This window comes from Micropterus salmoides, unplaced genomic scaffold, assembly GCF_014851395.1.
Source record: "Micropterus salmoides isolate LMB-PRFRI ecotype aquatic unplaced genomic scaffold, ASM1485139v1 Ms_hic_scaffold_18, whole genome shotgun sequence".
Taxonomy (NCBI): Eukaryota; Metazoa; Chordata; class Actinopteri; order Centrarchiformes; family Centrarchidae; genus Micropterus; species Micropterus salmoides.
Window position 1 is genome coordinate 18,069,589 of NW_024040928.1, and position 121,896 is coordinate 18,191,484.

At 41.5% G+C, this 121,896-nt stretch overlaps 6 protein-coding genes across 10 annotated transcripts; 2 read left to right on the forward strand and 4 right to left on the reverse strand.

The window, feature by feature from the left end:
- Positions 1 to 5,389: 5,389 nt before the first annotated feature.
- On the reverse strand, positions 5,390 to 8,007 carry mrpl19 (mitochondrial ribosomal protein L19). The gene is made up of 6 exons (XM_038727302.1): positions 7,885 to 8,007; positions 7,549 to 7,672; positions 7,296 to 7,414; positions 6,635 to 6,769; positions 6,188 to 6,369; positions 5,390 to 5,940 (listed from the first exon to the last, which is right to left on the reverse strand). Exons 1-6 carry the CDS (start codon positions 7,961 to 7,963, stop codon positions 5,719 to 5,721), a joined length of 861 nt encoding a protein of 286 aa, XP_038583230.1. The 5' UTR covers positions 7,964 to 8,007; the 3' UTR covers positions 5,390 to 5,718.
- Positions 8,008 to 9,126: 1,119 nt separating this feature from the next.
- LOC119909204 (protein eva-1 homolog A) lies at positions 9,127 to 85,733 on the forward strand. 2 transcript variants are annotated; one of them, XM_038727309.1, is made up of 8 exons: positions 9,127 to 9,421; positions 28,672 to 28,895; positions 30,877 to 31,000; positions 34,944 to 35,096; positions 46,883 to 47,026; positions 80,053 to 80,187; positions 82,373 to 82,543; positions 83,673 to 85,733. In XM_038727309.1, exons 1-8 carry the CDS (start codon positions 9,313 to 9,315, stop codon positions 84,050 to 84,052), a joined length of 1,440 nt encoding a protein of 479 aa, XP_038583237.1. In that variant the 5' UTR covers positions 9,127 to 9,312; the 3' UTR covers positions 84,053 to 85,733. The 2 variants fall into 2 exon arrangements, with proteins under 2 accessions (XP_038583237.1, XP_038583238.1); XM_038727310.1 differs by lacking the exons at positions 9,127 to 9,421; positions 28,672 to 28,895; positions 30,877 to 31,000; positions 34,944 to 35,096; positions 46,883 to 47,026 and adding an exon at positions 56,926 to 57,415.
- A 625-nt stretch (positions 85,734 to 86,358) lies between these two features.
- Positions 86,359 to 93,356, forward strand: efhc1 (EF-hand domain (C-terminal) containing 1). Of its 2 annotated transcripts, XM_038726620.1 has the most exons (10): positions 86,359 to 86,556; positions 87,171 to 87,392; positions 87,491 to 87,778; positions 87,915 to 88,064; positions 88,587 to 88,773; positions 91,101 to 91,330; positions 91,422 to 91,562; positions 91,823 to 92,036; positions 92,298 to 92,450; positions 92,587 to 93,356. In XM_038726620.1, exons 1-9 carry the CDS (start codon positions 86,491 to 86,493, stop codon positions 92,432 to 92,434), a joined length of 1,635 nt encoding a protein of 544 aa, XP_038582548.1. In that variant the 5' UTR covers positions 86,359 to 86,490; the 3' UTR covers positions 92,435 to 92,450; positions 92,587 to 93,356. The 2 variants fall into 2 exon arrangements, with proteins under 2 accessions (XP_038582548.1, XP_038582547.1); XM_038726619.1 differs by having other exon boundaries at positions 92,298 to 93,343.
- On the reverse strand, positions 93,299 to 100,459 carry tram2 (translocation associated membrane protein 2). Of its 2 annotated transcripts, none has more exons than XM_038726622.1 (11): positions 100,256 to 100,459; positions 98,306 to 98,369; positions 97,938 to 98,044; positions 96,654 to 96,770; positions 96,472 to 96,530; positions 96,111 to 96,195; positions 95,868 to 95,938; positions 95,573 to 95,677; positions 95,222 to 95,365; positions 94,433 to 94,590; positions 93,299 to 94,123 (listed from the first exon to the last, which is right to left on the reverse strand). In XM_038726622.1, the coding sequence occupies exons 1-11, from the start codon at positions 100,373 to 100,375 to the stop codon at positions 94,047 to 94,049; spliced, it is 1,107 nt and encodes a 368-aa protein (XP_038582550.1). In that variant the 5' UTR covers positions 100,376 to 100,459; the 3' UTR covers positions 93,299 to 94,046. The 2 variants fall into 2 exon arrangements, with proteins under 2 accessions (XP_038582550.1, XP_038582549.1); XM_038726621.1 differs by having other exon boundaries at positions 97,938 to 98,047.
- Positions 100,460 to 100,703: 244 nt separating this feature from the next.
- Positions 100,704 to 106,226, reverse strand: xkr5a (XK related 5a). Of its 2 annotated transcripts, none has more exons than XM_038726617.1 (7): positions 106,007 to 106,226; positions 104,677 to 104,860; positions 104,324 to 104,508; positions 104,006 to 104,218; positions 103,486 to 103,655; positions 103,138 to 103,249; positions 100,704 to 102,895 (listed from the first exon to the last, which is right to left on the reverse strand). In XM_038726617.1, exons 1-7 carry the CDS (start codon positions 106,137 to 106,139, stop codon positions 101,949 to 101,951), a joined length of 1,944 nt encoding a protein of 647 aa, XP_038582545.1. In that variant the 5' UTR covers positions 106,140 to 106,226; the 3' UTR covers positions 100,704 to 101,948. The 2 variants fall into 2 exon arrangements, with proteins under 2 accessions (XP_038582545.1, XP_038582546.1); XM_038726618.1 differs by having other exon boundaries at positions 104,006 to 104,215; positions 106,007 to 106,165.
- Positions 106,227 to 107,367: 1,141 nt separating this feature from the next.
- Positions 107,368 to 116,458, reverse strand: prdm1c (PR domain containing 1c, with ZNF domain). Its single transcript, XM_038726616.1, has 7 exons — positions 116,239 to 116,458; positions 114,467 to 114,724; positions 112,886 to 113,005; positions 111,567 to 111,819; positions 109,054 to 110,084; positions 108,724 to 108,852; positions 107,368 to 108,200 (listed from the first exon to the last, which is right to left on the reverse strand). Exons 1-7 carry the CDS (start codon positions 116,263 to 116,265, stop codon positions 107,646 to 107,648), a joined length of 2,373 nt encoding a protein of 790 aa, XP_038582544.1. The 5' UTR covers positions 116,266 to 116,458; the 3' UTR covers positions 107,368 to 107,645.
- Between the last annotated feature and the right edge of the window lie 5,438 nt (positions 116,459 to 121,896).

The window sequence follows — 121,896 nt, forward strand, 5'->3', positions numbered from 1 at the left end:
TCCATCCATCCATCCATTGTCAACCGTTTATCCAGCGTACAGGGTCGCGGATTATTCAAGATATAACATTTTTATATCTTCAAACATTTGTGGATCTTTAAGTCAACCTTAGCCAACGTTAGCTTATAGGGCCTTATGATTCACTTAGTTGTTTGTTGACCTTCTTGACCCCGGGCCTTGCAGCGTAGCCTTCAGCTGAGTTTCCTCTAACTGCTCTTGTTCCCTTCCACAGTCAAATGACAAGCATTAAGGTGGACTTCCACTCTGAATTTCCAATGAACATCTTTCAATCTATGTTCGCAACACATGACAAAATATACACTTCAGTTTGTCAGACTGTCTAAAGCAATGTGGTTTGGCTGGGAATCAAATGATCGTGAGCCTAAACTCGACTCTATCCACTCCCTCTATGTGTATCAATAGCAGTTTGGGTAAAATTGCCTCTCAGCTGCAGTTTGATATGAGAGAATAAATGAGGGGAGGCAATAAGATGAAGCTGGCAGTACCCAGTCCTGTGAATGTGTGTTCTGCCTGCATACTTGGCATCAGATCAAGGTGAATCTGGTATGAGCGGGGGAATGAGCTAAGGAAAGTGTGTGTGTGTGAGTGTGTGTGTGAGTGTGTGTGAGAGTGTGTGTGAGAGAGAGAGAGAGAGAGAGAGAGAGAGAGAGAGAGAGAGAGAGAGAGAGAGAGAGAGAGAGAGAGAGAGAGAGAGAGAGAGAGAGAGAGAGCAGTGTGTGTGCATTTTCAGCCCTCATTAGTAAACTCCAGCCCTGCGTTCACATTGAACACGCCACTCCTCCCCTTCCCCTCTCTCTCTGCCTCTCAACTAAATGAGGTTAATAAACTCAAGCGTTTACTACCATCACCAACACCATCCCTCCTCCCCTGCTTTCTCCTTCATCTCTCCCTCCCTACCTCCACCGCGCTTTGCACCCCTGAGCCAGCACTCCTCCACCTCTCTCCTCCTCTTTAAGCCTCCCTCCTTCTTTCATCTCAGCTGAAACGCTTTCTTCCTCTTTTCCTCACCTCATTTTTATTGTCATTGTTGCACGGCGAAAGCTCTGGGATTTCCTCCCTCTATTTCCCAGGACAGAGCTGCAATTACAGCTCAGGAGAGAAGAAGACCAGCTGTGCAAGGGTACTGGGAGCCCTACACCAGTAGTAGTAAGGAGACAAAGATGAGGGCGCCCCTCAGAGGCAAATAAATGAAACTGCTCATTTTTCTACCACAACATTTCTACCTCACATTAAAGCGGATACCTGCTTTCAGACCACATGGCTGTACCAGGCAGGGTCATCATGACCCGACATGAAAAGCAGCCCACCATAACGAATAACGTGCTGTGTTATGACCTGGCTTCCATGTCCTGAGCTTTAAAGCTAAAGCGCACTTCAAAACACACACTGGCGTTGGCAAGAACACGCAGTGATACCAAGGAAATGTGAAGAATGCATCAAACAGCCTTGGGTGCTCTTATCTTGTGGAGCACGTGGACAGGGACATCCTAAAAGAAGAAAATACACAAAATATGACTGAAGACAACACATAAATATAAAGGACAAATTCAAACAGCTGTGACCTAAATACGTGCAGGAATGCTGTTAAGGCTGGGCAGAAACATTATGTGACACCGTGTCAATGCATAATAAGTTTGTGAGTGAAAGTCTCGGAAACACAATTTGTTGCTGTTTGACTTGTTTTTCCTTTCATCTTAATGCTTATAGCCTCCAGGCATAGAATATATCAAGTACATTTTGTCAGGCAGTATTACATAGATTACTTATTACACTTCCTTAACATTTTAACTCGCCTGCTGTAAAGTATGGGACACACAGACGTGTGATCTAAAATTGAAACAGCCTCCGTGATTTTCTGACATCTGACTGGATTACCTTCAAACAAAAGGTTTAAGATTTATTTTCACCTCAGGTCTGGTCACAGTGTTCCTCTGATCATATGACCGTGGGCTGCTATTTATCACAGCCCAGGCTGTTAAAGCTTCTTCAGCTTTTTACTTCTCGGGAACACATTGGGTAATACACAGCAGTGATGGGGCAAGTAATCGCAACCTTAAACAGATTCCAAGCAATGCATCCCGTCACTCATCCAGCTGCCAATGTTAAAGGATAACAGTTAGATTCCATATTTTTGTTATCATCAACAAGAAATACCAAAATGGCTCATTGGTGGGTTTTTAATAGATTGTGGACACAGCTGAGCTATTCGGCAATAGGCTACATCGTACTTTGACTACACAAGCAACACTTATTAGTAGGATCAAATCATTGTTGGTTTTTGGTATTTTCTTGGTATTTATTGACAATAAGTAAAATATAGAATATCAGAAAGTGTATCTTGAATATAATGATATAGTTTTCTGCTTTAAAAGAAGCACTCCACCAATTTTACATGTCATGTCTATGTACTAATCACAGGGTGTACCTGTGAAAACACATGTATAACGTCGTCTGTGGAACTTTTTCAAGTCGGAGAAAATTCCTCAGGTGACATCACTCACATATCTCAACTTGGGTTTAAGACTACAAAACTTGACCTGAAAGCCTGCGTTACAAAGTGAGGTCATGGAGATTCATAGACATGGGCATTTCACAGGCAGGGAGGGTATAACAAATCTAAAATCTATTTAAGTGTAGGATCCAGTATTTTTGGAGCGTGACCCATTTTAGGTGCTAAAAGTCAGGATATCTAGGCCTCTGCTGCTTTGGTTATAATCTCTCATTTTCTGTCTCTCTCTTAAATGCTTCAACTTTGTGAAAGCCCCATACTAAATTGCTACTCTTTTAAGTGACTCCAGCCCTGTCTTGTGCAGTCACCCTTGCGCTATGGACATTGTTGGACACTTTTATCCATACATTTTTAGGATGCTTGGCCTCAACTGGAAATGAACCCTTGACCCTGGCAGCACTACCAGACCCACTTCACACAGGATCGCATTATTAAAATGACTGTGATGTGTGCCTGTTCAACTTCAGGCATCAGCTGCTTGCAATGTAATGTTTCCTAACAGCTGTCGCACTGTCAGGTTGTCCGTGTGAGTGTGTAACAAAGAGAGAGTGATGGCAGCAGGAGCCACCGACAGGCCCATGGGACAGTCGGAGAGGAGCAGACGGTCGTGTCGTTTCACTAGAAACATATGGTGAAACTCAAGTGTGTAATTTACCTAGGACTACGGGTGGCCTGGGTAGCACACACACACATGCACTCATGTACACACACACACACGCACATGCACTCATGTACACATACACACTCACACACACAGTGACAGGGTGTAATTTACCTGGGGCCTATGGGTGGCCGAGTATCCCGTTGCACTTGTCATACACAAAGACAGCTCAAACACAGTTCACAATCCCTGGCAGAGGCAGAGAGAGTGAAACTAATTTCCCCAGTCCTGCAGACAGGAGAGTAAGAAATCACACAGCGACAGAGATGTTAAGAGATCAACGCACTGAAAGATTGCGAGAGTGGATCAGCGTTTAGTGCGTTGGCCCAGTGGAAGACATTACCCCAAAATCTCAACCTGTGGGAGTTGCTGCACACCCTGTATCACATCCTCTCAAATTCATCAACCTGGCTCCTTTTCAAAGCCGGCACTATTCCTCCCTCAGAGAGAGAAAGAGATGAAGGTCATGGGAGCACCAGCGAAGGGGAGGAAGACAGATTAGAGGAGTGTGTCCCTCCCTACATTCCTGCACTGACCTTCATAGTGGTGTGGCACTGTAGCTATCATCAGCCCACCATGCTTTACAGTTGGTTGTTATTGAGGGGTGGGATTGTGGGCTCCTCAAACCTTCATGCCCCACCCCAATACCACGCCACTGTGAAAGGCGCATATATCTTGTTTCACATGAGGACTGACAGAAAGGCTGTCCCAGACATTTATAGTTGGCACTGTTTGAGGTGTCTGTCTTTGAAGGCTGATGTGATAGCCTGTCTGCAAGTCGCCGTGTGTGTGAACTGGTGTTTCATCTCCTTTCCCAGCCAAGGGGCTTTAACTTCACTCCAGGTGCACAGAAGTCAACCCGAGGGCATGGGAGGTACAGTTGAGATTACAATCCTGAAATACTTACAGACACACACACACACAGGCAGGAAGTTTCCTGCAGTAACTCAGACTGAGTAACTTTGTGGTTTAAACTGGTTTACCAGTCCAGTGGTGTCGCCGTGGAATGCTTCTAAAGACTCTGCAATGTGCTGTAGGATAAACATGTCTGTTACCGCCTCCACATGTGAACATCAATCAGTCCCAAACAGAAATACTGAGAGTGAAAAATGAAAAGGTGAAAGGGCCAGCTGGTTCAGTGGGTTGTATAATGACAATGTGCAGGACAGGCTCTCGATCTACTGTACACAGAAGCAGATGGAGTTGGTTTTCTTTGCTGCAGGTCAAGTCTGACTGGGCACAGAGTAAATTAGGTGCAGAGTCAATAATTGGACTAACACTGAAGTGAGACTCAAGACAAGACATTGTTCAACAGGTGCGGATTTGGCAATTTGGATAATATGATCCACTCTACCCAACAATTGCTGTATATTGACATTAAAAGCTCTTAACTGCATTTCTTACATTACCTTGAATGTAACAGGAATAATCACACTGTATTCCTCCGTATATCCACACAGGAAATCTGTGTGGTCCATAATGAGCTCAGTAAACATCTGCTACTCCTGTATTAGAGACCATTTTCTCTGCGTCTCATCCTGTAATATGGAGAAATTAGGGTGCAGGGATTCATTCAGCGTGTTTATACACACACACACACACACACACACACACACACACACAGCAGACATAACATGAGGAGTAGTGTGTTTTTATACTACCCAACTGACGCTCTAACATACCATCTCAACACCACAATTTTCCATCCACAACAGTAAAACACTACCGGGTGTCCTTGGTGTATGGTCCCTGAATCCCAGGGTTGTTTTTTTGCAAAGTGCAGGGTACTGGGGATTTACTGAGATTTACTGATTTATTTGGAAGTTAAAATCTAAACTCAAATCTGGAATATGTGCAATGTAAAAAGAATTTCTTCACGTTTTAAATAAGACAATTCAGGAAACCTGCGTTTTTGGAAACATGCCAGTCATTATCTGTTTAACTGAGATAATAAACTGTTAACAATATTTACACTGTTTCCCTCAAAACACTGTGGGACACAACAAAGGCTTGCTTGTGCAACTGCAAGCTTCATGTGACATATATAGAGGAATAGTACCACCTAGTGTCAAGACTTCATTACTCCATAGCAATTACAGGCACGCAAGTGGCCTAATAGCAAACCCAAAGACCTAGCAATAGTCAAAACACAAACAAACATATACATTTCTTGGGAGAACAAAATATAATTCAAAAGCTTGGGCGTTGAATAGCTTTTATTTTAGAAACCACTCAATGGATCTGCATACTGGTAAATGTCATAACTGAGGCCAGTGACATTGGAAACCCATTGTACAGTAGACTGACGAGACAAAAAGGCGGCAGCATGACTCCTCAGAATACAACACCAGTTTCCATATTGGCTCCTCATATACACTGGTGTGGCTGTGGTAAACCATCTGGATTAATTCAAAACTGATTACAATCCAGCAGCGTGGTCCACGTCCACGCGGACCTCATATTCCAGTCTTTTCCTGAAAAAGGTCTGTTGATGGTCAAACTGAAGAATGCTATAGGAGGATCTTCCTCACTTGCTCATCTCCTGCTGGACCTCACTGAGGAGCTGCTCCTCCAGTTTGGAGGTGTCGTACTCCTTCAGCATGTCGTACTCCTGCCAAGGCTGTGCCCACTTCTGGGCATGCTCCATCTGCTCTGGGGTCAGGGACAGGTCAAAGCGGATGCCCTGGATGTTGAACTTCGGTCGTTCCCAGCGTTTGGACCATGGCTTTGGGCGCATCTTTACCTTCATCTGTTGAATAGACAGAAATGCTAAATCATTTAAATGCTGTATTTTTACTACGTTCCTCTTTCTTTCTTGCTTTGTCTGCTTGCTTTGTCTACCAAAGGCACCTTTTCACATCGCTAGAAATAATATCTGTATTATTATGAACAATTGCACAAAAAGCTTTATAAAAATAGTTTTAACAATACAACAGATGAGTTTGGAGAAGCCCCATTTAATGCAGCTCTTTGTTATAAATTAGAAGCTCTCTCACCTTGTTGACAGGCACCTCTCCAGTAGGGGAGAAGGGCACAGGCTTCATGTCCGGGTCCACAGTGCTGTACTCGGGTAGAGCGTCTCTCAGATACATCAGGTTGTCATCTAGCCTCTTCTCCAGCTTCAGCACCTCAATCTTCTGGATGCGAGGGCTGTACAGCTCGTAGCAGATCTCCACACCTGAGACACACACACACACACACACCAAGAAGTACATCATTGATACAACATACTGTCTGACTACAGGAGAAACCCTAACAATCATAGGCAAATATGAACAGAAAGGGAGGGCAGATGTAACAGGGAAAAGCTATATAATTTAACATTTGCAATAACATTTAATATAGTCTTGCTTAAAATTCCATTAATGCCACAAGACTGGGATGCCACAGTCTATGTGACATTCAGTAAACCTTTGTTAGACCAGTACTTAAATAAAGCTCACCTTGGTTATCAATGATGTTCCTCAGGACGAATGTGGCTCCAAGCCCCTTCCCACCCCTCTGGATACAGATGCCAACAAAGCGGTTAGTTTTCCCATTGGCATTGGGATCGGCCATGGTCACTGCCAGGATACTTCCTGAAAACGGTCAAATTGACACAAATTAACTTATAATGCAAACAATAGACTTTATGTGCACACATATATAGGAGAATGCCTTGAGATTAAAAAGGGTTTTTAAGGACACTGCTGCTGTGCATGCCTGACACCCCGAGGCATTCATTTCCACAAGTGAGGGACCCAGACAGCAAAAGTCTAGTCACCCTTTATGCCAAGTTGAGATGCAGGAATTGCCAGAGGATCTCAGGCCAAAGCAGGCTGGATCATGGGGGGGTTAACAAATCACAGATGAGATAAACGTATTCTAAAATTGAAAGGAAACCAGTGAATAGTGTCAAAGATTGGGGTAAATCTGTCTTCGTCTCTTGAAGCACGATAGTAGCATGACAGTTGGAATGACTAGTTATAGTACAACTATTTTTGTCCAGAATGTGGCTGCTTTAACTTTGATGAAATGAAAAGTGTCACTGACCTTCTCCAGGTTTTGGTAAACTTAACCCTCTCACCTCACCAGTGGGAATGTACCCCTGGATAATTTTCTTACCTACGTAAAATTCAGGTATGTTGAGAACTTTCCTCCTGCGAATCATGTCTTTCCTCTCAATGGAAAATTTAAAAGGGTCTGTTCTCTGTCTGGGAGGGATGAACTCTGGGCTCAGAAACCTGAGAGAGACAGACAACACTTTAAAAAAAAAAAAAATACACACAATTTACAAAGTATGCAGCGTTAGTATGCGTGTCTGTGAGTGTCAGACTTAGGACTCTGGTGTCGTTTCTGCTTTACAAAAGAAACATACTGTCGCAGAGATGCCGCAGTCTGTGTTTTATCTATGATGACAGGTTTAGATGGAGGGGTGAATTTCGGTGGCTGCTCGCTATTGTTTCCCGGCGCAGGGCGACACACAGACGTGGAGAGCAACCCTGGAAATAACAAGAAAGTAAGACATTCATCAAGTAAGTTATTTCTAGATGTTAGATTGTTAAATCTTGCTAGCTCGGTCTAACATTAGCTACGTTAGCTCAGAGTCTGTGGATACGTTAACGTTACAAGCGCTACACATCTTCGAAGCCTGACATCAAATTATAAAGTATAACAGAGAAAAGTATAAAGAGAGACGGTTCTGTTAACTTACGTTCATTTTGGAGCTGGAGGTTTCGTAACAACCTCAGTGAAAACATGCATTTATCGAGCACTCTTACGCAGGCAGCCATGACTGACCTTCTGTGGTCACATGCGAACTTTTACGGAAACCGTGTAGGACAAATAGTATTGAAACGCCATTCTTTACGAATATGCAATGTTGTCCATTGTCCACAAGATGGCGCAACTGTTTCGTCGGTTAGACCGTAGGGTCATACACTTTTTATACAGTCAATGGTTATACATAATCTCATTTTGTCCTAGCCTATTTCTAGGGTAAACGTAGGAACAATAAAAAAAAGAAGTGGCACCTAAATACTAAAATAAAAGTTCAATTAAATTAAAAGACTACTTATTGAGATGAGAGTGATAGCCAACCTGTCAACCAAGTCCAGTTGCCCTTGACTTTAACCTTCTAACTATGACCTGGATGACTGAGAATCTTCACAGACAACCTGTTTTGTATGATTTACACTCCATTATACCAGAGCGATTAATGAGCAAATGGAAAATGTTGCGTTTAATAACCCCTACAGTTTATGTCAGTGTTGATGGTATTTTGTCTAATGATGATGATTATTTAAGCGTAATTTCTGCATTTATGGATGATCCCAGACAGCTTTTTTAAACGCATTTACCTTTAATCCACTAAGAATTCAATAGTGGTGGATGAACAATTTAGATTATCAGCAAAATTAGTAATATCACACTATATGTACTGTATTCCTCATTACAAGGAAAAGCCCTGCATCCGTATTTTACTTAGAAGCACAAATGCAGGCTATTAACACATATGACATACATTATCAAAAGTAAGTATTAGGGGACAGAATGGGCCCTTTCAGAGTGCTATATAATTGGTTTATCATTACTGATTTTTTACAATCTTGTGTTTTGCATGCAAAATCTTTAATCAGTGATCTGTCAGTGAATTAAATGTAGTGGAGAGTAGCTACAATATTTGAAACTGAAATGCAGAGGTGTAAAGTAGAATTAAATGGAATGAGGGGGCTACCTCAAAATTGGTAAGTAACCTACATTAGCCTGCTTCAGCAGAGTAGACTAAATGTAGGCCTACTTAAATTATTTCTTAGAGATTACAGACTGCACAGAAAACCAATAGCAGCCTGCATGTGTCTGGTAGGGAACTCTGGGTCTTTGAGACCATGCAGGGGCGCGGCGGTCCTCCAGGTGGGCTGCCTCCACAACACAACACGCAGTTAGAAATGCACTCAGAGGGCAGTCAACTGCTCCAGCCCAGAGGAACCTCGATCCCGGTCTCACAGCGGTGGGAGGATGAGGGAAGACTAAAGACATGGGACCGCACATCTTCTGCATGCGACACAGAACCTGAAACCCAAATGCTACTGCTGGACTTTCTAATGCTACGGAGAAACTCAAAAACTTTGAGGCGTCAAGGATGTTCTTCTCAGATGGGACTCTCTCAGCCGTCACTTGTGCGCTCCTGTTGGGAATAACGTGTATGACCGGACTCTGCGACCTCACGAAAGGCTCTTCAGACTTCACAGGTTGGGAATTAATATGGTGTGCTCGTGCTTTGTATACTACAGTCCTGTTTTCCAAACAATGACACAGCAGCATGTTCAGATGACCAGCACTTGTTTTTATCCCGCATGTGCCATTTTACGCCTGAGAGTTATAGCCTACTATTTGCACCCTTGAAGAGGAAAAAATATGATAAGTCATTACGCGTGCTTTAAACTGTTGCGCACGACTCCCAAAAATGATTATGAGAAGTGATTTCAGTGTCGCATCAACTACTCCTCTCAGGACGACCCGTGCGTCTGGCGTGCTGCGGTATGCAGACTCAGATGTTTGCTTTATAAACCGAGTAGAACACAACTTAAACATGCGGAAAATACCCGTATTGTGCTTATCTTTTGCCCATGCCTGACACTGTTTGTGAAGAATGACCCACAAAGGGCATTTCAAACAACAGGTTCTCCTTTACTAAAGCCATCTGGCTGTAGGGATTGAGGATTTGTTTATCAGTAGGCTACAGCATAGATCTGCAACACATATCCCATTGATGCAATTGAGATAAATGAGATAATATGGTTAATGTGTTACTAGATGGCACCTATTGTCTAGACTAGGACAAGTTCTTTGCTACAGATTTACAGCTCAGAGAAGAAAGCAAATGCCGACTATAGGGCCGTTTTTTTTTTTTTATGATTTTCGGTGCTTCATATAGGCCTACAATCAGTTGAAAGGTAAAGTCAATGCAATTGCTCAATATCGGTGCCTCGGAAATGCAAAGTAGCCTACCTCAGGTTTATGTGTAGTCCGGTGTGATATAATCTATCTTTCATATCTACTAAGAAACAGGCAGCATATTACTAAACTAATGAGTTATTCTGCCTTGCATTCAAGCTATTGAGCTTTGCTGAGCCCAGGGCAAGCCTGCAAGTTTTGTTTATAGTGCCATAAAACAGGAAGGGAGCTTTGTGGCGGTGTTAATTGGGCTCTAATGGGTCTAATGGTTCGAATTGAGCAGGCTAACACTATGGGGAAAGGTGCTAAAGAGCAGATGTATGTGACAGGCCCTCTGTGTATGATTGCTGTTTGCATGTGTCCATATTGCTGCCTAATGAGCTGCTAAAGATCATGATGTAGTGAGGGCTGTTAACAGGGTTACATTTCTGTAATTGCCATGTATGTGTGTCCTTGTAGATCAAATGGCGGATAATTAAGCAAGAAGGGAAAACTAAAAGACCAGCTGATACCAGATTTCCGCTGCTCCGGGGAGGTTTACCAATACCCCGGCTTAGACATGATTATGCAAATACTGTGTAACAGGCAAGAGTTAATTTGTTGAAATCTCAGCTTTGGTGCAACATTTCCAGTTTTCCTCTGGACCTTCTTGGTAACTTTGCTCCTTAGGGGGGTGGGAAGGAAACACTGCTGTCATGTTGGGATCTCCCTTTGCTTTACATGTACCTGAGATCAGTTTTTCTTTTCTATATGCCCCAAAGGGATGCCGGTGTTGTGTCCCCAGATGCATAATTGTGTGCCCATCAGGGACTCTGTGCAACATGCTTTTACAAAAATGCTGACCAAGCATGGTGAAACAAAATAAGAAATCATAATACCTCAGGGACAAACACATCCTTCAGTCCTCACATTCTCGAGCTGGAGTCTCCCTGGAGACAGAGAGGAGCACTTTGATTGACAGGTGCTGGCAGGGTGCAGGGTGACAAAAGCAGTAGGTTTAGATCTTACATCTGTCAGTCAGACCTCTTGTCAGTCATGTGGCTGGAGCAGTGATGGTCAGCCCAATGGAGCCAACTGTTGATTTCCAAAGGAATGTTTACAGTAGTAAAAGATAATTCAGTGTTTTCACGTGCTAGTTTTACTTCATGCTTCTCTGTGACTTGCATTAGCATTGTTTGCCGACAACTGGTGAAATGGAAGATTTATATTTCATCAGCGGCTTTGAGCCTACTAGAGAAATGGAAACAAACTATGTTGGTGGGTAATTTAATTCCGTCTCCCCCTGTTATCATCTTCTATTATACAGGCGTCTGAAAAGCTAATTAGAGGTATGGAATGAGCTGTGCAACACTTAAGGGCCCCTAGGCTAACAGAGGTAAAGTTAGCAAGCTGGCTAATTAATGCTCTTTGTTTTGTCTAAGTTATCAATACTCCTTTGTTGATCTTTGTGTTGAATTCATAGAACCTAATACGCAACTTTATTGTCCCCTCTCCTGTATGTATTTGCTTAGGTTTAGTTATGTGATGAGCGTTCAGCTTGTTATGTAACTGTTCTTTTATCAGACGGGTAGCAGCAAACCATCCATTACCAGATATGGATGTCATGCTTCTTTGCTTTTTTTATGCATATACAGACCCCACTTCTCAACAAACACTAGACGATGTCTTCCTTGTTTTAACACTAAAACAGAGCTGAAACAATTTGTTTATTCATTTATCAGTGGATCAGCAGAAAATAAATCTGCAACTAGTTTGATCATCGTTAATTTGTTAACATCATTTAGAGAGCAAAAGTGCCTGCCTGTCGGTTGTCAGTATATGTTGCTTGTATATGTTTTAGTAAACAATTTGGGAGTTGAGTGTTGGTTAAACAGTTAAAGCAAACTGAAGACTTTGCCTTGGTCTTCAAGAAATTGTGTATTTTCACTTTTTTCTGATGTTTTCCACACCATATGAAAGTCAATCATGAAAATAATTTGCTGATCGATCGATAATGACAATAATTGGTAGTTGCAGCCCTACACTCATATCTATGACTACAGGTTACATTTGTTCTTAGTGCCTTTAGGCAGATGTGTCTAGTTATGTGAGCATAAGTACTAGCTGTCATGTCTGCTTTCCTGTCTCCTGCTGGATGCCGCTATCAGCTGACATTGACAGTAAACAGTTTATTATTTTTGTCAACACATAGCAGTGCCGGTGAAAAAGTGAAGCGATGAATGCCGGACTGTTTTTGGAAAGAAGCCGGGACAATGACATGAGTCAAGCTTTTGCTCCATCAGGCCTTTTAAATGAGAGCATCTCAAACAAAACACAGACTGTATGATTTATTCAACTGCAGAATAAAGCCAATATAGTCATGAGAGACTTGACTGAGTGATCAAGAACAATTTATTGACATATGATCCAGTGAATATTAGAATGTGAAAAGTCATAGGTGATTAGACCCCATTGAAATGACGTGGTATTTAATGGGAGTGGTGAAGCCGTAGAGTATAGAAATCCCCACGGTGAAGTCTTGACACTGGTGGTATTGATGAAGGGATGAAGGAAATGCTGAGGTTCTGGATGTGATGAGGAGGACTTCTGCTGAGCTTCAACTGAGCCTGGATCTTAGGAGCAGAGGGGAAGGGGGTGGAGGAGGGCTGCAGCAATTCGTACTGAAATGACAGCCGGCAGCAGTGGAGAGAACAGATTTTAAGTTTCACGGTGACTACATTTTTCGCTAATCGTGGTAATATCTGATTGGAAAATTAAGTGAGAATGCCCATAGTCAACTGTTGGAGGCAGGAAGAGAAGTGAGAGAGTGTATGAGAGAGAGAGAGTTGTGGTTGAACTGACCTTCATTAGACCAAGCCGGTCTAATTGTAGGCCGAGGCATCTCTGCAGCACTGCAGTACTTCATTATAACTCTGTTTTGTCACACATTTTACCTACCTTTACCAAAAAATTGCAACTGCTGCGCTTTGGATATGATACTTACTATGTTGTGATTTTGATAATATTTCAATTAACTGTTCAGCCCTACCATAGAACATTTTTGAATAGCTCCATTGTTAATCAGATAAACTATATGACACTGCCAAAGGGTAACAGTGAAGCGACTTTTCTTCTCCTTCTCTGTCATAAACCCCGCAGGCAGAACCCTATTTTACCCCAGTCAATGGGATGTGAGGCTGTTGAGGGGCCAAGGGGTCAACTGAGGTCAACCCATCGTAACTGAGTGTGTGAATACTTAGGGGGAGTTATCGTCCATCTTATTCTTCATTCCCCCCTGTCGGACCCAGTCACACATGTTGACCACTGTCGACTTTTAAGGATGAAATATTTATTTTTTATCAGTATTGATGTTTTTGCATTTAGAACTTCTGATTTTCTTCGGTAAATGTTTTGATGAAAAGACATATTAGTGTTCCCAGAAACCCAGAAGTATCTGTCTAGAAATATTTGCCTTTTCATAAATGATTAATCGTTTAAATCATTTGTCAAGCAAAAGTAGCAAACATTTGATGCCTTCAGCCTCTCAAATGTGAGGAATTGCTAATTTCCCAAGTCTCAAATTATAGCAAACTTGAGTATTTGCGGGTTTTAGACTGTTGGAAAAAACAAGAAATATGAATTTGTCACTTTTGGTTCTATGAAATTATGATGGATATTTTAAACTAATTCCTGACTTTCTCTGTGACAGATCAGCTGATTGCTTCCCTATGGGCAAGTGCTCTAAGCTGCCTGACACCGTAGCCAACACATACACCAGACACACAAATCCACCTATGCTAGTACCCTATGGGCATGTCCTGGATTAGGCTACCCCTAACTGCCTGCTCCCACACATACACACAAACACACCCCTCCACCTATTACTGAGCACTACTCGAGGCCCCTCAAATCTTAATCCGCTCTGATTTTTGAGTGGCCCTGGATAAGTGTAGCACACTGAACCCCGTGCTCTCCTCTCTTGGCCCCAGGGCTCGCCTGATCACTGTTTCTGTGTCTGTGTGTGCCAGGTGAGCTCTGTCTAAACAAATCCTGCCTCCCACTTGTTTTGTCTACTGCGGGTGGAGGCGGGCGGCGAGGCAGACAGCGAGGGCCTGGCACAAGGCTGCTTTTCTCTCCAACTGAATAGAGAGGGGGTGCCGCGTTTCAAAGAATAGTCTCTGTGAACCAGGTTCTCAAAGGAGTGAATTGTCAAGAAATTTCACAACACACAGAGTTGTTGGGTGTCAATGAGGGAGTGGATTATTTTATATCATGCATTGTTTTGCCACAGACTGAATATATAAAATGTTTGAAGCACCACCCAAGTGATTTCAGGTTTGAACTATAATCCTTTATTGATATGTTAAATCCAGTGAAATTCTTTATAGGCAGGAGACAAGCTGCAGAAGGATTTGGTTAGGGTTTGTTAGCATTTTATCAAATCTGAATCTAGGTTAGAATCAGCTTATCAAATCTTAATTGTTTCCCTTATTAAATCCATTTAGGTGTTGCTTTCATAAAACATACGTAACAAACAAAAAGTTAAAGATAAATTAACAGATAATATCTACATCTCAGAGAACTAAACGGATGGATTTATATTTAGTCCATTGCTCCTTACCAGCAAAAATGAGGGAGAGGATACAGTGTGAGATTCAATAAGACATTTGTTAGTGTGATATAAATTGATTCAGGTATTTTATTAACTGAGAGCTGGATCTTAAAGAAAACCAGCTTTTTAAACCCGGCGGTAACTGAGAGAGAGGTTTGTCCAGCTTCACATTACAGAAAAGTCTAGAAAAAAGGCAAAAAATTTATTGCAGAGGTTTGAAACATATCCAGCAATTTACTTGTGTGTGTGTGTGTTGTGTGACATGCAGTGTTAATAGCTGTGCGACGCTGGTTTGGGTGCAGACAGCTTGGAGATATAATGTAGACAACTTCTGGATGTGTGTGAGCGCCTCTGTAGGGTGTGTGTTTGTAATTGTAGGTGGAAGTCTGGCCTGGCACAATATGATTGCAATGAAAGACATGACCTACTGTGTACATCCCTCCCCCTGGATACAAAAAGCACATAAACAAACACACACATAAGGCAGAGCTTGACATCATGTCGGGGAACAACAATGTGGTGTTAGTGAGGAGAGATGTTTACAGGAACAGGAAACAACTCTTCAGTTAAATGATCTCACATCACTGTAATAAACACCAAAGCTCACCAAAGTCAAAGCCAGTGTTTAAAAACTGAATTGTTGGGATCTATATTATACAACTTTTTAATGAATCATATTTCATATCTAATTTTTTTTACTGGAACAATAATTTTGCTAACAGAAATTCCAGAATAACAGGACAAAGCATTGAACACAAACACGTCGACAGGATTAATGTGAAAAGTAGATGTAGCCTTTAAAGCGAGCTTTGTGTCAACTGATTCAAGTCCTGGCATATAAGCGATTTTAACGTGCACCAATCAAAATAGGCTTTTGTCTCATTGCCAAGATATGTGCGGGAAGAGAGCACATCCTGACAGAGGTAATGCTGAATAAATAATTTGACTGCTGTTGGTGCAATATTACATTAAATGAAGTCCCGGTATGTCAGTAATGTCCTTGCCTTGTCAGGCAAACAGTTTGGCAATCAGTGAAGGTTTTGACTTTGAGCATTACCAGTGTGTTATATATCAATAAAAAGCACTGATTTTGTGCCCAATGAGCTTGATTTTGGATGATGTTTTGCAATTTCTGTGCAAAGCTACTGTTACTTTTAAAGTGTGATACATTTTTAAAAAATCTAAATAAAACAATTGTTAGATAAACAGCAGATAAAATTGTAGAATGTTTATTGTGGAAATGATTTTGTCTTGTAAAATCATTAGTAGCCTAAGGATGACAAAGTTTCATCTCACTACCTATAGTTAATCATTTAGGGTGCTTTCACACATATCCTGGAAGCGCACTCTGGTGGATTTTAGGGCTGAAGCGATTTGTCGACGTAATCGATTACATAAATACGTCGACTCGCATTAAGTGCAATTTATACTTCTTCGTCAAATTGATGGCATAGCCTCTGCGTAGCCCCCTACCCTACGCCGTCACCTACGGCGTAGCCTGACGTGAAGCAGCATGAACAGTGAAGTGAAAGTATCCCGGAGCACTGACGGTAGCACCGCAGATCCTGTTTACTTTCTGTCTCAAGCATACAAGCACGGCACATTATGGTTAGGTTAGGTAGATTTATTGTCACAGTACAACAAGTTATAGAGTGAAATTGAGTTTTGTAACTCCCTTCTGCTACGTAGCAGACAGTAAACATTAATATTATCAACACGAGGACACATAGTCCGTTAAAATCTATTTTATAAAATACTAAGTAATAAGTATTTCTTCATTGCCTTCAAGTAATTTCAGTCATGGCAACGTAACGTTACAGCGCTCGTGTCATCTAATGTTCGGCCGTTTCATATTTTCTATTTATTTAACGTCCACGTATTTGCGAGAAAACAGCTGAAAGTAACAGTACAGGCAATCTGTGACTGTCTGCACAGTCATCCCTTGATAATATTAATGTACCTTTTTGTCATATTCCTAAAGTTTTTGAGTTGCAGTTTAATCATACTAGAGAATGCTCATAGGCAATTACATCTTTTTAAGCTCTTTCATGACAGTCGGGGTGACAGTAGCCAACTGTGTAACTTGTGTGTTTATAGCTCTTGGTTGTGAGAAATCAGTGTGAACACAAACCGAACTAGAACAAAAAGGCAACAATTTTATCTCTTTTTTTCCCTCCATAATCCGAGTCGAATAAACTACAGGTGTGAACTGAGTGTCTCAGCAATATACCAGACTATAATGTGTGTTATCTGTATGCTGACTGAGGGCTTAGACAGGCTGTTGTACAAAAACAATCACTGTAATTTTAGTGAGAGTAGATGGTCACGTTTTCAACCCAGACTGCAGTCAAAATGACCTACACAGTCTGTGGAGGAGTTCTAACTACCAGCTGAATGAGGCTGTGTGTCTTAATCAAGACTTATAATCAGAAGAAAACTGCTCTACCAGTCAGCCCTTAATATTATAATCATTATTTTGCATAGATTTCTGTCGATCCCTAAAACCACCCAAATCGGCCAATCAGATGTTGAGCTGGTTTTAGTAATAACTGTTATTGGGGAGGAAGGAGGGGGTCTAAGTCCTAAACTGCAAAGATGTATATGTAGACATTGCAGGTGTGTGTTTGCACTTGCCCTCTCTTGCGTGGGGGAGGTGTAAGAAGCCGCAAAGAAAACACAGTGAAATCTGTGAAGAAGATTCTTGAGTGACACCCTGGCGTTGTTGCGTGAAGCTGCAGTTAGCGAGCTACCCTCGCAACTTTGCTATCTCTGTTTAGGCAACACTTGTGTAATTAATTTAGAACGTCTCATTTGTCATATTTTAAACACAGACCCTTATTGTCTGGAGAAAGTTGTGTTCACTTTGTGAGCAGAACGCTCATGGAGAATCAGATAAGTTGTGATACCTGCTGCTGCAAGTACAGAGGGCTGCATCAACACGAGGATGAAACTGAGCTGCAGATAAACAGAAACAAGTGTTGAGAAAGAGACTGGTGGGTGTCTGCACTGGCAATTATTTTCTCGTGTCCACCCCACTTATGTGCTGGCTGGTGAATTATGTGCTCAACAAGCCCCCCCCCCCACACACACACACACACACACTCAAAAACGAGTGCACACACCTTTTCTGCTCTTGCATCTCGGAGAATGTCGACCCTGCTTTGATGCCCCTCCTCCTCCCTGCTGTCTCTTTTTTTCTGCCTTTCTCTCTGTTTCCTGGGAGCTGATTTATGTTTGGTTAAGAGTCAACATGTGCGCCTCGATCTGGCTTCCTTTTTAGTCCTTTCTGCATCCTTCTCTCCTCTCTTCCCTCTTTCTTCAGTATGGGAGAGGGAAAAGAACATTTTGAACGTCATTAGTTTTTATGGTTTGATTAAACCCCTAGAGGCAAAGAGAGAGAGAGACAGAGAGAGAGATTGAGAGGTAGAGAGGTGGAGCACAGAAGGGCCAGTCTGAACAAGGAGGCATTGTGTAGCCCCCCAACTGTGTCGGACTGACAGTCTGCATTACAGCACGCTACAGCAGCCTGCTCCCCAAAGCACTGCTAATCTGTTGCTTACTGGCCCCTCTGGCTAGCTCAGGTAAGGGGGAAGGGAACCGGAGAGAGGGGGAGAGAGATTTCCCCTTGTTTTAGCCATGTTAAAGCCCAAATCATTTTTACCAGATTGCATTTGTTTCATTTGCAGCATGGTAAAAAAACAGTCTTGTAAGAGCTGGATGATAAGACCTATAATGAATATGACAAAAGCATGGCATGTTGGCTCGCTTTTAATAAGTCTGTCCTCTCTACTAACAGTATAACTCAAGATCCTGGGTTGTTGGCTGATTGCTTGTTAGAACTTCTAGATGCCATTGGTTGTGTCAGTTTATAGACAGTTTGAGTATCTTCAGGTTGGTGAGAGATTCATTCTTCTGCCCTCACTTTGCATATAGGTACTCAGCTACGCAGTGAGCTAGACGCACCTTCAATAAAGGCTAAAGACGGAAGTTGGGCTTTGAGTTATTCAACTGCAAGCTAGTCTGAAACCAGGACCAAAAATTCAGTGACAGTGATTAGAGACTAGATATCAGAAAAAATCAGACGCCATAAACAAGACTTGAAAGACAATGAAAGGTGCTGTAAAAATTATTACGTACAGTAACAGGGAAAATTGAGAAATTGTGATTGACAGAAATAGACTAGCTGTCAAATGAGTTACATTGTCCTCAAATGCCAGCATCTCTGCGAGGCTGAAGAACAGTGGTGCTTTGAGCTAAATGCTAACATCAGCATGCTAACATAGTCACAATGACGTTAGCCTGCCAATGGTTAGCAGGTATAATGTTTACCGTTCACCACTTGGGTTAGCATGTTAGCATGCTATCATTTGCCAATTAGCACTGAACACAAAGCACAGCTGAGGCTGATGGGAATGTGGTTTGCTCTGCAGGTATTTGGTCGTAAAACAAAGGTACTGAGGCAAATTGCTATTTTGACCTGTTGATGGCTCAAAAGTCAATGGAATCACCAAAGGTATCACAACTCATGCTCAGGGGTGCATGAATGTCTGCACCACATTTCATGGCAATCCATCCAGTGGTTGTTAAGATATTTCCTCTCAAAACCTCAAATGTGAATCTTGTGGTGATGCAAGAAGAAAAGTCCATTAATCACCAAAGTCATTAGAATATATCCTCTGCACACTATCAAAATCTTTTGCCAATCCATTTTGTTGATATTTTATTGGATAAGTGAAAACTCAACAGGCTAATCCATTTCATAGTATTTTAACAGCATGGTCTGGGTTTTGTGGTTGTCAGACTAGAGAAGCAATGACCTATCATACACCAGACCCTGTGAGGGGAATTTACCATCGTTTTTGTAATTTTAGAACACAAAAGGCACTAACCAATAAATGAATATGCAATGAGAATAATCTTTCGTTATAGTAGTAGTACAGGAAAGGGTTTATGTGTAGCAGCTGCCATTGTACAAATTGAGGCTGGACATTCAGCAGGCAAAAACCTTTACCCAAGGAGACCCCAGTTACTTGGTAGCTGCAAAAACAAACTCTCTGGGAAAACTCTGAATGAATAAAGCAAGGCTTTCACATTTAGTCTGGTCATTCCTGCAGATTTGTCTGTGTTTCTTGTAAATGGAAGGAGATCTCCCTGCTAAGTCTCATTGGACATGCCGAAGACAGCTTTTCACTCCCTCAGCTCCTCAGGAGTTGTTCTATTGCTTGTTTTCACAGAACAGCCCACCCGATAAGCGTGTTAATTCCCTAAAAAGCTCAGCTTTTCAGTGCCCACCCACTCCTGCCTTTTTTTTTTTAAAGGAAATACCTCTCTTTTTTCCTCACAGCACATGCTAGAACCTTGATAAAGGTATGCTGTCTTGCTATTATTCCATTAAAACTATTTACTGTTTTTTATAAGGGGGTTTTGTGGGCATTTGAAAAAAAGGGCAGAAAGTTCCCGCATACCAAAGAGACAGAAAAAAACATGGTTTTGCAAAGTAAAATTAAAACTGATAGCCATAATATAAACCTATATTGTAGTTAAATTATCCAAGAGACTCCACTGTGTTTATGGAACATAGAGGATATCATTAAAAGAACACTCATGTTAATTCAAAGTGGGGAAAGTGAACAGCACAACAGCAGAGAAAACGAGTGAAAGGAGATCATTCCTTTGTGACCTTTCTGTCACAAGCTCCCTTTTCTTAGCCTTAGGCTTCCTCTGCCCCACCCAACAATCACTTAAATCCAGTCCGCTGTGGTGAGAGTGGCGGTAGAAAGATACATCTGTTGTTCACTTTGTGACAATAAAGCTCACACACTGATGCATCTGTCTGGTGTCTGCTGGGCTATGGTTAGTGATGGGGCAGTCCGGCTGCCACCCAACTCTCCCAGGCAGTAAAAGTGACCATTAAAATGACAGATATCTCTCACTCTGGTGTCTTCTCTTCTGTCACACACTTTCTCTGTGTGTGTCTGGACATGCAACCGAACACACAGGATGGTGTTCCCGGAACCTCTGTGTCCCCTCAACTCTTTCACCCTTCACTCTCACATCCCATCCCACAAATGATAAAAAAACACACATGCTCAGAGAGAGTAAAAGCGTCCTCTCGTCTACTGCCCTTTGACCCGCGGGGGTCAAGGAGAGGCACGTGCTAACAGAGGTCGTGGGAGGGCTTGGGTGGGACCAGTGTTTTTTGGGGACTCCTTAGTGGAGACTCAGTGGCCAGTGTCCAACTATGAGGCCAACTCAGAGGCTGGCAGATGTTTTATAGCCAGTCACCCCCTCAGGAGGAGCTCAGACAACAGACCCACAGGTGGACCTTCTCCCATCGTGTGCAGGAGTTAGCAAGCACAGATAACCTGAGCTATTAACTGTGGAACATGACTTAGCCTCTGACTGCCAGAGTTGGAGATAAACTTCTCTTGTGGTTTCATTTCCACCGTGTGGATCTGTTTCCTTGTGTGTGTGTGTGTGTAGTTGTGAACAGGCAAGAAGAGCATGTAGTGTTATGTTCTCCTCCAGAGCATGAATTCCTCGCCTCGCCTGATATGTGTCTGACTTAGCATGTGACATCCCTCCAGTTCTCTCTATTTAATCTCCTCTCTCTTTGCCTGGCAGATAAAAGTCCTTGTTGCTGGAAACAATGAAAGCAAACATCATGCTATCATTTCATCTAATATCTAAACTCTGTTTGATGTGCATGTTTATTATGCTGGGGCTAGACTTTGCCACAATCAATTACATCAACTATGAGTTTATATTTTTAATATATTTCTATTTTGATTGTAGTTATCCAACATTTGTTATTTAAACATACTCATTATTTCAAGTTTAGCCTCTTGTCCCAGAAATGCAATTAAAGTTTGTGTTTTTATTAGATATTTATTAACTTTCCCTGACTCTTATTTTGCTGACCGTATTTGCCATAACCACATGTATTACCAAACCATAATCATTGCTTATGTATAGATATCACAGAAATCTAGAGTTTACAAATTGTTTAATGAAATCCGGGGTTTTGCAGAATCAACCAGTTTTGATTTTCTTTTCTGGCGATACGATTGGTTTTGTGTCCACATTTAGTTGCAAGGATGGTCATACAGCCAGGTCAGATGATGCACATTAACCCATAGAAACTAACCTGGGGGTTTATATGCATCAGTCTCTAAGTGGTATCAGTTTTTTACCTATATCTAATTCTGGGGCAACTCAAATATACAGGTGGGTGACAAATTACTGTATAACAACGTTACGTACAGGACACAAACTGAATGGTTTGGCAAAAATCTGTGCTCAACCCAATTGAACTCCCATGGAAGATTTTGGAACGATATGTTCACCACCATGATCAAAACACCAAAAGAGGGAATATCTTTTGGAAGAATGATGTTCGTCACACTGGTAAAGGAGCACTGAAACTGTTCTGGGCATTCAAGGTGGCCTAGCACCTTACTTTATTTTGGGTTTTCCATTAACTTTCCACCCATTTATGTATTAGTTATATTGACATGAGAAAATCTTCCAACAAAAAAGCCTTGTTACCTCTTTAATTCTTTTTAGTCTAAAGATTTTCTTTCCTGTTCGTTCATTGAAAACTAGCCATGGACACTGCTGCTATTGGATTCATACGCCATGGTGTGCACAAACAAATAAGCAGTGTTTAGGAAAGCTGGGGGCAGGGAAGGCTGTCAGAGTTTGTTGTTTATGTTCACCAGGTTGAAGTTTGTGTGTCTTAGCATGCCGCTGTGGGGATATGCATATGTGTTTGTGTGCCTGCGTGTGTGTTTGTGTGTGTAGGTGTTAGAAAGATAAGCCATCTCGGGGAGGATGAACGGACCGGGCAAGCAGGGTGTTTGTGTTTGTGTCTCTGGTTTTAATGATTTCAGCTGCTTAGGCTCCGGTCTCTCTCTGTTGGGGGAGGAAGAGGGATATGTTAGCTGCTCTGAAATACAAATTAAGGAGACCCGCGCCTGAGGATAATGATACACACCATGAGGCAAGCTGACTTGGTGATTTAAAAAAAAAAAAATTGGATAAACATGTTAGCACACACGCATATTCTGCGTCTGGAATCCAAACCAAAGAATTTTAGTGCATCAGTGAACCAAACCTAAACATGAATTTGTTTTATTTTCTATATATGGCTGCCTCTCCTGATGACAGATGGACCTTAATGTTGCATGCACCCGGATGGCCCATGTGTATGAACATGGTTTTGCCACTGTGAATCTCCACAGCTTGTTACATCAAAAATGACAAGTCAGTTGCACCTCTGTTGGCTGGATGTCATGGAAATAAATCTTGCTATGAGTATGAGCCCTCATTTTATCTCCCGTTCTCAATTTACTCTTCCTCCATCATGTTGTTTTTCTCTTCCCTTCTATTCCCCCAACACTCTTCCCATTAGCCTCTGTTTGATCAGGTGAAGTCTGACAGCAAAGTGTGAAACACAAGCTGGGTTTATATCCAGGAGAGGAGTAGGAGGATACTCTGGAACAGGATTTGAAGTTGTGTTGTTTAGGTCCTCAGTGGGGTTAAATCCAGGGGACTAACCTCATGTGAGTAAGCCCCCTCAGCTGACATCCCCCACCCATTCAGTAACTGTGCGCGATGTGTCTGTGTATGTTAACGTGTTCAGTAAGTATTCTAACAGAGATAACACAAACAGTGACATTAACTTTTCCCATTTCAGTCCCGAACACTCACAAATAGGAAAGAAATCTGTGAAATAATAAAGACTGTTCCAACAGAAAGTTTTGCATTCATGTAGGACCCCTTCACATTCTCTGATATGCATTAACAGAATGGTTGCTCTTCAAATCTTTAGATCAGGACAATCCATCAAATATCGCAAACTCTGTACCAAAGTGGCAAGCTGGTGCATGTTTGTTTAAATGAATGCACAAAATCTTAGATGGTTTCACTCAACACTTAACTGCAGCACTTAAAAGAACATAGAATGAGCTACCCATTTGCTGTACTCATGGAGTAGTTTAAACAGGAATCCTGCTTTGATTTATGTAAAATTGAACTGCTTAGCATTTAGCAAAAATACCTCTGTGCTCTTTTTCTGCCCCATATCGAGGTTAGCAAGAAAGTAGGCTAATCCAAACATGACTATAGTAGCGAGACTGATGTATTGTAAGCAGAGGAATGTGATGTATTTTAGGAATGCATTTTTTTAGATCCAAATCGGAGTGGCTTAGCAGCGAGGACTGTACTTGGCATGTTTACAGCAGCAGTTGCTCGTAGCTTTCCTTTGACATCTTGTCCATTGTGCAGCAGTGTGTCTTTTGTGGCGTCCATGTGAACCTTTGCTCCTTTTCCTTCCCGTGTTTGAGGTCTCATATCATGTCAGCCCACCTCATCAACCTGTCTCATTCGGCTCGTGTATCATATATTCGGCTAAAGTTCAGGTCTGAATAGGTGAATGCAGAGTTTGGACGGCATATGATTTAGAGCCAGTGGTTGTTTTATCTAAATGCCATGCCGTGCTCCAGGCCCTTGTGCCGCCTCTGTGGTCTGTGGATAAAAGTAATTACTACAGGGCCTAAAGCCACCAGTTTTGGCGTTTGGACCTCTGCTGCCACATCCTGTAAGCAGTGGCTTTGCTTTTAAAAAGCTCTCTTTTCTTTTCTCTGTACAGCTCTTTTTCATAACTGGTATTCTGGTCTGGTCTTTTCTTCTCTCATCCAATTAAAGTCACCACAAACATCGTTTCAGAATTTTAATCAACGCTTGATTATTTAGCAGGTGTCTGTTTTGGATTCAGTGTGTCTTTATCTACCACTTTCCTTCTCCGCCACTCATCTTCTCCTCTACTTTTCACGTGCTCTTCTTCCCCTCTCCATCTCCGCCAGCCGCCTCTAGAGTGTTGCCAGAGCGCTGCCTGCGTCTTTGAGGGAAACCTCCGCTCTTCCCAGTAATCACCACTTAAAGGGAATTCCTTCTCCAGCAGCAGGCCTGCAGCTCTGTATCTTTGAAGATTTGATGGTTTCATGGCTATAATTTGCTTAAAATAACACCAATAAAGTCATGAAGCTGTAAATGCCTAAATACCTAATGTTCCCAGATGAAACACAAAACAGCCTTTGATTTTGCAGCTTTCAAGCTCTTCTTGGCTACTTAGTTTCTATGGAATGTGTTTTGAGGTGTTACAGATATATCCTTATTATACATACATGATCTATTTAAAGAGGTTCCAGTTACAACTCTTATTCATACAGCCTGCTGATTATCTCTAAAACACAGTGTAAACAGGCACTTTTGTGGCATTAAGCTAAGCTATAATCTAATAATATTCAGCAATATTATACATTCTTGCCTAATGCAAGAGGCTTTACAAACAGTATTTCACAAGCAACATAAAAGTGTGTGAAATTATTAAGCTGCTGAACAATAAGCAGCATTAAGCCTACATTATTATAACGCACCAGTAATACTTAATGCTGTGCTGCATTGTTCATTATCCAGGCTCGGCCAATAGGAGGAGGTGGCATTTTTCAAAAGCAGTTCCTCATCCTCCCACCTGCCCTCCGTTCATGTTAGATATACCTGTCGTACTCATTCTTAGCCGACACTGAACACCTCAGCTTAGTGGACCATGAGGAGAATTAGTTAGAGCTTCCTTCCAGTCTGACCTGAAAGGAGAGACAGGTAATATTGCAGTGGAGGCTCCAGCTGGGAGAGCCTTTATAAAGAAGTAATACATGAATAAATCACCCTCTATATATTTATATTGGCATGTGACCTGCACCAGGTTGTGACTAATCAGTGAATCCCTGGGAGGAAAGCCCTCTTTAACAGGCCTCTTTCTGTGTCATGTTGACACAACACAGCGGCCCATCACTAATCTCCATCATACCTGACCCCCACCATCGCTGGGTCAGGCTTTAGGGTCATCACATGACCACAAATGAGGAGCTCACAATCACAAAGGGCCTCTTATTTCTAGCTTTACAATTGGCGGAAGGTTTGTGATTGCTGCTGAAATGCGGACATTCTGGCCTACTGACAGGTTAAGTTGCATCATATGATAGGATCACATCCGTGTTGGATGATGGATACAAAAGGCAGGTGCAGCCATCTGCGTCTATGTTTATATCAAATCCCTATGCTGCTTGTGCAGGGATTGAATGGACCTGGCACGCCTTTCAATCCAGTTCACAACAAGAGCGACCTGTTTGTACACGAACAGCATTGCGACCGCAACCTCCTGTCTTTTAATGACCGAATAAACAAACCAGCAGACATAATAGTGTGGTGCTTTTGTTAAGGGAAAGGGCACAGAGCTAGTTAAGGAAGGAGTCTGGCCCCACATGAAAAGAAACAGGGAGGAGAAGGAGAGACGCCTGGGTGTTCCTCCAGCATTGTTCAGCATTCTGCCTCTGAGGGACACCTGTCATTGGCTGGGCGGTTTACACAGGTGCCTTAACCCCTCCTGATTTGTTGGCCTTGAAAGGAGGCTTCAGTCAACAGGTAGCATGAAGGGAACAATAGTGACGATCCTAAAGAAGAGACAGAGAGAGAGAGAGAGAGAGAGAGAGTGGGAGGAGGGCGGGATGGCAAAAAAGAGAAATTAATTCTTCGGAAAGCACCTGAGGGTTTGTGTGAGATAATCTGTTTGCCTTTACAGTCCCACTTTGTAGGGTGGAGGAAGGTGTATCGGAGTGCTTGCGGTGCTCAAACTGTTGCTCACTGTTCCCCCTCTCAAGAAACTCCTCCTCCAAGTGGCCCGTGCGAATTCAATCATCCATCTTTGGTCCTCTCTGTTTCACCCTCTTTATAACCTCGGCCGTTCCCATGGTTACACCGCTGTACCGGAGGCTCAGTTAACTGGAGGGCTGCACAAACTCGTGGTCTCTCATGGCACTGGAGCTTCGCCAAGAACCAGCCCTAATAATGTGATTCTGTTACACCAACGCCACACACCCTGGCTTCAAGAGCCAAGCAGCGAGGCTTGTTCCTACCACGTTGTTTGTGTTGACGTTTTGTATGCGTGTGTGTGTGTGCGTGTGTGTGTGAGGTCTCGCTGCCAGGGGAAATGCCAAGTTCTCTCTCTCTCTCTCTGTGGAATGTGGCGGGCAAAGCAGACCTGTGCGTGAGCGGGAGAAACTAGTTAAGCTTCACAATGATAGAAAGGACCAGCATTTCAATAGTGAAACCATAAGTGCAATTCCAAGAACTAGACAGTTTCTAGTTCACATCCTGATAATATTTTACGTACCATGCAAATAATCTCTAACAAACCATAAAATAGAATATCCATGTACACCTGTTGTCCATTTTCACATCCCAGCCGCAGGTGGAAACCTGTTACTGTGAGCAATGATGGTTTAATAACCACCCCCATTTAGAGTGAGGCTGACCTTTCAAAGCCTGAGCCTGTCTCTTGTTCCTTGCACCTTTTAACTGTGGCCATGGTGATAAGGGGGACAATGTGTGCGTTTTGTGTGTACGTGCATGCGTGCCTAATGTGTGTGTTAGGGGACACTGTTTATTTCCCTACCAAACACTAACCAAAAAAAGGTAATTGAATCACAGTGTGTCCACTTACTAAGTGTGTGTGAGCGTGTGTGTTGACTTCTCTGTAAATGTGTTTGCAGAGCACTTAAAATGAAGCTTGAGCTTGCTTTGGAAGGTGTTTCCGGTTGTTGAACAAGTTTTTAAAAAGCTAAATGGTTTCAGTGTGAGTTTAATTTAGATACTGACCTGGATAAATTTGGGAAGATAAATTACATTTTTAAAATGTTTTTGAATATCAATGTCTTACTTTAATAATTAACAAAATCTTTGCCATTGTTCTCCGGATATCTTGCCTGTCTTGGTTTTTAAGTTCAGAAATCGGAGAAGCTAAAGCAGAGTGTTTGTTTCTCATCTGCTGCAGCCAGCACATAAACAGTCCAGATAGGTCCAGAAAGACATTATATGACAGTGGCCAGTGGACCAACTCTCTCCTTTATCTGTGCTTTTCTTCTCATGTGCAGGCTGGAATGTTAATGGTGGCTTTGTGATGGGTTCACTTATCTTGTGTGACTGACAGGCTGACTGGCAGGTCTCAAAGACTCTAAAGGGGAAAGTAGAGTTTGCCTAGAGACCCAGATGAAAGAATAAAAAGTCACACGGTGTTTGTTCCATTAAATGGTTTATGTAATATTTGTATTCATGGTCTTGATACCAATTGGTTGTTTTATGCAAGTAACATGGTTAGGCTACTGGCAGGCAAAAAGCATGCTAATAGAAATTGAGCCTGAAGAGTGGCAACTAACTAGCTTTAAGAAAGAGAGGTCCAGCATGATGTCTGGGTAGGTGTATCTGAAGCTTCAAATAAACAGTTCATCACACTGTCAGAACCACGTGGATTTTAAATTGTTTTTTGCTATATGAATAAATATGATGACCAACACCCAGCCTGGTAGCATTTTTTAGAGCTAGCAATGCCTTGAAATGCTCTCAGAAAATTCCAGTAAGTAGGTACTATATGTGTGTGCTGTATCCTTGTATAAAAAATGTAATAATGTCAGGCTTTAAAAATCATCCTTGGCAGGTATTTTTTCATATCAAACACAAGAGTATGTGCTAAAGCCATGACCAGAGGGCTGACACTAACAGCTAAATAAGCTAAAGCTTTACCCTGTCTGTGCTGTTGCGGCATTCTAGGCCTGCCCTGGAGGCATCTTTTAGATGTAGGCAGTAATCTGTCAGGGCTTGCTGATATGCAGCACTACCAAATGTCAATGGAAACAATCCATTATTGAACAAAAAAGATGATTTAGCTGGGGCATTGGGGCAATGCTGTTTTCAGTGAAATTAAATTTTACAGCCGTAGGATCCTTGTACTGCACATGTAATGCAAATTATGCTATAGGGCTACAATATGCAATCTTTTTTTTGTGCATTCAGTGATGGTCAAAGGTAACAACTGCTTTGGCATTTCCTGTCTCATAGGTTACCTGTCCAAAGTGTTGAGGAATTATACGGAGCAGGCCTGTGACGGAGACTTCTTATCTGTTCGCTGCCCGCCCCGCACCACCATCACCGTCCAATCAGCTTTTTATGGAAGAAGAGGCGCCTCTGACCCCCAACAGTGTCCTCAGACCTACCAGGCCCTCCTAAGTTCTTATAACGCTCGGGAGGATGATCGATATTGTTCTGTGTCCACTGCACTACAGGTAAATAACTAAGCTCACACATTCCTGATGTTTGGTTTAGTGACTGAAAATTATAATGTTGTTATCATTATGGTTAGTTTTCTTCTTTTTTGAAAAACGGGCAAAATTGATTAAAGTTTTTCAAAGTCTGTGTACATCTCATCCCTTTTTTCCCACTTCCCTCTGTTAGTCCACTCTTGACACACACACACACACACACACACACACACACTGCTGATCCTGAGAGAAAGTGTCCTGTTAAATGGTCAAATTCGTCAAGGGTTATATTTTGGAGGACCACTGATTATGTAATCCTTTGTGAGGATGTTTTCCGGCAAATTACACTCTCTAAAGAGGAAGCAGGCTTGCGTGTTCCCTTGACACAAAGCGATTTCATGGGGTCTTTGCCTTAGCATCCTCTCCTAAATTGGGATGCTGCTGGACTAGAACCCCCGCTTTGCAGCACCAATACAAACACACACAAACACATCCTCTTCAGCATTCATTCTGTTTGGTTTATTCTTAGTCCCCCTGCCTTCTAGCGTCGAACACCCTCCGTTTCCATAATGGACAGGACAGCCATGAATGCACAGACACAGAGAGCGCATTGTGTTGAAGTGAGAGAATGACTGACTGCTGCGCCACCCACATTAGTACAACCCTGAAGAATCCCATTGTACCACCTGTTCATGACCCTTGGTTTGCTGGTATTGCCATATGAATGTCTCCATTTATAATGCTTAGTTCAGGCATGTCCCAAGAAGGGCACCTATGAAATGTCCATAGATATAATAAAAGTTACTATTACCAGTTCCCCAAGCACAAGATCTTTGTGTGTGTCTGCAACCATAAGTTCAGAAACCAAAGGTATTTGAAAGAAAACCGAGAAAAACATCAAATCCTTACATTTAAGAAGCAACAATTATTGTAGATTGGTTTTCTGTCAATCAACTATTTAGTATTTAGTTTAGTAACTATTGACCAGTTACTTCACTAATCCAAGCAATCCTTATATTAGAAATTCTAATAGCAGTATTCAACATTGCGGTAACAGATTCTCAGTCTGAAGGATGTCCATTTTCCATCATGGTACATATATTTTCTTTCTTTAATGACATGTGATAAAGAGATCTATGTATCCCTGGCTATTCTTAACTTAGAATAGAATGAGGCTGGTTTTATTCTATATTTTTCTTATTGTCAAGAAAATCCAATGAGAAGACCAAAACCACAAATGTATTAGTTCATCACTCACCACTTTATGGCTCCCCTACCCTTTCTGTGGCACCCCAAGCCCAGTCTTTCCTACAAGACAGGTAAATCCTTCAAAACAGGTCAAGAATATATACATACCTTTTTATAAGTATTTTATCAGTATTTAACAGCTGGGCACTGCACAGAGGAATAAGCTAAAAAAGGCTTTGGTTACTCAGGCACTTCTTAATTTGTATACTATGTCTATTGTTGGTTCTGGTCTTTTCATGGGATTTTACCAGGGTTTTCTTTTAAGTTTTCACATATTAATCATTAAAATCACTCAGAGTGAGGACCTGCATATGTATTTGTTGTGTTGTAGGGGGAAATACTCAGATATCCCTTAAGTTGCTCTGCTCTGTAACAATTGCTTCTCCTTTTATGTTATATTTGGGGGAAGGCTCTGAACAGAATCCACTCAGCCTTTTCTTCCAGTGAGTGGGATCTCAGTATGGGAGAATGTATTGTGTTGGAATGTGCTCACCTGGGTTACAGCCGGCTAAAGAAGATGAAACTAGAGAAGCCAACGGATGCCAGGAAATGAGTGGAGTAGAGCTTTGCAAAGATTTCTTTCTCCCGTTCCCTTATGTGCTCCTATCCTCCATAAAGTATTCCCATGGCAATAAGCAGCCTGTTTGAAGTTGTTTTATGTTTGCCTTCTGCTGGTCTCACTGTAGTTGGCTTATTGTCCTCCCTCTAAACCTCTCTTTGGTCTTCTCCCACTCTCTGTCACTCTTTCCTTCTTTAGAAAATGCTGGACGAGTGCCAGGACAGAAGGAGCTGTCAAGTCCTTGTCAACAGCCGTGTGTTTGGGACAGACCAGTGTCCTGGCAGCAGTAAATACCTCATTGTCTGGTACAAATGCAGACCTAGTAAGTCCCTCATCGCCTCAAATCCTGACAGTGACACACATTTCTGTCCTTCCCTGTGCTGGGACTGTTTCTTTCTCTTTTCTCGCATACCTCCACATTCAGTCCAAAAAACACCAGGTTTGGGATAACTTCATTTGTACCTGAGACTGCATGAGTTACAGGAAGTCCATGTCCACATTCTGGTTTAATTGTGTACAGCTGAAGTTTTAGATTTCTTTGCTTGATCAACCCTAGGTCTTCACTGTTGAAATTTATAAAGTATCAAATTATTAGAGCTGGGAGAAGTGTTGCTTTGTAATGCACATCCTCCTTTCAACCAAGGCCATCACAGGAAGGGTTGACTTACACTAAAATTATCAATTTCCATATAATATATTGTATACTGTAGACACAGGCACATTTTTATCTGAAAAATAGTTTTTATGGGGACAAATCACAGAGCATTTACAGGTGCTGGTCATATAATTAGAATATCATCAAAAAGTTGAGTTATTTTAGTAATTCCATTCAAAAAGTGAAACCTGTATAATGTATACATTCATTCCACACAAACTGATATATTTCAAGTGTTCATTCCTTTTAATTTTGATGATTATAACTGACAACTAATGAAAACCCCAAAATCAGTATCTCAGAAAATTAGAATATTGTGAAAAGGTTCAATATTGAAGACACCTGGTGCCACACTCTAATCAGCTAATTAACTCAAAACACCTGCAAAGGCCTTTAAATGGTCTCTCAGTCTAGTTCTGTAGGCTAAACAATCATGCTTCCCCATGATTGTGCCCAGCTGTTAAATACTGATAAAATACTTTAAAAAAGGTATGTATATATTCTTGACCTGTTTTGAAGGACTGCTGACTTGACAGCTGTCCAAAAGACGGCCATTGACACCTTGCACAAGGAGGGAAAGACACAAAAGGTCTTTGCTAAAGAGGCTGGCTGTTTACAGAGCTCTGTGTCCAAGCACATTAATAGAGAGGCAAAGGGAAGGAAAAGATGTGGTAGAAAAAAGTATACAAGAAATAGGGATAACTGCACCCTGGAGAGGATTGTGAAACAAATCCCATTCAAAAATGTGGGGGAGATTCACAAAGAGTGGACTGCAGCTGGAGTCAGTGCTTCAAGAACCACCACGCACAGACGTATGCAAGACATATGTTGCTGTTGCATTCCTTGTGTCAAGCCACTCTTGAACAAGACACAGCGTCAGAAGCGTCTCGCCTGGGCTAAAGACAAAAGGGACTGGACTGCTGCTGAGTGGTTCAAAGTTATGTTCTCTGATGAAAGTAAATTTTGTATTTCCTTTGGAAATCAAGGTCCCAGAGTCTGGAGGAATAGAGGAGAGGCACAGAATCCACGTTGCTTGAAGTCCAATGTAAAGTTTCCACAGTCAGTGATGGTTTGGGGTGCCATGTCATCTGCTGGTGTTGGTCCACTGTGTTTTCTGAGGTCCAAGGTCAACGCAGCCGTCTATCAGGAAGTTTTAGAGCACTTCATGCTTCCTGCTGCTGACCAACTTTATGGAGATGCAGATTTCATTTTCCAGCAGGACTTGGCACCTGCACACAGTGCCAAAGCTACCAGTACCTGGTTTAAGGACCATGGTATCCCTGTTCTTAATTAGCCAACGAACTCGCCTGACCTTAACCCTATAGAAAATCTATGGGATATTGTGAAGAGGAAGATGTGATACGCCAGACCCAACAATGCAGAAGAGCTGAAGGCCACTATCAGAGCAACCTGGGCTCTCATAACACCTGAGCAGTGCCACAGACTGATCAACTCCATGCCACACCGCATTGCTGCAGTAATTCAGGCAAAAACAAAAAACTAAGTATTGAGTGCTGTACATGCTCATACTTTTCATGTTCATTCTTTTCAGTTGGCCAACATTTCTAAAAATCCTTTTTTTGGTCTTAAGTAATATTCTAATTTTCGGAGATACTGAATTTGGGATTTTCATTAGTTGTCGGTTTTAATCATCACAATTAAATGAAATAAACATTTGAAATATATCAGTCTGTGTGTAATGACTGAATATAATATTCAAGTTTCACTTTTTTTTATTTCAGTTACACTAAAAAACTTTTTGATGATATTCTAATTATATGACCAGCACCTGTATATATTTTACATTGAGCACCTTTAAGTGAAATTATCAGGTGGTGATGTATCCCCAGTATAAAGCAGCAGTGCAAGACACGGAAATGGGACAGAGCAGCATAAGAAAGCTGTGATAAAAGATTAGTCTACTTCTAATGCTGACTCTAAATGCATTTTATACCAAAATATGTATTCGTCCTTTGTATGTTTTACCTCATTTGAGTGTATTACACTTAGATAACTTAAGGTAACTGAAGAATTAAGTTGCCGTTATTCTATAATTTCCTTATTGCCAACAAATTCCATGAAAAGACCAAAATCAGCAGTGTGTTAGTCAGTCACGCAATATTTTTCAACTTTCGTACTCTGTCTGTGGCCATAAACCTAGTGGTTCCTACTGAAGATGAAAATCTTTCCCAAATATATACTTTCAAAAAGGCTTAAAAGGGCTGGGCACTGTGGTTTTTAGCATTAGTGCCCATGTTTTTTGAAGGAACAAATCACCTAGCTCACAAATGTGAGTCACTGATGTGTGGGACAACATAAGCTTTACCAGGCTTTGGTTGTACAGGCAATACTTGTTACTAGGATCAATTCATTACATTTGGTATTTTCATGAGATTTGTTGACAAAAAAGAATTAAGCATCACAGTATCTAGAGTCCTTCTTGCTTCTGCCCTCTTCTCTGCTTAATTTAAAAGTAAAAAACACAATCTTTCCTTCCCTATCTAATCTATTCTTCCCTCTCTGTGTGAGCCAGGAAGCTAAGAGTATCACTCCAGAGGGGAGCCACAACAGTTCAGTAATCCCACCCAGATTCTAGTCTCCATTCATGGCTCAGTGCTGTGCTGAGCCGAGCTGCACTGAGCTGTGGAGCAGTTCACACTAGAGTGACCAGAAGTGGGCATTAATCCACTGATCCCCCTGCCCTCCCCACTTTTTCTTTCTTCACCGGACCCCGGGGCCAATCAACAACTCTTTGTTCACTGTCACTTAACCAATGACTTCTCAGGGAAAGAGAGAAAGACCGCATGGGGTGTTAGTGAGGTGCAACGGGCAGGTGTCACTGCCTCTGAAAAGAGAGGTGGATGGAGGGTAGAGGAAGTGGAGGAGAAAGGGAGGGAATGAGAGCGAACAAGAGTGAATCCGTCACCAAGAGATATAACAAACCCGTCCTGCCACTTTTCCCTGCTCTCTGTCTTGCTATTATTTCTGCATTCCTGTTCCACTCCCTACATGGACATAGAAATGACTGCTGTTGTGTTTTTATTTGCTGGCCAGTGGAGCTGCTCTGGCTGTCACAGGTCACTGTGGCTGGATGTGTGTGAGGAATGCCTCTGCATGGCTCTACATGTCCACTGAGCGACACTACCTCTGCCTGTTTACACAGAATGAAGCCTTTTGTCAGGCCTTTATTTTCTGTGCTTATTAAAGGGTCTTCTGCAGAGGTTTGTCCAAAGAAAAAATGAGACAAAAATGGGGGAAGGAATTGTGAATACTCTTCTTATCTGAAAATGCAAGTAAAGAGAACCAGCATATTGAGAGGGAGTGTCTTCTCGACAAGGCAAGACATGAAGTTAACTGAATGATTGACAGCTGAGAGTTTGTTCATTATAGTCTTTTAGGTATCAAATCAAATAGAAAGCTAATATTTTATCCATAAATGGTATATCCATAAATAAATGGCTTATTATTGACAAATCATTCTAGAGTTTGGGGGATATTTCTTGATTTTTGTTTTGTTTATATTAGATAGACTACATTACTTTTGGAAATGACACTGGTCGGTTGGTATTTGCTTTTTTGTTATTTGTAATTTTTTGTATCCTCTCTCCAGACGAGTATAAGAGCAAGGTGGTCTGTGAGGAGGAGAGGATGAGGCTGAGCTGCAAACGGGGCATGCAGATCGCTGTTTACTCCGCCATGTTCGGCCGAACTCTACAGGGCACCCTGGAGTGTCCCCTGCACCACAGGAGGGCCCCGTCAGTAGGTGAGGAACCTTGTCACTCTCACACTGGGGGTAGCGAGATAATCGAGTGGCTGAGGAAGCTGCATCTCTACCAAAGGACCCAAGAAAAGGCTGCACCAGCTCTTCTTAAGTTCAAACCTAACTTAGTTATATTGTCAGTGTTTACTAAGTGGAGATTTGTTCATCACTCACTTAACATGGGTTGCACCACACAAACTTGTTGCTGTGATGGACAGTAACTAAGTACGTTTAACTTTACATGTACTTAACGGGCTGTTAGTTAGCTCACCTGGTAGAGCATGCGCACCATATACAAAGGCTAAAGTCCTTAATGCTGTAGCCCGCATTTGAATCCGACTTGTGGCTCATTTGCTGCATGTCATCCTCTCTCTCACATTTAACTGTCTCTCTTTGGCTGTACTGTATCAAAAATAAGGGCAAAAGATGGCTATAAAAATAATAAAAATTTTGAACAAGTGTACTACTTAAGTATATATTTGCAGTAGTTGTACTTTACTTCAGTATTTTCTTTTCATGGCACTTTCTACCCCCCTACAGCTCCAAGGGAAATATCGTACTTTTTACTTAACTGCATTTTTATGAGAGCTTTAGTTACTCGTTACTGATACTTTGTTATAAATGAGACTACCCAATAGTTTAGTACAGTTGAAGTACAGCTTAAATGATTAGTCAATCGACAAAAAATGATTAGGCAACTATTTTGATAATTGTTTAGTAATTTTAAATTTTTCATGTTAAAAAAAAACATAGTTCCAGCTTCACAAATATGAAGATTCGCAAATGTGAAGGTGGAATTTTGGGTTCTTGTTAAATGTGGCATCCTTTCTCAGTATATTCAGAACTTTTTTTTACTGAGTATTAGTACTTTTACTTTGGTTAAGGATCTGAATACTTCGTCCATCACTAAATAGAAAAGTGTTAAACTTAGTAACTACATAAATTTAATAACTACTAGCTAGTATTTACTCAAATCTTAGTAAGGACTTTACAAAATGTAGTAACCACTAGCTAGTATTTACCAAGAGCTTAGTAAGGATTTTATACACAAACAAGGACTTTACACACAGACTTAATAATGGATTTACAAATATCTAGTTCAACCCAATCCTGGTTCCTGGTGCTGCAAGACTCTGTATTCCTATCATGTCCCAGGATACTTTTTTGTTATGATCTTAACTGATCATCCTCTTGAGAGGGTGGGCAAGGGGTGATAATCATATTAACATCACTTTGACATTATTATCATTCGCTCCATTTATAGCATCAGGTTTGGGGTCAGTCTGAGGTCAGGAGAGGAATGAGATTTCTTACATGAAGACACAAGCTGAGAATGCAAATCAATGATGCATGATGTTGAATGAGTCTCCTTGTCCTGCTAATGTTCTCATACATATTAATGATTTGGGAGAGTGGAACTTCAGGTCACTCTAGGCTTTGATTTGTTCTTTTTGCTAAGATTTGTCTGAGCAGAACACACCAGGCGTCATTATGCATCCATCTGATGTGGGGGAATGAAACATTTTTATTGATGGGTTTTACCCGTCAGCACTTGAAACACCTCTGAACCACAAAATGAACTTCAAACGCTGCCAGGCTCATAACTCCGGTTGAATTCTCTCCCTCATGAATTTCCTTTGACTTAGGTGATAGTGCCTTGAAATGCTGTTGTGGTTTGGCAGATTTTATAATTCCTGTACAGCGTCTTTGCCTCAGAGGCTCTGTAGCAAACACTGGCCTGCCACACCCATCCTTCAGGTCACCTGTTTATACTGTTCCGCTGGCATTACTGATTCAGAATTTAACTTTGAGAAACATATCACCGTTTAGCATTTCTTCATCTTGTTAGGAATGCATGCTGGGATATATAAAGCCACCACTCCAGCTCAGGTAGACACAAACATGCACACACATATTGCCAGGGGAATTGGGGTGGAATGTAGATCAGGTGTCTCTGTCATCCAAAGCGCAGAGTTTGGCCCGTAGAAAAGGGACAGTATTGAGTTCCCCTCGAGTATGTATGTGTGTGTGTGTGTGTGTGTGTGTATGTGTGTGCATGTCAGAGTGCACGGGATATCCAGATGTACTCTCGCCCTTGTTTAGGGGAATGTAATTGACTCTAAGCTTGGATCCATGACAAGTATTAGTATAACCATAGCTACTGTGGTGGCCCTGGCCTCTTAGCTGGGCAGCTCATTTATTTTGCTTTAGTCTGTATTGAAGGAAATGGACAATGCTTGAGCTTGAAAATAAGCAGTTGTAAGTTAACTGGCTTGTGTGTGTGTGTGCGCGCACACACGCATGTGCTCATGAGTGTGTGCTAGGAACAACTTGTATAAAGTTGTGAAGGAAAGGTGGGTGTTTATTTGTGTTACCGTCTTTATGACAGAGGTGACGGGTCGAAAGGCCAACACAGGCGTCACTGGGAGACAGATATAAAGAATAGCATTGTGTGAGTGTGTATGCGGGTGTGTTTGTGTTATTGTATCCTATATGAGCATTGAGGGCTGCTTTGAAGCAACCTCCGCATGCAGGTGGACCAGGAATGTGCGACAGGTAGGTGTAGAGGGTGAGACAGGCCTAGTCTGATATCTGGTTTCAGACTCAGAATTAAATACAGTAGTTGAGTTCTCACAGCACTGATGGAAAATGGACTCTACTGTTACAGTTGTACAAAGGCCAGATTAGAGCAGAGGAACAGCAGTGTTTACTGTGAAATTATAATAACCGTGTGTACGTTTACATCAGCTGTACACTCAGACGTACACACACGCCTTGTTGTTCCTGTTCAGCAATTATACTGCATGCTGTTCTGTCTCTCTATCACACACACACACACACACACACACACACACACATATACGTATGCGCACTTCAACCACCCACAAACACCTCTTCAGGCTGTTCCAGACAGCCTAGCGGTGCCCGAGTGGGATTTCCCCCATTCAGCTACGTCTTTCATGTGGCTCCCATGTCACCAGGAGCAGGAAGTGAGGGTGTCTTGAGTGACAGCCCAGACACACACCATTAATTATTTCTAAATGCTTTCCCCCCTCTTTTTTCCCTCCCATCCAAGGTGGTACAGTGCCTCGCGCATGTGTTTGTGGTTCTGCATGTCTGAATAATCTTGGGTTTGGCAAGTTTGTTTAGCACCTATTTTGATTTAATGTCTCTTTTAAATGTTCGTTTGTATGTGCCAACAAGGTAGGTTATAGTAATCTCCTAAACCACGCTGTCCTGGCATTCTCACTGCTGCCTGGGGTCTGAGATCAACGGCTGCACCTGCCCAGGCAAAATATGCAGTGTCAATCAGAAAGACATGACAGTGTACAGCAGCAGTGAATTTCTTGTACACTTTTTTCCTACAAACAACCTCTTTTCATCTTTTATTTCAATTGTATCCATAGACTAGTGTTGCAATTCAACAACAGCCACCCACCAAAAAAAGGTAGGTTTTTCTTTGTAGTTTGCTGGGGACATTGTGTGAACACCAACCATCTTCTGGGGACCTTTTTTTAGTCAACACACCGTATTTAGCTTGTGAATTTTGCAGTCAATTTCCCACCGTAGAGAGCTGTAGAGAGCAGATATCTGGTTGCTTGTTGAATCCAAAGCCCTGGAAAAGTACAACAGACAAAAACAAGTGCATACACAGGCATGTGCGCATAAAAGTAAGACCTTCTTTGATCTCGTCTGTTCCTTGGTTTTTGGGGTGTGGTGGGAGTGGTGGAGTCGGACAGGTCTTGGCGGAGAATCCTCAAAGCAAAGGGGCCTGCTTCAGCCCTCCTCTCTCATCTGCCCAATTACCATCACACACACCTCTTGACATCTAAATAGCCCCCCATAGATGGCATGCGGGGTCTTTTTTTTTCTGTGAAGGCCACCGCGCTTTCACTTTTGAGTATGTGCTTCAGACGAGGTGCACAGCTTGATGTTTCAAACTGTAAGCACGGACTGGTTGGTCTCTCATATCATCGCAGTAGCCTTTAAAAGCCGATCTTGCACAGCTGCAGTTCAAATTTAACACTTGGCTTTTGGAAGGCTGTTCAGTTGTTAGGGTGCAAGTATCTTCACTGTAACTCTATCTGCATTTCTCTCTGACTTTGATGAATACAGAGCAGATAAGTAGCAGGAAGTCAGTGTTGTTGTTGTGGACTTTGCAGATAAGAGAAAATGTACAGTCCTGAAAGAGTAACTATACTCCAGTCTATCAGTAGTTGACCGATTTCAGTAATTGAATTCTTTGTGGTGACTGTTTTTCCTAAACCTCTCTAAAATAACATCCCTGACGTTTGTAGTTCAGCTACCAAGAACTTCACCGCACTTCGTGCACATGTTTTCCAGGATAACAGGTCCATGCAAGATTTGGTGCAAAGGGTCACCACTGATTGGAATTCAGATGTGGTGTTTGAATATATGAAGGGACATGTAGTCAGTCATAACACATATATGGTTGCCTGTTTTGGTAACAAATGCCTCTGACTCAAGAAATAACCTGTATACTGTTACATTACAATGAAATCCCACTGAAGTGAGTAGAACATTTACAGTAAATGTGTGTCTGGGAGAGTGGTTTCAATTTCATTAGTGGCATTCACAGAAAGCACTTGGCGTGTGCAGGTCCATTCACCCTATCACCCATCTGAAAGTCACTTTTCAATTCTACAAAGACTTTTAATCCCACAACAATGACTTAACTCTCCCTATCAAATGATACGCATGAGGTGAGTCACAGTAGAAGAGGAGATTAGTACTTTTGACAAGTTTGTCCTCCCATTGTCTTGGAAATTCCAGGAAAGGTGTGCGTGGGTGGAATACCTGGAGGAGTGTGATGAAGCATTGCTGCGAGAGTTTTCAACAAAAGGTTGCTGTGGATGTGCCGCATGCGTCTGTTTGTGCACGTTTGTGTGGGTGGGTTTGTGTATCTGGATTTGTACATGCTCAGGGTGTGTTTTTATTTTAGGGGAATACACACACGTGCTGTCCTATGAATTTGTTTGACAGTCATTCAATCCACCAGCACATACTACACCCACAATACACTCACCCCACATAAGGGCTCTGTGACAAAGTGGAACTCAATGGCAGCAGCCATCACAACGCACATGATGTTATAATTACGTTGTTGCTTGGTAAAAATTTGGCATCATGTTGGAGAGTAGATTGGTAGATTCATGGTGAAGATGCAATCCAAGGCTTATGCTGGTTTCAAGCAAGCAGAAAGTGAGATGTTTGACGGATGACTGATGTGACAAAAGGATGTGAGCAACAAAGAGGCGCTGGGCAACTGGTACAGGGCGTATCAACACACATGTGAGAAGACGACGTTAGCAGAAGGGTTCTCAGCCTAAAAGAGCACTGTTATAGCAGGTAGTAACATTTAAGGAAAAATGTGACCTCAGTCTGTGATCAGTCATCGGTGAGAATACATGTGTATGTATGTTTGTCCAGGAAACTCCTCCCTTTCCCTTGTTCACTGCTTCCCTTGACTGTGGACCTTCTCTTCTGAACCATAGGCCTGTCCTTGTTGGGCGGGTGGAGGATAGATTTTGGGTGCAAAGGCTCGGAGGTGGCTGAGGGTAAAGGTTAGAAGTATCACGGGTTATTCATGCCTGTTCCCTTCTGTGTGTGCGTGTGTGAGAGAGAGAGGACTGTCTGTGTTAAAGCTACTAATGAGAGCCAGAGGAAGTCAGATCCTGGGGAATGCTCTTTTAAATTGCATAGAAATGCTGTGTGTGTGTGTGTGTGTGTGTGTGTGTGTGTCTACACATGTAAGCATAGAGAGTCAGTGGACAAAGAATAAATGTGGCTCCACCCTCTTGTCTGTAGAGGTTGTAGAAGTCCCCCCCGCTGGTCCTCTGTGGGCCCTCCGTCTCAACTAATCACCCAGTCAGGGAATCAAAGCTTCAGCTAATGGGGGCCTGTCTGTCAGTGGGCTTCCTTGTCAGAGAGGAAAGTTTTCAACGTGGCTCAAACAAGCCCTTAGGGAGGGCAAATGAAAGCATATCACAGGCAGACCAGGAGGTCAATGTGCTGCAGCGTCTGCATATAGACACTAATACAGCTACACACGGTCACACAGATCTGCACACACTGGGATTGCATTTTGAGCAGTAGTCATTGGGACAAAGTTAATGGGACACTGTAAAAAAATCTGTAATTTTAAAGTTTTATTCCTTTTTATTTCACAGTTTTTTTCCTATATTTTTGAAATACATGAAAATACTGTGAATTTACATGTCTAATGTAAAATAACATGAAATGTCACATGCCAAATGAATGACATGTGATTAACCATTTATTCATTTTTTAAAGAAAATATTGTTTTTTTGACGTAAACAAACTGTTCCATTCAGGAATTTCCCGTATTTTCACAAATATTATTTTTATTATTTAAAAGAAAAAACTGTTAAAAATAAGTTTAACACTGTAAAAACATTTCTTAAACTTGGTACAATTAGTAACAAGAGTTTCTTGTTAATTGACAAATATCTCCTTTAATTATGGATATTTGGAAAATAAAAACATTGAATAAATGTTATTTCAATCAGTATATAGTGTCTACAAGTATTGTTAAACTGTCAAAACACAGTTTTGATCATTGAAAACAGCCATAATTACTGTAATTTCACAGCTTTTGACTTTTATTATAATTCTTAGATTACAAGTTAGATTAACATAGTATATAATTGCCCCAAAGTGGTAAAATTTAATTTATTGTTAAATGACAGGATTTCACACCTTTTAATGGGGTTAAAAAAGAAAACTTCCAGTAAAATTAAGAATTAAGAATTAATTATGAAAAATTAAGTTTAATGCCATTTTACAGATACTTGATTGAAGAGTCTTAGCTATAGGTGTATTATCAAAACCTAAAGTAAACATATTTAAATCCTGTTTTTTCATAATTAAAAATTACCACATGTTCACATTATTTTACATATATCCATTTATCCTATAATAGAGACCAGAAACCCATTTTGAGTAATCTTGTACTAGGGTTATTTATGACAGTTTCAGACTTCCTTAAATTTACTTAATTTGAGCAAACTCAGACATTTATTCATTTAGCGGACGCTTTTATCTAAAGCGATTTACAATTGAGGTCGCACGTGGATGGGTCACAGTGGGAGATTGAACCCGGGTCTCTCACACCAAAGGCATGTGTCTTATCCATTGCACCACCACCACCCCAGACCTTTTAAAGTACCACCACAATACAAATTTCCACATCTGATACTATTTATAGACCATTTATTCAGTTCCATGCTCACAACAAATAAGCCACACAAGTCAAACATTTCAGTGTAAATAATTGTTCTCCTGAAACAAAAGTAGTTTATTTTTTATATACCTTATTGACGACATTTTCAGATCTATTCATTAGAAACCTAATTGGGTCAACATGAAGAATATTTTGGATACTGTTAGACACAGCTCCAAGATTAAAGTGCAATCTGAATGTAAAGTAATTGGAAAGTATCTCTTAAAATGCTGGCATTTTGCTTTCATAGGACTGTACAGAGACATGAAAGGCAAGGGAGAGGGGGAAATGGTGGTTTTACATACAGCGAACTTAATGCACAATCCAAAGACTTCTTCCCTGGTTTCAGTATGATATTTTATGACTTTCTAAAGCCAGTTTTTGTATCTGGTAAATGTTGTTACGGCTATATGTGTTTCTCTGTGCTGTGTATCCTAGTTCCTTTTCTGTCCTCTAGTTCTGCCCCAGGAGTGCTACAGCTGATTGCTGAATTAGGTCCACCTGGCCTTGCCACGCAGTGCACAACTGTGTGTTCGGGAATTATATCTCAATGCCAAATATGCTGGTTACAGCAGATTTTTTTCTCATACATGATAAACTGAATGTCTTGTGTGTTTTGGCCTGACACTTGAATAAGTTATTAATAAAGTTATTGGGAGAAACTCCTCCATTGAGACAAGCAGTTTGGCATAAGACAAAAGTCTATTTCAAAGCACCAGGGAATTTGGTCAGAATTCAATGAAAGAGTGTTTTCTGAAACTAAAGATTTTCAGATGAAGAAAGTTGTGAATTGTTCTCTATCGATGAATCCACATGTGTTTTCAACAACTGTCTAACCTTTAAGGTGTCCAGTTATCCAGTTACACTCGCTGGTTCCCACAGTCTTCCACCTCACTTCGTGCTGGTTAGGAATTCCAGTGTGTCGGCTCCAGCTGGGAAGAATCCGGTCGCCGCCCCCCTTCCCCCCCCCAAACCGCGTCCAAATGTTCAGACATCGATTCGGGTTCACATTCTTAAGAAGCTTTTTGCACACAGTCTTTGATCTGGACACAATTATTATCAGGAAAAAAAGTCTGGCCCTTGATTATGACTGCTGTAATCCAATAAGGCAGGAATGCACAGTTATTGAGAATTCAGTGACTTCCACACTGTGCATGACCACTGGATCGCCCTCTGTCACACCTGACTGGGACATTTACCCTTTGACCTGTGCCATCATTCATTGTGGCCTGTTGACGTGCGAGCCAAACCTCAACCACCTCCTGCCTGTCTGATCTCCCTCTCTTCCTCTCAGAGGGCCACCAGGGCAGTGTCCACTTTCAAAGGCTCATCTCCTTGTGTTGTTTTTAAGGGTTAGATGGACTGTGGGGCCTGGGAGGCATCCCTGTTGAACCCCGGTGCGTCCACATTCCCACAAGACCCACAAGTAGGTCATTATTGCTCCTCACACCTCAGTTTGATGGTGTCACTGAAGTTCATGAGGTAGATCATAACAATATTGATTCAATTGGAGTTACACAATTAACTGAGAGCATTTCCAGAATTTGTAATGTTAAAACTGCTGCATATTTTCCAGACCCTTGTGCCAATGAAGTAAAAATGTTGAGTAAATAAATAAGATGAAAATGTAATGAAGCATCTTTTTTTCTACATAATTGATTCGGGCCCGAGCATGAAACAAGGTACCTATTGGAACTGAAGGGATTTTTTTTCTGCAAAGTAATCTAATCTCTTTGGGGGGCCTAAACATGCTCAAAAACTCACCAAACTTTGCACATAATTGAGGACGGAGCGAAAAATTTCATATTTTATGGGTCTCTCACATGGGCGTGGCAAAATGGCTCGCTAGTGCCCCCTACAGAGCAGCCCCCGGCCAAAGTTTCACCTATGTGTACGAAATTTCTGTTGTACATGTATAATATCCAGATGTACAAAAAAGCCTCTAGGAGCAATGCACCACACCCATCAGGAAGTTGGCCATTTTGGATTTAATGGTCATTTTTGGCGATTTACACACTTCGTACTTTAAAAAACTCCTCCTAGAGAATTAATCCGATCGACTTAAAATTTTTGTTGTGCAGTCTAAACCCATTGCAGATTAAAAGTTGTACAAACGGTGAGTTTTCGTCCACGAGCAGACGTCGAAATCGACGATTCGCCATGAGACAGGAAGTTGTTGTAACTTGACTGTACATGTTCAGATCTGTACCAGATTTTATACATTTAATAAGAGTCCTGCTCTGAACACATATACATGCCCACATTCACCCATAGTCATAGCGCCACCTACTGGCAACAGGAAGTGACCTTCAACGAAGCAGCCCCAGCGGCACGTTTCACTTACATATACGAAATTTCTGTGGCACATGTATGATGTCCAGACGTACCAAAAATCCTCTTAGAGCAATGCCCTAAACCCAACAGGAAGTCAGCCATTTTGAATTTTATGGTAATTTTTGGATTTTTTACTTTAACGAACTCCTCCTAGAGAATTTGTCCGACTGACTTCAGATTTTCTCTGTCTAATCTAAAGCCATTGACGATTAAAAGTTGTACAAATGGGAAGTTTTTGTGGAACCGCGTGCCCGTGGCATGGCATCCAAAATCAATGATTTGCCATGAAACAGGAAGTTGTAACTTTAGTGAACATGCTCACATCTGCACCAGACTTTACATGCTTGATAATGGTCCCGCCCTGAACACATCTACGTGCCAATATTCAGTTATAGTCTTAGCGCAACCTACTGGCAACAGGAAGTAAGCTCTGTCTGACACTCATCGTGCGATTTAAATCAAATTTGACAATGTGTTTCACACTTGACGTACTAAGACATAACGTATAGTTACTGGGGGCTCTCAAGCGCAACATAGGGGACACAGGAAGTGACGTTTAAGTTTTCCGTGCAGTGTTCGAAGCGTGTACCAATTCAGAGACGCGCCGGCAGAGCTGCGGAACATACAGCGCGACCTCGTCACACCCCAACATGCTACACATGCAATGGCCCGCCCAACACTGCTTGCAGCTTTAATTGTGATTATTATTTTAGCCATAGTAAGAAAACAGCCCATAGTCATATTCAAACAGATAATTCTGCCTATCATCGCATACCATTAATAATAATAATACAGTATTTGTTGTAATAGGGAATAGGGATATATACTCTGTCAGCCATTCACAGCCTGTCTTGTGCTGTCTTTAAAACAGAGCTGAAAGTCGATTGATTAGTCCATCCCCAGATAATTGTTGCTGCCTTTCTTTGTTTGCTGAAACTAAAAACAATAATTTTAGGATGTCACTCTTTTTCACTGAGAATTTCTTTCTGATAATTGTAAGACTTAACAATTAATCAGTTTATCAAGAGAATAATCAGCAGATGAATCAATAATGAAATTGCTTGTTTGTTGTAACCCTACTCTGAATTAATGAGCTCCAAAAATAGTTCATTCAAAAGATTGTGAGCACAGCGGGTCAACAGAGTAGTCCCATTATTATTGAGAGGAAGGAAGGGAGAGCGGAAAAAGGAAAGAGAAGAGCCTCATCTGTCTGTCCAGGCTCCCCAGAGGATGAGAGCTGCAGAAGAGAGGGTCTGTAGGAGCTGGCGGGTGCTTAGCGATGATGTATGAGAGCCACATCTTTTTCTCTGTCTGGTCTCCATACACAAACACATGCACGCGTGCGCGCACACACACGCACACGTTGGGTCAGATATCCCTTAGACAATGTGAAGCCCAAGTAAGGTTTCTTTATGTTGGTCTGATGTAGACAGAGGCCCCACCATGGGAGCTGAAGCCTTTATAGGAAGGAGTGTGGGTGTGAGTGTGTGTGTAGGTGCGTGTGTGTGTGTGTGTGTCCATGTCTGTTGTAGCTGACAGAGACTCATGTAGTCCCTTTGTGCCTGAAGTGCTACTTGTCCATCAAACACTCAAGGTAGTAAGAGACTCATATACAATATGAACATTCAGTAAATCTTAAATAAGGATATAAAGTTATGTAGACTCTAGTTCTGGTAATGAATTATGATTGGATAAGAGGTTTTCCATAGGTGAGAACAGCAGCTATATAAAGTTATTAGAAAGGTATCTCTGCCTTGTTGATGAATAAACTAAAAATCATATGAAACAAGCAAGGTCATGACAGAATCCAAAGCCTCTGTCTTGTCTTGTCTTTTAAATATCTGGCCAGGACAATGAGCTGTCACTAACTCTGGCTTTCTGTCCACTGGCCTTGTCAAATAAACTTATGGCATTTTGGCTTAAGAAATGACCCAAATAATCCAAATTATTTGCCAATACATTTTTTGTTGAATGACTATAACTACTGCTTCATATCCCCCTTTTAATTAGTACCAAATTACACAGTCTCCCTTCTTAAGAAATTAGTTAGTTATAGATCGGTTCTTATTTGGGAAGTGATATTCTCACCAGAAAAGGTATAAAAGCAGTAACCCCTCTATTTTACGTAATATAATCAGTCTGCATGTCCATTAATAATTCAATGCTTTTCCGCTCTCTGTGTGTCTGTCAGACTGCCAGTCGTCTGTGGCTCTGCAGGTTCTAACCGCCCGCTGCCAGGGAAAGAAAAGCTGCCTGGTTCGAGCCTCCACTAGAGACTTTGGAGATCCGTGTTACTCTGGCACCAGGAAGTACCTCAGTGTCATCTACACCTGTGGTGAGTCCCCAACACACATTTAGTGAGGGCTTCATTTTCTTACCACCAGGGGGTGATGTATGCTCACTGATCAGCTTGACTTAAGTCTTGTCCATGATGTTTTAGCTCTGTCTTTCAGAGTTACTAGCTCTGGGCTCTGTTATACTCAGAGAAGAATTATATATCTTTTTAGACTATAAATAGTTTCTTAAATAAGGCAGGTTTTGAATATTGAAGCAGTTATTTTAAGTTAGTTTCTATGTTAAAGTCACATTATTCAAGTGAACATGGCACTCCCAAAAACAACGTTGGCATTGTATCTTCAGTTTCAACTCTGTGCGGATGAGGGAGAAGACCATCGTCTTCCTTTTTATCTGTTCCCCACCCCTGTCGTAATCTGGACCTGTCAAGGCTGTAATTCATTTGCCACAAACTTGGAGACACACTGAAACGCGCACACACGTTATCTAGACGCCTCAAAGCACCAGGAATTGATCAGTCAGCACCATGCCCTGGAGCCTTTCATACCAACCAAAATAACTGGCACATAGCTCTAGATCCAGACTAGGAAGACTGCTACGCCCGGCATCTCAATGTGATTTTTGAGCTCTAATTTTAAGGATTGGATTTGTGTCTTTCCCCAGTGGGCCTGAAAACTGTTATGTGTCTCTCAGAACTGTAAATTACTCTTTTCAATGCTTGACTTTGCCTCAGTTATAATTCTGATCACAGTTTATGGCTTGTTTATTTGCCTGTTTTGAAGATCCCCTCACTCGATCCATTGTCTCCAAATGCTGCTGTGGGTTTGTCAGATTGTTGTCCAAGAAATCCATCCATCCTTTATCTCAGCAACAACTTCTCAGTGAAGAACAAGAACATGCATACTGTTGTGTTTATGGAATCGTTTAGGTTGAATCTGTGCTGGCCTCCGTTATCTGTCACTGATAACACAGCATACTCTCCTAACAGCTGTGGTGCTGAGTAAATGTTCGAGTGTTTGTAGAGCACACACGGGATGTGGGAAGGTGTAAATGTTCAACTGATAGAGGAACGTGCTGTGAGAGGGTAGGAGATGGGTTTTCTGGGCTGCGGTGAACGGTGAGAGGGGTTTGTACGTGAGTAAATCAGTCTAGCTGCTATAGACATGAAGTCACTGGTCGCTCCAGGCTCCAGCAAAGTAGTAATTTTGGGGGATCCTCTTTCGTTGGTGGTTGAGTGTGTGCAGGATTGACCCCATTTGTGTCGGAGTAGGGGATGCAGGATGTCTGTCTCCACATTTATGTGCATATCTGTGTGTGTGTGGTTGTCTGTACAATTTTTTATTTAAACTGAAAAAAAGTGGCATCTACTTACACAAAGTAATTAATAATAAAATGGATACATAACTTTGATTGGTGAGAGTTGTATGTACTTATTATATTTGAGAGTAATTTCAGCAGAGTAAGAATTTTTTTTAGTTGTCAAATCCATTATGTGTTTGTGTGTGTGTGTGTGTGTGTGTGTGTGTGTGTGTGTGTGTGAAGCATGGGCCGCACCGCTTGAAGGAGGTGTTAACCCACTTAAAATCTTTACTGTCCACAAGATGACTTAAGTACTGTTTTAGGAGCTTTTCCAGCCTGCCAAGAATAAAATAATTTAGGAAACTGCATTTTATGAGTGTATGTGTGTGCATGTACACGTGTTGAGTATGTGCGCACGCAGGGATGAGTACGTGTTTGATTCACAGCATGGACTCTCTATCGGCCTCAGCTTGCCTGTGATTTATAAAGCCATCAACAACACCGAGCTCCAGCTTCTTCCTCACACAGCCCTGGGGGTGGACTTGCTCCTTAGCAATAACACAGCGGCAAATGGCCCTGAACCTGACATCAGTCTCCCGGCTGATCACACACACTCCCGCTGTCAGGCTTCATTTACATCCACTCCCCCTGGAGAAAGTCCCTATGGTTTGTTTGTTTGTCAAAAAGTACTTATCGCAGACTGAATGCAGCTCTAAATATTTGACATCTTGGTATTTCAGAAAGATAAGGTATAAAATATGTTTGCAGTAGAGTTCTGTGTCACAAATTATTCATAGCCTAAACTCGGAAATATTTACCCTCATGTAGAGCTTGATGAATGAGACTGCTCAGGGCACTTTCTTCAAAAAGCAAGATTCCAATATGGCTCCTTTGAAGTTTCTTTCTTCTAATGTTATGTTGGTTACTTTTTCAGGGTTTGACCTACACCTTTCAAAGCTGCAGGAATGAAAATGTGATTTTAAAAAGTCAATTTCTGCCATGTGTTGTATGCGTAGTGTTAGCATATCCTTTTGATCATGTGTTAGTATAACAACTGTAGGAAGGGTCCTATTTATACAGCGTGCTCAACCAGATGTCTGAGCCTGTCCTGCAGCCTCACAATGTCATTCTTCCTTGCTGACATCGTTCCGCTGCCTGTGAGTGAAAGATACAGCCTGAGGGCATGCTTCTTCTGTATATGTGTGTCTTTGTATCAAAAAGCACAGCGATTACTTTGAACTTAATTTAACCATATATGATTTATGGACATTCGTGCTGATCAGATCATATCCAGAAGATTATTTCTCTCATTCCCCTTCTCCTTCCTGTGTCAGTTCCAGACACAAGCCTGCCTAACCAGAGCACAGCTCTTTTCCTCCCCTGAGAGGTATTAAACCTTAAGACTTTATATCAAGATGAGGAGGCCTCTCTCCATCTGAGGCTTCCCCTCAAGAGTGTTCACTGCGGTGTAATGGATCACCCTGAACAAGCCACACAGCCTCTTTCAAACCTTGCAGACTCAGAGCAGACTTTCACGGGGAAAGTTAAGGTTATAGAAAGCCTAATGAACAGGTCTGATATCTGAGGCGGAAATGGATTAATTGCGGCACTTGGCTGGTTAACATGGGATCTGGATTTAGAGAAGGGGGGCTCCATGGAACAGGCATTTCAGGCATTCCCGGGGTTGAAACCTCAAAATGGAAATAAGATCCCTTAACAATCCTAATGAAAGTTTAATGAGTCCATTAATATCCTATATGTGTTTTCAAACATAGGACTATTGCCATACTCTGGCTTTTGGACCGGATGCAAAAACAAAACTATGCAGCTTAGCTGATTTTCTACTTACCCTTTGAACCATTACTGTAAACCAAATAGAAAGATTCTTTTAACAAAACAGTTTCACCTCAAGGTCCATTTAATAGCTGTTCTATAGCTTTTGATTACATCACTCAATCTTTATCAGCAGGTGGATTTAGCTCAGTTGCAATGAAAATGTAGATGTTCTAATTTATATATTTTATGAGCACTTCAAAGACTTTTCGTCCATGGTGGCTTAAACGTGAGAAAAAACCATAAAACGCCTTCCTCGCTGATTCAGGCCTAAGTTAGTAATAATGGACTCTTCAGTCTTCAAGAGATTGAAGTAACTCTCAACATTTCAACAAAAAATGACAAAACAGCTACTACTTCTGGGCCTGTTTGGTTTGTTTGTTTTATTTCCTCATAAAATACCACAAAACCAAAAACAAATTAAGTATTATATAAATTTGCCTGTCCCTCACAATCAAAATGATCATAGACCTTCGATGAACTGGTGGCTGTATCAAGTCACTTACTAAAATAACACAATGAATATCATAAAGTAACAATGTAAAGTTATCTGAGGATAGATTTTTCCTTTAATTTCCAAGCTAAAATAAAATGTTTTCCGGAATTGTTCTTTAATGTTTCCTCCTTCTTTTCCTTGAGCAGATAGAATACTGTAAGAAATGATTTCATTCATTTCGGTGAAGGTTGCACTGTAGAGACTAAACTGCAGGGACTGACAGAGGTGTGGTCACTCAACTGTGCTACTGGTGTTTTTAATGGACACAGTCCTAGTAGAGGAGGCTCTGGCTGCCTACATGTGGCTCGGTGGGGATTTAGATGTAACAGGGGAAAAGTGGAGGATAAAGAATGTAATTCAGAAGCTTGGGGGTTTGGATTGTCTCAATTGGTTATGCAGACATACTCACAGACACATACACACAGATATACAGTACATCCACAAAGACACTTGAGGTACACATGTGGCCATTGCAAGCCACACACTCCTCCGGCTCCCCCATGTCATTCTAGCAAAGAGCGGCTGTGGGAAAGATGTTTATTTTGGCCCAGTTGTGTGGAACTGCAGTCCAGGCAGGCAGTGGCTGCTGCTGGGCCCCCATCATTCTCCCTTATAGCTCATCCTATAGCTGCACTGGGGGACAGGCAAAAAACACACAGTTATACTGTGTAGAATGAAGCAAATAAACACTCTAATATGAAACAGATGCAGGTTTGCACATGGAGGCCTATATTACTGAATGCTTAATCTCTAATCTGACTCACAGTCTGTTAGGTCTCTAATCAGGTCTCTTTTTGGGACTACCCATGCTACACGTGGACCTCGATAAGGACTAGTATCTGGAAAAATTATGTATTTTCAAATATTAAGCTACTACATTGTCATGAATAATCATAGAGGTATGATGTCTGTCAGTATGTATCCTGAAACAAAGGAAATAAAACTAGGATGTGTTTTTCAATTTACATACTTCTTTGTGTGCTTTTATTTTCAGGGGAAACGATTAAAAATAGAATATATTTTTTTAATAGAAGCACAAACATTTGACTACACTCTCATACTGCATGTTTAAGGCTTTCTACTGTAATAAGTTAAAGACGTCTGTACCTTGCCAATTGTAATTGTAACTGTGTGTTTTCACCTGAATGCACAGAGGGCCAGACTTGGTGTGGTTTACTACAAAACGGCCAAATCCAATTGTACCAAGTAGGGTGTCAATGACTTAACCCTCAAATATCTTTGTGGGAACATCAGAGGATTCTGTCTCTGATTGCATCATTATACAGTGTATGACCGAATCCACCCATTGGGTATTTTATTATTGTTAAACAAACCAAGACCCAGGTTAAGGTGTTTTAAAAGGACAGTCTTTGACCCAAATGTGATCCGTGGTGTGTCTGATTTTAGCGAGTGGAGAAGCGAGCAGAAAGGAATGAAGCGCTCCCCAGCCTCGTAACACAAACCTGACTCTGCAGAAACCCTGGAGCCACAGCTGGCACTCTCAGGAACTCTGCTGCGAGAAGACACATAGCACGTGACCTCACCTGACCTGTGTGTGTGAGTGTGTGTGTGTTGCGTTAATAGTGGTTGTGGTTGGTAAAGCTAATATCCATAGAAAACACTGAGTTTAAGTGGTATAACCTCATTTCTGCCAAGCTCCCTTATCTCTTCATCCACCCAAACACTCACACACACACATACACACACACACACTATGAATAATTAGCTTTAGGCCAAATAAAGTCTCCTCTAAGCTTTACATTTTAAAGTTCAGTAAAGTAACTGGCTTAAAGTTTATTGAAGCCACTCAGGGTGTGGTCTCCGGAGCAGGACGAGTAACATGGAGGGAGTTTTTGGCGGGAACACGCTGTTACCAAGGGGATTTGCTGATGCAAGGGGGTTGTGGGAGCGTGCTTTGCCAGCATGTTCAGTCAGCTGATGTCTGCCTCTCACCGTGTCTCATCAACTTTCATCAGCTGGGATCTGCTGGCTGTTTTTGTTGCACACAGCTAACAGCACGCACAGATGCTGACACACACACATTCAAGCTGATAAAAACAGGTTTAATCACACCCTAATTCTGGTAATTTTCCCTCCTTCAAACACATACACACTCAGCTATATGGAGTGTGGTCATACATTACAAATCTAGTTTAATACCCAGCCGGTGTGATCACTAGCCCCGGGGGAAAGGTCTGTAAGAAGTTTAATCAGATTAAAATGTATCGTGAACAAACGGTGTTAAATTCCCTTTTAAGACTTTCCCTCACGCTTTTCCCTTTTTTGCTTTCTCCTCTTTCCCACCCACCACTCGCACATGTTTGACTCATAGGCATAAGCTTTTTCTCCATGTGTGATTGGTGTCTTTTTCTCACTCTGTCCCCTTCAGTGTTCTCCATTTTTTTGTCCATATCCCACTCACTTGTTTTTCTACTGTCTCCATTCTGTCCAATACTTCCAACCATGCAGACAGCGTTAGCCTAGAATTTGGAGCTGGGAGTTGACTGGTTCATGTCCCTGACCATCTGAGGAAATTGGAATTTTTTCACTTGGAGTAATTCAGTTATGCAGATAGTATTTTCATAGTGCCTTTGAGCAACAGAGTGCCAACTGCTTTCTAAGTGGTTTCTTTTCAAGAGGCACTTCCCTTGGATAATTGTATGTAACACAACCTAATCTGCAACTAATCCCATAGGCCGTTGCTGTAAATAACAGTGTTCTTACCCAAAATAAACCATTCAGTTACCGAAGTTGCTTTGGTTACAATCCAGTCCTTTAAAGTCTTATTTTATTTGAAATAAAATGCAACTTAATCAAAATCTGTTCAAAGAAAAGAAGTTTATTAGTTGCTTAATCACTTTAAATTAGAGACTGCAATTTCTCCAATGCAAGATAAAATGCAAATAAAGAGAGAGTTTGAACTGGATAACAGTATGAGTAAAATAAACCATGAATAAACAGGACTTATTACAGTTTTTAATGCGGTGTTTTGAAGTGTTGAATTGAATGATTTGTACTTGTAAGCTATGTAGTTTAAAATCTAGCAAATCCTTCAGGTCATAGAAAGTTATGGTTGATTGCTACTTCTCAATCAAGTTGCAAAATTTCTGTAAAGAGATTTGTTGCAACTCCTTACTTGGACTCTTGGTTCTTTATGCCTTTTAGTGTAAAAAACATCCACAAAGCCTTGTGTCTCAGTACAACATCCGTGACTAATGTGAGTTAAGAGTGTGTTCTCAGAACTCAGTCATTTTCCTTTCCCCTTGAGCCAGTGGTGCAGTGTTCTGTATTCATCACTATTCACTTTGGCTCATGTCACACTAGCAGATCTTTTAAAAAGTCCCTTTGGTGGAAACAAGAAAGCGGGAAAAACTGGAAACTGAGACCAGACCGTGTGTCAGCCACTATCTACAGACTGCTTAGTGAACATGGGGAAGCAACAACAGAGGGCTGTGCTGATGCAGACAGATAACACAGGGGACTGCGGCACGGTAGGATGTGTGCCAACTCTGTACTCACTGTGAATGATGAACACACTTCTAACCTTTTGAGGCATGCAACATGCTCATCAGCTCTGTTAGCAAATGTCAAAATGTGCATCATCGTCTGTAAACAAAAACTCAAGATAAACCCATGCAGTGATAATACTGTCTGATGTCTCTATGTGGCTGGTTTCAGTAGTTTAATCATTAAGGACCAGTGGTGCTTACTTCAGTGTTTACATTTCCTGCTACTCTGTACTTCTGTTCCTCCACAATTCAGAAGAAAATTTACTTTTTACTCCACTACCTTGATTTAACAGTTATAGTTACTTAATTAACCTTATATGATGCATGTTGCAAAATAGTATAAATTTGAAGTAAATTGTTAAATGTATTGTTTTTGGTAGAGATGAAAGGTTTTATTCTATGGTTGATGTATCTCTTGTAGTCCTTGCTAAATTTGTGTTATCAGGGACATTAGGTGTAGATTTGTAGTTTTGAGCTAATTATTGATTTATTGGTTTGCATTCATGACATTGTAGATAATCAGTCTCTACCTCCCCCTCACTGACCACTCACCCCTCATGCTCAGTGGTATTTTTATTGAGGCTATAGGTCTCATCAGTACTGGTAGGAATGGGAGGGGTCTGTCGCTCCGCTGCCGCTAGTCAAAGCCACTTACGTCCCTGTTACGTTCCAGCCTCCAACGAAGGAATCGCTTTCCAAAGCGGGGGGATGTTCTGCGTTTGGCTGGATAATAGGAGAATGCAGTCAAGTGAACATTCATGCAGTCGCATGTTTGCACACAAACAACGTGTATACACATGTACAAACATACCTACACGCATAAACACAAGGACAAATAGATCATACAGTACATGCACAAACTGAAAGCACAAACACTGTACACACAAACACACAAACATCTCCCCCCGGGCCTGTGGTTTTAGCTTGGCCTGTTTTCCCAAATGAGCAACTGCTTCTTTGTTGGGTTGGAAAGTGCAACATAAGCAAAGCACTGAACGAGAAATTGCTGCCAACTTTGTCGGCTTCACAAAGTCGTAAACTGTGTACACCACTGTGTCACTGTGCGCTCATGGCGAAAAATTACTCTCTGCTCTTTGTTTCAGTCATGCTTGTTTTCGTTTGTATGTAGAGTCTGTCGAATTGGATTGGGAGGAGGGGACTAATGCTTTCCAGTCTGTGGCTGGTTTCAGTTTTCCTCTTGCGGTGGACGAGGACAGAGGGAGAGGAAGAGGAAAGAGGGGGGAATTAGTGTGTGTGTGTGTGTGTGTGTGTGTGTGTTTGGAGTGGCAGTCTAGGGGGTGGGAACCAACGGGTGAAATTCCCAGGGCATTATAAGCTAGAATTATAGTTCTAGGGTGTTCCAGGTAACTACGAGTCTTAGAGCACACCTCCCAAATCTTTTTGTTTAGGTTTTATTTACTATGATGTAAACAACAGTGGCAGATAATTGCACAATGCACAATCTGGGTTAAATAATAAATAATATCATTAAACAAATTTGTATATTTTGATTTGTGAATATTTCGTCAACACAGTTACTGGATTCAAGGTACCCTGTATAGTTTTCTAATAGCACTATTGAGCAGTGTTTTCAAGAGTGGGTCCCAGGTTTGATTGTATCACGTGCACGCACACAAGGATGCACATGCACGTGGCAATCCACAGAATGCATAAAAGTGGCAACGCGATACACATTCCTGCTGACGGCTTCACACTGTTTTACCAGCTGACTATTCGCAGCCAAATAGTGCCAAGAAACACTGCAATGTGCCAGGAAAGATAGGAAAGAAGAAGACTGCAAGCTAGCAAGAATGGATCTAAACAATGCAAAATGTACTCGACATGTTTGTGAGGCCTCAGGGAAACACATTGGAAGGGAACACTTCACAATATGATTCCAGAGAATAACTTTAATTCAGTATATTTCATTTTGCCTATTTCTATCAGAATTGTAGGGAACAAAAAGTGTATTTTCTAAACGAGACTATGCTGTCCTGAAATGTCTCTGCATAAAAGTTATGAATGAGCAGAACAGCAAAATAAATGCTTCCTAAATCTAGACTCTGCACTGTACAGCTTTGAGTGTACCAACAAGCTAACTGCTGGATCCCATGTACTGTCAGGAAAACAAAGCGGAAGACAAAAACCATGTTCATGTTTTACCCAAACCTGTAAAAAAAAAAAAAAAAGAAGCTTAAACTCCAAATGATACAACGTCGCAATATTGATTTACTCTGTGACAATATAGTATTTGTTTTTACCAAATTGAACAAAAACCCAAAACACTGCAATAAAGCAGTCCTGTTCGTTGATTTGTGTGGATAAACTTGTGGATAAACCTGTTGACAAATTCCCATTGTCTCACACTATAGTCAAATTGCCCAACCCTACGATTCACGTCCACTTACATGCAGCCTGGAGCAGCATGTTCCACCTCTTACACACCACATTCCCAGATCACCAATCTGAGCTGAATGAAATTCTCAGGTCATTTCCTGGAGCTGCACTTTAACTTTTTTTCCTCCCTCCCTCTCTCTCTCTCTCTCTCTCTCTCTCTCTCTCTCTCTCTCTCTCTCTCTCTCTTCACTCACTCTCACACACTCATACATACACTCATAGCGCCCACCTCCTCTTTCGCCTGCGCCTTCCCTCCCCTTTCTACCTCTCTGTGACTGCTCACTCACACACCAGTGGCGTGTGTAGGTGGACACTATATGTCCATGCGTCTGTCTTTCTTTCTCCTCCTCTCTCTCTCACACACACACTCCCTCGCTCCTCCTTCACCACCTCATTCTCTCTCTCTCTCTCTCTCTCTCTCTCTTTCTCTCCTGCTGTCACATTCCAGTTGTCTAAAGCCTGGTTTTACTTGCTCTCTCCCTGAGAGTAGGAAGGAAGGGGAGGCTAAAAGAGGAGAAGCATTAGAAAAGCCTTATTCTCTCTGGATGAGGAGAAGAAAAGTAGACGAAAATCTCTTCATACTCCACTTGGCTTAAAAAGGGGGAGTCACCATAAATGAGCATACCTTCTTTAAGGGGTTATCCTTTTCTCTCCCCCCCCCCTTCTTTCTTTTCCTTTTTTGGGTCGTGCTCTCTCATTCTGGTCGTACCCATGGTGGACTATTCACGTGAGCGTTTGTTTTTACGGCAAAGCTAGTCCCAGCTCTCCTGGCGGGACGGGGAGGAGGAGGAGGAGGGAGCAGTGTTTGACAAGCCAGACAGCCGCACACAAACACACGCTCAGAGAGAAAGTTGGTGCCTGAACCCCAGAGGATTTTCCATTCAGCTATGTGTGTGTAAGTGTCACCTTGTCTTCTGCCTTAACACTCTTTTAAATCTCTCTGCTGTAGTCTAGCTTCTTTTGCCTGTTGGTTTCTGTGCTGAAGCTGTGAGACGTTTAGTGTTGTGTGAGATGTGGGACCATCCCTCGTGTTTTCCCTCTTAAAAGCTCTAAACTTTGGATGTTTTAAAGAGTCATTTCTCTGCATATTTAATCCATCACGAAAATCAGTTTTTACCTTTTGCTCGTTGGGAAGTGGGAGTGCAGTGCCTCACCTTGCGTTGCCCTCAGGAATGTCCCTTCTGTTTCAGCTCTCACTGTTGAGGATGTGAGAACATATGAGTGGATAAATGGGTTTGAACGTTAATTATTTGGAAGATGGTGTGTGTTTCTGTGTTTCTGTGTCTTGGGATTCCCGTGAAACATGAGGAAACGAGTGCTCATGAGCTGATAGGGGAGATGTGCCAGCTTGACTGACTGGATTAGACTCTGAAAGGGAACAGTAAGTTTCATGTGTGGGCAGATAGGGTAATTGAGGAACAACCATGTGAGATCACTTAGATACAGACAACAATGCGCACACATATGCACATGACAGATAACCTGACAATTCAGTTTTGGCAACAGGAAAAGCGAAACTCGTGTGTGTGTGTGTGTGTGTGTGTGTGTGTGTGTGTGTGTGTGTTTCCATAGATGGTCAGTGTTTTTTTCCTAATGAGCTACAGGCTCTGCTGGCAGGAGTTTGACTCCACTGTAATTAACCACAGGGTGCATAATACAGTAAAACCAACAGGGGCAGCGAGTCATTCACACAATGCAAATACTGGTACTGACTCAGGCAGGCAGCAGGGTTTAGCTCACTGAAAAGATGTCACTTAACTCCAAAACCCCATAACACCTCCTTCTTTGCAAATATAATCATCAACTATTATTTCCATTATTGGATAATCTGCTGATTATTTTCTTAAATTAATCAATTAATTATTTGGTTTATGAAATGTTCAAAAAAATATTGACAACTGCAGTTTCTCAGAGCCTAAGTTGATGTCTTCAAGTGTCTTAGTGTTTAGTCCGACCAGCACTACAAAGCCCAGATATATTTCGTTAACAATGATATGAAACAGAGAAAAGCGGCAACTCTTAGCATTTGAGAGGATGAAACCAGAAAATGTTTTACCTTTGCTTGAAAAACCACTGAAACGATCATCAAAATAGTTCAGCACAAATCCTTTTTGCTGCATTTCTGAGCTTATTGGTCTGAGAACATTGGATAGGCTTGGGTGACATGAGGAAATCTATATCAAATTAAATTGCCACGTTTATCTTAACAAGTATTTTTAATACATATGCCTGTGAGAGTTACTGTGTTGCGCTGGCTTACTATTTATATGTTTATTGATTACTGTATGGCAACTTAAATATTCAGAACTTCTGGACTAGACATTATGCTGATTGTTTGGATGAACATCTGGTTAGATGTGAATGGTTGCTGTAGTTTTTTTCTGTCTAGTTATATGGGATTCAAACATTTTTACTGTAAAACTGAAAATGAAGTCATAAAATATTCACACGGGATTCGGTTATTCAGTAGTTCAGTAAATTCTGTTTATCGTCTTGTAAAAATCTGTAAACTGTGCTGAGCCAGAGTACTCGGCCCCATGTTCAACATGTTTAGTGTGTAATCCACAGGCCCAATTGCAGCAGCGTCTCCTGCAATTAAACATGTTTTCCACAGAAGCCTGCCTCGAACTTAACATGGCTGCAGGCTTAACTCTGAGAGGTGCATGCACAACACCTGAACACAGGTGAAAACATATGTCACTCCCCGTAAACAGGCCAGAGAAACCCTGCGAGCTGCTCACACCATACAATGGCACAGTCAGTTCCTGTGCTCCAAAATGAGTGTGTGTGTGCGTGCGTGCGCGTGTGTGTTTTCCCGTCTCTTGTGAACATGCGTATACAGTAGGTCTGTGCTCCTGCCTTCCTCTTTGCGAGGTTGTAAGTGTGCAAGCCTGTTAGTGTTAGTCTGTGCATGCATCCGTACCTACCTCTCCCTGTCAGGCTTCACTCTAATTGACAGACTGCACTCTGACTCCCCTATAGCGCCAGTTTGCAGTGCCGGCCCGGTCCCTCCCAAACCACAAGGGACTCTTTGTTTGTAATTTATGAATTAGTGTGTGGTTTGGGTTACGAGAAGAGAGGGCAGGCCAGAGGCTCACTGCGCAGGAACAGGAACAGGAATAAGCCCAGCCTGCTCCGCCGCTACTTCTGATTACCTGGATGTGAACTAGCTTTTGTTTATCATTTAAGATTAGCAGTCTGGATGTCCTCTGGAGATTGAGATGACAAGGATTAATGATGTAGAAAAGGATTAATGGTAGAGGAATAGTATTTCTCTTTCTTTCCCCCTGTTTTTTCTCTCTTTCTCACCCTTTCCCCCACACACAGAGATGTGACTTCATGTTTGACAATCCTGTGATAATCTGTAAATCTGTGTCCGGCCATCCGATAAGGCTGACTGCTCAGTTGTAATAACAGAAAACAGAAAGTGCAGAAAGTCAGACCTTCTCTTTCTCTTTCCCTGCATCTTTCTAACTTCATATGGCTTCATACCCCCCCTGCATGGAATGCTCTGTCTGCCATCCACTGGCTTCCTTTGCTCTTTTTCATCAAGTGGTTTTATTTACTTTGTCTAGTCTGAATGGAACCTGGCACTGTACTAAGCTTTGGCCTCGTTCTCTCACAGAAAAGCAAAGCCCTCTTTCCTTTCCAACCCCCATCTTTTTTCTCTGCCCTTGATTTGATTTTTATCCTTTTCTTCTCTGTTCTCTGTTTTAGAAATTCAGCATACATTCCTAATGGCTTCAGCTCTCCTCGAGGGGTGTTTTCTTTCTTCCTTCCTTCCTACTGCCCTTCCTTCCCTCCTACCTTTTAGAACAAGTCTTTTTTTTTAAAAAAAGCTTCATAATAAAAGTAATTCTGAAGTGTATGGGGAGGGAGAATGATCCCTTGATAGCAAAAGCAGATGGGACCCCCCACTCAAAAAAAAAAAAACCTTCTTGGCATTCTTCAGCACCAACATGCAGCTGCTTGCAGGGGGTGCTGAGGTTCTCCTGTCATCCGTATCCCAACCTATATCTCCCCACACCACCATATCAGTAATACTTATACATCCTCATCCTGTACGACTTTGGCCCCAGCTCCCCCTCTCTCTTCTACTGCATGTCTCCAGTGTCCCAGGCATCAACCATGACTCAGCCCCTACAACAAATCTACTCCTCCATCATAGCTGCCAGGGACCCCAGTCTCAATTATTGTGCACCGCTATTCTCTCTTAACAAGCCGACTTTGCAGACCATAGTTGTGCTTCCAAAAAGGTAGAGCCCTTTACTTTATTTCATCTACAAGAACTTAGCTGTTCCTTTCCTCTTGGGCCAAGTCTTTGTGCTTTCAAAGGACCATGTTTTTTTTGCTGAAAAAGACAGTCTTCTCCTGGAGGAGCAGTGTTTTATCGCTCTGACGTTTATGTTATTGCCCAGACTGGTTCCTGGATAGAGGGATTTGAGCAGCCTCATAGCTGTGGGGAGTCATTTATCTCCCAGTGAGATTGTGGGGCTAAATCCCCTGGATCCTGCTAGATTTGAAAGGGTCAGCGAGGTGGGAGAGGGGGATAAAACGGCAAAGACTATAAACACGTGAAGGCCTGCAACACACACTGCTGTGAAGATACATACTGAAAGGAATGCATAAGTCAAGATATGATGATGACAAATTTGTATGACAAAGCAGGAAAAGCATTTGTCCCAGAGTTGTTTATTCCAATGAACACATTTCTTACATTGTCTGTGGACTGGATTTTAAAACCCCCCTCCATTCAAAAATGTGTGTTGCCTAATATTCATTTTAATGTTCGAGCTTCACATTGCAGAATGATGTACGTGCAGAGTTTAACACTAGAAGGCTGTTTTCACATTCACCTGCTAAAGGGGGGACATTTCTCTGTGTCGCTACATATATAAATGCTTTGAGTTTGGAAGCAAATCCTGGTTTAATATGTCTCAAAAACATAGCTGGAGGGGCTCTTTAATGTGCTGTGTATGTTTTGTCGTTGGTCTTGTTTGATGTTGCAATGGCAAGAATAACTTTGCAATAATAACAAGCATGTACACTCAATTAGCAGCTGCAGTATGGAGTTATCCAGAAGACTTGTGTGTTCAGTTCATGCTCAAATCTGGAATATGCAGACATAAATGCTAGAGAACCTCTTGAATGGCTTTATTCAGCAGGTTTTCTGCTTTTTTAGTTGCCCTTTAGTAAGCCATGCTCACCCAAAAACATTAATTTTCCATCCAAGGCACGGCAGGGTTAAGGATGCTGCTGTGTGTGTGTTTTTTTCCTGTCCACTTAGTCCAGTTTATTAAACCAGAGCATTGTACCATGAGGAGAGCAAAAAAAGACCAGTGTTCAGTTGCATACCCACTATGTGTGTCCATGTCAATGTTTTGCCAAAGGTGTGTGTATATTTGCACACTTGCCTGTTTGGTCAGGTTTGTGTGTACCAGACGTGGGTTGACTGGTATCTGCCAACACCTGTGACACTTTTAACCTGCCTGGAGTAAATATGGATGGTGTTTTGTCACTGCAATTTATACTGGAAGATACTGGAAGACTTGAGATAGTTTGAAAAGTTATGAAGGAGTATTCTTTTCTCTGACAGCTGCCCTAATGCAGGAACTACTCAGATAGTTTCTGTATACATTAGTACAGGATTGATTAGAACTTTCTGGAATCCTGTATTTCCTCAAATCAAAGGATACTAGTGTGAAATTACTCAAGAAAATAACATTTAAAGACATTTAAAAATATGTTAAGATGTGTTTTTGCCATTCAGTGATTGCCTGTGTGAGTATGTGTTGGTTCTTGCCATGCCAGCATGTGTTTCGGTTAGATTTGGTGTAAGAAGTCCCTCATAGGGACTGGCATGGAGTACCATGTGCTGTGTTTTTACAGCCCTCTCTTCGCCTTCCCCTCTCCTCCCACTCGGCTCACCCTGCCTCACCCCCATTAAACTCAATTTGTTCTGAGAGGAAAGCATTGCTATGAGTCCAGAAACATGTGCTGCACTGGCAGAAGAAAGCAGAAAAAAACTTGATTTAAAGGAAGAGAAAGAAATGACTGTTTACTCAGAGGGAGACAGAGATGGGCAGGAGAGAGGGAGAGACATTTTATAACACACATTATTAAGTAGTTAATCATCAAAATATAGTTTGACTGTGTGAGCTGTTGTTGGTATGCTTTGGCTAGCATGCCAACAACTTACAGTACTTTTTACAACCTAATTGAATTGAGAGGGAGAAACACAGTGATAGGCGGCGAGACGGAGCTCTGAATGTTTTTGTGTTTTGGCTTGCTTGACTCTTTATTAGAAGTCTGAAGGCCTTCAGAAAGCCCAAACACACGTCAACAATCCACCAACACTTCAAATAAAGGTTGAAATGTTATGCAGCAGGATTACAGGGTGTAAATTTAATGAAGACTGGAACTCTCAATGAGGAGACTTCTATCTAAACATGTGTTTTAAGTCAGCCCACATTTTGTAGGTTTCAATATACAATAAACATGTGTTTCGGTTTGCGTTGCCTTAGTAGTTTTATCACTGCTGTATTTCAGGTTTTAGAAATTAGCAGACATGCTTAATGATGTCTGTAGATTTTACAGCCCAGGGTTTTTGAATGAAGCATTAAATGACTAGCTGCAGATGTTAGACAGGTTTTCAGATGTCTGCCGGTTGAAGGGAGAACATCTGCAGTGATGAAAATTTGAGTAAGTGATATCTATATCAAGCATTAAACTTTTAGAGCTGATTTTTTTTTTATCTTATTGCTTGCTAAACTTCAAGACGTGGGGGCAATATTTTTAATAATAGCCACTGATGCATGAAGTATACTTGGTGCAGGTGAACGTCATTGTTACATATAACTGAGTGCAGGTATAATAATATTTGATACTGTACATCTGTTTCTAATTTTTGATTAAAAATGGAACAATGGCATCTGTTCAATTGAAACTTTGTAAAGACAAAACAGCAACACATTTTTCTTGGAACAAGGGATCTAATAAAATGTATGGCCTATATGGAGAAATTTAGATATTAATAATGCATTAGTATGTCTTAAAATTGGAACATTTCTGTGCTTATGTGAGCAGCAGGCCTCATTACTCAAATTACTCAGGGTTTAGTTGCATTATATGTTCAAACATGCAGAAGATGAGCTTGAGATCAGCCAAATTAATTGAATACAACTACCTTTTAGAATCTCTGAAAGAAAACCTTTAGAGACTGTCTGGGTGTCAGATGATCTGATGTGGTCTTGGCATGAGAAGCTTCACAATGATAATGTTCTGAGATCACAGATTCTGAAAACACAGAGCTCAAGTAAACATGTGATGGATCAGGACCTTAAACAGGCAGGGTCAGTCCACTTATAAATGCATTCTCTGTGGAGGGCAGCCAGTGTCAAGACGATATTGATCTCTGATTGCTGTTTTGACGGTCAAAGGTTATCTTTCAACAGCAGCTGATGGATAAGTCCTGGTCACCAGGCAAAGGTCAGGAGGTTTTTGGGAGGAAGTAAACTTTACAGGTCATCTCTTGAATGTGACTGACGGTGGTCAGGTATCTCTGTCTATTCTTTATTGGTGGGTATAAAAAACGTGAAAGTAGATTTAAAGGATAACTTGTATCTCTTTTAATCGTTTAGGCCATTCTATAACACTGTACTTACCAAGTTAATTGCTGAGATTGGGGATGCAGTGACAAACCTAAGAAAATATTCAGATGGGGCAAAAAGCATGAGTGACCAAACCCCCATGTTAATTAAACTTAGTTGGAAGAGAAAAAAACCGAACTGTAACATTTTTAGCCAACCTGTCCGTTGTTAATATCTATGTGCACACCCAGTTTTTCATCATTTTTTTTGGCATTACACTTCCACTGACATTCGGTTTCACTTCCAAATAAAGTGTTTTTTATAATCTGGCAAAACTGTTGGTTTGTGTCTGATTGTCTGTAGCGCAGCTTAGCATAAAGACAGAAAGCAGGGGAAAATAGCTAGCCTGGTCTGTCCACTGACTGTCCACTAAAATATGCATACCTACAAGCCTAAAAAGCAAGTTATGGCTTTACATTGTTGGTGCCGGCATACATATTTTTGACAGAGGCAGGCTAGCTAACTCATTTATACATATCTACATCTACGTTTCTGTTTATGTAAGATTAAACAATAAGATACAACAGGTGTATTTTTGAACTTTAGAAAGAGCCAGGCTAGCTCTTTCCCCCAGTTTCCAAAATAAAATTTCCCAAAATGTGAATATTTCTTCAACATAAACTTTTTATCATGACATAGGTCACATAATATTCTCTCTCACACATACTGTAAATTTAGCATTTACATTTGTAGTATTAATGTTAAAAGCAGCACTTGATGGCAATATTATTCCCTGAAGGCTTGAAATATATTCTCACCCATTGGGATGTGTCCTACAGTCTTAAATAACCTGCAGGCTCTGTGTCCCAGCTTAGCCCATTACAGTAGAGCCATGCTGGGCTGTTATTTAAAAATCTCCCTGAGAACTCCCATCACTCTGATCTCGAGCCAGAGCTCACTGATCTCGCCTCCAAACACCACCACAGCCTCAGTCTTCCTTTTCCTTCCAACCGAGTATGAAGGGAGGATGGAAGGAGAGATGGAGAAAAACAGGGAGGGAAGCATTCTCTCTGGCCTTCTTTGGTGTGCTTTTTTCCCCTTTTTTTCCCAGCAGGCCATCTGTTTCCTGTCTGCAACATGACACCACTGCCCAATTGGGTTATGTTACTCTTGAGGTGTGTGTGTGTGTGTGTGCTATTGCAGGGTTTATGATTAGCTGCTATACCAATACAGCTAGTCTTTTATGTTGGTACAAACTGGCTCATGTGCTCTCATGTGATTCAAGTGTGATATAGAAGACACGCTTCCCCTGAAGTGTGTGGGAACCGCTGACTTGTGCATCATTGATTCATATTGAGTGTTATTTTCTGTCGCAGCCATCACATCTTTTTCACATATATTTTGTATGGAATGTGAAATAATGCTCTTTCTGTCTGTTTCTTAAATTAAAAATACTGAAGAAGCCTGTGCACAGAGAAGGTAATACATATCTAAAATCTTGAAGCTTGTGGTTGTCTAATTAAGTATGGAAATGGGGTTTTCTCAAGTCTGTTCGGTCTCTGTCTGGATCTTGGCTTTTCTCCACTAATAACAGTAATAGAGCTGGCTGGATGAACCGGGATAATCCCCACTCTCTTGTTTCACTTGCTCTCTATGACAGTGAAGGAGGGAAAGTGAAAGTCTAGTGAGTTTACTGCCATTTCAATTGTTTAAGTGGTAAGTTGGCATCTTGGCATTAGACAGCTCCACGAACAAATGAAAAAATAATTAGACTATCCTGTCTATCAGGCAAAAATAGCCCCAGTTCTTAGTCTCTTTCACTTTTTCACTCTCTTTTTCCTTGTCTAACCCTGTCAGATGGGGATTTTCCACCCGTGGGTCCACACTGAAAAGCTGGACGTCTCTCCCTGGCAGTGTGTTTGTTTTTAATCGACGTGCATAATGACGTTCGTCAGCTAAAGCGAAGCCAGACCTCCAAGTTGTGTTTGTTTAGCGAGGCCACTGTGGGTCCAGGCCTCCGAAGGTCTGGTGCGGCCTTAGCCAAACCAGTCAAATTTTCGGATGCTGCTTTTATGCGATCCACAATTTTGGTAGCTTGCTGATGCAGGCAATCATTCATCAGGGCGCTGTTGTTGTCAGTGCCATATCCCCTGTAGTTCAGAGTAGGCCACTTGGAAGACGAGAGGAGGAGAAGTTGTTTTCCAGTGAATTGACTTGCACTTTTTGACATATTATCAGGAAGTAGCAATTTGTTCTTTAAACAACATACATTTAGGTTAAGTTAGTTAAGCCCTTCTAGCCAAAGTTAATGAACAATGTTGTTATGTTGGTATAGAAAATATGTAGAAAACTAAGTGTGCTCTCTAAGAACAAAATAAATATATCAGCCACAGAAAGAGAGAAACAGTACACTTGTCAGAACAAACGTTGCAATAGCTACATGTGATTTCTTAGATAATAAAAGTACAAACAGTTTTAACACCCCTTAGACCCCCTTTAGAAATGTTACAGGCAACCACATGTTCGGTGTTATGATTGCAAGATTTCTACTCTTTCATTAGCTTAATAAAATGCCTGTCAATGTTAATATGACAGTTTCCCTATAAAGGTCACTATTGAAGAATGCATGGGTGGTCCTCAACCAAAAGAATCCTAGTCTACTCTGGCTCCTCCCAACGTTTAGCATATCCATGACCCTGCTAGAACCATTTCACAATATACTGCATGACACTTAAAAATGCATTAAAATGTTATGGTGAAATTATTGAGTCAGTAAATAAAGCATTATAATCCATAAGCATAAATAAAACATTTATTGGCAGATATTTAAAAGAATAGAATAGAAGAAAATCTTGTGAAATAGCTTAGCTTAACTTAGCTGGAAACTGGTCCAAACATAACAAAATCCTCCCACCGGCAACTCTAAAGCTCACTAATTAATATGTTATATCTCATTTGTTTAACCTGTCAAAAACCAAAGTGTAAAAACAGCAGTTCGCGTTTTTACACAGGATTATGTGCCGAACCATTTCTGGAGTCTCCAGTGGTTGCTGGCTACTACTCCCAGCCAATCCAAACTCTCAGCAAAAATGCAAATATATTATGTTCCAAAATGTCAAATTATTGCTTTAAATTTCTGTCATCATGTTCCTTCTCCATTACAAGTGTCATTTGTAGTCCCCATTCTGTACAGATACAAATGTTTCAGACTGTGTGGTTTAAAGCTGACCTGTCTGCATCACCCTCAGGGAAAGCCATCATTTTCTCTTCTCTCCATCCCTCCCACTCTTACTTCTTGTCTTCTTCTGTGTCAGGGTTGAATGTATGTGCTGGAAAGGTGTTCTGCATAATGTGTGTATGAGTTAAGGTGTCAAGTGTGACCCGGGTGTCACTTCTTCAAAATTTTTTGTTGAAGAAGGGTGGGTAATCTCTACCTTTTGTCAGCTACTCTATCCTTCTATCCTTTAGCATCACTGCAGTTTTGTCATGCTTACATTTATTAGCTTCAAATGTAGATGTGTTGCAAATTTTCTTTTTCACAGTAACCAGGGTAATTCCAAAATCAAATAACAATTAACAATTCATAACCACCAGGACCAATAAATAATATAGGCAACTTGACATGAGCTCTTTACTACTTTTCGTCTTTAAGGAGAGTGGGACACATCCAAACTTTAATGCGTATATTGCTCGGATAACCATACAGTAACAGCACTTCTGGAGGTGTTACAACCAGGCACACTTAGTAATTTTGCTTGTAAGGACCAGAGCTGTTGAAATGATGACTAATAGTAAGATAATCGTCTCACTTGATTGCTGGGAATGATAGCATTAATAACTACTAGCTATTAGCTTACTTTGTGTTTTTTTTATCTGACAAATTATTATTTGTTGCAGCACATTTCAGACACATGTCCAGCCTCCTGACTCTGACTTTCTCCAGCAAATGTTTATGCTAGTTTCAGTTTTTTTAGAGCATTTTCAAACCTGCATTCCTGCGTTGAATCAGACTAGTTTGTATTCCCCCTTGATGCGATATGTTTGGGTAGATATGAATACAGCAATTATACTTGGGTGCAAACTAAAACAGCTGAACTGAGTGGTCTCAGTCCAGTCACAAATTCTGGGGCATTTTCTTTTGTGCTGGGAACGTGATTGGACTTCGTTCTGAACCAATTGCAAGGCATACTTTACTAACCGTCTCTCATAGCCAGGTGCCCTTTACATATGGGGATGTGGTTGAATGAAATTAACAGTTTCCAGCAACTAGAGGGAGAATGAATCAAGGTCTGACCTGGGCTAGCAACAAAGTATGTTGCTTTCTTGATGTTTGGGCAGATAGGACCTCAGGACCTTCTTCCCATGTTACATTCCTGCTCACACTACAGACACCGCTAACCAATGAGAGTAGTGAACACACTCGTGGCTTTTAGCGGTGCTTTTTGGCCTTTTAATTCCCATGTTGCTCAAGTAAGTTGATGGTATACAAAGGTCTCAGTGGTCACATAAGGATACACTTTGAAGAGCAAACTGGCCAATCCTAGAATTTGCAAAAGAAACTATGAGAGATTACCCAGTTTGAGGACACTAACGGATGTAAACTATGCAAAAATCCTCATAGGTGGTGAATTTTAGAGGTTGGTGGGTGTTCTATGTGCATTTACCCTCCACTACAGCCTTGGCTGCATGTTTGAGCTGTGTGTTTCCTTGTGCTTGTACAGGAAATCTATTTGAGACTTGAGAATTTGAGAGCTATTTTGTAATATTGTAACTCTGTTAGCTCAGTTTCATTATCTAATCACAGCTGTGCGGTTACAGACTGCAGGTTCTCTGAAGCTCCCCAGGCACTTCAGCCATGGCAGCAGGTGTTTGTTTTAAAGACTCTTGTAAAAGTGTCTCTGGCAGCCTCTGTGTCTATCACCACTTTCTCTGTCTGTTTTTCTCGTGCTCTTTCTCACTCCACTCTTAACCCTGAGGACATGCATCTGCATCTGTTGCGGCTCAAGCTGTTTTAAGACCGTGGCTAAGTTGGTGGGACAAAAGAAGACAGGACACAGCAGGACAAACAGATAACCAGCTGTACCCAGAAAATATCTGCAGCAGAGGACAGAAAGGCCGAAGTTTTGCCCGCACATAGGACAAAATTCTAAAACTGAAGTTATAAAACTAAAGTTATATCACCATCTATTTATGTGAAGTGTATGCATAATTGCATGTGTTTATGCAAGAAACCCAGTAGTATTCGGAGCACCCGTATGCCAAGAAACTAAAGCCGGAAGGGTAGAAAGGAAAGGAAATGTTTATGGAGGTTATTCTCCTCTCTTTTCCTCTTTCATCACCATTTCTCTTCTCTCTTGATCACAAACAGCTGCTCAGTGTGTAGGGTGTGATAGCACCCGCCTACTAATGTCTATTTTCGGAGTTAGTTCTAATAATAGCCCAAAGTAAAGTAATGTCAAAAGTCTGCTCAAATAGGACATTTTTAGTCCAGTCTAGAGCTTGCTATCAAACATCACTGCTGTTTTTGATACCATCTGAAGTTAGTCCATAGCACCAAGTATCAATTGCTTGTTCAAATTTGTGCTCTTTTGTAGTTATTCTTAAAGGAATGTACCAAAAAATGTTGGTATTGTTACTGAAAATCAGGTATGGACACTGTTATCAGTATCAAAAAACATTCAAACAATACATAGCTCCAACCCAGCGTTGAAGTAGCAGACTAAACAAAAGGTGGTGGGTAATGTGCCTGTGCCATGTGTATTTGTGGTGATAAGACCGATGACAGACTCAGGCTGACCCAGACCTCACTGTCATTATCTCTGTCCAGGCCAGACCGCTAATACAGCCCAGCACCCTGTCAGCACGTGGGTAAAAAAACATGCCTCTCCTTCTTATACACAACACGCCAACTCCCACACAGTGCTTAGGTTTTCATGGTTTCTTCCTCTGTGGAAGAGGTATGGTATTACTGAAAACCAACGGTTGTGATTCACTCTCACCAAGGGCTCGCCTAATTACCTGACAATGACAATGACAGGGCACAGAAGCACCTTTGATAGACAAGCATATGAGGCAGGTGGTTGTGTCTTATCAACATGATAAAGAGGGAGCAATGGAGTGTGATGACGTGCATCATATCATAGAGCATATAATGACATACAGATGCTAAAACATTCTCTTCTGTGTCATTTGTTATGGATATATCCTCTGTCATTTTGTACAATGGCTTGTAATCTAATCTAGTCCTTTATGGTGTTTACTGAAAAGCCAATGTGTTTATGGAGAGTATCGTAAAACACTGCACGTGACTCTGAGATCATACTCTTTCATTATCTCGACCATGCTTACATGCTGTGGTCCCACTTACTGCCTCAACTCACAATAGTGTTTATTGTCCATTTAATATAGTTGGATTTCCAAATGTGTGGAACTCAGTGACCTTACTTTACCAGCCACAGGGCCAATATCCATCAGTACAATATTGCATTATTAGTGTAAAGATGACTCAATCTTGTCTACTTTCTTCTAGGTTATATACTGTATATATACTGTGTATTTGTATATGCTTAATCATTAAACTTAGCTTGAGAGCTTATCTTATGCCATGCTTCCTTGGCGCTTTGCTTGCAAGGTGTTGATTAATTATGACGTGTAGAACACTAGATGGTTAGTCATTAGTTCCGCCTCTAGAAATACTATATTTGTATAGGTAGAAACCAAAAATAACAAGGTAGACAATTAGAAACTAAACTGACAATGTGTGGCAGTTACAACAACTCTATCTCATCCGTTTGTTTCCATTTTAAAATTGTTGATTTCTCGAATTAATGATGTTTTGGAAGTGGGTTTTTAAAAAGTCGGTACAGTCTTAACCTTGGGAGTGCATATAAACTCTAATCTCTAAGGTTCATTTGCTTAGCTGATCCTCAAGCCATCTCATCAAGCCCCTTCTTTATCGAGTGGAACATGCTCAGGTTTCATCACATAACCTAAGTACAGGACTTTATTCATGTGATAATTTGACAATGTAACGGTATGGTTTGTGCAGGATGTCTCGTGTCACGCATGTGATGATTCTAGTGGCTATTCTCTCTGACCAATCAGTGGTCTGCTGTGTTTTAAATTCCACCTTTTTCTGTCGGCTCAGCTTACTTGGAACCTCGACCAAAATAAATACCAGGTACTATCCACAACCTTTGCCAAATGAAAACCAAAAAAGAACACTTCCAAGCAAGTCAAGCCATGCTGTACCATGCAGTGGAAATGAGGCATTAGTGAACCTTAAGCTTAGAATTTTTATCACAGTTTTACGTTCCTGCTACATTTCAGTTTTTAAGGTGTATATATCATTTATGAGGCACCCACAATCGTATTTGCTTCATCATGCTTCCTAGCTCCGTCTTTATTGTTTCAACCCTACACATTATTCATGTTGTATTTTGTGTTGAGTTTCACACACATGTGACATGGCTGCTTTGAAAGAGTGGGTGATTCCACAAAATTTGGCTTTGATCCAATAACTAGCAATACCATGAACCAGAATCGCGGAATATACTTGCTAAATTACTATTTTACTATGATTAAGCAGCTAATGTATTATCATGTAGGGGAGAGCAAAGTGTCAATTATGAGGTTAATGCATGCATTAATAGGCTTCCTCAGAATCGATTTTCTTTACCACCAAGTTACTTGTCAAACAATAGACATGTTTTTATTATTTCCTGTTAAGTACTTAATCATATACATTTTTAAAAGCACAAGAGTTTTTAAAAGTAAATAACTAATGTTAATTGTGTGGATTATCAGAACTAATGAGACTTTAGGTATCAATCCACCCTCCCCTATTGGACAGAGCACCACCATCAGAGATTGAGAGAGAAAGAAGGAATGCCGACAGTCAACATTCATCTCAAACTGTCACACATTAACAAAGACTACACTAAAATAGAGACCCATTGGTACTGTATATTGAGAGGGCTACGTTAAGCTAAAAAATGTCATTCATTCCTGAGGTCCCAGTAGACGTTAATGTTTCCAAGTGCTGATTTTATGAACTGCCATGTACGACCAGTTGTTCCCTCCTGCTAAAGATAGCACCGTTGTTTATATCAGCCGCGACATATGTTGGAACATGCTTGTTGAATGTTGCTGCCTTTATTTCTGTCATGATCGTGCCTAGACAAGTCCTGCCACTATCCATCCTCTGTCAGTTCCATGTCAGCGACCACAAATGACAATCTCGGTCTTGACTGTTTTCACAAGTCATTTGGCGACCTCAGCAGCTCTCGGACCCAACCAAAACCAAGTATCCCCATTACCTCACAACTCTGATATGAGGGAGTGAGTTTGGGCGGACGGCATGGTTTGATGATTCAGCGTTGGTCACATCCTTGTTGACCCAGTGGAACATCAGATAATGATGAGGCTGTGCTGACTTCAACAGTAGACCAGTCCCTCCCATGTCCAGCCAATAAAGTTGTGGCAGTTGGCAGGGTCACAGGTCATGTTCATGCTATGGACAGTAGACTTTCAAAATTATAGTGTTACAGTAAGCACTAGTACTTTAAGTATATAGCATCTATATAGAAATCTAAAGACTTCCTATTTGACTTTACTTTAATTGTATGTCTCCATGATGAACTGAAAAGTCCCTATTGCAAGAAAATCCCAGTCACCATAGTTTACAGTACACAAGGCTTACAGCAGGCGTAAATAAATAATATGTCAAAGGTCCTTTTAGTGCAAAAAGCTCAGATTTTTTTCTGGTAATAGAAGGTTAAGGAAATGGGCTGCTGATTATACACTGGAATCGTTCTAATTAAGTCTGTTAAGTTGAAAAAAATATTAAACTGCAGAGAGATTGTGCTGTAAATTGTATCTTAAATGTATTTAGTTAAATAACTTTGTTAAAAATCTAGTTACACAGTTTTATGTAGGGTTTTTTTTACATTTAAAATAAGCACTGATAAATTCTGTCTTAAAAATATTAGATTACAGTTTACCTCTGGGCAGTTGTGAGTGAATCCTGCTAGACCTGTTTTTATAAGAGGACCTTGTAAAGCTAAACATTCAGTCTGTTAACAGTAGAATCAGACAAATACATGATACAGAATAAGTGACATTACAGGCTAACAAAAAGGCCAATGTAGGCTTGTGTTTGATTTGATAGGTTTATAGTGATGTGAGTTGTGTAATGTGATTATTATGCTCAGCACAACCTGTTTTTGCGTATTTCAAACTGGTACTGAGGTTGTGAATATTATCAGTGTTAAAGGCATCAGCAAGATTTGAGCATGTGTGTCTGTGTGGGGTCTGAGGGTGAGCTCCGCAACGGGGTGATTTTCTCACTGATTGTTATGACCCCACACTGTCAACAGAGCATCTATTCCCGTCTCTGCATCTATATTAATGACACCAACTGTGTGTGCGTGCACATGTGCGGTGTATGAGGAGTGTTTAAATAGCCAAAACAGCTGGGATTTTGGATTATAACTGATGGCTGTGGTGAAGTGAGAGTGATTACGCTCAGAACCCATGCTGTGGCGTATGTGTGTGTGCATACATTTGCATTTGTGGGTGTCTCACAGCAGCGGGATGTGTGTTATCCATTAAAGTAAATGGGGGAAAAATTCTATGCTTTGCAGTTGAATGTAGGGTAGGGGACTCAGTGAGGCAGGATTGGGGGTTGAGTTGTTCCACTCTCTCCATCCTGGAATGTACTCCCAACCTTCACTACGCCGACTCTGGATACTTTTAGACTGTGTCACCATTCAGCTACAGTATGTCTTGCTTTGCATGAGCGTTATATAAATATATACCTGTATTAAAGAATAAAACATGAATACAAGCCTCCCTAGTGCAGAGATTTTGTCACAAGACGCTCCTGCCAACTAAGATTTTTTTTAGCCTACACAATCCACGCTGACTGGATAACTTGAGACCACTGATTTGATTAAGCATTTGTGCATCTGAGCCAAAAAACAAAGCTGAACTTTTGTGTAGGTTTTCTTTTCTGACCTGTTCCTGCTTCTTATTCATACAGTTACACATGCTCACTTTAGCTTTTTGGGGTGAAGTGCCTTGCTAAAGGGCACATTGATGGCAATTTGCCTAGTAACGTTCATCAACTTATATTAATTTTTGTGTATAGATATTAAAAGGCAACTTACTGATTTTATGATTTTAACCACTTGATTTCCTCTTAAATGTTCCCAAAAGTTTGTCTAAATTTGTATGTTAAAATATCATCCATATGTTCTGTATCTGTTCCAACACTTCATCGAGGGTTAAGATGCTCACACTGAAATATGCAAATCCAAGCCTCCATGTTTTTATGGCTGCACGTGATCTCTAGCTGTTTTGTGCTTCGTTTAGTAAAGTGAATATATATCAATGGCTGACTTGAAAGTGGGAATTAAGTCTTAAATTAATGGCGTGCTTTGGGGAATTGTCGAAAGTCATGTAAATTAGATGTAGTTTATAGTTAATGGTTCTAAAACTTTCAAAACCACCGGTATGCTCCTTTAAGACTCCTTTAAGGTTACCACAGTCCCAGTGTATGTTGTAACTCTCTAGCAGACACACACGTACCAAAAAACCTAATAAAGTAGTTAGATTGCCCACACTAACATAAAAATGGAGCAGAACCAGGAAAAGCCCTCAGCTCAGACCCCTAGTCCCTTGATAGAGTTCACATTACAAGACCTTAAACCTGGTCTACACAAGACAAGAACAAGTGTGTTAATCATGTCCTACGATACACATGCTCTCACTCAGTCATGAAAGCACACATGCATTTAAATGTGTAGGCAGTAGCGCACATGCAACAAGTGAGGTCGGGATGGTGTGTTCATTTAGGGGAAGATAAACATGACAGATGACTCAGCTTGGCTCTGGTCAGGGAGGTTTGTACCACTCACACATACACACACATCGTTGTACTGTGCCATACTCATCATAACAATACACAATTTTGTCCGTTATAATGAATAGACAAACCATCTGTTGCATAAAGGGTGCTGTCAAAAATGCGCAAACCTTCACACATAGACACACACACACTCCTGTCAGCTGCTGAGTGTTACGCTGGGGGTTGGAAGAAAAAAAGGAGAAGGGAGGCAGAGGAGGAATGTCATCTTAACACCTAACTTTTCTGCCCTATTCACCTTGCGTGTTGTTTTGCAGGAGTGCCATTAGCTAAGTGAAAAATGATTGTGTTTGTTGGTGGTTGGGTGTGGGTGTGGCTAGGTAGATGGGCTCCTGAATGTGAGCGGGCAGATATCTGCATGTCTGTGTGGTGTCTGAGCGGGAAGTAGGAGAAAGCTAAAACAGAATAAAATGCATTTTGTGAGTCTAAGTGTGTCTATAAACAGTGATTTGAGTTTTTGAGGCAGTGTGTGTGTGTGTGTGTGTGTGTGTGTGTGTGTGTGTGTGTGTGTGTGTGTGTGTGTATCAAGTGGGTCTCAGACAGCACTTTAATGTTGTAGATTAAGTAGGCACTGGCTGTGTGCTGATTGAAACCAGACGTTTTACACACATGCACACACATACTGGCAAATTGTTTCAGTGCACCCTTTTTTCCCCAAAAAGCTATATATCCATTTGAATGGAAAATATTCCCCCGAAGGATTATGCATTTTGTCATCTAAGCTGTTAAGTTATCCACAACTAATTTTAGATTTGTGCTATTTGTCAAACAGTTTATATCTGATTTGGAACAAAACTCCATATCTTCAAGTAGCTACAAATGAATCCCATTTCCTGTCAAAAGTGTATGTTGTACACACTCTGTTGTACAGTTTCTTACAAGTTCTCCCTATCTTTAACTGTAGTTTTATTTATATACAATACGTACCAACCAGACCTGGGTCAAGTTGTGCATAATTCTTGACTTTTGCTTCACCCAGGATAGAGTTTAATACAGTTAGACAGCATTACAGAATCATAGTGTAGGGTTGAGCTGTCTTTTTTAGCACCAAAATCTCAGAGAGCTAAAGCAGACCAAGCATTAAAGAATGACCCTAAAACAATCTCCAATATTTTTAGTACCCAGCAGCCCCCCCATGTATACTCATAAAAGCTAAAGTATTTTCAACTTATTGGCACAGGTCTGATCTCATCTCAGATTTAGCGTGGTTTAATATTTCATTAAACCCCTCTGGCTTACAGAGCTTTGTCCCAACTGTGTTCTGCATCGGTCAGCACATGGCCCATAAACAGACACATACAGACATGCACACACACACACACAAACACACACTGGCCTGCAGAGCCCAGTGAAAACAAAGCCGGGTTCTGCCAGTGTAAACACGGGCAATTGTTATGGGCACTCTTTCCCGCCTTGTATCTTCGCTCCCCGTGGCGATCCAGGGCTGTGAGAGGTACAGCGCAGGCAAAGGTCCCATTTAGTGGAGTTATATTAAGAATTGTGAGGACTCATTTGCCATACGTTTATGTGACCATGCCATTATAATGCAGGCTGTCATTTATGTCCTCGGTTTCTCTCCCTTGCACTCCTCTTTCTCTCTTTTACTGGTTCAGGTTTTTACTGCTTGGCTCCTGAAGTGTGGTTTGCGGCCTTTTGCTTCGAGAGGTTTTAGCTTTTTGACAATTATTTTTAGACAAGCAGCAGTCAATTTACTATACCATACTGGGTTTTGCCAACAAAGTAAGCCCATAGAATAACATAACTTGAGAAATGGCTGCTTGGAAGGATATATATTCTGATGTCAAACAAGTGATTGTGGGCATTTGCACAAATTTCAGCTAAGTCATCCATATGTGTTCTGTGCATGCACATGCATCTGGTATTGCTGTGTGAGTGTGCATGCACCTTTGTATGCGTGGACGTATGTCAATTATGTGTTTCTTAATTGTGTAAAAATGTGTTAGAGAGCGTTTGTGTATGTGTGTGTGTGTCACATCATGGCGTCTCTCAGCTGTGACCCTGGGCCACATGTGCAGCCAATTAGGGCCAATCAGAAGGCTATAATCAAGGCGTGGCGTGGCACTGGTGGCAGCGTGGCAGTGGGGGGAGTTTTAAGACCCATCATTAGTGTGTCAGACTGATGAGGAAGGACAGGGGGAGCTGCCAGGCTGAATCCCATTTCTTCATTTCCCTGCCTTGTTCACCTTCACATGTGGGGAGCTCTGTTTAGTTTGTGCCAACCAGCCCTGGATGAAGTGGGGTTTCACATTCTTGCTTTTTAACCTATTTAGGTGACAGATTTGTGCGGTTTGCCACATGAAATGATGCGATTACAGAAAGATATTTAAATGTAAGAGTATGCGTTTCTACAACTGGCAACTTCACCTGGCAGCATATGAATTCTGATGCAGTAAGGTGAACCTGTCTAAGCAGATTGAAAGAAAGACCAGAAATCATTTACTACTTCTATTAGTCTGGCATCAACCTCCTGCCCTTTTGCTTATGGCAAGAAAAAAAAGCAAAGGCTGGAAGCAGCTTCAGCAGAGCTCTTTGAAGTCTGCAAGTTTTAGTAAACCGGCTTTGTCGATTGGCTGAAATAAGATAGCATCAAAAACGTAGCCTCTCACACATACATTGTTGCACACAGCTCCCTCTGTTCAGTTGACAAAAGATACTATGGTATGTATGGCAAAATAAGTTAGAGAGCACTAGTGTGTGACTTTGCAAAACTCTTTCTTAGATAAGTTAACCAATCCCTGATCTCATTGGCTATTCTACAGGGAAAGGCAATTTTAGAAAGTTATGAACTCAGTGTGTTCAGGAAAACATTACTCAACTTTGAACCCAGTTAAGCAATTAGAGCATGCAGTGGTTGCACAATATAGATGCAGCTGTAATTGTTACTTGTGTGAGTGAAGGACCCAAATCTCTTTCATGCAGCGTGTTATAACTGATACAAAACATTCCTGCATCTGCATTTGCTTTATCTAATTTAAGTTTAACCAAACTATTAACTTCCAATTTTCTCAGTGGAGAAATGGCCTACTAATAATTAAATACTGAATTTTGCGTTTCTATGTTTGCTTTTCTTGGTGCAAATCACAGCACAAATTTAATCAATATAGTAGCAAAATACCACAACAATTGATTCTGCAAGATGTAACTGAGCTGAGGTACCGTGATAATCATAGTGAATTTTAAGTCATGTTACGACAACCTGTAAAGCTGCATGAGTCTATCGTTATTTTAGTGATCTTAGGTAGCAAGCCAGCCAGCCATGCAGGATGATGCTTTTTAGGAGCTTAGGTGCAGGTGGACCACAAACCAACATCCATTAAGTCCCCATCTTTACATATATACTGCTCAAAGATAGCTGTTGTTATGTGTGTGTCAAGTCATATGTGTGCAAGTGCCATGCCCAGAGTGTCCTCCCACCAAATATCCTGTTAATCTCTACTGTCAACTAGCTAATACTGTACTGTACAATAAATGTTAGTAGTTAAATGTTCTTGCTGAGTCTTTTCCTCATTGCTTACGATTGGAAAATTCTTGTAATGTGCTCAGCGCACACGTAGGATCCAGTGGAGAGGGGCTTTGTGAGGTCTGCTCTGCTCCTTCCTCCACTTTGATTGACTCTTGGACTGCAGCCAAAATCCGTCTCTGGAAATTTGATCAGTGTGTTTATTCATCAGCGTTTAAACAAATGGTCCATTTTTACCCTAAATCACATGTCACAATTTCACTATTAGTGGTAGTGATGTCAGCAAAAGCAGGTAGCCTATTATTTGTCACAGTCTATTTGTTTGTCCAGAGCAAGAATGGCAGACAGACAGAAAGCTGGACAGACGGTCATTTGCTAGGCTGTAAATCACCACCGATCTGACAGGGCAGACAAACACAGTGACCGGAGCGTGGCCCAGCCTCCAAAACCACATGTGAGCGGGCAGGAATGTATAGCTCACTGCGTTGTGGGTTTGTCTGTGGGGGAGAAGAGTGCAGACTCCCTGACTCACAGGACACTGTGAGGTTGGGGGATGTGAAGGGGGCGAGGAGGAGGGGGCAGCATAACTTTCGGGAATCAGAGTGCAAGGTCAGGAGGAGTGTGTGAATCACGGCCATCGTGCTATTTACAACTGTCTCATTCGATCAACAGAATCTACTATAAAATGTAGATTATACAGCTGTATACACACGAGTGAGGAGAAGAATTTCATCTGTGAATCCGTTGCTTTTACAAATTAAAATGTAAACAATGCGACAAAGAAAAAAATAGATGAAACATGTAACAAATAAATAACTATTTTTAAGTTAAGACAATAGGAAATGTTGGCTATCCTTATACAAACTGTAGCCCAGATTAGAGCTGAAATTGTCAATTTATTCTTCAACAGAAAATAAACTGGCAACAATTTTCATAATCAATTCATTGTTTTAAGTGTATGCGGTATTATTTTTGATCAATGAAGTAATTTGGTGCCACATAGCATAGTGGAACATTTAGCAGCTGAAGATCCATATATATCCAGGAGATGGTGGAGACCGAGTGAATATTGGCCATCCATACTCCAAATTAATTTAAATTTGGCCCCGTTTGTTTGTGATGTGCAAATAGTATTAATAATATTATTTACACCTTGTTTCCCCCACACCCAAATGGCTACAAAAGTCTGTTATTGCAGGTTTCAACAATGTTTTAAATACATAAAATTGTATCAACCTACAAAAAATACAAAAAAAATATAGGTCAAAAATGCATAAGAACGCAACCTGTAAAATATATATGTATTGTATATGTTATTTCTTTTTGAATATTACACATATTGCTTATACCAATATATCTATGATAAATGAATATGAGTAGATAATATTGAAGTTGAAGCAGAAGTTTAATAGAAATGACTACTATGCATCTCCTTTTCAAAGTAGACATCATCTAATAATCCTCTATGTATCTTTCTTTGATTCCCTCATCCCCAAACTCCCCCACTTTTGCTCCACCTCTCTTTCTCTTTAAAGTCCCAAAGAAGTTGCTCAAGGAGCAGGGACCCAGACCGCCGGTGTACTCTCCTCCCCCCAGTGCCCATGACCCCAACATAGTGGGAGACAGCCCTCCGGAGGGGAGCTCAGTCAAAAGCCCTGACACTGTTGCAGGTGAGCAAAATGTCAAACACATAAGCTTTTTAACTCTCTCACACACTGACACACACTCACAGCCTCCCATGGTGAGCAGTTAACACTAAACAGTCCCAAGGCCTCCCAGACATAAAGAGAAACAGTAATTTAGGTCTCAAATCAGGGCATAGATATATATATATTTAAAGTCACACTGTGTCCATATATATCCTAGCAGAGCCATCAGTTTGAGCTATTTATTCTTAAAAATAAATAGTATTGAATAAATAAATTCTTAAAAATATACTGCTTTCCAAGAGCTAATGATTGCGCTTACATGTGACCAGTCTGAATCAGTCTGTTATACGGTCAAACTCCCATAGAGGGAAAGAGGGAGAAGACGGAGCTAGAACAATGAAATGAAAGAGTGCAAAAAGGAGATGCCAGCAAGGAAGGAAACTTAAACAAAGCTTTATTCATGAGGGATAGTGGCCTGCGTCCAGCACGCTAAGTACTCTGCTTAGCTACCGGCACTGTACTAATTAGGAGGAGAGACTGAATGAATGAGGAACTCAGAGAGGGAGCGGATAGGAGATGTGTGCTGTAGTGCTGACCGTTCCTAACGCATGAATGGCTTCACTTCCTTGCACCATCACCAATTTCACAACACACTGTATTTCTTAAAGGAATAGTTTGACACTTTGGGAAATACGCTAAATTGCTTTCTTGCCATAAACGAGATGAGAAAATTGATAACACTGTCATATCTTTGCAGTAAATACAAAGCTACAGCTAACAGCCAATTAGCTTAGCACAAAGCACAAAGACTGGAAACGGGGGGGGAAAAACTAGCCTGGCTCTGTCAGAAGGAGAAAATCCAGATGCAGATTTGTCATATTTTCTGCAAAAGAGTTTAGGATTTATTATTGTTAAAATGTCATTAAATTATTATGATTTAAAATAAAAATAATTGGATTATTAATAATTATTTCACCTGAATATATCATATCAAAACTACTACTGCATTTCCATCATTATGTATCCTGTATTTTCTCAGTGTTTTCTATTTTTATGTGTTAGAAAGAGAGATTGCAGTCTATTGATTGAATGTTAGCTGATGTGTGCACCACAGCAGTGGGACCAGGTGGAAACATTTACCTCCTCAGTGAGCAAATCCAGTTTAAACTGCATTTATCAGATAAAGGAGAGAGCCTGACACACCTTAGAGACTCTGCAATTAGAGGTCATTGGTGTGTGTGTCAGTACACCAAAACACACTTACCTACACTGACAAAAAAAATCAACCATGTAAATATGACTGTTCACACATGCACACAGAGTTTTGGCTTACGCCACTGAACTAAATGCTGCTGTTTATTTCAGCTGTCTTAGCTTAAGGGTTGTTGTTTTTTTTAAGTTGAGGCATTGCTTATTCATGGAGCTAAAGTTACAGTAGTTACACCATCCCACTTAAGCCCACTTCAGGTTAATTAGAGGCGACTGTGCTCAGAAAATCAGTATGAACCTAAGTAATCAAATCACTCTGTGCTCCTCTGTTCTCTCATCTCAACTCCTCGACTCTTGCATGGACAGCACGAGCCAGCGTGTAAACACTGAAGGAAGCTGTGCTGTGATGAAAGTCCAGAGGAGGAAACCGTTGTTCTTTTGTCTATAAATAGATTGTTTTCTGAGATTTGAGGGGAGCTTTTGAAATGTTGCCAGGGTGCAAACTATTCCCATGTGGCTCTCCATTTCTTAATGACCTGAGTCAGAATGAATTTGACGGAAGCGGATGTTGTGCTATCTTCACACGACTCCCTGTGAACATGTGTGTGTTTTTTAATGCGTGATGAATCTTTTTAACAGAAGCATATCTCCTAAAAATCGAAAACTGCTGAGAGACTGCTGATGACTCAGTAGTCTGAATGCTGTAGTCACTATACCTCAGAGACAGTACACTCATATTTTACTGTACATTACCCAGCCAGTGCCGTCGAAGTCTGACTGTACGTGTGGTAATGAACACACTCCTTGTGAGCATATGTATGTGGGTCTACAGATTTTTATCTCGTGTAGTCATGTTCTGTCTACAAATGAAACTTTTCAAAAACGTCTGTGTCTTAATACAGAATCGAAATGCTATATGAACGACTCACTTTCCTCTTAGAATATAGTCTGCTTTGTGTTGTTAAACTGAACTTTCCTGCTCTGTTGTCTTTTACAGATAGGAAGAAGGTTAGGGAGACAAACCCCAACGAGGAGAAGTTTTCAGAAGCAGGAGGAGGAGGAGAAAGACCTCTACGGCCCAGAGGCATGAATCCCATCATCAACTCCACCTCTAGCACCAAGATGGCCCTCATCAGCAACGCACTGGCAGCCTACACTTACGTATCAGGTAGGGCAACCTTCATAAAATCTTATGTGACATCACATGTGTGGTACACATGTGTGGCATGCTATCTTTTGGTAATATCCCCCATTTCCTTTTTTCCTGGGACTGAAAGGTGGATAAATGTGGGCCAGAGGAATGCAGATGTTAGGCGGAGATAACGACTACATATACACACTCTGTCACCTGCTTCAGCCAGGTGCTAGAACCGACGCTACAATAGTTTCAGTGTTTTGATACTTCCTGTTTTATTACCTCCCACTCAAATAAACAGTTTATACATAGTGAAATACATAGTTCATACAGTCAAATAAGCATACACTCCATGCACTGTAATGTGTAATGGAGGGTAAACCTATGTAAGGTTTTCTCACATTTGTAAGCTGCGATCTAATGTTATGATCTGCATATATAGAATGCCTTGTACTGAGGAATAGTAACACCAATCAAAAAAACATATGACCTGTAAGTGTGACTAAACTGAATCTGTTTAACACATGTGTTACTAATATTTGCAGTTAGGCTCTTTTCATGTGGAACATTACAATTGTCTGAGGGTCTAATGTGTGAAAACCTCAGTAGAAATGAATAGAAAGGTACTGAGCTGAGTCAATCTGAAGGCATGGTTGAAGGGTGTTGCAGTTACATTAAATGTGAGCAACCAGTGGGATACACAAGCAGTGACTGCGAAGCAGGCCCCGAAGGATCACACCAAATTCTTAGATGGACGGAATACAGTAGGTGTCATTTTGGTTCTGTCAGCAGTGAAAGTAAAATCCCAATGAGAGGAAGCGCAGCTTAGTCTTGTCCATCTGGAGCTTGAGGTGTTGGGACATATTAACCAACGAGAGGAAGGAGAAACATACTACATAGCCGGGTTAGCAGAATTTGATAGACATTTTGGCGAAACCAATGGATCATGCTGGGGAAGTGAGTAATATGAGCTACAAGTCTGCAGCCAATGTTCATTACAGTGAGTGAGCCATCAAGTGAAATATTTTAAAACAGAGCAGGCTGAGAAGGTCAGAGGAAAATACCAGACCCAACATCAGTAACAAAGATCCAATAAAATGTTTGACATGTTTTCTGTAAGAAATAAACTTTTCTTGCTCTCTATCTTTCTCCCCTATAACAGACCACCCAGAGAGGGCAGCGCTCTTCTTCGTCTGCGGTGTGTGTTTGGGCCTCTTCCTTACACTCTTTGCCCTGGTGGTCCAGATCTCCTGTCGCACTGACTGCCAACCCCGCCAGCGGACACCTGCCAAGAAACGAGCACGCCCTGCGGACTCGTCCTCCGATTCCAGTGACTCAGACTCAGACTGGGACAATACCTCAGACTTGTCAGCACGGCGGCACCGGCGATTCGAACGCACACTTAACATGAATGTGTTCACGTCAGCGGAAGAGCTGGAAAGAGCGCAGAGGCTCGAGGAGAGGGAGCGAATCATCCGAGAGATCTGGATGAACGGGCAACCTGACATCCCTGGGACACGGAGCCTCAATCGCTATTACTGAGGACTGCGAAGGGGCTTTTTTGTAGAAAGCTTGCTTGAATTTAGGACGCACTTGGTTTAGAAGGGGCAAGAGACATGGCCCTTATGAAGCTTTATAAGCAAGCATGCAAAAGCAACTCCCACTGATGAGAACAGTGGAAGGTATTGGAGAGTTGGGAAGAAATTCCTCCCTCGCTGCTGGTTTGCATATTCTTCTGGGTATCATAAGCTATACCCCATTCAGTAAGAGAATAAGCTCCACCTGTGCATGGTAAGCTCACCTTTTAGCTGCCTCTTTCTGTCGGAAGCGAGGGGTGAAAGGTTACACTGCCTTGCCTGTGACCTCAGCAGGTCTTTTTGAAGTGGGGATTTATGGGTTAGCTGCCTTAGACACACATTGGTCTGTAGCGACTACATGGTGACTGAAGGACCAAGGCCTCAGATGGGTCTGTTTTATACAGAACGTCAGGCAGCTGCAAGACTCTGACACTTGGAGCTTTATGCTCAGTACCCTCCAGTATTCAAATGTGGACTTTACAGAGGGGCAGCATAAAGCAGAAAAAAGTACTGGACAGTGGGACAATGTAAGACAATCTTTCCACAGTGAATAACCATGCTGCCTTTTGAACTTTATAAAACCAAAATATATTTTTGGGGGAATTCATCTCAACCCTGAAATCTATTTTATAATTTAATAGTTTATTGTTGTGTATTTTTGTTCTCAAGTATGGTTTATTATGAGATATTTTTATACTTGGTGAAGGTTGTCTGGCACCTCAGGGATGCAATCCTAGTGTTTCTGTGTTTGGTTGATGTACTTGCTTCCTAAGAAGGGGATCGGCCCATTTAAACAGCTATGTCAGCATTTAAAGAAAGAATTACAAATATCATATAAAGAGCCTCAAAGAGGCTTGGTGATTTATCCTTATTTTTGATACAGTATGTTTAATTCATAGTGATGTGCCTTTTCTAGCTATTAAGTCACTGTTGTCACAAGTGCAGCTAGTGTATAACTCAATAACTGGTCAAATGATTGATTTGTTCATTGGATATCCCAAATTTTCTTGTCATATATGTATTCCCTTTTATCATTACTGTTGCTTTGCTGAAGTGGAGTATGTGTAAAATCGCAATGTCTCTGTTACACGTTGCACTTGCTGTCTCTCTAGATCTAAATGTAATTTGGTACCAGTGAATTTGCTAGAAATATTTTTTCTTGTCCTCACTCATAGAAAACGGTGCAAATTTCAGGACTTATGTCAGTCGTGCCCTCATTTCAAAGATGCCAGTGGCAAACCAGATGCTTGTGGTATTCGCTGCTCATGGCCATCTGGAGAAGGAACCAGTGCTGACAAAAGGTTCACAGTGGACATTCAAACTGTGTCTCTTAAATAATGTTGCCAGTTTAATAAATAAGCTATTGTCAATCCAGTTGTGTTTTGCTTTGCCCTGGATTTGTAGAAATATCAGCGTAGAAATAATTATACTTTTCAGAAAAAAGCTTGGTATTTTCCTGACTGAGAGTTTAATTGAGAGTACACAGGATATATTAGGGTCATGCACATAAGGACTGCCACTATATATAGCTTTTATAAAGACAGTTCTTGTGTTTAAATTTGAATGGGATTACGATGTGCCAATAGCTGGTAAAGTGAGACCAAAATATGACTCCTGCTCTTGGAATAAACTGTGTTCAAAAATAACTTGTCATCTCTTTTGTTTCTCTTGCAAATTTTCTTCTGATATTATGTTTTGCATTTGAAATGTCACTTCAAATGTGCACAATGCTTGTATTAGTCCACTTATGCACAATACTTGCTCTGTAGGCTACTGTGGAACTCGGAAAAATGATTTAATAGAACAAATATAGAAAGCAAACACACTGTATAATGTCATCATGAATTCACAAGTGTGGGATGACCTGTTGGCAATTCTATCAGTGGGATTTATTGTTGTAGCTCGCCCCCTGGTGGTTAGGTTATCTCTTTAGTTTGTGTACAGAGCATAGACTGTATATAAGGTAGAGTGTATGAATAAAAGTCACTCACTAATAAAAACGTTATTCATAGTAAATAACTTTCAGGTATTACTGCTTGAATTGAATGTAGCACGTAGGGTAACGTTACTCGACACAGAAATTTACAAAATTAAAACAAATTGATGTTATAGGGGGTAACTTATGCTATTTTACTCAATTCTTTTTTAATTTTTAGCAATTTTTTTTTATCAATCTGGCTTTGTTTCCTCGGGTTTAAACTTGAATTTCTTTTGGTTGTAGTTTTCAGAAACATTTGTTTACTTTTTTTAAACGATCTTTGAAATTGTTTCTCCCGTGCCGTTTCCATGGATACTATAAACTTACCACGGTCGTGCAGCTTTACAACAGGTTTCAACAAAACCTTGTGAAATCCACAAACTACGAAAATAATATACGTACTAGACGTCAAGACTAGTTTAGCAATGTCTTGGAACTGGAACAGCCATGGGTTACCATTTTTACCAGGATACACTTTTCGGGACGTAACGGTAAATATGTCACCTAAAAATCTAATGTTAGCTAAGTTAACTTAGGTCCATTATAATGTTCTTATGTTAACCTCACGTAACGTGAGGCTTTAACGTTTGACTGTAAGGTACTCGCAAGACAATGTGCCCTTTCCGTTTCTGTTTTCCCTGCATTCCTCCAGTCCTTTTCTCAAATAACTGGGTCGCAGTTTTGAGTGATATAATCAGGATTGATTTATTTAGGATGCTATAAACGTTAGCTATAACGTTAGCGTAATTGCTGACTTATTGCCACAGCAGAGGGACATTAATGGCTCGAAGTCTTAAATTAATTCTCAGTAAAATTTCCGAGATAAAATTCTCTTTTGGAAGTGTTTATTCCAAAAACATTGTATTGTATTACGTTATCATGTACAGGTTTAACTATGATTCTGTAACGTAACGTCATCTAACTTTATGTCTCATAACACTTTCTGTAGTACAGTATTGTGTTGAACTGTGAGCTCACATAATAATTGATATTTGAGTGTAGTAGAGCTTCAGTTGCATCAGTGTTGCAAATATTTAATATACCTATTTCTATTGTGATTTACCAGAGCTAATTTATTCCCCACCTCAATGATATTTCTCTGCAGAAGTCAGCCTTCCATCGCTGCCAGACACTGGACTATAAGAATGGCTATGCTCTGCCCCGTCGCCCCACTGTGGGCATTGGACAGGATCCTCTTTTATCAGTGCAGTTGATCCAGCAGGAGATGAATGAGTTGTCCTTTGAGACACCAGACATTACTTATGGCTCCTATGACCAGAGCCTAGCCGAAGACTTCATCCCAGCTCACGTGGCCCTTGACAAGAAGGTACAGTAATGCCTAGATTTGTGTTTTCAGATCAGATTTTTGTTGCTGTCTAAGTAACTCCTTGTTTGTCTGTTCTTCCCCACCCTCTTTTCTTGTAGGTGCTGCGCTTTTATGCTTACTTTCAGGAAGATATCCTGTATTCCCCTGAAGAGGAGTACCGCGTGCGCCCCGTGGTCATTTACTACTACCTTGAGGATGACAGCATGTGCATCATTGAGCCCATGGTGGAGAATTCTGGGATACCACAGGGGAAACGGATCAAACGCCAGCGTCTGCCCAAGAATGAACGTGGCGAGCATTACCAATGGAAAGACCTCAACCTTGGCATGGAACTGGAGGTGTACGGGATCAAGTACCACATCACACAGTGTGACGCTTTTACAAAGGTACACTCACCTGTGTGAATGCTCTCGTTGAGCGTTATGGATCTTTATTATTTTATCTGTGTCTGACACAAAATTATGGATATGTCGTTGTAAGTATACCCTGTCTCTGTCTGTGTCTCTCATTCATCATATAAAGGAATTCATGGAAAGTGAGGGCATTGTTCTGAACGACTCTGAGCCGATGCCTGTGGATCCTTATGGCAAACGTCGCAAACACCCTCAGCCTTCCTTCACAACACCCCCTGACTTCAATCGCATGCACCAGTTTTTCACCATGGATCGTAAGGTAAAGGAAATTCCCTCTAATCAAAACTCACTGGGTAACCATTCCAAACCCTAATCTGGACTCCTAGTAACAGAGAGGCAGGAGTACAATAACATTTCCTCTTCAAGCTATTTATAAAACAAACATGATCTGCTTGTGTAGTTTTTATCCCTGCCATGATGTTATATAGTTAGTAGCGTGCAAGTAGAAGAATTAAATAATATTTAGTGTAAATAAGACACACCATTCACACCACCACTATTAAGTTGGGCATTGTACATCTGTTACATCAACTAGGTCTCCTAACGTAGTCTTATTTAATTTTTTGGAGAAGTTCATGTTTCTTCAACCTAAGCCTTTGAGAACTTGATCCTTTGAAAAATGCAAAGTCAACCTAAAAATAAGTGGAACCACTGAAACCACTGAAATGTTTCGTTTGCAATGTCAATACAAATTTGCATTGTCAATCAGGTGTTTGCACCCTGAGATTTTGCATTTGGCATACCAACTCTGGTTTCAGGCTCTTAATCTCTGCTTGGTCAGGTGCTGCATTTCTTTGCCCTTTGGGACGACACTGACTCTCTGTACGGGGAGACCAGGCCTGTAACCATCCAGTATTTCCTGGTGGATGACACAGTAGAGATCAGAGAAGTCCACGAACCCAACAGTGGCCGGGATCCCTTCCCTGTCCTGATGCGCCGACAGAAGCTGCCCAAGAAATTCAAATCTGGTGAGGTGCAACACTGTGTCTCTCAATTTTAGCTTTATATATAATTTCATTGCTCCGGATTCCTCCCACCGTCGAAAGACATGCGGACTAGGTTAATTGGTGACCCCAAATTGTCCTTAGGTGTGAGTGTGAGCGTGAGTAGTTGTTTGTGTATGTGTGGCCCTGCGATGGACTGGCAACCTGTCCAGAATGTACCCCGCCTTTCGCCCGATGTCAGCTGGGATTGGCTCCAGCCCCCTGCGACCCTGTACGCAGGATAAGCGGTTGATGATGGATGGATGGATGGATGGATGAATAGAATTTCATTAGATGTGTGCTTTGGTCAGGTATCTCTTTGCATCAGTCACATACAGTGAAAGTGAACTGAAGAAACTGCCTCTTATTTTGAAACTAACTTCACATGAACAATGCAATTGAAATCATATTTCTCTGCAACTGAGTATTGCTTATAATGTTTTTGTAAACTATTTTATGCACTACACAATGTTCATATACACTATAATTATGGTGAAACTTTATTTATACAGCATGTGTCATACTATAAGATGCAGTACAATGTAACAAATTAACATTAATTAATAATAAAATCAAAGATTTTTCAAAGGTGACAACAAATATTTAAAAAGACAAATACAAGTTTAGAAGAGACAACATAAAATATATTTAACATCAAATGAACCATAAAAAAGTACAAATAAATACTAACATGCAATAAACACCTTTTTAATCAACTGCTAAATAACGGTAGGGGAGAGCAGGGGTGAAAGTACCATTTTTCAGAAAAAAATGATTTTTAAAGATAATGTTTCAGACAGAGATATATTTTTGCTGTGGTCACTAACTCACAGGTGTGGTCAATCACTATCAGGTGTTATTTTGTACAAATGTAGAACGACTTATGTATAATTTCACTTTAAACATAAGTGGCACATTGTTACTTTCGACCCCATCAGCTGGGACAAAAGTAACACAGCAATACAAGCTACATTTTTTGTGTTACCACCCTTGTATTTAATAAATAAACATGACTGTGACCTTGTTAATGTGTAACTGCAAACATCTTTTGTCCTTTATCTTAAAAATGTAATGCATTTTTATTTCAATTCATTATTATATAATTATTATTATTCAGTTTCAAAAGTAACCTGACAGCCCAAACTTGAATTGTTTAGAATATTTCATATTATATTAAGGATATATTATAAATATATAATATAAATATGCAAATGTGTGCACCTAAAACAGGGGGGAAATGGAAAGATGGACATTGTTTATGAACCTGACATGATTAAAATAAAACAAGACTTTACTGATCCTGAACTGGTAATATTTGCATGTTGCAGCAGTTTCAGAAACAGTGAAAAAATGAAACATAATTTAGAAAGATAAGACAAAAATGAAAATAAACAATAAAATTAAGATAAAAATTAAAAAGCTATTTACAGAATAGGCCTATACAAATTTCACATTTTGAAATGAATTTAAAGTTGTTTTAATAAGAACAGTATGAGTGATCTGCATTTTGAGTGCTTTTTACTGACACACTCCTTAGGAGACAGGCCAAAATAAATATCAGCCGCTCTCTTAATATAAGCATGCAGCTTCCTTTCCTAGTTCAAGGAGAAGACTTAATAATGTGATCTGTACCTGTGGTCTAGTCTTCTCCCCAATTATCTCTGCCCTCCTCCTGCATTATCTGAACTTTATCAGCTGACCTGAGACTGATTGAGATGTTTCTAATAGAGATGTACAGAAACGCCTTCTCATAAACATCTGGCTGAATCAGGCCTCTGTCTTTCTAACCCACACTATTGGCATATTCTGTTGGTATAATATGACATAAAGATGTTTTAATAAATGCTGCAACACACAGAAAAGTCACCACATTAGCAGCGGGACAAAAGAAACACTTGTGGTCAGGTTTAGCGGGACAAAAGTAACAAGTGTTACTTTCGTCCCGACAGGAACTCTTGACATATAAACACGATTTATTTTTATACTGAAAAACTCTGACAGGGCAAACTTCAGGGTGTGTTAAAGCACTAAATAACCTGTAGATTAATCATTAATGTGACACGAGAGACACAACTTATAATTTGAAAAACAGTACCGCTTCAGAAATTTACTTGCCGTGTTCGAAAACAGTTTTCCAAAGACGGCCGCGGGAAACGATGATCAAAATCATGCTTCATCAAGGGTTGCGTGCTGAAGGTGCTGTCACAGCTTGGACTGCGAATGCAGTCAGGGCTCTGAGAAAATCGCCTTGTTACTTTCGTCCCGTGTTACTTTCGCCTCGGTTTACCCCTACTGTTCTTATTTCTTTCCAGAGGCCTTTCCCAGCTGTGTGCTGGAGGTTTCAACAGAGGAAGTGGATGAGTACTACTCCCCCAAAGACTTCCAGGTGGGTCAAACGATGAAGTTGCTGGGCCGTCGCTTCCTGCTGTATGACTGTGATGGCTTCACTAAGGAGTATTACCAGAAGAACCACCCTGACACGGAGGTGAAACCCGTAGAGTTGCCAAAGAAGATTAACACGCTTCAGGAGAAGAAGAAGAAAGTGAGAAACTTTTTTCTGTCTTTTGTTTTCCTTTACAAAACTATATCATGTGTATTGCCTGAGGACAACTCTATGTTATTTTTGTTTACAGGAGGTTCCTCCCTATAATGGTTTTGGTTCACTTGAAGACTCTCTCCAGAATTGTTTGTCTTTAATTCCTGAACCTCCCAAAAAGAACGTGCTAAAGATGCTAGAAAACAGCCACAAAGTGTTGCGCTACAGTGCCACGCTGGTGAGTCAACATGTGTGACGGTGTGTTTCTGCTGCTTCTTTGACTAAACCTTCGGAGTGATGGGTGGTTGGTCCAAAAATGAGATCAAGTTAGCCACTTCTTATATGAGCCTTCGTAACCCAGGGCCTAACTCTGGGTTCAGAACATGGTAACAGATGATGTAACCCAGGAAACATGTTTATTGATCGACCAGACATAATTCAAAGCCATGAAACACAATTTGTCTCTTTGTTTGAGCTGTCCCGTTATTGACATTCCAGGACTCCCAGAATCCCAAAGATGAGGGCCGACATTTCATACTGTCCTACTACCTGTCCAATGACATGATCAGTATTTTTGAAAAGCCCACTCGTAACTCTGGTATCATCGGTGGCAAGTTCCTGGAGAAGACGCGCATCCCCAAGCCGGGCTCTACAGTGGAGAACCCTGAGTTCTACTCACCTGCAGACTTTGCTATTGGAGCCACTGTGGAGGGTAACATTCTCAGTTTAACAGCCTGTACTGATTCTATTCTGTCATAGTTTCCAAAAGGAATAAATACTCAGAAACTACAGCATCTTTTATTGAAGAAACAGCAATGTATAGATCATGTTGCATGTACCATGCCATGAACCATGTCTTTCTAGAAACATTAAGCTGTATACGTCATTATATTTATTTTTGAGTAGGGGATCAATAGATAATACACAATACAAGCACACTACATCTTTCTCCTCTTTCTCATCTTTTTATTAGTTTTCAGCCACCGCTTTGTGTTGACCAATGCTGACCACTATGTGCTGACATACCTGGAGTCTTGCTCAAGCCAGATCCCTTCTCAGACGCTGCATTCTTTGCGCCAGAAGCTGGGTGGTGGGACGGCAACTAACTAGCTAGCAGACAGAAATGGTAAAACTCAAATCAACCATTCAGCAACACATGCTTCTCTAGAATTGTCTTCTCTGGAATAAATTTCTTCCTGTAGGTGTAACTTTTTTCAAATCTTGGACTTTTATTTGGACAGTTTATTTTCATTCTTTATTAGGTGATGATGCAGCAGAGCCATCTTCCTGATATCAGGGGAAGGCTGGATTGCCTCAAGTGTTTTCCCTCCCCACTAGACCACTAGAGTATAATCAAAGCCTTTGCAGAATGTTTCTTAACTGGACCTGCTGCAGAAAATGTGATTTGTTTGGCTAAATCGGAAAGGTTCTTAAAATGTATAAAATATAACTGTTTGGTGTTGGTGTGGTTGACCTCAAAATACCCTTCTTATATTGGACAAAAATAAACATGAACACACATGATACTAGCCAACGGGGCCAATTAGGGGTTCAGTATCTTGCCCAAGTCGACATGCAGACTGGAGGAGCAAACCGCCGATCTTCCGATTAGCGTGCAACACGCTCTACCTCCTGAACCACAGTCTCCCCATGTTACAGATGGGCAATCAAGCAAGTTAAAAGCATACTGTAGGTGAAGGGGGTCTACCATGTGTGGTGCCACCCTTGGTCGAGTCCACCTGCACTACCCCATTCAGAATTGGCTAAACACACTGCTGTTTACAGGATTATGAAAGAACACTGGAAATGTAGAAAAACTATTCTATTTAATTCTGCATGCTCTTGTCTCAATTTACCAACTGGCAGTGCATGCATTTTCTGTTGCTGCAAACTAGGACAGTACAAAGGCCAACAGCTGAACATTATGTATAAAATAAAAACAGGGAAAGTGACAATAGAGGGGTCCACACATTATTTCAGAAAAATGCATTATTTAATAAAGAAATTACCAAAACAATTAAAAGAAAAAAAACAAAAAAAAAAACATGGAATGGCATGCGGTAATATCCAACATACATACTTGATGCTTATCTGTTAAGTGACCAGTGACAAATGTAGACAGACATAAATCACTGGCCCAGGTGACCACTCTCTTGGTTTGCCAACATCCCTTCCCTAATGTGGTAAAGGGAGTGTGTTAAGGCCAGCGTACAGAGCTCATATCATACCATCTCATCTGTAAGAGTTTTCTGCTTCAATGGACCAGATTAGAAAACAAGCAAAGCCGGCTCAGTGGGTAAGAGCTGAAAACAGCTGCAACATCAGACAACACTACAAAACAATACAGTACTTATGTATGAGGATATGCATCAACACATTCAACGCTGACACACGGTTAACACGTGTGCGGCATCCTGTGTTCACTTTACATTTTAATCATTCTGCATACAACGGTGCTCCTTAGGGTGGGATAGAAGGCTGTGTGGATGTATAAAAAATACTGATATGATGAGAAGAGTAAATGTCTGTTGGGCTTGAGGGGTTTCCTTGGATTTTGTTATTCCAGCATTCAAGCCTAAGTCTGTAGTGACTGAGTCCTGTAACATCTCAGGACATACTCAACAAGAAGCTTGATGGCCAGTTGCCACCAGCTTCCCTGTTGTGCTGATGAGAAACCTTAGCCGGGGCTAAAGCCGCTGTTCAGGCCAGTCAGTGTGTTGTCTTAGGGGGATTTGAGTTTTTTGGTGCGAGGAGAGGCTCCGTTCTCGGCTTTAAGAACTCCGTTTTCGTGGTGACCAACTAGCGGGAAAGACAGAGAGGTGAGAAGTCAGGATCTCTACTAATGCAGCACATAATCAGAGTGATCAGGACAAATCAAGAAAGCAGGGAATGATGGGAGAGAGAGTGTGAATTTTTTGTTTTGGCAACATTGTTTACCTAAACGTTCATGCCAATAAAGCTAAAAGAAATGAAATGAGTAATGATACAAGTCACACTCCTGAAAACTGTAACACTAAGAAAGAGTTGTTGCCCAAGTCGTCTGTAACTATTTATTAGGAGATGATGTCAGTGTGTTATAAGACATGTTGGAGCTGGTGGTACACTCACGTGAGTCTCTCTTCAGCGGCCGTAGGACTTGTTTTGTGGCAGTCTTCTTGCGAACAGCCTGTTCGTGTCTGAACTCCCGCCAGCGCTTCAGCTGGAAGCGGATAAACTTCCAGAGGAGCCAAGATTGGGTCAAACATACCAACAGTAGAACAGTCATCCTGAAGGGGCCCAAATACAAGAAGATTAGTCCAAGTGTGTGATTTGGAAAACGGACCTCACATTGCGTGCTGAATTAATTCATTTACTTTGTGGCCCTGGTGTGTGCGTTTGATAGTCTGAAGAATATTTGTTATAATATATTTTTGTTTTCTCAGGGTTCGACAGTAACGGTTGCCCACAGTTGCCCCATTTGCAAACCGATTCAATAAATCTGCTATTTATGTTGCCTTTGTCTTAGAGCAGTGTGCTGCTGTCACACTTCATTGCAAATAATAGCACTAAAGTTAAAACTGGAGTAAAAAAGTACTACTGTATATTCAGAGATATCTTGAAATAATGTTCTTACTAGTCATACTGTAACTGCAGGTATAGTGTATTATGATTTTGAAACATCAAACCCCATTTTATCCATTTGCTGAGATGTGTTTTTGCGTGAAATTAAATTTTCTATCAATCAGTGTAATACTTCCTGGCTACATCCACTGTGAATTTATGTTGTGAAACAATAAAACATTAAAAAGTAAACACTTTTTTATGCCCACTAACTGTATTCATAGTTGTAGAGTAATAGCAGTGCAACAAAATTAATCATAATCCAGACACGTTGGACCATTACCTTATCATCATTACCTTATCAGTACAGTGTTGAAGTTACCCATCTCCAAGTCCAGCCCCTGGTTCTCAGCACGAGCCAAACCAAACCCGACAGCCAGGAACATCAAGGTCAGAGTGACCATCCGTGTAAACACAAAGCTAACCGCCCACATATTAAACCTGAAGCACGACACACAGCGAACATGTAGTCAATAAAAAAAACATGCTGAGACGATTTCAGTATTTGTGATAAGAAGATGTTAATAAATATTTAAGTCAAGTTATGGTAAGGCAAATATTGGGATGTTTTCGTCAAAAGTCACACCAGTGGGCTTGACTGCTGACAAAAAGAATGGCAAAACCATTAAGCCCAGTGAGGTTACTTACATTTTCTGATGATTCTCATCAGTGAAGTAAAAGAGCCTGGCAATGTGGAAGCCCAGCTCTGACACATACTGAAGAAAGAGGAGTACCAGACCCACACGACTCATACTATACAAGAGAGAGAGAGAGAGAGAGAGAGAGAGAGAGAGAGAGAGAGAGAGAGAGACGGGCAGGTGATAATATTAGGTAACATCTGATTCAGTTTCAAACCTTTTTCTTTTATTGCTTTTCTCACTATACATGCATTTTTCCTTGACAAGCAGGTTTTCCTAAAAAAGGCCTTCTGCTGGAGGCTTACTTTAACAAATAGGCTGCAGAGATGTGCAGCAGATACAGGCAAATGTACTGGAGCTGACGAGAAATCTCCTCCTGAAAAACAAACAAAAGCCTTTATTTGCATACCGTAGTTTCAAATCCTGGAGCCAGTTCTTTTTTCTTACTCTCAGTCTGATGCAGAACATACACAATCTGACACACACACACACACACACACACACACACACTCCAGAATACCTCCCGTTCCCAGGGCCTCCTTACTGACCTTGCGTACTTTCTGGAAGTAGAGCTCTGGCAAGGCATGGAGCCAGTAGGCCAGCTGAGTGAGGTAGAAAAACTTCACCTGAAACCTGGACCAGAAGAAAAGGGGGAGAAAGGGGAAGAAGGAGAGAAGTCAGTGCGATTTACACCCCTGCGATGGTGCAACTAAAAAAAAACCTTTAAGAAACATAGTTAAGTCAAATAAACCAGCAAGGTGGCTTTAAAAAATAAAAATAAAAAATAGAACATACACTTTGAAAGCAACCCTAACACATGGTTCTATGGATAAATGGAGTATACGTGGATACTAAAAAATATATGTAATGTAAATACACCACTGACAGTTTGTTACGCATCAGTCATACCTGAGGTGTACATGGGGATATTTCTCCCAAAGGCTGCTGGGATGCAGGAGATAGCCCTCCTGTGCAAATAAAACAGAGAACACATTGTTCGTTAGTGCACAGTGCGTGATATGTTTTCAGAATTTGACTCATCTAGGAAGCTGTCACTGGATACAACATGCTTTGAAAAAAATCTCACTCACTGTTATGAGGATGTAAAAACTCCACACACTCGACACCAAGTGAAATACACACAGTTGACCCGACTCATTAAACTTGGTGTTCTTACTCTTCGAGAGGTGGAGACGCCGGTTAACTTTCTGCAACGTGGACAACACAAAAGGATCATGTGACTGCAGTCGGATCCACTGAGAATGGGTGGCATGTTGACAGCGTCATTGTCATTCACAAGGAAGTGTCACGGTAACACAAATAACTGGGACAAGAAAAGACAGCAAATACTATTTATGGCTGCTGTTGAAAACCTTCCTCTGAAGAAGTATTCCTTTCAAGACACTTTGGAACCCATGGTGATGATGCTAAAATAAAACATAATTCCTCCTCACTGGCCTATTTCTAAACAATGACACAGGGGCTCATACTTTCAGATGGATTAAATGTTGCTTTACTTTTCCTGTCTCCACAACTCTATGCTAAGAGAACTGGAGCAACGTCATTCTGTAAAACACTCAGCATGCTGCTCTTGTGTTTTTTTGATGCGGTATGTTTCAAACGGTTCTGTTTAAAATGTCCTTTTAAACGCCACAAAGTGCAACTGGATGCACACACCACAGAAAAGTATGTATCTTCATATACATGAATACATTCATAAAAAGCATACTCATACAGAGATATTTTATGGTTTGTTTCAGGTTTGTGACTGCAAAAAAGGACAAAAAATATTGAATTCTTTATTTTCCCTACATTTGATGGAATATCATAATGCATGTATATGCAGTGAATAATATTAATAATATTGCTGATAACTAATTTAGGTAACACTTAATTGTATGGGTCCGTCATTTCTGAATTATTTCCAAAAAGTTACATGGAAAGAACTGTGTCATTTAGTACAAATTATTGGGGAAATATTGACACGGCTATAATTATTATTCAATATTAATTGCTGCATAACTTAGAGTATTTAAGTCTGTGCACATCAGATCAAGCTGAACATGCAGAAATGAGAAATTGGTGTACAATTCAACAAATATGGAGAATAAGGGTTCTAGTTATGAATGGATTAATTTCATTATTTATTCATAGTTCTACTATATACGTTGGTGCCCAGGATGCCATTTGCAATATCTGTTGCCTTTTCTTGCCATTTTATCATCTGTTGAAAATAATCAGTATGTGTTGCTGAGTATTTCACTGTCAGACCTACAGTAAAACTGCAGTATAGAAGGACCTCTTTGTGAGATATCTACTATATGCCTCCGCTTGTGGCTCACTGATGCATGGTGCCTCCATGACTGAGTACTTACATCCAGAAGATACTCCTGCACCACTGCATGGAGGATGATGGCGATGAAGAAATAGAAGAGGATGGTGGCACAGTCCTTCCATCCGTAATGGTACAACGTCACCTCTCCTTCTAAGCACACATAGGAGGGGTCAAACACACACACACACACACACACACACACAGCACGTTTGCAATCAGGAGGTGTGTTAAACATCCTGGAGCAATGTAAACTGTTTTTGTAATGTAATTCACAATTCAATGACAGTGATATGATGATGCATTATGCAGGAGCAGAAGTGAAACTGTGAAATGTATGACCTGTAGACAGCTCACAGGTTGTGAATTAGAAGGAGCATTCAATAATAATTCCTCAACTGCACTGCATACCTGGTGATAGTGTAGTGACATTGTACTGAGGCTGAATGAACAGTATGGCCGTCTTGGCTGTCGCCTGGAAATTAGACAAGATGGTAATTAGCAACATATTTCAGTGAACCTGTCTGAATGCAACCTCAAGTACCATCAAAGTATGTATGGGTGTTTGTGACGGGTGTGTGTGCAAAGCTTTTCTGAATATATAATGTTGTCTGTCAATCCTCCCCCATGGCATTATAATTGCCTGCTGGGAGCTGAATTCCTCAAGCAGTGCTGCTGAAAAATCTGTCTGGCAAGACAAGGCTTGTATTAACCTGGGATGTGGAAGAGGCAACAGCAGAGCCTCCCAAATTATTTTATGTCAAGCATCCCCATAAGAACATGCATTAGACCAGTGTTTACCACAACGCAATACCCCTGTTCACAGGTTGCATGTGTCTACAAACTGACTGGCATCAAACAGTCCAAAACCCACATATATTCGATATACAACTATATTTTAAAAAAAAGCAGCAAGTCCTCACATTTGAGAAGCTGAAAACTGGTTTTAACACCAAGATCAAGATCAAAGAAATGTCTTCAAAACGAACAACATCTTGTGTCTTGCAACTTGCCAACCCTCACATTTATCTTCAACTCCTGCTGGAGGTCCCATCAGGTTGGGAATATGATGGGATTATGATAACATTTTGTTTTAAGCAATCTCATTTTTCTTGATTTAACTTGGTAGCCTATATAATGATTATAGGGTCTTCCTTACTGAGACCCCTCAAGGGCCCCTGTTGTCCCCTGGCTCCAGTTTGGGCACCACAGTGCAACAAGTCACCAGTCATCCCTTGAGCGCCGAGGTGACCTGTCAACGCCAAAATGTCAAATTCAACACAAGCTTTAGCACTGTAGTTCCCTTTTCCGAAACGAGGAAAATTAAGGAAATCCCCTACTTATTTTTTACTCGGCCAGCTGTGTGATCACAACCAACTCAGGGTTCCGGATTGAAACGTTGCTATATTCTCAAGCGGAGGGGGGGGGCTGTTCCTATGTAGGATAAGCTAGTGAGACGCCTTATTAATTCAGTCACTGTACATGTCAGTGGTGAAATCACCTTCGGGTAAAAGAATGCACTCTTTCGTTAAGCTGAGCCGAAGGCAGCGAGCTGCGGCGACTGAAAGATTGAGACGTGGCAGTTAACAACCTTTGTCAAGCCCGCGACGAAGAGGGGTACAGCTTCCGTTACCACTTTACAAAATAAAACTCTTCGGTGTCGGACGGGTGACATACTTCAGTCTCAGCAAAAAGCGGCGCTTTTATTTTGAATGCTGTAACCGCTTCCTGTATTATTTAGGTTCTCTGTGGTAACTGACAAATGTTGGACTCAAAATTTTGCAGCGGACTATCTTTGCTGGAAACTGGACCAATTCTTTGTCTGAAGGGTAAAACGTGAATTCTAGGAAGCAAATAAGCTACATTATGTTGTTTTCCAGTAATTTAGCCACGTATGAATATGCCAACATATAGGAGTTTTCAACTGTATCCCGGTTTAAGAAACTCCCTTTGGAATTAAAAGTAACATACGAAGAGCAAGACACAGAAAACTTTACAGATGTTAAACCAGCTACAAACGCGTACGGTTGCAGTTTATAACTTTAACTTTCTGGTTTCAGCTGCTTTCTGGCTCAATTTAAATCACACGTCGCAACTTGCGAAGAGAGCCAACATTCATTGTTCACAAAACTTACAGCAAGCGGGTAACGTTACTGTCGGAACTGACGAACGTTAACGTTACACCGATAGAAGGCTCGGATGCAGTCAAACAAGCAGACGTTTTTACAAAGCAGAACACCATTTCGACCGAATAATACTTCATTTGGCACCACGTTACATCTTTTAATGTGCAGCTGGCTTGCCATCTTAAAACAGCTGAGCGAGACGAGGGAAGAAAAAAAGAATCTGAGTTCATCTCACCTCAAACATCAATCCGATCAAAACAAAAATCACCAAACTGAAGACGATGTCGGCATGGTTTTGAATTAAGAATTCCTGGCTGAAGAAAGGGTAACTCTTGTTTCTCCGGCGAAATGCCATGTCAACTCAATGGTGTTTTCCCTGCTATTTTATAAATCTGAATTTTTCTGACTGCGAAGTTCAGTTAACTTTCTCGCATATGTGCGCATGCGCGGCTTCTTAAAGGGCGAGTGCCATAAATACCTTCTTTGAGCAATATGAGGCCATTTACCCAATGAGTTCAGTCTGACATGACAAAAGAGCATTTCAACCTGAGTGATCATGGAGCAGTGCACGTGTTAAATGCTCGGAAACATTTTAAAAAAGTCCACGTTTGACAATTCAACTCAAACGACTTACTTTGATACCATAAATATAAACTGATCAAAGGTGAAATAATTGCAAACACTTGTATGTAGGCTATTTATTGCTTATTTAAAGCCACCAGTGGCCTTGCACTTCACAGTTCAAAATTTAATATAGGCAGTCACCTAGGTGCAAGAGAAACCCCAGCATCACCTCACTGCTTTGTTAGTGGATTTCATCCCTTTTACAGAACGGTAATGAGCAAAAATGCATTTGTCCCCTACAAATAGCAATCAAGAACACATAAAAAGTCACAACAAGTACCTCAGAAGCATCTTTTCAATAAACATTTGAAAGCTTTTTAGAGTCAGTGCCTGAGACGTGATCCCCCCCACCAACATAATGTAAATTTAAAAAACATGTTAGCAATTACATGGTCAACATGTAAATAAAGTTAAAACATCATACACAGTTTGACACAGCCAGTTGACCACTAGCCTTGCTCAAAGCAATTCCAGCGGACATGATTATACAAAAAATACAGTGTATTGTTGTTGTACTCTGAGTGGATTGGGGATTTGTTTTTTGTTTTTAAATAAGAAATAACAAAAAGTCACAGCAATAGATGTATGGTACAGAAAATACTTGTGCTTTAAAGAAGCCAACAAAGCTCTGGCTTAAGCTGAGATGGTTACGATTCAGAGGTCAGACACTCCTGTCCCCTTTCGATATCGGAATTACTTCTATATTCTCAAAACTGCTGGCAATTAACATAAATAACAGCTGTTTCGGTATGTAATATAGAGATCAACCGTTTTCCGAGATCATAAAACAGCTTCGTATTTCTTATGATGTTTGGATATAACTCAAGGCTAATTCTTTAATATGTAATTACAATCTGGCAGAACCAGTGTTTATATGGTATGATTCTTAAGGCTTAAGTTAATTGCTGCCAAAAGAACTGAACAAATGTTTAATGGATGCCAGGTAGAAGGTGTGTCTGAGTTCCTTACACCACATTTGTGGCCAATTAGCTCTTTAATTATGTTTTTCATGTCTGATAAAAACTCTATTGAAGGTTTCACCTCTGTCTGTCCAGCATTTCGGCAAAGCATTTGCTTTTAGAAAAGAGTTTATGATTTGAGAAGAACACAGGCTAGCTTAGCATAATCCCAAAATTCTTGCATATACTGTGCCCCACAGTGTCCTGAAAATGTGGTATGTAGATATAAAGAGGTTCTGCCAGCCTTCTCATCCTACAGCACTGAGCAGATGAAAAAGCAGCCTTTCAAAAAGCTGCCGTACTCCTTTAATGTTGATTAAGTTGCTGTTCTCTGATTCTATCTTGCTAGAAGTTATCTTCTTCATCTCTTCGCGACATTATGAGCTGCCTTCTGGGACCGGTGAGATGAGGGACATTAGACGGGGAGTCCAGGACTCCAGAGTCCAATTTAGGAGTGGAAGTACAGCGTGGTCCAACCCGGCCCATGATCCCACGTATATCTCTGTGAAGTGTTGGATCGCTGGGGATTGAGTTTAGGCGCACCCCATGTTCCAGGCCCCCAATGTCCCGGTCCAAGCGGGGGTTACTGGCTCTGCTGGGGGACTGAGGATCAGCGCTGAAATATAAGGTTGAACTTGACTCTGTAGGGCAGAAGTATGGCTCCGGACTGTCTCCAAACACAGACTTACCCTCTGGTGAGCTACGTTTGAAATCGGATGTGGGTGACTCCATCGGGCTCTCCATCTCCAGACTGTCATCCTCTTCTTCAGGTTGTTCAGTTGACGTGGGCTCGCTCACGCTCTGGAACTCATCTTTGCAGTCCGAGAGAGGTGCCGGGCCTTTCCCCTGAGACTCAGAGGTGGAGATGCCCCCGCAGCTGCCCCCTGCTGTGATAGTGATGCCCTCGTTACTCTTAAATTCTTGGTTGTACTCCTCCATGTCCAGTATGGCTGCTGCTCCGCCGGCCCCATACGCTCTGTTGATCTTTCCCAGGTCTCCTGTTTTCAGAGCCAGCCGGATTAGGAGCCAGTGGTGGTGGTAGCAAGGGCAAGAGCTGTTAGGCCGGCCCCCACAGGTTCCTGGGTGCTCAAGCAGAGAACCAGCCACACCTGAGAGGGAGAAGCTGCCGTGGTTTTGAATGGAGGGAGCTGGTAGGCTTTTGTCCCCGAGAGAGAAGGACGACTCCCCTTGTTCTATACACGTGCTGCTCATGTGGTTGTGGTTCGTACCCTGGGAGATCTCTGTTGACTTTGGGTGAAGGAACCGGTAGTATAGGACAAGAGAGGTAGCGCCTGGGACGCAGGGAACAGGAAACAGTTGATTTCAGTACACTCAGTATTTTTTAAAATACTTGTTACAAGCAATATTTTTTCTACAAGTCACTGGCAATTATCAAGTGAAGAATACAGTTCTTATTTCAGTTAGTTTATTAAGGCATCAAGAGACATTTTTTTATTATGAGCACTGAACATCAAAACATCTGAAACAGAGCTATTTCAAAACAAAAGGAGTGCAGATAGAGAGTGGGACTCACCGAGGAGAAAGCTACACAGCACAGTGGTGGGAAGGGTCATGCTGTCCCATGATGCTTCGCTAAGGAAGTCGGAGGCGGCCAACAGCAGAGTGGCGTTCTCCACCAGCATGAACTGAAGGAGGAGATAAGGTCACACCATCAGTCATCTGCACACAGCATTACGTCAATGTAAGCTGAGGACGCAGAGGTGAGGATGACAATGCAAACTATCTGCCTGTTTGTGTGTGTGTATATCCGTGCGTGTGCAGCTGCGCTGTGTGTACGTCAGTGAGGCATTGCTGCACATGGAATACAAAACAGCGAAAACATGACGAGAAAACAGCAATTTCAACAAAAGTCACGTCTTACTGCATAAAAACTGGCCATGCGGAAGCGCGAGGGTCCATCTTTGACATTGAGGAAGAGGAAGATGTGGACAAGCCCCATGATGCCGTTAAAGGCACGCCAACACCAGGGGCCAGTGCAGATGTCTGGCTGCTGAGATACCAGCCAGAAGGAGGCTGTGAGCCAGTGGAAACCTGGAGGTCAACGTAAAAATAGACTAGGAGATACAACTGCAACAGGGAATCCATATGCAGCGTATCAAGCTGATGCAGAGAAGCAAATTAAAAACTAGATCAGGAGGGCATGCTGCATCACTCAGGATAATTACATCACTCATTAACTTAAGTATAAAGTAATAATGTTCTGATACTTTCATTATTTATAAATTACGAGTCATGAGGAACATAAGAACTGGGTTACTCATTGATCTCTATTTGTATTTGTGTAGTTTGTTACAGCAATCATTTATTGTCATTTCATTGCACCCTTTCTCTTCTTTTCAGTGGTGTCGGATACACAAGCGCACATGGAGCGTGCTGCTCACCTGCTACTCCACAGACCCACCAGCTAAAGACCCTGGCAAAGAACATGAGGCAAGTCACCCTTGCACCCAGCATGCCTGCCCTCCACACCAGCTGGCACAGGAGGGCTGCCGGAGGCATGGCCAAGTGGCCCGGTCGTATCAGACAGCAGGCTCTGCTGTACAGCACCAGAGCCCAGGAAATAGACAGCACACATAGACCACAGCAATAGGCTACTGTAGGTAAAAACAGAAGGAGGAAGTATGAAAAAAAGACATCTGTTATTCAGACTCTTGGCAACAACAACTGGCATGCCATAATTGATGGCGAAATCAGTTTACCTGGGGACATGATGCCCACATCAGTGGACACCACAACATATGCTTGCAGCAGGCTCTGAGGCAGTGTGAGGACAAGGGCCTCCAGCAGCCAAAGAGCAGCAACATCTGCCTGCTGCATGACAGCAGCTCCAAGCTCGGCACAGGAGTCCTGCATGCGCAACACAGACCTCATGCAGTCCCATAACCTGCCAGAAGAGGGAGACAGAGACAGATACCAGAGAAGTGATACACCATAACTTCTTGTGGAAGGTTTCAATGACAGATTGATATTAATAGAATATCTTCTGTGTTCTTCTTTATTGCAAATGGTGCATTATTTGGTAATATAATATCTGGAGTTGCAAAGATCTTACCTTCTGAAAATGCCCAAGTGAAGTATGTGTATGACAGAGAGGTACAACCGCCTGTCATCACCATCATCATAATACCATTTCATACTTAGCAGTTGAACTGCTGTCCCTGGTAGAAAGAGGCCGAGAGTGAGGCCCGCCCACTGCGTCTCTTCATTCCAAAGGTAAAACCCTATACAATAGATTACTAACACGCACACAAACAACAGATCCAGACACACAGATACAAGGTGGTATAACTATGTTTGTATATAAAGTGGCATATGTTTTCATATAATTTAGTACAGGCTGATTTATCATATTATGTGTTATGCAGTTTTTAAAGTAAACAGCACATAAAACCCAAAATAGCATATGCATGAGGATTTGTTGAGAGCTGCAGAGGCCAGCAGAGTCCTTGAGAAATTAAAGAGCACATACATCTTGCTCAAGGCAATTGTCCTTTAATTTAAGAGGAAGCTTGTTCTAATGGGATGATACAGACTCCACCAAGAAGAGACTGACTCCTGGCTTAAATACAGCATGCAATTACTTGTCCTGTTACATGAGACCTCTTGGACTGTGAAAATAAGGACTTCTAATAGGCTATTGATCATTTTAACTAACTGCTTCATTTTTCTGTGACAGGTTGACTCCAGTTTGGAGCCTATGCACAGTATTTTTATCTTCTGAGAATGGTATACCTGCTGAAGGCAAAGTCACACTTCGTACACACCCAGTCACCTCGTCTCTCTTTTGTCCTGCCCTTGCCCCACTGATCTGCTTAGTCAGGGAATCAACACACCTGGGAGTGCTGCACACTGCTTTCAATACAGACTCCAGATGTGCTTTGTTTGAAATATAATAACACTAGTAATAACTAAGATAACCTATTTAATGGTATATGTTTTGGAGGGAAGGTGCCAGATACATTTGTAAAGGTGAGCATTATTCCTATAGACATCAAGGTCAGCCTTTCACTGCGGAGGTTCGGCTTTGTGACCCTACTGAATGGCCCCTGGAGGTTTTGGGGCCTTAGTTTGGCCATCCGTGCTGGGCCAACCACTGCCAATGTTAACTGAAAAGAAAAGAACTGCTGGGTTTGCCAATTCAGCAGGGACGGCTGTGCTTTAGCATCACCATTAGAATTGTGTTTCTAACCTGCTGCTGCTGCTGGGTAACGTTAAGCTCCAGCACGAAGCATCACGGCTGAGCAACAGGATTTCTTCACTCATTAAAGCCAAAGAAAATACCACACGAATACAACATCCCCATGTCATCCTTTCATATTCAGTTTCAGCCCACATCAGCACACTAGCAGCCCGCTAGCGCGGGGATTTCAATGCCCACTTACGAGCGCTCCGTTCGGCCACGATTACCAGCGCCGACACGCCAAACAGGACCGCCTGGCACCACGCTATCCAGCACCCGCTCCGCCGGGCCGCCGACGGCATCCTGCGGGCCACCGCCCCAGCAGCGTTTATCATGATACGGGTAGGAGGGAAAGGGAACAAACCGGGGACATTATCCTGGGCATCCTTCAGCCTGTGCACATCCGCTCCCTTCTTCTCCCGCTGCCTGCCCACCGTCAAAAATAAATGACGTCACTGCGTGGTTTTAAAGGGGCATCAGTATACTGATCGTTACTGTACACTGCTCACCTCCCTGTACTTTGGAAACTTTACCTCTCAGAAATGTCCTAATGTTTCTTACTAATTACATTACATATATAGGCTATTACTTATGCTACGTTTAATAATGATACTTTTTAATCAGAGTTTGACTTTCCTCCCATGCAGGCCAGGGTCAGCCCAGGTGTCTTTTTTCCCCCAAGAGTTATTCAGCACTATGCTAACCAGAGAGGTAGAAAAGAAGGGGTCAGCTCCAGAGCAGCTGGCAGGCACGCTGTGATCATAGATACAGTCTATGGCTTTGACAACATCAGCAGTGTGTGTTCAATCAGCATTGAAGGTGCATGCTCTGTAAGTTGTCTCATCATTTGCTAGCCACTTTGAACAATTCAACACCTGACACCCTTTTTAAATTGTAATATGAGGATAACACAATGCTGCCCCACAGAAAGTCGCAGAGCATGTCTGGCCTGCAGCAACCTGTTATGTTATTTATATGTAGGCTATATGTGCATCGTGCATACAGTTTTTACCTAACATATATGGTTGGTAAATGTCATTATTCTTGACAGAGAAGTGCACTCAACAATAATCTAACATGTGTTTTTATATATCGGAATAAACTGTGGAGTCATCTGTTGTGGGTGTACTGCCTGTCAGCTGATTAATACTAAAACTAAAATATAGAAGTGCATGTACAAATTGAACAGTATATGATCTTATTAATAGTGAATATCATTTTGTTGTGTGTTGGGTTTTTTTCCAGGGTGAAGCGTTGACACTTACTGGCGGTGAGCATCCCAAGACTCATAACAGGATGTTTACCTACGTCACCAACTCCTCACATCGGCACACACACAGGCAAGTATGTACGTTACGCACATACAACTGAGGTTTCCTCTGTGTTATCACTTCAACCCTTAGCTCACTTACACTGCGTAGTCATGCCTATACAGAAATTGTTATCTTAATTAGGAAACACACACAAACAGGAACACCCAGTCTCACACCTTGAAACCACAAAAAAGGGAAACTTTGTTATAATCACAAGTTTAGTTTTTGTTCTGTGAAGATGTTTGGGAGATACAAAACAAAACAGAAAATGTTTTTTTATATACATTTTAGATTAATATTAGCAACAGAATAAATTAACAAATATCTATAAATGAATCAAGCCACTGGTCCCAGGCCATGCTGGAAAAGTCTTGATTCTTCACACGCCACAGCCTCTGTATAGTATAGGTCAGGCAATCCATGATTGAGATAAGGCTTTACTTCAAATAGGGCAGTAACAGACAGCTGCTGAGTTGACCTGTAAGGATTATGTGGCTGGATTAGCAAGGCTGTCTTAGGGAGGCTGTTTTAGGGCTCTGATATGCAGCCTGACTCCAGCTTGATGCTGGCTGGATGTAGAGGTAGAGGGCTGCCATGGTGCAACTGAACAGCAGAACACTGCTTTGCTTTGTAGACGCTCAGCTCAGCCCCCTCTCTGGCGTTGACCGGGTGGCCACAGGTATGAGTCTCCATCTTCTTTATTAGGTCAGTTACATTCCTCTTGTCCATCTCGGGCTCCGCAGCCATGGCCTCGAGCTGCTCTGCTGCCTCACTCATGTCAAACCTCTCAATCTCGGAGTTGACTTGGCGTAGCTCCTCTGGCGAGTGCCTTTGGGAGGCCAAGGGTGAGAAAGGGCAGAAGCCTTGGAGGTGCACCTGGAGGCTGCAGTAGTGGAGATAGGCACAGGGGCAGCGAGGACACCTGTGAGGTCGTTCTTCCGTGTGGAGGCGTTTGTGGAGCTTGAGGTGGACGAATTGTGTAAAGCGGGCTGGGCAGAGCTTGCACTGGTAAGGCCTCTCGCCTGAGTGTAGCCGCTGGTGGGTCTTCAAGTTACTAGTGCTGCTGAACCGCCTATGGCACACCTGTGTCAAAACAGAGCCAAGGAGAAAATGTTTTTCAGTGTTTAGGATTTTTTTTGTCTTAGTCACAGTTACTGACATTAGTTTTCATTCTGAAGTGTGATGAAAGCCTGTCACACACACCAACATTGAGGATGATTCATGAACATTAAAGCTATAATTATACATCCTTTGTTGTAATTTAAAAACAGCAAGAAGTGGGTTTAATGGGGGTTATGCGCTTGACTATTTCTTGACATGGAGCAATTCCCATGTAATCAGCAGAGAAGGCCAAGAAATAATCGAACACAAAACCCAACGTAAAACAGTAAATTGCCATTTTTACACTTTGTATTTTTATATTGATTGAACTAACAAAATTACATTAGTGAGCTTTGGAGGTGCTGGTCACCAGATTTGTTACCTTTGGACAGAGTTTCCAGTTTTTATGGTAGGCTAAGCTAATTGACTGCTGGCTCCTACTACATTTATACCATACACATGTGAGAGTGGTATAAATCTATTTCTTTAACCGCTGTAGCCATACCTTGCATTCATGAGGCTTCTCTCCTGTGTGAACCAGGTAGTGTTTCTGCAGGTGGGCCAGCTGAGTGAAGTTCTTGTTGCAGGTCTGACACCTGAAGGGACGCTCTCCGCTGTGCACTCGCAGATGGACCTGAGAGAGATGAGAGACCTCAAGGATGAATATTTACATTTATTTTTTATTTCAAACTCAAGAAACCATTGTGGCGGGTAAATTCTGATATTCTTTAGCCACTAAGTGTTGTTCAAGTAAGTTTACAGCCACTGGATTTAATAGGTGGCTGTTATTCTTTTCCCCAACCTGCTCTACTAATATGATGAAAAAGGAACTAACCTTGAGGTTAGACAGCTGCCCAAAGACCTTTCCACAGACGTTGCACTCATACCGGATCTTTCCATTCTGCCTGGTGAGGGGGTAAGACAGGGTCTTGTAGCCAATAATCTGCCCACCTTCTTGGGTTTTTGTGAGGTCCACTGCATCCTCAGTATTACTCTGAGAGGCAGAGGTGGGTTTGGAAGGGAGGCAGTCTGAAAAGGCAGCCATGCCCACTGGTGGTGAGCATCCTCCAGGTGCAAGAGAGGGCAGTGCTCTGCGACTCTGCGAGGTGACCATGAATGAGGCACTGGACGTGGCAGGTATAGAGAGCTCTGCATGGACATTTCTGGGAGGAGAGTGTTTGAAATCTCTGAGGTCATCTGAGGGGATCCTGAGGTAGTTTGTCCGTTTGGAGATGAAGTCCTTGTTGTCTTCGTGCTCACTGGTTGGTGAGAGGATGAGGTCTTGTTTGGTGTTGGATAGTGCAAGTGATAAGTCTTTGTGTCCGTTGGCCGGAGGATGGAAAATGTGTGCATAGCTGCCAAAAGGCATCAAATGAGATGAGAGTGTTAAGTGAGGTTTCAGTCGATCGCTGTAGACTGGGTATGAATGAGGTAAAATGCTGTTAAGGCCAAGTGAGAAGTGAGGCAATAGATAGGGAGCGTGCCTCAGAGTAGGATAAACTCGATCAGGCACAGAGGGCTCTTGGTAAGGTTTGGCTATTACAGGGTCTTGTCTTCGCTGAAAGGTGAAGTGCAAAGAGGGGACAGGACTACTTAGAGCTGGGCTTTTGGCAGCTGGAGGGCTACAGGATGGCAGAGATGGTAGAGTTGCATATCTATGGCCATGGATAGATTCCATAGAGTGGGGCTGGATTGGGTAGACAACACGCGGGCACAGAGGAAAACCTACTGAGAGGTTGGTCTGAGACAAAGGACTCTCCAGATGTCGGGGGCAGGTATTCAGTGATTTTGAAGGCTCGTCTCTGAGGATTTCTTTTACGCTGTGTCCTGGTTTCCTTGTTGCCTTCTCCTGAGCTTGACTCTGTTCTGTGGGACAAATAAAGAATAGAGAAGTGACATTAAAATCCAGTAATACTATTTTTAGACATACAGTCCAGTCGGCATAACAGTATCATCTTCCAGTTGAGTAACACATTACTGTGATCATGACTTCTTTGTTGAAATCACTGCGCATTTTTCATCAGTCCAACCTGTTGCTTTATGCTTTAAAGATAAGATAACTATGTGTGTTTTTATCTAGTGTGTGTGCCTGTCTATGCACTGTCTCCCAGACTTGCCCTGGCTCTGAAAAGTCTCTGAAAGTGGACATCACAGGTGAAACAACAGGCCCCTGATCAGGATACAGATAGCATGGAGTTAGTGGGTACAGTATGTTGTTTGCATTAGAGTACTGGCCAGTTGTAGGTATTGTCCACCATAGGCAGGACAGGAAAGACAGAATAAGAATTTGTTTTTTATCTGAATATGACTAATGAATCAGTGATTTTACCCAGACATAAATACTTCTTAAAGATGCTTGATGTAGTGGAAATATACAAGTCATAACACATGACTGATTTATAAATAGTATTTATCTTCCGCCGAATTCTACCCACAGGTCAAGTTTATAAAATCTCGATCCAATCTGACTAAATCATTCCACTTTATACCCAGCAAGGGACAAGGAAAGATTCTGCTTAGCTGACTCATTCAAGAATATTCATGGGCTGACAGATAAAGGAAGGCAAAATACAGAAGTATGCATGACGTATACATTTCACCTACTCTTGGACACAATCAACATCAGCCCACGCAAACACAGAGCAACCCTTATCTGCTGTGTGCTCCCCTGTGTCACCCTTCCCCCTCTTCTGAGAGGCCAGCTCTCAGAAAACAAACAGCTGAGACTCAGCGAGATATCAATCTGTCAGCGGGTGGACTTGTCAGGAAGTTCAAGTAGTCACTGGAGCGCTTCCTACTTCTCTTCCTTCTTAAGAGGCAAATAAATAAGGGGAGTTGTGCCAGAATGCTGTCAGCACCTCAGGCAGTCTCTTGTGTGTGTGTGTGTGTGTGTGTGTGTGTGTGTGCATGCGGTCTCTCTGCTAGCATGTGCACTCTTTGTGTTATTTGAATGAATGCCGAATGCTTTATGTGTCAAAGAGCTGCCAGCTGTGTTTCTATGTGGAGTAAAAAAAAAAAGGGACACTGAAACATTGCCTAAAGTCCTGAAATTGGTCTCATCTTACTCAGGTACTATGGCTATACCTGAAGACAGACCCCTCTCTGCTTTCAGGACTCTACTCATACCCTTTGTGTCATATGTTAACAAAAGGGCTGCGGGTGTGACTGAGTAACTTCTTAAACACCCACACAAAGAGTGTGTCAGTTTGTCGGCGCTTTGATTTGGAGCCTTATTCCACAATGACAGTACACAACAGATATGTCTCAAAGCGTGGGTAGAAGAATGGTTCCTGTTAACTTAGTCATTGCACCTTCCTGAATGGATACTACTACTACTCACACACGTACCATTATTGTCAATCGCCAGTTGGCCCAGCGGAGGGTAGTTACAGCGCTGGGCGAATTCAAGGCAGTACCATACCAGGAGCTCCTGGCCTGGCTGAAGTGGTTTGATGGTGTAGAAGTAGATGTCCAAACCGCTCTGGCACGCAACCAGGTTCTGCTCTCCCACAGTATAGGCTGGGTTGACGTAACGCATCCAGTTACTCCGCTCCTCATTCAAACCATCCAGGATGTGATGTAAACGCTCCTCTGAGAAGACCTACGGTGCGATAACAAGATGAGAGATAATTGAGGTGATGATGACAAATCAACATTGTGACTTGCTCTGAATCTGAAACCATGATGTCACTGCTTTCCTGATGCCTTTATGGTAAATACTGTATGTTCTTTCAGCTGAGATCGGTGCTGTCTGTGTTTGTGGCACGCAAGTCATCTACTATCTCGCCCACTAATACTCTCACCTTAACGCCTTTGCAGTGGAATCCTCACTGCGTCTGCTGACCTTTCAAAAAGCAATTTCAATTCATTTAAAAAGCGTAACAGTTTACGATTTTAGGATGCCCAATAACATCTGGCATGGGGACTGCTGATGAAAAATAGCCTGTGGCTAACTGGGGTACGCTTACATTTGCTTTGAATGTTGATCAGTGTGCATTGTCCCTTTTCAAATAAACAAATAAGCTGAAGCTGCAGCTGCAGGTAGCCCTTCCATGCTGTCTCCTCTTTGAAGCTGTGCTGTTACCTGAGTCATGGCTGTAATGTTAACAGAATGTCAGTGTTATGGCGGTTGCAAGTTTTGGTTTGGGTTGCATGATTTCAAGGTTGCTGACTCTAAACTGGAGAATTACACAGGCGCTTGTGTGTAATGGAAGATGTCCTGATGCTGCTTATTTGTAACATGACAGTTCACAGGCTCAAAGCCACTTCCTTGCTTAGTCAGTGTGAGACTTTGTGAGTCTGGAGAAGCGCGGACCAGTGTATGTTGTATTTACTGGCAGTGATACCACTGCCGAGAGAAGCGGCGAGAGAGAAGAACCGCTGCGTCACTGAAACCAAACAGCTGTATGCGTGAGCTTAGACGCAGGGAACCAGCAAACACATATACAGCGCATGCACATTGAAACCAATCTGATCAAACAGCTTTTAAAGATACCCACACTTTCACAGGATGTCAAACACTGACCACAACTGCTAACTCGTGCCACGCCACAGCCACAGCAGCATCTCCAGATGGGAGACACAGGATGTGAACAATTTTAAAACACACACAGATGAATTTCACATGCAAGTACACAAATCCAGAGACTCACATGCAGGTCACTTACCCTCCAGAAGTACTTCCTGTCAGCATTTTTCAGCAGCGTTTCGTCTGTGTAACTTTCCCCAACCAGCGGGCCAAAACGTGTCCCCTTAGGAATCAGTTCCTTACTGGTCACCCCAAGCACCTGTTCAACAAGGAGGACATGAAATGATCAAAAAACAGAGTAGCCCACAAATTGGAGGCCTGAGCAAGCAGCCGGATGCACTCAGAGTTGAAAAACATAATTAGAAGGATGAGATTCTTGGGAATACAGTCCTTCTTATCTGACTTGACAATTCACTGGAAAATTGTCCCCTGAAAATTACTATCTCCACAAAAAAGGAAATAAGCCATCAAGCACTTCGTTGTTATTATATATTAGCTGTCATGACAGATCTTCCACAGAGAAAGTGAGAAGTTTGCAAGGCTGTGACAGAATGTGTTCATTCCTTCACGTGCTGAATATTTCATAAGCCATTCGCCCAAGTTATCTTTAGTTTCGCTACCATATTAAAATTTCACCACGACTCTTGTTCTGCTACCTCCAGGTGTGAAACTCACCCCTCTGTCCCAAGCCTCCAGGGTATGGAAGAGAGTATAAGGTATCATGGGCACACCCCAGCCAGTCAACTGTACCTTGAGCTCCATGTTCAAATCCTCTAAAGCAATGGTAATGTATTCTCGCTTTCATCTTGGAGCAATACTGGCATGGTGTATCAACCACAGCTGGATCAACCACAGCTTGCTTAGCACGTAGAGTTTATCTCTGCTTCATACAGCTAGTTTTACCCTTGCTTTCATTGCCTTTGTCCGACAGCTCCGTTTGAGGTGCCTGTGTGTCACAGATTACTGTAAGGTATCCTGCTCTTTGGTGTCAACCAGACTCCAGACAGACCTTTTTAGAAGGTCAAAGTGGTAGTACAGGTCTGTTGCTGCAGACACCTAGGCTACTTCCTCTGATCTCGCCTGACTGCCATCTTATATCTACAGAGGCTCCAACCTAATCTTGCATAGGGAAATGTTTCCTTTTCATGAAAAGTCCACTGAGCTAATCTTTCATCACTACCTGTGATTTCATAGACCTTGTCCATCCAGTTAAACATAAACTACCCTCTTTTAAATCTCTGTTAACTGCCACACACAAATGGAAGATTGTTATCCATAAGCTGGGTCCCAACTGGTGCTCCGCTTTACGGTGTAATTGTGCCCTGAGACAAAGGGTTTGTAGTCTGAGGTATCTACTTATCATAGAGACCTCAGGCTGTGGGCTGAGGGGCTTGCCTTTCTCAGTCTTTGCCTCAACACACACATTGCGTAGAGGAAAGGCTGAAATTAGACAACATGTCGAGTACTTACCGCCTGAGGATAGATGAGTGGATGGAAGGATGTTGGAGTGACTCAAAGAGTCGGTAGTTACACAAAACATAAATAACTGCAGCAAATGCTTACATACCATTAAGATATATTTGGAATTTGATTTGATTGTTTTTATGCATCATTGTCCTGCTTTGGTTTATAAAAAAGGATGGTAACAACTCCTTAAAACTCCACTTTCTTGGACAATTTGAATAACACACAAACAAGGAAGGTGGGCTTTGTTGCGTACCTCAGCAGAGTTGTGGCAGCGTTTGAGGGCCAGGTTTCTGGGTAAGGATCGCTCAGCTCGTGTCCTGCTGTTGTTTTCGGACTCTCCCTCCAGAGGTTGGTCCTTTACGATGTAAGTGCACTTCTCCTCAAAGTCCGCCTCGCTCCACGATGTCATGTCAACATCCTGCGTCCCTGGCATCGCTGCCGTGATGATCCCTGAGCTTTGCGGTGACCTTTCTGAAGTTAACATGACTGTGGTGCGCTGAGAAGAGGAGGCCTATAGAAAAGATAGACATTAAGCAGAAAAAATAGATGATTCTGGCTATGGGAGTGACATTGAATTGTTGACCAAAGACACCTTTTTCTTTTTACTTTTTCCTTTTATGTCCAAATTTAAGGGGAAAAAACAATACAAACAATAGCTAAAGTACCAAGGGAAGTCAAGTTTTGAATGGGGCTAAAATTAGCCACCCCAGTGCGAGATGTTATGCAGAGGAGGCAGCGGCAGGTTGATGGTGTTAAGGAGGAGGCAAAGTGGCAGTGAATCTAATTTTCCCATCAACTACCGGACAAACAAACTTCAAAGTGGAACCTTCGTGCTTGCTGCCCCTTTGCCCCCACTGTCCCATACATCCTGTGACTCTCCAAATCACAACCCCTGGGCTATAAGGGAGGTTCCTGTGCACGTCAGCCCCAGAGCAGGACCACTTTCACAAGGAAATTAGTGCTCCCAGTGAATTGACCAGACTTCCTCTGAACTGACTGGGACCTGGCTCTCAGCCAGGTCTAAACTCTCCTTCTCTTCCTTTCTGTCTGTTCCTTACTTGCTATCCCCCCCTTCTCAGGAAGATCTCAGCTCACCTGAGAAACGCTGAGTGCCTCGACTGATATGATGAAACGGTGAAATAATAGTGAAGAATAGAAGAGAAGAGGATAGAAGGCTTGTGATTAAAATACAATGCTCCGGTGTGCTCTCTCAGAACTTCCTTTTTTAGTCTCGTCAGGCTGCCTCTGAGTGATAGATAAGGTCTGTGGTCAGTAATAATTGGTAAGCGCTCGTGTGACTTACTTATCCTCCTGAGGTGATACCAAACTCAACTCAAAAGTTAATTGAAAACTGTGGGGAAAGCTTGTATTTCATAAAAGTCCCCGATCCTGCATATAAATATAAACTACTTGTATGTATAAACAAATCTTTAGTTAGCATAAAGAGAAAGACTGTCAAGACTGCCCCTTTCTCATGTTTTTAAAAATGCTGCGTTAATTGATCAGAAATCGTTCAGAACTCACACAGTAATCTGTCATATACATGCGTTAGTGACACATATGCAGCAATAACAAAATATGTCTGCTTATTCTCAGGGAGATAAAGAATAATGCAAATGAAAGTGCAGAGAGATGAGCTATGTCGACGCTGTTTCACCCTGTTTTTCTCTGAAGTGTGTCACCACAGCTGACTCGAAATGAGTGTGACAGCTCAATCCGAAACCACCAAAACTAGTGACACTGCATAAAATATATTCTGAAAATCAAGACATGAGTCAAAGGTACACAGCTGTGGCCCGCGGGACAACGTGTAACAGGTTGACTCTAGAAAGCACTCTTTACCTCAGTTTGGCATTACGCTTTGCGGGACAATGTCGTAATGTGAAAAATAAATGAATAAATAAGTTAGCAAAGTAAAAAAAAGTTACCCCAGTTCATGCTGGTAAATTATTTAGAATAATTAGCACAAGCTCTGTTGTACTTAAATATCAATAAGATGATTTGAGAAGGATGTTGTACACTTACTGTGAAGCCTTGAGAGGAGCCACACATAGGGCAGGCTGTCAGTGCCCTCCTTGAAAGCTTGAGTGTCTATGAGCAACAAGTGGCTGTTATCTGTCTCTTGTACTCTCTCTCTTAGTCTCAAACCCGACCTCAGTATCCTGTGTACCTGCGTACGACCAACTGCTCGACTGAACACTTGATTGTGTGAGTCTTGCTTCTTACACAGGAGGGTGTGTGTCTGTGTGTGTGTATGGTTGAGACACAGAGAGAGAGAGAAATACACTCCCTTTTCCTCTCGTGCTCCCTCCCCCTCCTCCACTTTGGCTCATGACTCCTCCTTGGAGAGTGTGTGTGTGTGTGTGTGTGTGTGTGTGTGCGTGGGTGTGTGTGTGTGTGTGTGTGTGTGTGTGTGTGTCACTGTCCTGCCCTGGGGCGTGAGGCTTTCTCCAGGGGGGTGCAGTGGCTGTCACACAGCTATGTCCGGATCAGACAAATGCATCTTCATTTTCTGACAGTCACCCACTCCATCTTTAGGCATACCTGTGTTGGGATCGGAAGTGATTCATTCAAAGATCATTTTGGTGCTTGTGCAGTGTGAAGCAAGATTTGGAAAAAAAATGTGATGGCACAAAAAAAATCTTTCTAAGTGATGTCAATTCAGTTCATTTAAAATTAATTCACTTTAAGCTAATAGGAGATCTTGGGCATACGAGATTTAATGTAGCACACCATATTCAAAGTCATCTCAAAAACCACACAGACAGACAGTTCCTGAAATAACAATTATTGATCTTGACACTAAACCTTCTTCTTCTTAAACATCTTATCCTCATCCTCCTCTTCTCCTCATCGTCATTTCTTGCGTCTTAATTTTCAGTTTAAAATGACTTTAAGGCAGTGGTAAAGTGACACTTCTTAAATATGAAGAAATTCAATATCCAACTCTTCATCACAGCAACATCTGCACACTGAAATAATTCCACTATGTTTCAGTGTTGCCAGTTTTACTCATTGATACAGATGCTTGCTCATGTTGAGCTTCAGAGAGTAGAGAGATAAGACATACTTGCTGTTTTCTTTTTGTCAAAGAAATTCTTGGAATGATAAAAGTGTGGTCTTGGAATATGTAATCGACCACAAACAAGAGGTAATCAAGAACTTTTTCAATTTCTTGTAAATTAACAAATAGAGTATAGATGACAACAACTTTTGGTTAAAATTGGGGATAATTATTCTTATGGATTAATCTGCTATTCATTTCTCAGTTAATTGTTTGGTTGATAAAACATCACAATACCTTACAGCATCGAATGATGCTTATAGATGTCATCAAATGTCATCAACAGCCCAAAATATTTAATTTACTATAATGTAAGATCAAGAAAAGCAGCCATTTCTCACATTTGACAGCCTGGGGTCAAATGGTTGGCCCTTTTTGCTTGAAAATGACAAACTATTAACTGATTATCAAAATAGTTTCTGATAAATTTTCTTTCTATTGACGAATTGTTTCAGCTCTTGTTGAAATTGACACTACTTTTGCTAGTAGACTTGGACATAACACATACAATATGAACTCTTGTTCACCTGGTATTTTCTTCTGATTCTCTATTCTTGTCTTCCTTCCAGAGGTGTTTGGGTCAACTCTTATCTCAAAAATCCATTTGTGATCATTTTTGTGATGAAAAAAGTCCTTATTGTGTTTGTGCTTATCATAGTGCATCATGAAAATATGTATCCCATCTTTAAAAGCTGCTCTGCATCAAAATGCTCAGCTACTGAGAAGTGCAGGAGACTGCAACATGAAACTGTGCCATCACTTAAAATACAAATAAACGAATGAGACACAGTAAAGAGTGAAAGTGAATCCATTTAGCCATAGTGTGTTTTCTGGTGCATGTAGGAACATTTTTATCCTGTGTTTTCCCTTTCAGGAGACTTGTGTCCAGCTGTCCTTCTGTACTGCTCAGTGGGGGTGAGGGGCCAGAATGTGTTGATGCCTGTGTCATGCTGTAAGTTTATCTGTAGCCCTGCTTTCACCCCTTGTTTTTTTCTCCAAAGACAACATTTGACTTGGCAGGCTGCCAGTCAGCTTAAGAATTGTTTGAATATTCGGAGTCATCATCCACACTCTTGACACGCGACATACTGTGAAAAACATCCTTGTGTGTGTGTCTGCCAGCTTATTCCCATTCATAGGTGCAGTTGCAATGCACACTGTTTGGATTCACTTTCTCCACTTCGGGGAAGTTCATATTGCTTTGCCATGTGACGTGTGCGTTCTGTTCCGCATAGACTCTCCTTCGTTTCTGTGGTGTTTTGTCCTTCTTCTGATGCTTCCTGTCCCACTCATCACACCTGACCAAGCTACTTATTATGGCTGCTGACATGAGCCACCATGTAATTTAAAATCCACTTCTCTCTCACTGTTTCGCTCTTTCTCTGTGCCTTCAGTCATCTCATTCATCACCTTCTATTCAGCTCTCCTCTCCGCCACCTCCTCCTCTTCCTCTGTAATACCTCTCTACCTGAACCTCTCTTTACTACATCTATTACTCATACGTACTGTGTGAGTAATTCAAATAATGACAACATGGACTTCTCGTCCGTAGTGTAGAGGCCCGAGATTGCACTCAGAATTTATGTGTGGGTGGATATTTTGGAGCGTGTCGCGTGGGTATATATATTGTTAGTTGATAGATGACTACCTTACATGCATGACATTCTTAGAATGACAGAATGATGAGCAAGTTTATGGAGACATGAAAATTACCGCTCAAAAAGAAGTGTAAGGCAATGTAATTTATTTGTATGTAGAACAGGAAGCTAACTGACTGACAGTTTTAGGTAGCGTAAGTGACAGAGAAGAAAGGTGCGTGCATCACAGATCATGCTCATGATGTGCCAATGCCCAATTAAGCAAGGCAACATCTGCATTGTTGCAGAAATAACACTAAATGCTGAGACGTAATGGAAATGTGTGTTCAGACAGAAAGTGAAGTGAATTTTCACCATTCGCGCAAATTTGTTTGCCCCAGACAGCCAATATAGCAAATCTACCTCCTTGGCTGTATGTTTTCTATAATGTACACGCTGACCATGTTGGTGGGAGTGTGTGCTAAGCCTGTGACTTAACTTGTTTTTAGTTTACACATCTAATCTACAGTGTGTTCTGTGGATTATGCACGGCCGTTTTCTATCCAAAAACATGTAATTTTTCAATGCATTAACGTCATAAACAAAATTCCACACACCTCCATTGCACTGGGGTGAAGGCTGAAATCTCAGAGAGGGATATCTCTAAATCTAAATTGGGCAAATTAATCCACAACGGTCTGTATGGCTGGACAACACCACAACTACGTGAGATTCGTGTTTTTTGTATGGGTGAACAATTGCTTAAATAATTAACTTATAAGGAAAGGAAAATTAACATTTTACAGTAGGTAGAAGATACATTTAATCAGCAGTAAATGTCAATAAACCAGAATACAGAAAGCTACTTATACACAGGCTAAGGGTGCCTTTGGGGCCTCTGTAAATGACGTAGATATCTTAAGACCTGTAATTTCCATGCTTGAGTCTCTACCTGCCTAGGGTAATTTCTCGCAGCGGGACTAAATGCGACCATTCCTTCCCTGTCACCTGCCCCCGAGGATGTAGGACAATGATCTTTGGTGGAACTGGCTGAGACTGAACCCATTTTATAAGCCATTACAGCTTAAGTGTTTGACGCAGCCTCCACCTCTGCCTTTTCTAAAGTTTTATGGCTAACTTGGGGAGAAATATTTCGCATTCTATCAACAACTATCTTGTTGTCACAGACCCCTACTCTCACCCTTGTCACCCTCACTTTTTCCCCACCATGCTGTGCTGTTATCAGCCTGTCAGCCTTGTCTGCCTCCACGTCCATTTCATGTTACTTTAAGTGATTTCCTTTACCATGCAGTACTCAGCTTGTGGCATAAATTTCCTCTGGTCTTTGACAGTTCAACTGAGATCAGATAGGCTTCGTTGACATGACAGGAGCAATATATACTTAATGAATGCATTTTGAACTAAAAAACAGACATCCTGTTTTCCATTTCAGGTGTGAATGTGAATAAATGTCAGCACTGCACCACAGCCACCACCCACCTAGTACACCTACCATCTCCACTCAACTGGTGGATGATCTCCTGTTGACAGGCCAAGGGTTATTATCGTGGTTTCAGGGCTAAGAGGAATGCTACTGCACTTCGTAGCAGATGTCTTTTCAAATCCTGGCAAAAACCACCCACAGAGATGAGGAGAAACTGCACTCAGCAGACCCACAGTGTAGATGTCTGTAACCTGTGAATGATAGATAATCTCAAACACTGACGATATTGCAAGGATGCATGTTCATCTGTACAACCTGCAGGCGGCCAAGAAAGGATGGCTTTCCAAGAAAATATTTGCAATAAAATGTCCAACCATTACAATGCTAATATAACGCCAGCAAATGTAATCAAGTCAGCCAATTTGGATAGATATTTATATATTTTATATATACACTTTGTATAGTTTGGCCTATACTACACCCTACATACACCTACTGTCAGCTTCACACGAGTGTGAGGTGACTCGTGTAAAGATGAGTTGTGTTCACAGAGTCTGAAAGTGGCAGGCAAGCAATTTACTTAACATACAACTCATAGGCTGTCCTGGTGTCAAGCTGAGGCGTCTGTAGTGTAATTGCAAGACATTCAGGACAGTCTGGAACCTTTCTCATGTGTCATTTCTGTCTCTCTTTTGTTCACAAACTTTGATCTGGATCAACTAGATAAGCAGCTGCTGACTAACCCCGGCATGGTAATCAGTTATAATGACTGTAATTAGGGACAAAAAAACATTATTGTAACATTTTTGAATAATGATTTCATAATAAGCACATGCATGTTTTTTTTTGTTTTGTTGCAGCCGTTCATTCACATTATTGTTACACAAGCAGTTCTGCTTGAAATGAATGTGACATGCAATTTATCTGGTAGGCATGTTGGAAATGTTTTCCAACGTCCTGTGTGTATGTTTTGTAATGTTCTGTGTGTGAGACAAACTAACACTGTGATGGGCAATAAAGTTTTTTTGTTTCTGATCCTGAAATAATGACAAGTGTAGAAGTTTATTTTGACTTTGCAAACAGCAGTTTCGCAAAAAAACTTTTTTCCACTTCTCATGGTCTTCCTCAGTGGATGGAGATACAAAATTTGTCATCACATGACCTGAATATGGAAATTTACTCACAACAAACACTGTCATTGGCCTCTTTGAACTTTCCTTTCCTAAGAAATGCTCTGACTTTTTCCAACACTTGCTTTCAGTTCTGTGCCTGTTTATCAGCCATTCTCAACAGATTACTTATGGTGATGTAACATTTCCTCTATTCTTTTTAACTGAAATGAGCAAATACTGTAGAGACTCTGCACTGTCTGAATAAGTCATAGAAAGTATTGCCTCTCTGCTTTGTACCAGCTTCAATTTTCTGAAATAAAAGTGAGCATTACAGTCCCCCTAGTTGTCATAAGGTTTTCCTACTGAACACCAGATTGACTGCCATTTTAAGGTGACAAGCTGCACAGCTGAGGAAGTGTCAGACCCCTAGGAGCCACACCTGACTTTATTAAAAGGCTCCTCACATTGTTTTGTCTTCTTCTTGAT

Excerpts from the sequence above, each read along its gene's own strand:
- mrpl19 (XM_038727302.1), bottom strand. The coding sequence starts at position 7,963 with ATGGCTGCCTGCGTAAGAGTGCTCGATAAATGCATGTTTTCACTGAGG. Across the intron at positions 7,415-7,548 it reads ACTGCGGCATCTCTGCGACA|GTTTCTGAGCCCAGAGTTCA; the intron begins GTATGTTTCTTT and ends TGTCTCTCTCAG. Across the intron at positions 5,941-6,187 it reads GAGAGGTGCCTGTCAACAAG|ATGAAGGTAAAGATGCGCCC; the intron begins GTGAGAGAGCTT and ends TCTATTCAACAG.
- LOC119909204 (XM_038727309.1), top strand. The coding sequence starts at position 9,313 with ATGTTCTTCTCAGATGGGACTCTCTCAGCCGTCACTTGTGCGCTCCTG. Across the intron at positions 28,896-30,876 it reads CTGTGTCCACTGCACTACAG|AAAATGCTGGACGAGTGCCA; the intron begins GTAAATAACTAA and ends TTCCTTCTTTAG. Across the intron at positions 82,544-83,672 it reads AGCCTACACTTACGTATCAG|ACCACCCAGAGAGGGCAGCG; the intron begins GTAGGGCAACCT and ends CCCCTATAACAG.
- efhc1 (XM_038726620.1), top strand. The coding sequence starts at position 86,491 with ATGTCTTGGAACTGGAACAGCCATGGGTTACCATTTTTACCAGGATAC. Across the intron at positions 91,331-91,421 it reads TTCAGGAGAAGAAGAAGAAA|GAGGTTCCTCCCTATAATGG; the intron begins GTGAGAAACTTT and ends TTTTGTTTACAG. Across the intron at positions 92,037-92,297 it reads TATTGGAGCCACTGTGGAGG|TTTTCAGCCACCGCTTTGTG; the intron begins GTAACATTCTCA and ends TCTTTTTATTAG.
- tram2 (XM_038726621.1), bottom strand. The coding sequence starts at position 100,375 with ATGGCATTTCGCCGGAGAAACAAGAGTTACCCTTTCTTCAGCCAGGAA. Across the intron at positions 98,048-98,305 it reads TGTCACTACACTATCACCAG|AAGGAGAGGTGACGTTGTAC; the intron begins GTATGCAGTGCA and ends ATGTGTGCTTAG. Across the intron at positions 96,771-97,937 it reads TGCAGGAGTATCTTCTGGAT|AAAGTTAACCGGCGTCTCCA; the intron begins GTAAGTACTCAG and ends TCCACGTTGCAG.
- xkr5a (XM_038726617.1), bottom strand. The coding sequence starts at position 106,139 with ATGATAAACGCTGCTGGGGCGGTGGCCCGCAGGATGCCGTCGGCGGCC. Across the intron at positions 104,219-104,323 it reads TGTGGGCATCATGTCCCCAG|TAGCCTATTGCTGTGGTCTA; the intron begins GTAAACTGATTT and ends TTTTACCTACAG. Across the intron at positions 102,896-103,137 it reads GCTGTGTAGCTTTCTCCTCG|GCGCTACCTCTCTTGTCCTA; the intron begins GTGAGTCCCACT and ends CCTGCGTCCCAG.
- prdm1c (XM_038726616.1), bottom strand. The coding sequence starts at position 116,265 with ATGTGTGGCTCCTCTCAAGGCTTCACA. Across the intron at positions 110,085-111,566 it reads ACTGGCGATTGACAATAATG|AACAGAGTCAAGCTCAGGAG; the intron begins GTACGTGTGTGA and ends TTTGTCCCACAG. Across the intron at positions 108,853-109,053 it reads GGCAGCTGTCTAACCTCAAG|GTCCATCTGCGAGTGCACAG; the intron begins GTTAGTTCCTTT and ends CATCTCTCTCAG.